Source organism: Mchenga conophoros, linkage group LG14 (genome assembly GCF_057382185.1).
Source record: "Mchenga conophoros isolate Kocher_MC1m ecotype Shallow Benthic linkage group LG14, M_conophoros_male_GT1.1, whole genome shotgun sequence".
NCBI classification, from domain to species: Eukaryota; Metazoa; Chordata; class Actinopteri; order Cichliformes; family Cichlidae; genus Mchenga; species Mchenga conophoros.
This window is the reverse complement of record NC_140539.1, coordinates 25,764,987-25,909,165: the sequence shown is the minus strand read 5'-3', so window position 1 is coordinate 25,909,165 and position 144,179 is coordinate 25,764,987. Positions and strand designations below refer to the sequence as shown.

Genomic DNA, 144,179 nt, shown 5'->3' with positions numbered 1-144,179 from the left:
TATGAAAGGATCAGAACTGAGGTGCATGAAGTTCACGAGGCATCCTTTCTGTGTTAAAAGCCAGAGATATCAACCTTCCACAAAGCAAATAGTATTGTCCTATCAAATGAGAGGACATTACATGGGATGCAAACAGTAATCTATATGACTCAAGCCTCATTACCGATTCACAGCTTAAGTACCCGAAGAGCTGAGAAGCAGAGGTGTATTATGTAGAGTTCAAGCTTTCAGCAATGCTTTCCATTACCACCTTTGGTTAGTCCTTTGAATAAAAACGGGAACTGGAGGCTTTAAGAATACAGAGGAGGAACTCATAGAACTACTTTAATAAGGAGGCATTGCTTTGAGTTTGTTTGCAACCCCCTGAATCCTAAATCTGCCAGAATCATCATATGCATACAGCAATTCCACCCAAGTCCATCCCATCAAGGGCAGCAGCTCAACTATGGCTCATGCTTGTGCAGCATCACTGGGCAATGAAGGCTAGGTAGCTCATCTGTGAAGAATAGCAGTGGTTAGAGTGACAGATGATAGAAAGAGAAAGAAAGACAGTTTAAAAAGACAGAGACAGTGAGTATGAAAAAATGGAAATTGACACATCAGTTGAGTTATAAAATATGAGTAATCCTAGAGAAAGACTTCATTTTTGAGGCCACTGCTTTTGTCAAAGGCAATTGTGGGAGCATGTCTAATACCTAACAGTGATGCCTTTGATTTGTGGGAAATTAGGAGCGGTCAGAGGAAAGCCATATGAAAACTGGGGAAACTTGAAAGTTGAACATATAGAGCCTGCAAGCTTGTTATTGAGGTAGCAGTGCAACACAGTGTAATTCAAACACAAATGTGTAACGCTTCATTACTGGTATGAGCAACAAAGTAACAAAACAGTCAGTGTGTTGACAGCAATATTGTCGCTGACTTGCAATTGAAGTGTTGCTCTGACCCATGTGGACATTATCCAGGGGCTTGTGTCTACCTGCAAACTTGGAAGCATGATTGTTTGACCTTTCATCACTTCTACAGTGGAACGTTTGGGGCATGAACTTAATCTCTAGTTACCATAGACATGGCTGCTAACAGAGTGGTGCCCTTTGCTAGGCAACTCTCAGCTTTCAGACAGTCAAGGGTGACGCTGAACAGGAGGTCTGAGTTACTGTTCATTTCCTTCACTGCGAAGGTCGTATCCCCAAGGCGTTGACAAGCTGACTGGTTAAAACTGCTACATGAGTCACACAGGAAAATAACACCAAGAAAGATCAACATCAGAAATAAAGCCATACAATGAAAAATGCGTAGTATTAATAGACCTCTCTGCATTGAATCATATCTGTTATTAACCTCTGTCTCTCTTCCACAGCATGTCTTTTATCCTGTCTTCCTTCTCTCACCCCAACCGGTCGCAGCAGATGGCCGCCCCTCCCTGAGCCTGGTTCTGCCGGAGGTTTCTTCCTGTTAAAAGGGAGTTTTTCCTTCCAACTGTCACCAAAGTGCTTGCTCATAGGGGGTCATATGATTGTTGGGTTTTTCTCTGTATCTATGAAGCACCTTGAGGTGACTTTTGTTGTGATTTGGCGCTATATAAATAAAATTGAATTGAATTGAATTGAATTAGCTAATATTAAGGAAAAGAAAACATTACATCCTTTAAAGTCCAATGTTTTAGGGGAAGCACTAGCTTTCTCAGTCTGAAATTCCAGCTCAGGCTGTGCTGCTCCCACATGAACACAGATGAGGCCATCAATCAATAACCTACCTACCTGATAAACACTACCTGGAATATATTTTACCACTGGCAAGAGTTCCTACTTCTCTCCATAAAGGTTATTGTCAGCAAAGCAGCCATGGAGCTGAAATGCATATTTGATAGAAAAAAGTGCAGTAAGAGAAATTCAAAGAATATCCAAAGTTGATTAGTTAGTACAACAGATATGCGCATGAAAATACTTCACATAAATCCTCTAATCACAAATCAACAATACAAATGAACAGTTACTTTGAGCAACAGTGGTTTCAAGTAATCTTTGTCACACTAAAGGAAAGAGGAGGAAAACAATGTAGCTAATATATAAGAATCACTGCAGCAAGGATGGAAAGTCTGATCAAGGCTTAGCAGGAGGAGAAAGAGATTACAGGCTAATATGGAGTTAACACAGGAATGGCGTAACACCCAGGTGTGCACATTCAGATCACCAGGGAAAGAGGTTTTAAAATATAGATGCTATATTTACATTTCACCTCAAAGTAAGTTGTTGCAGCAATGGTGTAAAATCATTGGAAACAGCTGTGTCAATTTCATCAACACCCACACTTTGCACTGACAGCAGACGTTGGGCACTTTCATGTAATCTTGCAATCAGCCTAACCTCATACTTTTCAGATCTCAGCATACAGACTCTGGGCCATATGTTAGCAGGTGAGGGTGCTGGATCTACAATTAGAAGGGGGGACTAGAGGGGTATTAACAATGAAAGGGCTTAGCCAGAGAAAAAGAGCTGTCATTTTCAGAAGGACAGCCTGTCAGTTGCAAGTGCTCATCCAATTACACCATGAGTGCCGTCTCTTTTGCGTTCTCGTTTTCTTCCCTTCCTCTGAATCTTCCTGTGCCCTCTGCTTTCCAGGGCACATGATCTCACTTTTCCTCTGCTCTCCTCCTTCATCCTTTGTTGGGTCTTAAAAGGTCTCCAGTAATTACTGCTCCTCTCCTCCACTCCTCTCTCCTTCTCTCGTCGACACGCCTATTTCTATCAACGTACAAAACAAAATCTGTTTCCACATCAGTTGGCATATTGCATCCAATGTGATTATTGTGCAGAAAACACAAAGTGTGGAAATGACTGACTGTGGTTTTACTGACAAGTAACCTGCCCAGACTCTGGGGAGCCACAGCTCCTGGTCAAGAAATAGTCCTGCACACTCCAAACCTTTTTTAAAAAATATATTTACACATGGTTTGTAAGAATCAAATTGATTTTAATATTTAAATATTAATAATCAGTTTCTTGTATGTTTTGGCTAATCTGTGTAGAAAAAAAAACAGACAGGTCAAAATCCACAAAAGAAACCGTTCAGAAAAATGCGTTTTATCTCACGTTGCTCTAATATTGACCCAGAGTATTGAGCTGCTGGAGAGTCAGAATACACTCTAGAGACAACATTGCCAGCCTCAGCTGTAACAGTTTCTCCCGGGAGGATAAGAGAGGAGAAGACCAGGGCCCACCACAGCTGGGACTTGGTCCATAGAGAAAACAATGTGACAGCCACTGCATCACTTCCAAAAAAAATAAATAAATAAAAATAAAGGAAAATTTAAATGTTCTGTTGGTAATATAAAGTGTATTGTGAATGTTGGGTAGAGGAGAACAGGCTAAAATCAAATGGGACTGAAGAAGGGCTAAAGATGGATTGTATTCCAACTCCACCAGATTTGTTTCACCCTGCTCTGCCGGATGCCAACATCAAGCCCTCACAGCAAGGAGGCTGGTTTTGCACACATCACAACAAAAAGATTAGAACAGAGAGAAGTGCCATGTCCAGGCGAGGTAAGACACACACGTACTACCCAGAAATGAGACACAACATTGGGTGGGGGGGGGGGGCTCCGTTTAATAAATTTTTCCTCAACCACTCATCACATTGATATTGTTTCTCTATTTGTCTCTAGTTGTGGGTCCAACAGATTCATCCTACAAACTATTCCCTGTTCTGTTGATCGTAGGATGGATTCTCGGTTGCATAGCTGTTGTCTACTTCGTCTTCATTTTTGCTTGGGTATCTGATTTCTCTTTAAAATGTATGACATGCTTAAATGTAATACAGCAATAATGTATGTATTTGCTAGATGTTTTTAAATGTGAATACTTTTGAATAAGTTGTGAATGCCAGTGGCTTGTCAGTCAGTCAGACTTTCAGCCCACCACTCTGACTCAGACTGAACTATCTCAAAAAATATTTGATAGGTTACCATGGGGCTTTGCATAGACCTGCAAGCCCCAAGACAATGATTTGCTGTGACTTAGCTGATCCCCTGATTTTCCTTTTTAGCACTACGTCATGGTTTCAGTTTAAAACAGAAATGGCTGGATGGCTTAAAATTTAGAAAATTTAAGATAGACATGGATGGCTCAATCTGGGTGAAATATTTTATCCTTGGCAACCACTTAATATTTCACATTTCATCAGATCAAGATGACATGTATACACAAGAGGAAAAGTACCTCAAAGAAAAAATAGTGACTAGAGATTATGTTTCAAAACCTACAAGCCAGCCTGAAGTCTCATCCTGTGTGTTGTCTAAGGGGCTTGGAAAGAAAAGCGTCTGGACTTCTTTGAGTTGCTTGAAGACGTTTCACTTCTCATCCGAGAAGCTTCTTCAGTTCTAAGGGTCAAATGGTGGAGAGTCCCAGATTTAAACCCAGTGGGAGTATCCCCCCAAAGAGGGACAAAGGACCCCCTGATGATTCTCTACCTAATCACATGAGTCAAGGTGTGAAAGCAGGTGTGGGTCACAATCAGCCAGGGTTTCGGGTGAGCTCATTATGAAACCTGGCCCCACCCTATCATGTGATTTCCTGAGATCAGATGGCCCAGGATGTGAGTGGGTGTTAAGGCATCTGGGAAGGGAACTCAAAACTGGATTATAGATGGCAGACAGTTGGTGTCGTAAACCACCGCCTCTGTTCAAAGATGGTCGCTCACAGTGGACATAGATGGCTTCTTTCACTCCTCTACACTACAATAGGTGACACGGGGGAGCCCATGAAAGATAGACGCAACAACATTGTCATCCCCTATGTAGCCGGTGTATCAGAGAAACTCAGGAGAGTTTTCTCCAAGCACGGCATCCCAGTGTATTTCAGACCCAGCAACACACTCAGACAGAAACTGGTTCACCCGAAAGACAAAACTCCTAAACACAAACTTAACAATGTGGTGTATGCTGTACAGTGCAGCGAGGAATGCTCAGACCTCTACATTGGAGAGACCAAACAGCCACTTCACAAGCGCATGGCCCAACATAGAAGAGCCACCTCCACAGGACAAGACTCAGCAGTCCATCTGCATCTAAAGGGCAAAGGTCACTCTTTCGAGGATGCTAACGTTCACATTTTGGACAGAGAGGATGGTTTGAAAGAGGAGTGAAAGAAGCCATCTATGTCCACTGTGAGCGACCATCTTTGAACAGAGGCGGTGGTTTACGACACCAACTGTCTGCCATCTATAATCCAGTTTTGAGTTCCCTCCCCAGACCCCTTAACGGCCACTCACATCCTGGGCCATCTGACCTCAGGAAATTGCATGATAAGGTGGGGCCAGGTTTCACAATGAGCTCACCCGAAACTCTGGCTGATTGTGACCCACACCCGCTTTCACACCTTGGCTCAAGGTAGAGGATCATCAGGGGGTCTTTTTGTCCCTCTTTGGGGGAAACTCCCACTGGGTTTATATCTGGGACTCTCCACCTTTTGACCTTAGAACTGAAGAAGCTTCTCGGATGAGAAGTGAAACGTCTTCAAGCAATTCAAAGAAGTCCAGACGCTTTTCTTTGCAAGCTCCTTTGACTACGATGACCTGGATGACTGAGAACCTTCACAGACATCCTGTGTGTTTGTTTTACTAATGCATTTTGATTTTCTTTGTTTGGCAGAAAAGTGGTATGTGAGGAAGAAATTCAATTCATCACAGAAAATAACTTCTCCTTCCAGAGGGCACGGGGAAGAAAAGATCATCTGTACGCTTCAATATTAATTTTCTATCAGATACGGTCTGGACAGACAAGAAAATGTTTGTATGAAATTAGGGAACGGTTCCCTACTGTGATTGTTTGATAATAATGTTCACATGAATAATTCTCTGTCCTGTCATATATTGTTTTTTTCAAATAAACACATTTCTGCAATTATCTCCCATTCAATTGCAGTATTTATATTATACTGTAATCACTACAACATAAATTAAAACACTTTCAGGCATCTGGGATTGAAATCCATTAACTCCACAATCAAGTAGATATCCTATTGAGAACACCAGCTGTTTTTTGTCAGATAGTGTTAAATGTGAAACATTTGCATATTTAGGCTGCTGAACTTCACTTTGTAAACCATTTCAACTTTAAAAAGAATAATGCTTCATGTTAAAAAAAACAAAGCCAAAAAAAAAACAAAACAGGAATATACTGTATTGTCAGTGTCACATAGCCACATTACTGGGACATGCCAAGTTCTGCTCAATTATAGTCTACAGTGAATGTATATAGCTGGGTGTAATTTCTGCTAAAATGATGCACCCCATTTGGTGCTTGTTCCAAAAAGTTGTCTGTGTGTGCATGTGCACGTGAGCCCTCTCTGTATATTCCTGTCATACAGCTGTGCATCAAAATTCTTTCTTAGTCTTAGGACTAGCAATATTGTTACCATGGCTACCACAAGTCTCTTTTTTTTTTAGCAGTCCCGCACTCTCAATGGCTGTGAAACCATAACTCTTGAGAGATTAGACATCTGAGGAGTACTTTTTGTTCATAATTTGTTCTAAGAAATGTAAGCACCTGATGAACTGTTGCACACTACTGAATTCAGGCAGAATTTACTGTAGCACGTCAGGAAATGTTTGAAGCCAGTATTTGGACTTCAGCTATGAGTGATCAAACATCTTAGCTCATAAGTTAAAATGACCAAACTCTGCAATGGCGCTGTCAGCTTAAAGAGGCATTTTAAAGACTGCATTTAATAAGAGGCTATTACACTGTCTGGTTTTTTACTGCAAGTTGTGTCACATCCACTTTCCAGTAAGCAAGAGGTGTAAGCCTTATAATCGGGCACAGGCCAAATAAGCCTGTACATTGAGTGTCATGTTCAATATGTGCACCAGATGCAAACATCAGTCTAAAGGGTAATGAGGCTGAGATGGAAACTTTGTATACCACAACACCGTAATAGCAGAAACACATGTAAATTATAGTGACTCGCACACACATCTTCATGCTGACAAACATGCAAACACATGCAATTACTCTGCATCCTACTTATACACATATAACCTTTCATTAAACACGCATACAATGATTTGTAGTAATTTAATAGCGTCAGGTTGCTCGTAACAGATATTTTGCAGAATAATCATGCTTTATGCTGTTAACACACCCACTGTGCTCACTTCACAGCAAACCTGCCTTACACCACCTCACATCGAGATACGCATTCTTCACAAAACTTGCAGCCAGCCTCACTTTGGCATGCCTTCCCACTAATAGATCACTTTACAGGTACACCACATGGTGCTGTGCAAAAACATGTCTTCCAGGTGTGGTACATTAACTCTAAATTAATTCTATGTGTCTACACTTGACATTACACAATTACCACCTTGTTGTTTTGCCCTTGTTTAGTAGAAAAACATAAAACATGCATGAGTGGAACGCAAAACTGAGATCATTCTAATAAGATGCATCGTTCCTGTTAAACCTTACTGTAAGTATTGGATGGTAACAGCAATAATATTGCTTATTGTTTCCAATAATACCTGTAATTGTAACGTTATAGTGATGTAAGAGTCTTTTTTAGGCTTTAGGCTGATTTTAGCAGTAAATTTAACACCACTAATGATGCTGGCAATACGGCTGCAGTTCTCCTATATATAACCCTGGAACCACCTGGCCTAACAGAGGCTGTTTGATACCACCACCACCTGGGGCAAAGCCAGGTCCATTTTGGTCTTAAACTTATTTTGGGATGGGAAAAAAGTAGCCTGTATGTGGATCTAATGCTCTTGAAAGACTCATGGGGAATAAATGCATTTGTTTTAACAGTAGCTGTGGGCCAATTCAGCTGTAGTTAAGAAATCAATAGCTTCTTAAAATAAACACGGAAAATGACAGTTAAACTTGAGTCAAATCTTGTTGTGGAGTTGATACATAGTGAACAAGCCAAATATATAAAAGCACTGCCTTAACATAAGCACCATGACCAGCCAAGACAAGAGATTAAAGTAGAACTGATGGTTTTTCTTGATAATTAAAGACGGAGGTTGAAAGAATGCACATCATGTTTTAATTGTCTGATTTAATCCAAATATCTAGCAGCTGATGATTTGATGATATTTTATCAAGAGTGTTTAACAAAGCAACTATCTGGCCAGCAAAATCAGCAAACCAGCAAAATGGAAAGACTGCATTCCCAGAAAGCCCTACAAAGTGCTGCATGTCGAATTGGCATTTCTGATTGTGACAGATAATAGTGTTTCATCAGTTGAACCAATTAAGTGCTGTGACCTGTGTGCCAGTGTCTTGAAGCAGTTAATAAGAAATGCGTGGTCCACTTAGTGAGACAAAATGTAAAATTAATGGAACTGATCTTTCACCTGTTATCTGCTAAAAGAAGATCAATGGTTAGTTTAATGGCAGAACACACTAGAGTAGACATGGTTGAAACATGAAAGGGAGAGGGGGGGAAAGCATATGTGGCTGTCTTCAGATAACTGAAGTGGATGCCTAGCTGTCAGCTCAAGGGTCGATTAGAGCGAGCTACAACATGCAGTTTCACCTGCGAAAGAGAAACAAGATCCAGTGTGGAAAGTTGTGTGCAGCCAAAGTAATCAGTAATCCTCATCGGATTAAACTTTTAAACTTTTGCAGCTATCTATCCAAATGGACTCAGCTAAAAAACAAATAATAATAGGTAAACAAACAAAGAAAAAGATATTTAAAAACAAAAACAGATTTACTGAACAACCACAGGAGGTCGCTGTTTTATATTAATTATGAAGTGAGCACAGACACTAATGTGAAGCCTTAAAGCTGTTGATGCAAAAAATATTTTTTAAAGTTTTATCATGTCCTTTTTTCAAATATTTTAAACTGTATTTACACATTGTCTATGCTGAGTACTTGAGGCAAACTAATACACATATGTCTTTTTTAATTCTTAAATTCTTGACAATATTTTTAGAAAAGGCATTAAACAGTTTCTTTTGATATATCTGCACTCACTAATGTGAAGCTGAAGAATTTTATATGTTAATTTATGTATTAAATGAAAACCACTAGCGACAGTGAATTGTTCCCGTGCCCGTGTGATCTTATGAATTCTTTTCTTTTATACTAATGCATGAAAAAGTAAAGAGCCATATAAAAAAAACTTCAGGGAAAACTCAACCAGTTTGAACTCAAAATGGGTGGCTATCAGCAGCCATTAAAAACAAGAGCACAGCAAGAGGGCACTTCACAATAAGAGCTCCTTTTGAATCAAGTGAGCAATAACAAGATGTGATTTCCTACCTGAAACACTTTCTCACTTATGATTCTCCTAACATATTATTTGCACGTGGCAGTGTGCCTATGCACATGTGCTTTTGTGCATACACCGTGCAGTGCCCCAAGCACTAACACACACAAGCATTCCAGAGACTGGAAGAGACACCCCCCCCCCAAGATACACACGCAAACACACACATACCCACACACATACCAGTAGACCCACCATTAAGGTCACCCAAAGGGCGCACGATGGAAAACTGAGTAGTTTTATGACCAGAGGGCAACAGAAGGGAACTTTGTAGTGGGAGCGAAAACAAAAGAAGAGCTGGCACTGGTGACTTTCTTAAAGTTGAAATGGCAGTAGGCTTTAACATTTTAAGCCCAGAAGTGCTAGTTGTGTTGTGAAATATAAAATAAAATAATAACAGCAAATTAAAAAAAACAAAAAACAAAAAAAACCTCAAGTCACTCTTTAATGTGTTTTCGTTTAATATCCCCCCTCTGGGTTACCACAGCAGTCTACAATGTTCACAGTGCAAAATAAACTGTTCAGCCTCCTAGGAACATGCTGAGGTGTTGTAATGTTAGCTGTGATGTTAGCTAGTGTAGCTGCTAATGACTGGGAAGGTGAGAGCACGAGGAAAGTGGGTGGTGTGAACTTTCAGCTAACTGCCAAAGTGTTACAGCCAGTGGGAGCAAAAGGGGGAATCTTGGCAGTAAATAAGAAACTGCAACTAATATTCTACTGAAAACAGTAACTGAATGAATCTCAGATAGGGCAGAAATGTGTTAACCAGAAGCAGCAGGTGAAAATATCTTTGTTGGCTGTTTGTTGTTTTATGCAGTCAAGAAACACTAAATAAAGTTTGTCCTTGCTTTTTAAAGTCACCCTGTTTGACACACTGGCGACATTTTGTAGACTCCAGCATAACCCCCAAATACTTCTGGTCTGCTCTGCCAATGAGAAGCATGCACTCACGTGAAAGTTTTTATAGTGTGGTAAAGAAGAACTACAAAAATGAAGACATAAACAAAATAATTCCAGGCTTTACTTTTTGTCTATTTGCACAAGTATGTGTTTTTTGGCCCTTGCCCCTGCAGCAGCACTCTCCCCTTTCTTAAGATATTTTTGACACTTTTCTTCAGAGTTTGGTCATATTTCCTGTGCTCCTACTTGGCATCCCTGTCCCTCACATCATGTGCGTTATAATTCTCTTTGGCTCACCTCTGAACTTCTGAAGTGTTGTTTTCCTTCTTCTTCTTCTTCTTCTCATTCCCTGTACGTCCCTGACAGTTTCCCTCTCTAGTCTCAGCCAAGGTGCAAGCCATCCCCGTGCCAGGAAATGTGCTTGCTAGTTCATTGCAGCATGGGGTATATTTACTAGCAGGCAGCTTGGGAGCTGCTATAAAGATATTGCACAGTCATTTGTTTGCATTGTGACTAACTTTTGGCTGGCTTCACACTCAGCTCCTACTCCCCCAATTCTTATAGGCCTAATTAGTGGGGGAAGCTGCATTTAGATTAAATATTTGCCCTCTCTGTGGAAATTTCAAAAATAAACCACTTTATTCATAATACACGCATCAAGTCAACAATATTGTGTGAGTGGAATGTAATGTATGTCCATACTTTAATCTTTACAAGGCCATCAGGGAAATGCAGATTTCAAGCTTTGATGTAGAATATTTGAATGATTTTCTGCACAATTTTATTAGGTACACCTGTTAAACTGCTCTTTATCACAAATATTTAATCAACCAATTACATGGCAGCACTTATGTAGACATGGTCAAACCGAGCATTAGAATAGATAAGAAGAAGTTGACTTGTTGGTCTGACTATTTCAAATCTACCGGATTTTGATTTCAGATAGTATGGTCAGACTTAAACAACATAAAAACATTGATCCATCCCGGTTATGTCAGTTCAGGCTGTAGTGGTGTAGGAGATATTCTCTTGGCATCCTATCATGTCAATATGAACCAAAATTGCGAAGTAAGGTTTCCAGTGCTTTGTTTATTCTAAGAATTAGGCATTTCTGAAAAACTGAGAAGAAGAGGAAAAAAAAAAAAACATATCATCAGCTAATTATTGTAGTAAATGACTTCAGCTTCGCCCAAAATTTTGATTTCTTGTTTCTCAAGGATTTCTGACAAGATTAACCAACCTTTCACATGTTACTAGCACGTCCTTCCTATCCCAGATAACATGCATTCAGAAATATATTTGAGCTAAAGAACAAAAACACCCATGAACATAATAAGTCAAGCTGTCTGCAGACATACTGTGTTTTTTAAAGGTTTATTCTGAAAGAAAGATGCTTCTCAAGATGATAATCAGTCATTCTTAGAAAGTATCTAAATACAGGCAACTGAGGTATTTCTGTCTTTCTACAAGTGGACTGAAAGTGAGAGAAAGAAAACCGAGTGACCAATAAAGACACAAAAACAGCTAGCACAAATAGCATTGAGAATATCTGTCTATATATATATATATATATATATATATATATATATATATATATAGATGTATAGAGATATATATATATATAGATATATATCAATATATAGATGTATAGAGATATATATATATATATAGATATATATATATCTCTATATAGATATCGATACATATATCTCCCGCTCGCCCCTGCAGGCAGTTTAGCTTTCAAGCTGTAGTGCTCTACCAAAGGCCTGGGAGCTTGAATATATATATATATATATATATATATATATATATATATATATATATATATATATAGTTTGGACATGGAAGGCGTATACAGTCTACATGATCATGTACATCATTCATTGCACTAATCTCTAGCTTTTCTAGCTTTTTCAACTTACAATTTAACATTAAAAAATAAAACCACATGAAATGGTTAATTAAATTCTACTGATTTAATACAATCACCTGTATTCAAAAAATGGATGCACTTGTGATTTTTTTTAATGTTTCTGAAACTATATAAGAAGCTTAATCTTTTTGCTTTGTGCTTATAATCACCTTAAAACAAAAACAGAAAACATTGGCTATATGGCACACTTTGTAAGATTAAGCCAAGATAAAAATGGGAAATCACTATGCTTCTTCTCAATAGTTAAACATTTTATGAACACACTTATTCAATGTCTTATCAAAAGTTTGGAAGCTTAATAATACGCTCACATGAGTTTGTTAAAAATCAGATTCTTTTTTGACTTTGGCTTTTCGTACTGATAAAAACATGAAACGCAATGTGGCAATTACTGAAATCAAGCCGGGGTTATTATATAAACTGGACAGACCACGGACAGCTCTTTGCACTCGTTATGCTAAGTTAAGTCATATGGCAGCTGGCTAAAACACTGAGACGTGAGAGTGGTGTTGATTTTCTCATCCAATTCTTAACGAGAAAGCAAACGAGCATGAGAAAAAGCCGAGCTACTTGTTTAATAATACATTTTCTTATCCTTTGTTCTCCCACAAATGCACATACACACTCACACAGAGTAGCACAACTGTAAGGCATACCAATCTGCTTGACAAACAGCAGGCAGTTATAACAAATGATGTACAAAGACTGGAAAAGACACAGAGACATTCATTCACACGGAAACACTCAGGAGTCTCGAAGAACGAAAAGGGTTTGGTGTCTGTCGATTGTCGTCTTTATGACTTATGACCAGGTGTCATCTTAAAGGCAAAAACTTCATTTTGGTTTATAATCCACGTTCTGCTAATGAAGAGCAGCCACCTGCCAACTGCGGTAAAGATGTTAGCATTGATTATAGAACAGCACTGTGTAATATGCGATCGCGATTAAATACTCGCTGCTCTATATAATAAAATGACTTTTGATTTTCTATAATAATTTATCTGATCTAGTTTTATGGATGACCAAAGATTACACTATGAGTACACTGAAGAGTGGATCAGCATGTTGATGAAGGCTGAAACCAGCTGAGGTTTTATGAGAGTACAGCTCAGTCCCACATACAATAGAGTGGTTCAGCCCTGTTACATGTATATGAGTGTGAGTGGGTGTCTGGTGTATTCATATGCCAGTGGGCTGAGCACATTTGTCTGTCTGCTGCTCTTCTGCCAAATACTTTTGCAGAATTTAGACTGAAACACACTCACATGTGCACTCACAAATACACATTGGACTCATAAATGAGAAGCAAAACGAGAAAAATTGAGAGAAAAATAAAAACAAAAATACAAAAGTGATTGTATGAGTAGGAGAATAATTGGGCTGAATGAATGAACTACAGTGTCAGAGGTGGAGAGACAGTGCTCAGTCCATCCATCTACGAGGGTACAGTGTGCTGCCGTCCTTGGATGAAGTGCATACTGCAGTGTCAGTCCACCAGCCATGGTCCATCCAGTCAAGAGCTAAGGGAAGCTTCCATTTTAATGCAGCCCCCGGTGAGTTCTTCAAAAATCAGAGGGTAGAGGTACTGTAGGGGAATGGGGAGGACCCATCCCAGAGGTATGTGAATCACCACACACGGCAGATGTTGTCAGGAACCATGTAGCTGCTTTTGTTGCAGTTGAATGCTTTGGCAAATTCTGGGAAATTCTGAAGGGAGCCTAGTACCCTGTGAACGTAGAGAGGAGATTGATGGTTGGAGCTGAAGTTGTTATATTAGACGGGGACTTGAAAGTGAAATTAACATGACATATCATTTTGTCTAGGTTTTAAAATGTTAGCTACCATTGTAATTTGTTTTCTGCCCTTTGCCGGCAGCACATAGCTGATTGATGTAGAGAAAATACTCTTGGTTTGAGTTTACCTGAATTTCCCTGGACTGTGTACGTCAACTTTAATGGAATTAACAGCTTGCTCTGGCCGATGTGTTCCACACCACACCTGTAAAAAGACAGTGATTAGGATGCACTGAATTGCACCAAGAAATCTGCACATCTATCCATTGCTTAACCCAGTCATCCATCAATCCATCCATCATTCAGCCATCATTATTGCTAAGGATTGTCTTATTGCATTGGAGTCACACTGGGTTAAATATGTACACTTGGGTTTTAAGGGGTATTTATTTATTATTTTCTTCTTTTTTTTGGGTTGTATGGAAGCCCCAAACGCAATTTCATTGTTCTTGACAATGACAATAAATAAATAAATACTAAATACTAAATACTATTCAATCAATCCACCAATCCATCCATCCATCCATCCATCACGAAGCATGCACATTTTGCAGGATATTTTTCTAATGTTGCCTACAGTCCTAGGAAAGATCAGAACTACAATGCATGTGTAAAAAATGGCTTATTATTCAACAAACAACTGCTGCATCAGACAGTAAGGCTATTACCTGAGCAAAGTTTAGGAAGAAGAGTTGATCATGGGAAAGGTCAATTCCAGGCAGAGGTGGTTCCTCTCCATGCTGCTTTACGTAGTTCTTGTAGGCCTAAATCAGTGACACAATCTTACCCAGCAGTCATGTTGAATACATCCAAAAATCACACTGATTATGAAATCATAACTTATGTCACCATGTTTGCAGACAGAAAAATAAATGCATATGGATCCATCCTGTCTCCCTGAGATCTACGTATTAATTAGAAAAATAATCTAGACTTTGCGCTGAAAGAGAAAGAAAAAAAAGTGTACCGTGTATGTACTTTGTTAGACATGTATAATTTATGTGAAAATACTATACCTGCTCTTTCATGTTGCATTCAAGTCTTTGAATGTCTTTTCTGCGCTTTGCCAAGCTAAAACTGATACATCCAGCAGCGACATTATGTCCTTTATTGCTGTGTTTACAATAGCTAATGAGCCAGCCTGTGACCTAACAAAATAACTAGTCTATTAATGTTAGAAAGCAGATGACAATAGCAAGCTGCAGACTGAATCACCTCCTCTCTTATCTGTAAACTGGGCCTCTTAAACAGACTTTCTCTCTCTCTCTTTTTTTTTCCAGGCTCATTACCTGATACGCCTGTCGTATCCCTCCATTGTCAGCAATGTTTTCTCCGAGGGTGTTGTTACCATTTAACTGGAGAGGCGATATAGGGACATAGAACACAAAGATTGACAGGGGAAAAGGACAGAAGGAGGCTGTAATTTTTCCTCTGTATTTCAGCAAATCGTACATATAACTTTTGGGATATAGGAAATCATTTCACAAGGGATAAAAGAAGCATTGTTCAAAAGAAAAGGACACAGAAGGTGAGACAAAGAGAAGGAGAGGAAGAGCCATTGATATGTCAACACAAAATATTAAGGGCACCTGGAGCAGAGAAGGTATGAGGCAGCAAAATGTGTGGAAAGACAGAAAAATGACCAACAGATAAGCTGGCAAAGGTAACAGGAAAGCAAATTATGAGATAAAGTAAAGTTCATGATAATATTGGGGGAAAATATGGGAGGAAATTTGATAAGAGAAAGAAGAAGGATGGATATAGTTCAGATGAACGTACATGTAGTCCACTAGCGAGATCCCAAGAGAAGTTTCCGTACTGATCAACAATGCACTTCGACAGTTCGAGGAACCTCTGTGTTGAGTCTGGTGTCCACCAGTCCTTCAGGTCGCCATCCTTATCATAGTTACGGCCTAAAGAATGAATGGGACGTGGACAGGTTGAACTTGATGAACAAGAAAACAAGAATATCAAGAGCACTTAAATGCTATATAACATATAGCAACTAACATATATATTCTATGTTAGTTGCATATTTCAATTACATTTATGTGTTTGTGAACAGTAGATGTCAGTACAAATAAATCCTCTCATCTCTGAAGCAGAACCAAGTTGGAAAAAAAGTTCTGAGATCCTAAATGGTGTTACAAAACATGTTTTTCTGGTACCAGTTACAAGGGGAAATCTATTACATATATATATAATTTATTTTTCCAAAGATCAATGCAGTCTGCCAGAACTGCCCCAGGGAGGAACAAAGAGTAACAATGCAAAAACTCATACCATTGTCATCAAAGCCATGTGTGATCTCATGACCGATTACCATGCCGATGCCGCCATAGTTGAGAGACTTAGCCTGGCCTTTGCTGAAAAAAGGAGGCTGAAGGATTCCAGCAGGAAACACTGACACCAAGAAAAGTAAAATAAATAAATCAGCAAATACATAAAATATGTTTTGTTTTAGTCTTTTGCAGTTTAATCTTTGCATATATGTGAAATACCTATTTGATTTTTGCTGGATGAGTAGAAGGCATTGACAACAGCAGCTCCAGTTACCCACCTGGAGAAAGATGTTGGAATTAACCTACAGTGAAGAGCACTACTGCTACAGTAAAGAGCACTAGACTACTGTGAAATGCATGTTTGATGAAATATATCAAAATTAACCTGCAGTTATTAATAGCTGGGCTAATGTTAGCCTCCCAGCCGAGGAAAGCTGAACTCTATACGTGGGTAGGAGTATGTGTGGGAGAATGATCAGTGCACTGTGCTAAATGTGAGATACTGGGGTACACCAAAAGTGGCAAAAAGAGAAAAAAACTGATTTATTACTGCTAATTTAAATGGTAATAATTGCAGCTTAATATACATCTGGAATAAGGCAGTTTATTCTACCCCTCAATGGAAAGCTTACTCTTCTTTGTTGACTTTTACTCTGAGTTTCCGCAGGCGTTTCTTCTGCACATACTCCAGGTTCTGTAGGATGTTTTCAAAGTACTCCTCTGCACTGTAGCTCAGCTAACACCAACACACAGAAAAACAGGAGGATTAGCCGAGATGAGAGCTATCAACACTTGGCCATATATTCTCCAGCAAAACTCATAAAAGCCAGGAATTCACAGAGATTTTTCACAGAACCGATATGCGGCTACAATAAAGGCGCTCTGTATTCTGCTGAAATGATTCCATGAAAGAAGGAAAACATTCTCAGTTGCATATTTTCAGATACTTACATCTTTGTACTCATTGTTAAGATATTCGCCATCCATGATGTTGTCTGAATAGCCGATCCGTTCCCGAATAGCTCGGGCCTGCACAAGAATAGGTTGAGAAAATTGAACAAACATTTTTAGCCATCAACTATCCTGAAATTCAGAATGGGCTATACGTATAACAATCATTAACTGTTATAGCTAAAAGTATAAGCAATACCTTCTCCTCAGCTGCTTTCTTGGTCTCTGCATCCATCCATGTCAGGTCATCAAGGTTACTAATGAACACTTCCCGAATGCCTTTAATCATCTCTTCCATCTAAGCCAAACCACACAAACACAAACAAAGAGTGAAAACCTCATCATATCAGTCAGAACAGATTTACTGCAGAAGGAGACTATCATCAAAAGTCATCTGAAGTTATGCCAAGCAATCTTGCAACATACTGGGCAACAAATTCATAAAAATGCACTTCCCTGAATTAAGCCTCATTATTACATAGTCACGTATGAATGCAGAACAACTCCAGGTTACACTCTGTGTAGGAGACCTTGGCAGACATTTTCAGAAGTGTGATATTAGTTTAACATGACATATTTTTTTCTATCAAGTGTTAAAACTGGCTGTAAATTGGCAATAATCAGATATGCTTCATTAGTGACTAAAAACAACTACAACTACCAAAAGAAAATTATTATTAAATAGTCTCATCTTGTTTTAAAATTCTCTACAGTAGATGTCTTCACTCCTTGACTGCATGGTTACAAATACATTATTGATCATGCTACTGCTCTACATATTTTAAAAATCTACATTCGCTTATAGATGCATTCAGCATTTTAGGGTTTCATTTCTGGTTACTCGAATGATCCTGAGCTTCATGAATTTAAATTATAGAAGAGATATTGCAGCATAACGGCATCCATGCGATAGGCAGGCCAGTTATATTATTTTTATTTAACACATGAACGAGTGCAAGTGAAAAGATGCTTCAGAGCAATAGTAGCTTCAGATAATGAGATTTTCTTATGCAAATTCAAAAATCATCAGTCATCACATCAAAAGCTCACTTTTCAGTGAAACCTGTGGTGCATGTTTCTATAATGTATTTGCCCTGAGCTACATGTTTTCACGATCTGACTGACGGCACCAGTGCAAACCATGCCTGTACTTTGGCCATCAGACTTAAAAAGGCAAAGGTTTTTTGGCCACAAGCACAACAAATACACAACTGGGACAATTCAAATGAAAGTGAAATGAATCGCCACCAAATAACAAATGCAAAGAGAACAGAAACAGGAAATTAAAAAAAAAATAACTTCAGAGACATCAGAGGTCACCCTTCAAGAGTCCTCTAACCACAGATTTATTTTGAGGCCACAGTAGGCAGACAAAAGGCACACCAGCTTCTCATCACATTAGCAGAGCCCTAGCTAACATAATGCGTGACGACTTGGAGAGCACACTGTGGTTGCTGACAAACCAGCAGCGATTATACTTAAGAGGCTTTTCTAAAAACCTTTTAACATACTTGTGATAGTGTTGTGTGCATGGATACGCTGTGTTCCAGTTGTTGGTTTTTTTCTTTTAGTCAAAGTTTTAGTATGATTATGCTTCTTTGTCACACAGTGCTGCAAATTAGGTGCATTATCTACCCAAAGCTAGCAAAGTGCTCAAAAATAGATATTTTTCATTCACCATGATTTAGTCCACATGGACTGAGTTTGGAAAAGTAGACAGTTGGACCCAAAGTTACCTTATCGTATTAAAAAGAGGGATGCTTAGAAATGTAACGCTTTAGCAACAATCTAATGAAAAATATTGTAATTCAACTTATCAGAGTTACATATTTACCATCTACATTAACTATTTTGAATTACTTTATATACCATATATACTTACTGGTCAATTTTTTAGGTACACCTTTCAAGTACCAGTTTGGACCCTCTTTTGTTTTCAGAACTGTCCTAAATCATTGTTGCACAGATTCAACAAAGTGCTGGAAACATTCCTCTTATTTGATTTGTGAGTGTTTGTGTTGTTTTGTCATGGTCCTGGGCCATGTTGGCCCAGTATTCTTAGTTTCCATGTGTTTTGTATTTTGTTCTTTATTTATGCCGTGGTTCCTAGGTTCTGTTAAGATGTTGCTTATTTGATTACCCTCTGTGTATCTGTGAGCCCTCGTTTCCCCTCCTTGTGTTTTATTCCATCTTTTCCCCAGCCCGTTATGTCTGTGCTCTCCCCGGGCTCTCTCTCCTCCTGTCTGAACCTCTGTGTACTTCCTGTTTTACTTTGACAGTCTCCCGTCAGTGTTGCGTTTACTCCTGCCGTGTCTTGTTATGATTATCAGTTTCACCTGTGTTCCCCGTGCGCTCCCACTTCCCTCATTAACCCTCTGTGTGTTTATGTCTGTGTCTCCCTCAGTTCTGTGTCACGTTCTCCCTCATTCATGGCTGTGTGTTTCTCCGTGCAATATGTTATAGTTTCCAGTTTAGTTTGTATGGTTTTTCTGTCCAGCAATAAAGCTGTGTTTTGAGTTCAATCCTGCCTCCGTGAGCTTGCGTTTGGGTCCTCATCCTGCCTGCACACAGCCGCAACCATGACATGTTTAGCCGAAATATATTTCTGAATGCATATTATATATAAGATTTGCTAATTACATCTGAAAGGTTGGTTAAATTAAATTATTCATTGCAATAATAACTTTTGTTAGGGTTTTTCCTTTTATTTATTTATTTATTTATTTTTTTGAGAAGTCATATATACACTCACTGGCCGCTTTATTAGGTATATTTTTCTAGTACCATGCCTTAATTTTTAGATTAATCAAGATGCTGGAAAAACTCCTGAGAGATTTTGGGCTATATTGACATGATAGCATCAGCTGCTGCAGATTTGTTTCTGCATATATCCCGTTCAACCCTGTCCCAAGGGTGGTTTATTATTGTATTGACATCTGGTGATGTTATGTTCAATAAACCAGCTTTATCATACAGTGTGTTATTCTGTTGGAACACAAAAAACATCAGAAGATAGATAGACTATACACATAGACTATGGTGTTTAAATGACACTTAATTTAAAACCCCAAAGTCTATCATTAAATTTCCCCCACACCATTACACCACTAGCAGCTTGTGCTATTGATTCATGGCAAGGTGGAACCATGCTTTCAAACTGAGATTTATTAGACCAGGTACCATGTTTCCAATCATTTATTGTCTAGTTTTGATGAGCTGATGTAAGTTACAGCCTCAGTTTCCTGTTCTAAGTTTACAGGAGTGGCAGCGATTGTGGTCTTCTACTGCTGTAGCCCATCTGCTTTAAGATTTGAGGTGTTGTGACCTCTGAGATGCTCTTCTGCATACCTTGGTTTATAAAGTGGCAGATGAGTAAATATTGTATCGATGGTATACTAATAGCAGCAGTATAAAACAACAATTTACCTAAAGTACGCACTGAAAGGAAAGAAGAACATATCAAAAAGATACTGTATCTGTGTCACTTAAAGAAAGTGTGGCAGCTGCAGGTCAGTTAGTCACAATGAAATGTGTGTACTGTGTGCATCAGAGGATGTACTGCCATACAAAGATACTGTAAAATTCTTGATGATATGACAGAAATGTACAATAATGTATTTCTATTTTTGAAAGTTGTACATGGTCGCAAATAAAAATTGATTCACATGCACAATGTCAGATGCCACAGCTCACACATACACATGCATAGGCAGTTTGAATTTACAGTGTGGGTGGTGTGATCATGCTAACAAGGACACCTTGTTCAGCTGCTTTGAGTGGAGGCAAGCAAAAACTACAGTATTCTGATAGACAAGACACAAATGTGACAAAAACACAAGTGGGTGTCAAAATACTCTCCATCAGATGTGCCTGAAACACATGTTTTTTGTTGTATGTATGACTAACTGAATACATAAACGTCCACACTCCTCTTGTAATGCCCTGCAGAGGCATTTTTAGATTATCAGTTTCAGCTTTCAATAAACAAGGTGCGGAATTCCATTACAGAGATTGTATCTTGTCTAATGAAGGATATTTCCAAGAGCTCTTTATCTTTGATTGAGTCTAATGTGTTTTAACAATACAAAGCCTAATGCACCTTCTACTGACCAGTTCTTTACTCTTTTCAGAGAATGCCTCCTGCACATAAAGTCGTCCCACAGCATTTTCCAGGTTGTTGTTGACGTACAGAGCACACTGTCGCCACACTGCTGCCTCTGACGTCGTACCAGACAGAGCCTGCAGGGAAAGTAACAAGGCACAGATCAATTAAAGATGAAGGATAAACTGGTCAGCATATTGTTTAAAGAGGCTCATGGCAATAGGAAATGGGGCAGTGGGGAAATGATTAGATTAGAAAAAGGATTACCAAGATTTTTAAGGCATGGAGGAAGAATATGAATGAAGCAACGTGTTGAAATCGACTGTTTATTAGAGCCTGACTGATACTGCAGTTTTAGCATCAATTAAATAGGTGTGTGGGTGGCGGTAGGGTTTGATTCCCATCCCCCACTTTATTTTAAAGAATTTTTCAAAATGAAAACTCTTAACCCCCCCCCCCCCCCCCAAAAAAAAGTCATTGAAAATATAAAATCTTCTAATTTCTAAAAATGTGCCTATTTTGCATGTTGCATAGACAAATCTCAAACATGTTTTAACCTTAGATGGTTTTCCAGTAGCCTTGTCAGTGTTAGAAGATAAACTGTATCAGCTTAAGGTAACTGATATTGCTTTATGAAAGTAGCAAAAAAGTGCAGTAAATAACCATTTGGAAGCAGCCTTATGTGCTAATGTAACTGTGGTTTAGATCATTTCTGTTTAGCACTAATTGCCAAGTGTTAACATGCTCACATATTCCAGCAAGGTGGTGACAGTGGTAAACAAACCTGCAAATGATCAGCATGTTGGCATCTTAAACATGATCCCATGCTAACTTTAGCATTTAATTCAAAGCATAAGTATTGTCATTTAGCCCCATACCAGCAGGAACATTACTGCAAACATTTTTAACTGCTTTGCACCCTGTGTTGTTTGCATTTCTTTTAATAACTTAGGTAAGCAGCAGTGTCTGCAAACAGGACCTTCCATGGACTATAACAGCATCAAGGTCCTGTACGTGTACCTTGCGGAAGGCTTTCCTGGTGTCTCTGTAAGCTCTGCTAAGACCCACCACCATGTTCATAGCAAAACGCCACACCATGTAGTTCTGCAGATCCCTGTGAGTAGACAGAAACATGTTGAGAAAAAAGCAATCATACTCACACAAAGCTATCAATACTGTGCACTCCCTCCCCCACAAGCTTAGAGACAAAAACAGGCTTTTATACTCCATCACAGATACAGACTTAAATGAACACACCTACCTCTTGGTGTATTTGGCCAAGATCAGGTTGAGCCTTCTGTAATAGTTGGGCGAGTAGTTTATGACCTTTTCTGTGTCAGGGACGCTGATGTTGACTGTATTCATTATTTTAGCTGTGAAGTAACTCCAGTCAAATAGCTTCAAAAGGAGTTTGTTTGTTTTTTAAATCCCCCCAGAGATAAAGAGGAGAAGAAGATAAAGATGAGAAAGAAGTATCTATGTGAAATGAAAACAGCAAACTGTGGTACATAAAGAATTTTTTTTTTACCTGTGATTCAACCTCAAGGGTGAAGTTGGCGTTCAGGTCCCCCAGTTCCATCTTGTTGTAAAGCAACACCGGGTTGTTACGATCCTCTGGGGTATCAGTAGCCTTGGAAAGAGCAAGACAGAGGGGCTAAAAGTCAAGAATGCTGTCACAACCCTCCTGTTTCCCGACACATGCGTACAGTTGCAGTGCAGGTCCAGCAGCATCAAAAGTATTTGGCGTCCCAGGAGGCTTTGGCTCTGTAAATGTCAGAGCGCGAATGGTGTGACTGCCTTGTAAAAGCCAGCAGCTGAGTGGAGGAGAAGTGAAGCATGGCAGAGAGCAGAGCAGAACAGACTAGGATGACAAACACAGAGTGTGGAAAACTGTTGATGAAAAGTCACGGTGTTGGGATCAGGCTGGTTAACAGCTTGTTTTAGACATCAGCTGCTACAGACTGGAACCACAGACACACACACAGAGGAGGGAGGTTTGGTCTACAAATGGATGACAGGAGGGTCATCCCGCTAACAGAAACCTTTTGTGTTAAGTTAGATGAAAAAAAACAGAACTAGAATACAGAAGGAAGAAGGAACCTTTGAACCATCATCTTTCCAGTCTGTCAAGAAGTACCAGCTTAGACAGAAAGATAAAGCTACTGAACCTGCACAAAGTCTTTGCCCTGCTAAAGTTTTTGCCTGCATTTTAACTTACATCAGTTGTAGGTTGCCTCTTGTGGGATTATAATATTATTTTATGCCATGTTATACCCCTAAATAAAGATTGTGAATTATTATGTCGTTTTAGTTTGCATTATTCTCCTGAATTAGAAGAAGGTGATAACTATTGCATTTGTTAAACTGATTTGCATTACATTAGACTGCTGATTTATTGTGAATGAATGATATTGTTTTATGATGCATTATACTGCTGAGTTATAAGAAATACTGTTCGCAGAAAGTCATCGCCTTATTTGTCTGATTAGAAGAGAACAGAACATGCTGGAGTTTTCTGCCCCATCTCAGCAGGAGCAGATAAACAGGGAGCCAAGGTCGTAGCTTAGGCGCTGTGTGAGAGAAAGAATGTGAATGTTTAGGCTTTTATGATTAGGTGGGGGCCACTAGAGGCTATAAGAGGTTGATCAATGCTCCACCATTTTGAGATCTGATGCTGTCTGCGTACGGTGTCCATCTCCCACGCGTGTGATCATTAAAATCATTGTTTGACTCAACCCGGCCGGACCAGTGTTGTTATTGTGGTTTTTCCTCTTGTGTCCATCCCCAATATTTGAATCCGTAACACTCTATATACTGAAATGATCACAGTAATTATGTCACCACAGCCTGCAGCTCTACATTTAACTGCAGGTCAGTGAGCTCTATCAGGTATGATTCAGAAAATCTTGGATTTCACAAGGAGGCAACTCACTGAATCTCCTCAAAAATGTGCAAGTGTTTTTCATTATGTTGACTTGCTTATTAAGGTATCTGCTATTTTACTGCTTTATTACTGACAGTTTACTCCAAGTTACCATTCCAGGTTATGGTTAACTTTCTTCTGTAATATTTTAGTTGACTGTACTATTCAGTCTCAATGGCTGTCACCTCATTCACTAGCCTCAAAATTGAGATTAGTTTAGCTTAATACCAGCCTGCTTTGCATCACTAACAGTAGTTTTAAATCAATGACATCCCAATGTCTCTCTTTCCATTACCTGAAAAATATTCTCTTTCAGCTAACAAGAAGAAAATGTCACTCCCTTATCTGCACATAGGTCAAGGAGAACGGGAATGAAGAAGCTCAGAAAAAAAGGTGTATTTCATATTTTATAAAATGATATGTGTTTAACTACACGTCTTCTGTTGCTTATCATTGGAAAAGGGTAAGATGTGAGAAAGAGGTTTATTTTTGATTGTGGTGTAGTTCAGTTTGCCACATAATCTTGCTAGCTGTTTCATTATGGACAGCTCTCAACCACCAGGAAGTCTACACTAGCAACAGTGCCCAGTGACAACTAGCCAGTTTTAGTTTGACGATATCTATTTTATATCTACCACACTTCTCGCAGTGGACCGGGAATTATTTTACATTCAGTTATTGATCATAATCAGACTTGGAACTGGATGAATACTTGGAACTGAGCAGGCTTGAACTACAGTATGCATTACTGAAAACAAGATCTCTTTCCCATGGTTTCTCAAAGCCATAATAAGCATATTTTGAAAAGTACAGGAGGTTCTTAAGTATTTGAATTCATATTTCTACTTGTAAAACGGCAAAGCACAAATCCATACTTACATTAGCAATGTCTCTCTCCAAGTCTATAACTCGTGTCACCTCCTCTCTAATGCGAGTTTCATTGATCGCTAATCCTCGGTCCTTGCGCATCAGCTTAGCCAGGTCAATCATGAATTGCTCATAGGCCCGACATGCCTGCAAAATAAACACAACTTGTAACTCACTGATTTCAGTAACCACTGACTAAATCAAGATTTGACTGATACAAAGTCTGTCTATAGCAAACATGCATATCAATTAAGGCAAAATAGGAAGCTGTAAAGTGAAACCAGAGCAACGGACGTCTGTTCCACTCACACATCTGGTTTGGATTGAGATAGAGTTATCAGCATTATGTGTGTTTTCGTTCATCACATACAAACTCACTACATTTCTAAGAGTAGGAATAAAATTTATTTGTGCACTGATGTGAACGGATGTTTCGGCTGATAGCCTCATCATTTGTGGTTTTTTTGGAACAAATTCGGAGGGACATGAAATCCAGGGGCTCAGGTGAATAGTTGGAACTGCTTTCATTATTCATTGATTAAAACGCTTTAACTGCACTGCACTGGCGTGTGGATTTGTATACATGTAAACATGCAAACTGACCTCTGCATAAGGACCAGTGCATGCATAGTAATCTCTGGACACCAGGCCAAGGCTTGTTTGCTGGTCAAACTGGCAAGGAGAAGAAGACATTTATTTTCAGTATCAAAGCCAAATAAAGGCTTAGTCATTACCTTCAGTGAACAGAGGGACATGAGGGCTTTTTGAATATGAACAGAGGGAGGTGAGTTCTTTTCCTTGCCACAGGCATACACCTACATGAATGATATGCGAGGTTGAATCCCTGTCATCAGTGCCGACGAAAAAGTTAACCAAGAGCAGAGTTCCATATTTCTCATTCAACTTGGCAATAACGTCCTCCAACCTCCATGTTCTCCCTGAAGAAATAAGAAAAAAGAAGTGAAAAAGAAGTGAAAAGAAAGAAATGGCATCAATAACATCATGCCCAATGACACTTGAAAAAGAACCAAAGTTCTCTACCATAATTGGTCTCCCAGTTGTCAACAGCTATAGGCCACTCAGACACGTCAGGCAGCATGTCAAGCAGAGGACTCCCCCCTCTCAGCTCAATTAAACCTAGTTAGAAGCGAAAATCAAAGAAAATAGGTTTTGCAGTGTAGATACATTTATTTTCTACCCATAAAATTGTGAAAATCAATTAAAAAGAAATTCAACCACTGTATTGCTTTTTATCAAGTACATACTAAACCTGTGGCAATTCAGAGGCCTTAGAGGAGTTTATTGATGTGGCTTCCAAAGCAAATCACTTCTGAAGAAAGCATTCATTTGAATCATGTAAAGCTGAAATACTGCAGTTCTTTTTTTTTTTAAATTGATGATTCATGTATATTTTCATGACAGTTTTGTTGATAGACAACACAAAAACTGAATAAGAAACATTTAACCTTCAACAGCAATTTACAAAATGACTGTTCACATTAGGATAATAGAAGATCTAAAAAGGCATAGCGTGTTAATGTCTTTTGCCTGCTGACTCACTCTCATTGGTACAGGACTTGTAAAGGGTCTTAGCCTTGGTGAGAGCAGCAGCTTCCCCCTCCACTGTTTTTTCAAGGACACCTTCAAATAAAGAAACAGAGCAAGCATGAAGCAAACAATCACAGACAAAGATGAAGAAGCAAAGTTGCTCACTGCACAATAAGGAAAGAGGGAGTAGTTGGGTGCATATAACCTCAGGTACAACATAGAGGTTTTATTTTTCTTATCTCTGGGGATTCAAAAATTCAAGAATTCAGCTGTCATGCGTATGCATTTTATTTATTTTAATTAAGGGATGCTTTCGGTCTTTTTGTCAGAAAATGGCGACACTAAGTAAATTATGATATAAAGCCTTTGCAGTAGATAGTAACCGGTGACAAAACAGAAGAAATGTAATTATTCTAAGAAGAAAAACATGTCACAGCTGTTCTTTTCAATTTAATTGTTTTATTTCTCTCTAAATAAAAACAACCTGAATAATTATTATGAAAAAAATATTCAGAAAGTGCATTTTTTTGAGTCATAAACAAGTACAGAATAAATGGTCTTCTGAAGATAGTTTAGGTTTGCAGAAAATAGACAAAAACAAAGCTTTGATCATTTTTATTTTAAATGTTATATAAAAACACAAGCAACATAGTGTGTATTGGAATTTTCCTTTGATATACCAGGTGCCCCAAGAGCAAAGCTAACACATCAATACACTGTCAAAATGTGAATAAGGTGAACAACCAGTTTTACTTTGAATGAATAAATAAATCAATGAGTAAACAGATAAATAAATAGTGTTCTAGCTCCCATCTTTTAAATGGGCATGATAAATGTTATCATGCAAAATCATGTAAAAATAAATGCATATTTTATTCTGTGCTTGTCACAAATACCTTTTGGCATGGGAGTTACGGCACAGAGCAGACGAAAAGAGGTGGAAAGAAATCAAGGTGCAACAAAGCTGAAGGTGTGGCAGTAAAGGGCCATTTGGAAACAAGAGTGAGCACCAGCGCTTGTTTTATTACCTGCGTTCATTGCCTCTTCAACACCTGTTGTGGGCATATGGACGCCAGTTAGCTCAGCCTCAGGCTAGATAGCATTTCTAGGTAGACAGCTAATCAAAATGAGTGATAAGTGTTGGGGTGTAAACTTGCTAAACTGAGGGGGAGGGCATGGGGACCAATACTCTTTTCCTGTGCCGCCTCAAGGCACCAAGTTGCATATTGTAGCTTTAAAGTGTAACTATTCCTACAGGGACTGCTGTCACTTTTCAGCAGCAGCACACGAGCAGGAGCAACACGAGGATGTGCCTAAATACATTTTCTCATCATCAAGGTTCAAACACCCACACAGTCAGTAATTTTTGTGTTTGCTGCAAACCGCTGTGGTTAAAGCAAGTTTATTGTTATGTGATGCCGGTACAGAGTCTGTGTCCTCGGTGCTTCAAAATAACAAAACCTTACACCTACACAGGAGGTATCTGAAACTTCAGCTCAAGTCCAGCTGCTGGTTTGTCATTCAGCACCAACAATATGAAGAACTTAACTCTCCCTGCACTACGCTGATAAATTCATGAGCATGACTATCACGTCATAATGTTTCACTGCAGTTCAACTAGTATGCTGGGATTTCTAGGGGTGGTTCAGGGAACCTTGAAGAAAAAATTAGAGAGATGGTGAGCGCATTGAGTGCATTGAAGTGATAGGAAACATTGTAACAATGTAGGAACACAACATGATGTAGACTAAAGATATTCTGGTATCACAAAAAAAAGCAAACATAATTACATTTATTTTTCTCCATCGAAAAAAGTCTCAACTTTTCCCCAGCTTTTAGATTTTTTGTTTCTGTTCATCAACTGTATAGTTGCTTTATATGGCCTGTATCATGAATAATACATGATGTAAATGTCTTTCAAGTCTAAGTGCCTTGTGATATGCTTTGTCTACATACGGAATGTATGTAAATAGCTGCACTTATGATTGCTGTTGCTATTGTTTATGACAACTCAAGAGAAAGAAGCAGCCTTTATGTATTTCACATTTTGAAAATGTATCTCATCAGGACTATATGTGCATTTACATTTTCAGCACAAGATAGTGCATTTAATGTGCTAGTGCACTGACCTTTCAAAGACTGTAACCCAGGTTCATATCTGTCTACAACTAACACCTTTCCCAGCTACAAGTAGTAGTTGTTTGTTGTGAATACCAGTACAAATGCACGTGCTTACAACTACAGCGCTGTGCAAAAGTCTTGTGTCACCCATTTCTTTATATTTTGCTTCTGAGGACCCAGACTTTCTTGTAATTATTTTAAATGGTTTTAAGCTACACTTTTCAAAGCTTTTTAAAAGTTTTTCGTGGGACATGGGCTTCGTTTTCTCTTATTTTCAGTCCAGTCCTTTAACCTAACCATTGTTTGTTAGTTTTTTAGCCCTTAACACTGTGTATGATTCATGCATTAAAAAAAAAAACACCTAACTCAAGGGATGAACCAGTGTTGTGTCTACACAGAACAGAGAGCTTAGCAAAGAACCCATTTTAAATGGTGTCTTTAGGTATTTTGTTACTAGCCTGTCGTACAAACACATCATTTGTTCCTAACTCTATAGTTAAATCCTATGTAAAATGCCAAGGATAACACTGTTTCTTAGGCATAAAATAACATGTTTGCACCAACAAGGTGATTCCCAAGGAGCTAGGTGAAAACCTGGCATATCCCAGCGCAGTCTGCAGCGTGTCCTTAAAACAATAGAGGAAACTGGACAAGTGAAGTACAAAACATCTATAGTAGTATCTACAGAGTAGATTTAGCTCTTTCAATGCTGTGCACACAGATAACTAACAAAAACTTTTGGCCAAGGTACAGCCAAAGAGAAATTGCTACAGACCGAACTACAGAGATAATGCCCGTTCATGAACTCGTGGCTTCTCAGAACTGGCCTGCTGTCTAGAGAACCAGTCATCTAAACAACAAGAGTGAACGATTGAAGTCATTCATTTAGATTATTGTAGCATGTTTAAACATTTAGTCCCTCAGGGATGGCTTTTTGAAGATTTAATGGAAGAATTCATTGGTATAGCTAGCTTAGTATTTCAGACTGTGTGTCTCCTCTGCATTCATAAACTTCCGCTTGTTGATAGCCACAAAGACAAGCTGTGCAAACACTGTCTGGTTAGTACAATCCTCCTTTCTTGAGTCTAAAAGAAAGGATTTAAGGTCATTTTCCCCATGGCTTTTAGTGTAGCAGACTAAATATTCGGCAAATACAAGCATGTATAACCTGCATGGTAAATGGTAAACAGACTGGCTCTTATAGAGCACCTTTCAACTCTACCTGTACTCAACGCGCTTTATTCACCCATTCACTTTTTTGTGAATGCTTTCTATCTAACATTCACACACAGTCTCAAGAGCTTGGAAAGAAACATTCACGCACATTCATGCTACAACGGATGCAATAGAGAGCAATCTGGGGTTAGTGTCTTGTTCGAGGATATTTGGCACACAGACTGGGAGTAGCCAAGGACCGAGCCACCAACCTTCCAATTAGTGGATGACATAATTTACTTCCCGTGCTGCACTCACCCTGATGTCTGAAAATTAGCTTTTTCTTTCTGACAACACAAAACTCATAAAAAATAAGAAATGAAATAATATATAAATCATGTGCTGTGTTGCTGCAGAGATTTTGACTAAGATCTAAGAAGGATATACAAAATATCCCTGACAAAAAATGCTACCAACATTTCAAAAGCTTAAATGATATTTTCTTTGTTTTATTCTTCCTGGTTGTTTTGACATTATCCAAGGAGAGCAATTTCTGTGTTATCAAAAGTAAACTCTTCAGTGGGTGGTTAAGTAGGTAGGATGTGTTAGAAAGATAACCTTTGATAACCTTTTGACTTTGACAAGCCGTCACATAGCTCAACATGACCTGAAAGCTTCCTGACAATTATAAAGTTATCTTATAAATATTGCATCAACAGATATACACCATCATGCTGCACAGCTCAGTGACACACCAGGATCAATACAGGAAAGAGGATGGAGTTTAAATTACACGGGCGCTTGACAGCCAACTTTCCCCTGAGTCCAAAAGGACAACAATCCTGTCACTATGAGTTGGGTTGATATGAAAAGATAACAATAAGAACAAATTAGATTTTTTTAACTGCTCAAAAAAAAAGGATTTTCAATGCAGCTCTCTACAGTTTAAAGATCTGGGTTTCCATAAATTACACAATTCATTTTTTTTTAGGAAAGATTATCAACTTTAATATTTAATTTATCAAGATCTGATATGAAATATCATTTTTTTCCCCTTTATAAGCAGTAGGTCTGCAAAATACATATTTGAGCAGTTTCACTCTTTGTTTCTGCAAATTCAGTTTGGATTAAATTTGTTTTCTACAGATTCTGGTGACCCATTATTACCTCAGTGCATCAAATACTGCTGATCTGTCACATGTTGCTGGCATCTCTTCCTTACACACAAAGTGTTTTGGCAGCAGCTGTGGCAGAGAAAGATAACAGTTCTGTTTCAAAGGTTGATATTCCTGTGACTCAGGGATGGCCGGAGGTTTTTCTTTTCTTATTATTGTTATTATTTCATTTTCAGCATCTGACTTCCATTGGGCTTTTGACTTACACTGTCACTCACGTGTTATCGTTAGACAATGAATACAGCTGGTAATGGTTCACAACAGTAATCCTGCATGTAGGAAAATGACACCTCACCACTAGGTTTAAATGTGGTGCAAAAGAGTGCCTTTGAAGCTTTCATAACGGGTGAGTAAGGGGGTGAGAGATGTGCAAAGCCAGCCACTCATTACACACATTAGTATGTGATGAGAAAAGGTTGGATTCAGAAATCCTTGGACACAGCTTTTTTTGTTTGTTTGCCATATGGGTTACTGTGGTTTGTACCAGTGACCATCAAATTATAATTGGTTCATTCTAGTGTTAAAGAAGAGTCATAAAAAGATTTCCACAAAACATGAAATGATTCCAAGAGATACCTTTTCAAATGGTATCTCTATCTCCTGCTGCACAAAACATCCTTTACCCCTTGGAATAAAAAGGAAAACAATCACGCTGTGACAGCCACCATCCACTGACCTCAAGCCTACTAAGAACATGAGGAGCATTCTTTAAAAGGAAGATCTATAAGAGTGGGCAACAATATAGCAGGAACCAGCAGCTCCGGGTGGCAGTATTGACATCCTCAAAGGAAATCCTGACTACTATACACAGACCTACAAGTAGCCCAACTGATGAGAGAGTTAGATTTAAAATGACATATAAAACCAACTTAGAGGTTTCTTTATTGTGCTTATTTTATGTTTATATGTGTTTTTGGATCACAGCACAGCACTGTTATCTATAGATCTGCCTCGGAAAATAGAAGATATAATTAACGTGGCTCAGATACTGCCTCCCCCACCTCTGAGTAGGCTGTTATCACCTAATTAAATGGTACAGCAGCTCAATCGGACTGAGATCAGGTGAGGGACAAGTATATTCTTCATCCTCCTATATTCCACCATAATGATGTTGTATCCATTAGTTTCTTTCAAAATTGGTATGCTGAAACACAGAGAACATCATTTATCCAAATACAAACACAGGCTAGAATTTTGCACCAAATGCTCAGTGTGTAGTTTTGAGTGGGTTTTTTTTTTTTGGTTCATTTGCTACTTTTTTAAGTAATTTCCTTCCTTTTTCCCTCATAGGTCTACTTGTTTTCACTTCTTGCATAACTGCATTTCACTTCAGACTCTTTATACCGTGTTCGTATTTCGAATCCTCCCATTTTCTTATTACCATGTGTGCACTATTTATGTGCTCATTTAATTGTAATGATGTCCTGAGATAGAGACCCTTCACAGGGCGCTTCCTGCAAAAGGGCACAGATCATGTGTGTGTGATTGGATTACTGACTGCCTGGCGCTAATGTTTAACCACAGCAAAGGCTTACCCTTTCACTCTCTTTTCTACACACACACACACACACACACACACACACACACACACACACACACACAAACAAACAAACAGACACACTTTCTATCACCCCTTATGTGTGTATTTGGATTTATTTGAGAATGGATTTTGTGCCACCTGATGTTTGCTTGAGACGTCACGTCAATTTGAACCAAACCACTCAGCATGATACAGAATCCGAATTTAGAGTTTCTACCCTCTGCATTGCCATTTTATCCCTGAGTGTTTTTCATTCCACAAGGCATTTCACTTGCAGTGTTTTTAGTGCAGCTGGATTTGCTTACAATACATGACTATAAAGGATGTACTTAGTGTATATTACGAGCAGAAATTGCAAATGAAGTCAAGACTGAAATGAGTCAAAAGTGTTTTCAGACTCTAAGTTTCCTGCTTTACACATTTGTAGGGACAATAAACCCACTGCGAGGAAACGTCTTTACCAAAGGAATACAGATTAGCTTTAAAAATTTTATGCAATAGCTTTAACATCTCAGCTTCTCTGAGGCAGCCCCGTCTCCTGTTCCCATTCAGCTAAAATTTATTGAAATGTGTTATCTAAGACTGTTTGTTTGCGATATATCTGAAAATGACTTCCTAATTAAAATTTCTTTGTCTTTTTTTTCATGGCTTTGCTAATGCTGTACATTTTCAGGTAAAAGATATTATATCAGACCGTGTACTCAAGAATATTCTGGAGAAGCTTCTATCGGTTAATGTTGTAAAGAAGCAATTGCATAAAACCATAATATTTTTCTAAATGTCACAGAGTAGTCTAGAGCCATAATTCTAGCCAATCAGTGGCAGACTTGAAAAGAGTATCAAAATCAGAACATCCTATGATTCAACCCCCTGTGGTCTAGGCGAAAGGATGGTAGGAAATCATTCTGCTTTTTTTTTCTGAAAAAATACATTTCTACTCCATATGCCCAGTGAGTTTTTATTTATTTTTTGTTTAAGTGAAATTGGCTAGTCAGGTTTTTGTTTGCTCTCTGTGTGCTATTGCTGGGAAATATCTGGGCAGAGGAGCTATTCTGAGGGTCAGCTGCCCCACAAATAAAACGTTTGAAGCAATTAGGTTGGAAAAAAAACTATTTTTTGTTACTTATGTTTAAACTAAAATAGGCTGAACAACTGCACTTTAAATCTCCATTTGTTTAAATTAAATATTAATTACAATTAATATTAATACTAATTAGTTAATACAAATGATGTTTTGTTAATAGAATGTACATAAAAGATGCACATAGCCAATATAGTCATTGGATAGAAAACTCCCATTATGAGGCCTCGCATTAATAATAATGGATTGGATTTATATAGCGCTTTTCAAGGCACCCAAAGCGCTTTACAATGCCACTATTCATTCACACACTGGTGGAGGTAAGCTACAGCTGTAGCCACAGCTGCCCTGGGGCAGACTGACAGAAGCGAGACTGCCATATCGCACCATCGGCCCCTCTGGCCATAACCGGTAGGTGGTAGGGTAAAGTGTCTACCGCCTACTGCCAAGGACACAACGACCAGGACAGAGAGCCTGGGAATCGAACCGGCGACCTTCCGGTTACAGATGCGCTTCCCAACCACGGTTGCCGCATTGACTGCTTTTGCTGTCATCATCTTAGCTATTAGAAAATAGAGGTCACAAGAAAGGAACAGGGGGGCCTTGTGGCAAATTGTCAGTCACCAGGTAAGCCCACCTAAGGCACACCCCTCTCTATCATCCTTTTTGACTCTAATTATAGTTTTAAAAATAAATAATATCTTGCGTTCAATAAGAAGTAGACAAATTGAACTAAAACCTTCAACGGATCTGGAAAGTGTTTACTCAGGTTAATGTTTAATTAGATCTTAGATTGCTTTCTGAAATCAAAGTAGCAGCCTCCTGCTGGCACATCAGCACTGGCTTCATGTTTCAGACCCATAAGTTACATGCAACTTTCATATACTTAGTGGTTATAGAGCTATTACATGTAGTCTTGTTCCCCATTCAGTAACAAAAACAGTAATTTCTTAGAGCTTGGCTGCGCCACAGCCTACTTTGCTATTGTGTAAACTAAAATAATCCCAGCAGTTGCTGAAACAGCCATATAGCTCAACACTGCAGTTTTCAAGTAAAGGTAGTAAGTATTTAGTCCCCCCCTCCCCCCCCAAAAAAAGCAAAATCAAAACTTTGTATATACTATACACTCGTTCTGTCAGTTCTTGTTAGTCAAAATGCCACTTTATTACTCTTAGTGTTATTTACACAGGAAACTCAGACATTTGGCTTTAGGACAGCTAGCAGGGGAGGTTATTACCTTAGTGGAGGTCTAAACTATTTCCTTTTATTCATAAGCATTTTTTCTGGCAAAAACATATTCACTTCAGGATTTTAGTTCAATATGTTTTTGTTGGAGAAGAATTACTGCATTAATATTCATATTATTTTTCTTGGCCACACACCTCAGGTCAGCTATATTTATTTGATGTGTTTATGAGGAGTCGAGTTTCTGTGGTGTTTTGCAACGATTCTTGCTGGAATTTTGATATGAGGAGGTCATGTGAGCAAGCTATTTATCATGAGCAAGTCCTACTGTGGTCAGTACTGTTTGTCTTACAGTAAAGCCGTATTTCAGTTATTGTTGTCACAGACAGACAGTCTCTTCAGTTTGTCATAAGTTGTTAGCATCATGCAGAAAGAAAATCTCATATCTGGACACAGTGTTGATGCCACAGCTACCACACAGGTTTGTTTTGAAGCTCTTGATTATGCCGAATTCCACAAGAAACGTAATCTGCAGGCGCTGCCCTGGTTGGATTTTGCTCTCAATAGTCAGATTTAGACCTATATAAGAAGCACCTCACACAATCAAATCAAATCAAATCAAATCAAATCAAATCACTTTTATTGTCACATCACATGTGCAGGTACATTGGTACAGCACATGTGAGTGAAATTCTTGTGTGCGAGCTTCACAAGCAACAGAGTTGTGCAAAATACAATAATGTAAACAAGCAAAATACAAGAATGGCTACATCTGAAACTAATAAATATATGTACAATATATAATAGTATATGCATTTCTGGATGTGTATACTAAATATTTTTCTACGCGCGTGTGTGTGTGTGTGTGTGTGTGTGTGTGTGTACACATATTTTACAAATATGTGTACAAAATATGTACAAAATATGTGTACAAAACAAGAGAGCAGCAGTGTGCTCATATACAGATAATGCACAGATAAATGTACACACAGACACAGACACACACACACACACACACACACACACACACACACATATATCTGCCTTTGTTCCTTCCTAACTAGTTTGTTCCTTCCTGAAACACACTAGTTAGTAATTAAAAGAGTCACGGTCAATTAGTTAAATTATTGCACAGCATGCCACACCTGAGGAGGGGGAACTGAAAAACAAAATTCTACCAGCCTCGTGCACCTACGTACACACAGCTGTGGTCACATTCAGGGTGCAGATCCTCATTACGGATCATTACAGCATTTTACAGCATCTGAGAACAATCCAAGGCATTTACAAGCAGCCACAAATCTACACAGCTATTCACACACATACACATAGATGGAGTCATTTTTATTGCATGTCAGAGAGCCTAGAGCTCTGTGGTATCCAGGTGTTTTCAGGCCCCTGCAGCTGTTGACAGGAAAAGGATGTGCTCATCAGTAGGCGGTAGTATCCAAGTAAGCATCGGCAGCCAGGCCTAAGATCAGAGGTCTTATATTTGAGACCTCAGAGCAGAGGTCACAACTCTTAGGTCTCACACTTACAGTAAATTTGCCTTCTTACATATTTAGTCAATAGAAACGTTTTAGGGGCAAAGGTTTTATGGCTATAAGTCTTCAAAACAATAGAATGTGCACTTCAGATCCAAGGCGTTGTGTTTTTATTTTGTTTTTTTAAATGAAAAAAAAAGGACTTACACAGAGAAGCAAACAGAAAGTAAACCTGAACATGTGTGCATACAGTGCAGTCTGAGACGTTCCTACTGTGACAAGCTGAAGGAATGAGCGCAACACTGACTGCTGTTGGGGATTTAATCTGATGAATGACTGGAACCTCATGTCTCTCTGTGGTAAGCACAGCATTTAGAGCAATTAAGTCAATGATTGTAAAACATCAACCACTGCACTTTGCCCAGTGTTTCTGCCAAAACTTGCTTTCTTCCTTTCTCCTTTTATAGTAATGCAGCAGATATTAGTGCAAGACCTGATAAATCAGCCAGGTCTCAGCAACAATACAAGAGTAAGCATATTTTGTATGTGTAAAGTCATGCCGCAAACCCACACGGAGCCATGCAATGTGCATAACGGCACATACAATAGCATTTTCAAATGGTCAAATGAGTCTTTGTTGAGAAATGTTTCCTTCTTGCCCCCTTTGTGTGATTTTTATGAGTGCTTATACTGTCATTGAGAAGACAGAATAAAGCAGAAATGAATGGCTGTGAGTTGTGCAGTCCGAATAAGTTAATGTGCACTGCTTTTTATACCATCCCTAAGCTGTTTGTTAGAAGTCTAATTTAAAATCCCTGCAGTACCTCTGAGAATCTCGTGTTCAAGAAAATCACTGTGAAGGCGTAAGAGGCAGAATTTCAGCAATACACTTTTATAATTACACTACACAGAAGAAATAATGATGCAATTCTACCACTAAAAGGACCCTCTGAACAAAGGTATATAAATAAATGATCATTATGTTACAAGGCAATCTCTAAACCCTAATGAATGTTCTATTGATTGGTAAAAAGGTGTTGATCAAGAAGTAAAGAAAAAGTAACAAAATTAAAGAATTTGTTTTCCAAAACAAAAAAGTTTTAGAAAAGAAAAGCTTTTCACTTTAAAAATAGCATAGCATGATAAATCATTGTAACAGACGGCAGACAATATATACTTCATTTTGGATTAAATGCAAAAATTACTTCATTCACATCCACAATCATTTTTATGTTTTGAAACAAATCTCACCAACTGAAAATATCAGGGTAGAAAGCAAAAGAAAGACGATACTGTCCCAATGCACTAAACAGTGTGTTTATCCATCAAGACTGGACAAATGGATTACTCAAGGATGCTGCAAAGTCCACAAGACAAGCTGCACTTTAAACCCCATTTTTCCTTTCCCAATAAGGATGAATCTTTCTCATCCTCTCTAATCACTCTGTTTCTCCTGCAGCCACTCCACACTGTTTTTATTACAGAGAAAGGTACTGATATATACATTTCTAAATTTATGGCAGATGAAGAGTTTTCATTTTCCATGGAAAGTTTGTGTCCCATAAATATTTAGCACCCTGAAACAAAGGGCTCTGCCAACCTTCATGCAAACAACTTGAAACAAAGCATGGACCCATATGTACACACATGCTCAAATCTGCAAACACATTTGCACTTTAACTGCCTTTTTTGTAACAAGGACACTATACTCTAATGCCTACTAAAAACCTACAATACACTTGGGCGCACTCACACATGCAATGCTTAAATTGTGCTTTTTTCATCATAATGTGTTGGGATCTTTAGAAAACAGCTCACGCTCACACACATGCACACATATTGATAATGCCAACAAACTCCCAGCCCCCGTGGCATCAATGATATCTATAGAGCTGCGATCCCTGATGGACAGTCCTCCTTACATGTAAACTAGAGAAACCAAGTCAAGCTGTCCTCAGTCCTACAAAAAGTAGACCAATAAGAACGTATTGTGCGAGTGCTTCAGAAGTTTTCATAAGCTAAAAGCTTTGATACAACCCTAATTCCAAAAGAATCTAAAGACAAACAGAATTTTATTTAATAGAATATAAAAGAATATCAGATGTTTCAATTGAGAAATTGCTTAATTTTAAGACAAATGTTGGCTACTTTTAAATCCAACAACTTGGACGGCCCCTCTCTCCTTTTGTCAGGGGGCCACAGCATCCATGTTTTCCAGAAATAATTTCAACACAATGGAAAACTAAAACAGAGACCTTTGCACACTGTTTTCTTCATTCTGCCTCAGTGCACCTCTGCACTGTGTTTTTAAAGTACACAACTCAAATTTCAATTTGTCTGACTACAGAACTTTGACTCAATCTGTTTTAAATGAGCTTTGGCCTAGAGAAGATGTTGGCATTTCTGCATCATGGACACACGGCTTCACATTTGTACGACAGAGCTTTAGCCAGCATTAGTGGATGGAATGGGGAACTGTGTTCACAGACAGTGGTTTCTGGAAGTGATCATAAGCCTTTTCAATGATTTCCAGAGATTTCTTCAGATTTTTCTCAGTTTAAACATTTGATATGTTTTCTGTGTTCAATTGTGAAATAAATATAACTTTATGACATTGGTAAATCATTGCATTCTGTTTTTATTTTTGTTTTACACAGCGTCCCAACTTTTTCCGAATTGGATTTGTATAAACACTTTGGTCTGATTGCCTGCTTGTCTTTCTGTGCGTGCATCTGCTTGCGTGGGTGTGTGTAGGTGTCTGACCTTTGAGGATGACCTCCAGTTCATCTCGTAAGATGTCAAAGGTGCTGTATCTAGAGGTGGTTTCAGGGATGATGTTCTTTTTAAGCCACCCTCCACAGGCATACTGGTAGAAGTTGTCACAGGGGTCCACGTTAGCGTCCATGTTCTCAATGAGACGAGACGCTGCATGGACAGAGAGGAAACAAACTCCATGAAATGAAGGAATACAGAAATAAGCAAGCCATTGTTTAAGGATATACAGTTTCAGTAAAAAATAACCAACAAATATATGACAGTGTATATGCAACCTATAATTTGTATTCAAAATTGTGTATAGTGCTGTATAGTTTTTTCAACAAGTGCAAGTCAGTGAAACCTACCATTGCACTATATTTGGACAAATGTATTGACAGCAAAAAGCTAACAAGCTGCAGGCTACACTAAAAGGACTTATTTGAGTATTACTGATGTGAACACATTTTTGTTTAATAATTAAAACCATTGTTAACTTAAATTTAATAAAAATAAATGCATTCAAAGAATAAATATTAGGCTGAAAACAGAAAATATACAGTAAATGAAATCCCGTAAATGTGTGTGAAGTTAAATAACCAAAAAGTTGAAACTAATTTTATTGGGTTTCCCCAAAAGCAGATCAACCTGCCCTTCTCCCAGTCATAGATGGCACAAATAGATGGATAACAAGCAGAAAAATAGGTCAGAGACTAACACAGATCAAATTTTGTTTCATAAATGACTGTCAGCTGAACTGATATTCTCCTTGAACACACATGTCCATTCTTAATCACTGCAATTTAGGTGGATAATGGCAGATGGCAACTTGAAGTTCCAGTTAACATGGTAGCCAGCATTTCCATTTTTATATGGCTTGAAATAATGTGATATAACACATTGATAAGTGATCTGTGAAAATCTTTCCATGTTTTCAGTTGTTATATAAAGCTAAAGATATGAGCTGTCTGAGGCATTATAAATGGTTGACGGCATCTTTTCACATACGATTCAGCAAGACAGTGAAAAATACTTCAAAACACTGAAATGCTGAAACTTCACAGAGAACATTGACTAAGCAGAACGAAGGTAGGAATTGTTAGGGCTCTTTCTGTAGGTCACTGAATAACCTGTAAAAAGAAAAGAGCATTTGCAATCATGATCTCCCTAAAGCCTGAAATGCTTGCTGTTGCAGTAGCATAATATTCAACAAAAGAAGATACAAAAATACAATTCTCTGGTATAAATGTAACATTTGCAGCAATGCAAAAGGAAAAAAAGCGGTATAATGACAGTGATTGAGTTCAGCTTAGCACCGGTACTCGAGATATGTATACTTTTTTTAAACTGCAATTAAATTCCACAAGGCAGCTCAGAGATCTCCTGTGACAAGGCTGTCTGTCAAATTTGACTGAACTGGGACACCAGCTCCCCAAAAATGCATCAGAAATGAATCAGCATCTGTTGCTAGAAACGGGAGGTAGAGTTTTAACCAGTTAAACTTGTATTTCATGTATTTTTCTCTCCTATGAGATGTTTTTAACAATGTGAAAAAATAAAGTAATAATGTTTTATGTTAGTATAGATGAAGAGAGAGGCAGGGGTTCTTTTTTTTAAGGATAACAACAGAGTTGTTGGGAGCTACTCTTACAATTTTAGTAAAAATGTCATGTTCACTGACAGGAATCATGATAAAAAAAGAGGAGAGAGAGAAAGATAAGAAAAATTGGTTGTGTGACAACAGCTTTGTGTGATATTCATGAACGTTATACAAGATTGCTTATTGCTGGAGACGTGGTCAAAGAATATTTACAGTTGAAATAATGAACTCCATAACAAAATCTTAATATGCTGAGAAAAAGAAGTTTCAGCTTTGGACTGTTTCTCTTCATCTATATACCCGCTTAACGAATTACCAGTTTCTCAGCTTCTGTTTCCTATGAGAATCTGAAGTGACAATTTCTCCAAGAATGTATCTGAAATCCCTGGGCTTCATGAGGCAAACTCAGTTTTCCTATCTTCTCCGTCTTCCCTTGAGAAGAATCAAAGCCTGCGGAACGAGCCATTAAAGAGAATGCACAAACAAACACTGCTTACCTGACTGTGTGCAGTCCGCTGTGGTGCAGATTTCATCTACAGAAAATGCAAAACAAATCATTACTCAGTGGGATTTTTGCAGCTATCAGTCATGATGTCATATCCTATTCCTCTTACTCCACTTCCATTTTCTCTCAGTTCCTTTGTTTATTTGTTCTTCTTCTTGCAAATAACGTGTGTAACTCTCACTATCAGGAATCATTTAGATGGTAAAGTGTTAATGAAATTCAGTCTGACACAAGAAACAAAGTACTGTACGACCTTGAACAGAATGCTTCATGAGTTATGTGGAATTGCACATGATGTGCGCACAGCTATGTGCATGAACGGGCACAAACAAGGTGTTGAACTTTAATCTTCATGACTTGGTAGTTTACACATTTATGAAGCAAAATGCTATAAAAGCCTCAAACTTAATTTGATTCCTCTTTCTGTTAGATGATTGTTTTCTAAACCTGCAAATTTTCACATTCCTTTTATTATTATTTAATCTGTACATCTATAAATAAGCTTCCTATTATCACTATTAATTTATTCCTACATAGCTTGTGCCACATTCCATTAACCCTGGATCTGCAGTGATATAAGTGAAACTCCTAATATTATGTAAAATGAGCCTTCTGTCATGTGCAAGTGACAGTTTAATAAATCATAAAGAACATAAAAAAGCACGAAAATTCATGTATATGTTAAAAAACTGACAAATGAAACAAACTTATTTGGCTTCCACTGGCAAAGAAAGGCTTTCTCAGTGTCCTTTTATCATAATTTCTCCTGATTTGAAATAAACATCAAAATATATTTACATATATTCTCATCTGAGGTCAGATTTCGTACAATGGGTGTACAAAGGTGCCAAAAAACACAATGGAAACTTTTAAAAAAAGGACCTTTAAGAGTGTTTTCTTCATTCTGTCTCAGTGACTGCACTTCTGCACTGTGTTTTTAAAGTACACAGCTCAAGTGTCATCTATCACCTGAACAAAGTGCTGCTCTTCAGCAGGCTTCTTTGTGCTCACCATTAACCATGAACTCAGTTGAAAGCAATTGTCCTTCCATGTACACAGTTTAAAGGCAATCTTGAAAAGTTTGGAAAAGTTTGGTTAAGATGAGAAAAAAATGCTCGGTAACACTTGGTGACTGTCAAAAGTATTTTTAATTACTTGATGCATTTGTATTGATAAGGATTTTGTTAGGTGCAGAAAACCTTCATCAGCATGAGCCTGACAAAAAACCCCAAAATGTTTGTCCTTTGAGCTACTCAAGGTTTTCGATATTTCTTATTTATCTTTATCAGTCTTCTGTTGTTAGATCACTCACCCGTCTTCTGTGTGGCAAAGAGGATGATGAGGGCAATGATGACAATGAAGAGCAGGGAGACAATAGTAATGAGGCCGATCTCCAGGGAGGTCCATCGGAGCTTCTTAGCCGACTTGGGGGTGTTGGTCTCTGTCATTCTTGGCACTCCTTCTTCAACTGCCGCCTGTATCAACTCACCTACGGAGTTTTGACTGAAATGATTAGTCAGCTGAGAGCAAACTAATCAGCAGCTATTCTAATGAGCAACAAATTCTGATTTAGTAAGCAAAAACTTTAAAATGCATATATGCTGACGTTTGTAGTTTGTGTATACTGGTTGCACAAAATAAGTAACTTAATGTTGGCACATTGGGACATTTTTGCAGTTTTGTGGCAAATGTTGCTTTAATTTATTAGAAATGATTCAATAATTTAATATAAAAATAATAATTCAATCTAAATATAACAAAATGAATGGGTTCAGATAATAGCAGTGAGCCAAAAATATAAGTAGAACTAAAAATCCCAGTCTTTGGGAACCTTAAAGTTTGGGAATTTTTTTTTCTCTGTTTTTTTGGACCATGTACTTTTCTAACATGAAAGGTATTAGTTGAATCTTTTTGTTGCTTTCTTAGGCACATGCAGAAAAAAGAAAGAGAAAGTTAAAAGGAGATAAAAGACACGGCAATGTTAGGAAAACAAATGAGGGGGAAAAAAGAAACCGTAAAAACTTTTTTTTTCTTGGAGTGAAAGGTGAAAATAATGGAAGTTCTTACCCTGGTGACTGTACGCTCCCAACAACAAAAAAAAGGAAAGCAAAAGAAAACAAAAACAAAAACAAAAGAACAAAACGCAAAAACAGAGAAGGAAGCACACACTTCTGAAGAACAGAAAACAAGCAGAACCTTTCCTCTGCTCTTCTCTATGCAGTGTTGTTTTCCTCTCCGGGGCCAAGTGAGAACTTTACAAAGTTCATGAAACAAGTAGTTAAGTCTATCTCTGAAGGCAATTAATCCTTAATCCTTTAACAACGCTGCACAGACATGCACTCATTCAGTGACTGCACACAAACACTCATCCACAGCCATGCTCTCATACACACTACAAGCTATAGTGTCATGAGGTGTCTATGCAGATGGGTGAGTCTTGCCACATGCAGGCTGAGATGAGAGCGCTGCGTGACCAAAGGACAAAGTCTCCTAACTTTCTTTGAACGAACAGACAACTACAGACACACATCATGTCCTGTACTCCCACACACCCCCAATCCACATTTATCAAACGTAACCACAGTCTTGCTGGATGTAAATTCACCTATCAATCCACTTCATGACTAAACAATAACCCGAGGTAAAGTAAACCTCTGAGGTTATGGCTGTTATCTAGCATGATAAGCCACTATTACACACACCAAGCACAGATCCCCACAGGCAGGGTGCTTTCCCAACTCTACACCGAAACCAAAGCATGTAAGACATCACCAAGATTTACTACAGGGAATTGACAACTGGATTTGTTTCTACAACTGTAATAAAGGCAAGGGAAAATATGGAGGGGAAACAAGTGATTGAAAAGATAAAAAAAAGGAGATGAGACAGTACGATGACACAAGTTGATATGTTAGTCGCAACTTCCTGTCAACCCCTCTCAGACTGCAGGAGGGGGCAGAAACTTTGTCTGCGAACACACACATCACTGTGACAGCAGTCCCACAGCTCTAATAAAACCATGTGTGCATGTCAGCATTGTAGAGGTTGTATATTATATTCAGCCACGCTTCTTGACACTTTGCATGCCAAGAAGTCGAATGTCTGCAAAATATATTAAAAGGGAAACTGAACATAAAGACGCAGTGAAGGAATGTGCAAAAAGAGTTGAGAGCAAGAGGAAGAAAAGGTGCAAGAAAAACTGAGCAGGACACTGAGAGGTCCTGAGTGACTCCCTAAAAGTGTATCCAGGCACGTTTAGCGGAGTCCTATAGGAGCACTAATACTGTCCCACTCGTGTTCTATTTGTCATTACGCTTACTGCTGTGTTTCTGGGGCTACAAATATAAAGTAAGGTTATTCTCATTTACTCATTAACATTGGATCTGGTTAGGTTAAGGGGACCTGTTAGCAGTGACAGTGATGCTTTTATTAAAGAGGTTTACTCTGTCAGTGTGTGTGACAGAGAACACCTAATCCATGTTAAATGTTGCTACTCCAGTTACAGGATGCAGTCAATATTTTTTTTTCTAATGCTGTGGCTCTGAGTGTATTTGAAAAGTATGCACTGCTGTGTCTGTATTTTAAGATAATAGTTTATGAAAGGAGCCACAAAAATCAAAACTCATTTTTTTCCCACTCTGTCTGCCTTTCTTGATATATCTAAAACATAAACAGCCCAAATCTTGTGAGACCACACAAACCCCTTCAAAATTAAACCCATCATTCACTGAGACACCTGAAAACACCCATGTGCCCATACGCACACGCACACATACACAATCGACACAACACTATTTGCAAAGTCACTTTTTTTTTTACAACTTACATACATGTGAGCATTTAATATGTCCAGAGTCTAAATGGGTTTGAATACATGGAGGAATGTGGCCTACTTTAACTGAAAATAACACCTTCTCTGAGATATGATTTTTAGCGCGGGGCCTATAGCTGCACACTGAAGACTAAAATCATCTTTGAGTGAAGAGTCCCTGTGCGCAAAAGTGCTGTGATCTAGATGAAATGAAGTCCACCTCTTAAATTGCTGTCCAAATGGTTTTTGCAAAAGCAGTATGAATGCAACAGTAAAAATAACTTTTAAAGGGATATAACACCAAACTTACAGCAACACCACCAGTCCGCACACAGCTGGAATACAGTGCACTAGTATCACAGAGAGGTTAGAGGATACCCAGCTGGAACAGTGTTTTCTTGACGCACCAAATGCATCTAAGTTTTAAACTATGGTGGGGAAAAATATAAGCCTCAGCGCACACACCGTGCTTCGCAACCGAGAAATGCGTGCCAGCTCCTCATCTCCTGTTGCACGTCAGAAACTCCGAGGGGGGTGGCATGATCAACTGGTGCACGCTGCCCCGTGTCACTGAAGCAGCACGGGCGCACAAGCAAAACCGATGCGCGCGCACACACGCGCGCACACTCACACATACGCTCACACACACACACACATAGAGGCGCCGACGCACACAGATGGCACAGCTTTACAAGAGCGCTTGGTTTGCGTGAGCGACTTACCAGATATGTCGGGAAATTTACGGTCGATGATATATATGGGCATCACATCCACTGATCAAACATCCATCAAATCCACGGAGGGAACGCGAACTGCTGATCGATCTATTCCAGACGATCTATTTGCTTCACCCGGGATTTCAACAAGACACAAACCGATCCCGCCTCTCTTCTTCTCCTTCTTCTCCCTCTTCTCTTTCCTCTGGCTGTATATTCTAGGAGTACAAGAACACACAAACGAACACACTCACGCACAGACCCTTCTCTACAACTACCTACTGTACTATACCACATCTACCCAGAGAGGATCGCTGAATTGAAAATGATCCATCAGAGTCTTGCGCAACTGTGTGATCCACACAGGGGAGACCCCATATTTATACAGCCCGTGACATACAGTAAAGCAGTGAAGTAGCCCTCTGAAGTTAGCCGTCCATAGAGTCGTTGCCTCCTCCGCTAGGGCGACGTTTAGAAGTGACCCTGTCAGCTGCACTTGCTACTAGTGGTGCCTAAATAGCCCCAAGGCGCAAATTCAGATGAACAGTGCCATGGACTGATGTGTACCTTATTTCGTATAGCCTACTTATACAGCTTTTAGTAGCTTTTAAGCCTGAGCAATAATGGCAAACTGTACAGCAAATTCTCTGTTTTTAAGCTACACTATGCTTAATGGGTCTAAAATGCATAATTTGAATTAATAAGGACAAGCAGCTTTTAATGGAAATATTGCCTGCATTGATTTACATATGCAAGAAAAAATGATTTGTAATAGTGCAATCGACATGTAGGCAATAGGGACACGTGGATTAGTCTTCCTTTCTTTTCTTTTCGTTTCTTTTTTTTTGTCCCTGGAGGCCTAGACAGTCCTAAAGATGCAAACATAAAACATGTATTCACCACTGATTCACCATTGACTACTTATTGTTGCAGGGTCTTTATCTCAGAATAATAAAGTTCCTTGAGGCGACTGTTGTTCCGATTTGGTGCTATATAAATAAAATTGTATTGAATTGAACTGAACTGAACCATAAAAATCTACACCGTCTATGTGGAGTGATCTCAACAGTGAATAGAGATTGTCTAATTCTTTTTAAACTGTCAGTCTATTCTACCTAAATCATGTTTAATGTTACCAGGGCTGGGAGTGTTATATTAAATATATCTGTGGATGTATGAGAACTGTTTGGCCTTGTCATAGTATCGTGCCTATTGGGTGTTAGTGAGTTTTTAAGACAAGTCAAAAAAAACAAAAAACTTAAATTTATTATATTCTCCATGTTACTGTTGAGTTAGTTGTGACCTTTTGCTCCTACTCCACTTACTATTTAACAACAATGTTCGCCAGTGGGCCATTCCTGTAAGACCAGTTAACAAACAGTGGTGTTTGAACTGAAAGTGAAAGTCAGCATTAAAGTGAGAGGGGTAGAAACTACATGACACTGGAAAATGAATGATGTCATTTATTCATGTCTTATTTATTTATTTATTTATTTATTTATTTATTTATTTATTTATTTATTAGTAAGTATAATAAACATTTCACAATATTGTAAGAAAGATGGACTATCTGGTCAAAGAGACATGATTTAGTTACACCTATTGCAAAATGCACTCAAACTCTAAGATCCAGAACTCCAAATTACTTTTTCGTGCATGTCCAAATTCAATAGAATGGTCCAGTTAGTCCAGGTTGAGAAAAAATGATTGCTTGATGGAGTTTAAGGAAGAAAAAAACATTGCTATGGGTGGGGAAATAAACATGTGCTCATAATTCCCCCGGTTTAAAACTCAAAAAATAAACATCACTCTCCTGTGTTATAGTTTTAAAGCCTAGTAGTTATAGTTTTGTTGATCCATTCATTCACCCCAAGCTCTTTCTTAGATAGCTTTTGTGGTTGTATAACTATGTGACCTTACTTCCTCTTTAGCTCTTGTCATTATAGATAAAAGACCTTATCACAATAAAACAGAAGGTCATAGATCACAATAAGCTACTTTGTCAGCTCCACTATCAATCATGTGAATTACACCAGGAAAAAAAAAAAAGCAAGCCTATTTAATGTCACCCAATTATCCTGTCCATGTTTCATTGTCTGCAATCACAAAAACAGTAGGCATGCCCTCCAAGGAATTCCCATCTGTGTATATCTTTTGAATATCTGTGAAGCTGAACTGACAGCGGTTTTCACAGCAGCTGTCTGTCAGTGCATTTAAAGGATGTTCATTTGCCTGGAGTGCAACCACTGTGATCATATTTTCCATCGTTGTGTTTCTGTGCTCTTCACATAAAACCTATTGCCCCTTCTCTGTTGGCCATTTGAGCTCTGTTCGCTGTCAGTAAACCCAGCATGTTATGGACTCCTGGAGAGTATTGGATTTTAATTGCGCTGTGCCTGGGGTGACACAGGTATTAAAAAGTCTTTTGTTGTAAAAAATAGGTCGATGTGTGGAAAAACAGACACAAACATACAGACACACACTCTTTTCATTCTTTTTAGGTCTTTGGGTCTTTTTTAGGTAGGCTGTATTTTTCAAGCTCAACGGGGTCCCACACTAATCTAAAATGATTTTCATCCAAGCTCATTTCCATGTTTACCATCTCAGTTCTAAATGGCATTACACAGATACAAATATGCATCAATTACCCTCGTGGACATCGCATGGGTTGAATAAAAAGAAATGCTGCCTTTCTGTCATTTTAATTCAATTTAGTACCATTTATTTCTTAGAATAAAAATAAAAACTTCCACATTTTCATTAGATGATTCATCAGCTGAGTTTTGTGTGACAACTTTGTGGATGTAATTGATTTCCAGACAACTGGAAGCAAAAACCGTGACTAATAACCACTTCTGCATTTGGTAGGCATATGCTTGTGAATAAGCTGAAGAAAACAAATAGATGGATGCTTGAATCACACAGGACAGGCACTTTGTCACAATTTTAAAAATATATGCTTTGTTCGTAATTAATGTAACTGATGTCTAAGTGTTAGGCGTTTGTCGCCAGAGGAGCCAAGGTACGAAGGGTTTTCGGTTTGTATCAAGGTCGCTCAGATGGGTTGTACTATCAGCAGCTCCTTTCAGAAACTGTCACGGGAGCACCTCTACTATCAGCAATGGATGAGCCATCCAATTCAGCTCAAAATGTGCTGTCAGTACACATAAACATGCACACATAATCTACACCCGAAGTACAGATCCACAGAAACACAGCCACAAGATTAATGACTCACATTTACTGCACAAACATTAATAACCTTGTCACTCATAGAGATGGACTTTCAGCCCAAGCTTTGTGACAGTCATGAGGCTGCTTGCAGAGGAATACAGAAGTGCAAAACATAGAAAACACAGGAAAATGGTTAAAAGTACCAGATTACTCAGTATTTCCACACAGGCTCAGACTGTTTAGTTCTTATTTTTTATGAATTATTGTCACAAGGAATTGGATATACTCTGCACTACACTAACAAAATTCATTTGTTGTTATTTTACAGTTCCACGACACTAACTCTTCAGTGATTTACTGGAATCACTGGGAAATACTATATGTAGTATTAGGTAGATGTATACATAGAGTGCAGGAATATTATGAAAGCTGTTCCACTTGAGCAAATGCCTTCCATTAGCATGTATATCATGTATTTGTTAGTGACTTACATTTATTCCCTTGCTTTGAATCATATGCATAACTACCATGTGGCCAAGTCCAACCACTAATAAAAAACATAATCTCTGCCATGTGCTTACTGTGATAACTTTTTGTTATCAATAATACAACTTCACACCCACACCCATTAATATACAGTGTTCTTTATTATATTCATTATTTGTGCAGAGATTGTTTGTGCTGATAATTTCACTTGCTCTGTTTGAATTGCAAAAGTGGGGCAAATATCTATTCCTCTTTCTTTCCTGCGTCTTCCTGAAAGAAGTTTGCCTTCAGGGCTTTCCGCTAGCAAGGCTGTCAGGCATAAAAGCGTTCTTTTCCCTTATCCTATTTCCAGTTCTCAGCTGCAGTGTGATCAGATTTAGATAAAGATCACGATTTGGGTTAAACCTCACCCTTTTAAAACTGGTAACCACACCTTAGAGATCATGTCTGACAAAAAGGCCTGCAGGCAAACTGTGAGTGCGTTCGTCTGCATCACTGTTTTTTATGATTATCGATAGTCATCATAAACGCTGTGAAAATTCAAAAGACAGCTTCTTTACCCTCTTCACTTGTCCATTCTTGCTTTGCAGTTGTGAGCTGCTCTAAGAATTCCTGACGTGGAAAGGAATGCAAACCGATTCAAAAAACTTCCTTCCCAATCAGATAAACTCTCTTTTTTTCCTCAAAGTAAAAAAAAATACATTTTGATAAATATGACATTATATAAATGCAGTGCTAGTTTAAGCTCAGTATGTTCTTTTCTAGAGACATTTTGTTCTTTACTACCTGATACTTTTTCTGATGCATGCCAGCACTTGCAACCGACCATGCTGGTTATAAATATATGAACAGTTATGTGAACAAGGTTACTTATAGTACTAAAAGTGAGGAGAATTAGCACACATGTTTTACGATCCCTCAGTTTAATGTGTCAGCTCTGAAGTCATTAGTATTTTGGTTTACTATTAATATTGTGCTTTTAAGCATTACCAAGCAGCAGGTTGAGTCCCTGAACCCATTTTTAATGTGAGGAGACGCTGCTGCCCCTAGCACCAAACATCAAACTTAAAAGTTAAGCCACTATAATGGAGTGTTAGCAGCTAAAAAGACAAATGTGTGTCTCAGAAGGTAGTGTGTTCCTTTTTTCTGCTTAGTAGATGAATAGGTAACTCTTCACTAACAACTCGCATGTATACTGTAACTTCAAACTAAAGTCATACAGCAGAGGAAATAATTATTTGATCCCCTGCTGCCTTTTTAGGTTTTCTCACTTACAAAGAAATGAACAGTCTCTAATTTTTCATGGTAGCATCATTTTAGTGGAAAGAGACAGAATATCATCAAAATATATAGAAAAAAACACATTACATAAACATTAGAAATTGATTTGCATGTTATCTAATGAAATAAGTATTTGATCTCCCAAAAAACATGATTTGTTAGTGTGATTGAGGTCTTGAGACTGGCTAGGCCACTCCATGACTTTAAAGTGTTTCTTCTTAAGCCACTTCTTTATTGCCTGGGCAGTATGTTTTGAAACCATGTCATGCTGGAAGACTTTGTGACTTTGCCACAGTTAATGTGGCAAAGTCACCCTGTACCCTTAGCAATATAAATATATATATATATATATATATATATATATATATATATATATATATATATATATATATATATCCTATTCATGTGGAGGGTGAAGGTAACGGTGGTCCCCGTGGTAATCGGAGCACTAGGTGCGGTGACTCCCAAGCTAGGCGAGTGGCTCCAGCAGATCCCGGGAATAACATCGGAGATCTCTGTCCAGAAGAGCGCAGTCCTGGGAACAGCTAAGATACTGCGCAGGACCCTCAAGCTCCCAGGCCTCTGGTAGAGGACCCGAGCTTGAAGGATAAACCGCCCGCAGGGGCGTGCTGGGTGTTTTATACATATATATATATATATATATATATATATATATATATATATATATATATATATATATATATATATATATATATAACTGTGGGGATGGTGTTATTTGGGTCAAACTCTGCATTTGTTTTCCTCCAAACACGGTGAGTCAAGTTGATGCCAAAGGACTCGATTTGGGTTTCATTTGACCACAGCACTTTCTTCCAAGCCTTATCTGAATAATTTAGATGTTCACTGGCAAACTTAAGACAAAACTATTTGATTCACAAAGCTTGACTTAATAAATTGTGCAAAAATGATCAGTATTTTTTCAGGTTTGGGCATACGCATTTGTAAAATTGTTTTAATGTGTGGTCAGATTACTTCTTATTATGTACACATTTGCAACCCTTTTGGTGCAAATTTCTTTCCATAATTAAAAGAGTGGAAGAAAGTGAGCCTTTAAAGCTGTGCGCATTTGTTAAGCTGTGCTGAGATTTATTATCTGTTTAGTTTAGTTTAGTTTAGTTTAGTTTAGTTTAGTTTAGTTTAGTTTAGTTTAGTTTAGTGTGGAAGTAGTCAGTAAGAAAACAAAAAAACAAATGCACCAAAATAGTAGTAGTAGTAGCAACAACAACTTGTAACAAGTGTAGTCACAGGTAGGTGGTGCAGGAGAAGTACAGGAGGAAGGACAGGAGTCCCACCAGAGTGTTCTGTATTTCCAGTTTGCTGTACTGACTCTACTGCTGAGGTGATAAACTCTTATCATTTAAATTAATGAAAACTGTGTTTTTTGTGCCGAGTTGCATCAATCTGAATTTTATGACTTGATAATATATGTGTTTTACCTCTTTCTTGAATTTCCTTCATTGGGGCCCCCAAAAACAGGCCACATGCTTCTACTGTTCAGAACCTCCCTCACTCCAGCCCAGAGGGAGAAGGACATATATACTTACCCCATCATAATGTCATAAGAAAATCTTCATAATTTGGCTATAAATGTCCTTTTCCTGCCTAGAAGCACCACTTGGACTTGGCTTGTAGCTCAGTGACAGACTCAATACTTCACATTTAACAAGCTACAGACTCTCCAAAGGGGAGCTGTTATGTCACACCAGTTCAATACATGTCAACCAGCAGTTCTAAACTGATGCTGCTGTTACTTTTCTTCACCTGCTTTTCCAGTAGGCCAGTAACTTCTCTTAGAATCTCAGGTCCAGAACTGTGGCTGGGCAGGTGTTTCACATCAGCCCCACATGTCCTTGTTTACTCAATTTTTCACTCTCATATATTAACAGCTATGCACACACACACACACACACACACACACACACACACACACACACATACACACAAAGACACACAGAAAGTTGTCCCTCCAAAAGCTCTCACTTGCTGACAGCTGGAGGTTGAAGAGGTCAAGTTGATTGCTGCTACACAGCTTTGATCTCAGACTTAGTGTGATCACTTCCCAGACTGAGGTCTACTGGTTCAGTACAGTATGTGTTTCTCTTTGAATTCCAGTGTGCAAGGGATAAAGCCACTCTGCTATGAAGAGGTATCCAGTTTTTATGACTAATTGGCTTCAAATACGGGCTTATCCAGCCATATTTTTGACTCTTGTTTGTAATTATTTTCTATAAGATGCATCAAAGAAACAAATATGCATATCATTAATTGGCACTATTTTTTGGTTAAATGCATATAAATATATAAATGCATCTCTGTGTGTTGCTCATGAGTGTATTTTCCTGAGTTGGTCTGAATTGGTTATGCATGACCCAGAAGAATTATCTAATAGTGCTCATCAGTCATGGCCATTTAGCATGCCTGCTCCTGAGTGTGTTCCACCCTCTGGCACCTCTGTTCCAAGCTTTCAGAAGTGATAAACCCTTTCACTGTGTCCACCACTGAACAATTTGTCTTACTACACAAATGATCTGACAGAGGTTGGTCCACAAGCATGAGTGACTTGGACCTGAACAGCTTGTCTCAAAGAATTAACTACAATTAGTAAAAGAAATACCAAGGAGCAGTTCTGAATTAAATGATCTTAACTGGCAATCTTGAAGATTTGTATTAAAATAAAGGTCTGTTAAGTAAGATGATAGTTATACTTTTTTTTCAGATGATAGTTATACATGAAGTACTATAAATTGGTGGTCTTCAGATATAAACAGGATAATTGCTGTTATATTACTGCAAAATGTAAATTGTGTTTTGAGGCCCAGCTGCGAGGTAGTTAGCACCACTGAGTCACAGCGAGATCAAAACCAGACTGGGGCTTTTCTGTGTGGAGTTTGCATGTTTTCCCCATGTCTGTGTGGGTTCTCTAAAGATACTCCAGTTCCTTCCCACAGTCTAAAAACTGGTTAGGTTAATTGGTGATTCTACATGTCTACACCACACTCCCTGCTGGTGGCTGATGCCCTCAGACGTTGGTGTGTTGGTGGTTCTTGGTGTCTGGGGCTTGGCGCTCACGTATGTACCGGCTCACTCCTGGTGGCCGATTGGCAGGGCCTGGCGCCTGTGGCCCGGCTGGGCCCCTTCCGGGGGGTGGGGTGCCCTCAGGCCTCTGGCCTCTGGGCCTGAGGCCCGGTCCTCTCTGGCACAGCTGGCTGCTGGCAGAGCCCACGGGCACGTCACTGCAATCCCCTCTGGCTTCTGCTCCGTAGCTGCTGGGTGACCTCTCGTTTGGGGCTCTCCTCAGCTCTTCCCAGGAGGGTGGCACGGTAGTGGTCCTCCTCGGGTCCTCGTACTCTGGGATCTCTGAATGTCTGGGGCCTGGATCTCCTCCATACCTGCTTCATGCCCTGGGGGACGGGGCTATGGCTCTCCACACTCCCTAGCAGATCGTTACATGGAGAAACCTTTTGAATACAAGCGTGCTGATCCACACAGGTGTGCACACAGGTGTTCACAGACACAAACTACACCTTCCTTGGCTGCAATGTGCAGCCAAGGAACCTCAAAGCACATTGTGCGCTGTCGATCTTGCGTGCTGCACAATAACATGTAATATTTAGTATCTACTGTTATCTACTGTTAGCTAGTGTATTGTGATGGTGTTTTATTTATTATGTTGCTCTTTTTTGTTTGTTTTCTCTTCTGTTTTTTTTTATCTTCATACAGGTGATCCAGGTGTTTTGTTTGTTTTTCTTTTTTTTCTTCCCCCCTTTCTCACCATCTCTTCTCCCCTCTATTTTTCTTTCTCTCCCCCTCTTTCATTGTCTGTCCCGTCTGTAACAACCGAAAATCTAATAAAATAAACACATAATTATAATAAAGGTCAGTCAAATTAACCAATATGGCAAGGCCATGATGATCCACTTGGTAAAGTAATTCCGCTTGGCATCTTTCTTGGCCTTCAGACAACAATTCTGATGGCTAAAGATCCAAACGGGACAGGCAAAAAATTGGTGATTCTAAATGGACCGTAAGTGTGAGTTTGAATGGTTGTCTCTGTGTGTTAGCCCTGCCATAGGCTGGTGACCTATCCCCCCACGAACCTCCTTCAATCCTCAACCGCTTTAGAAAATGGAGGGATCAATATTTCCTCCTGCTGCAACTTCACAGTGAAACATTTAACTGGCAAATTACAAGTTGTATTTTATTATGAAGCAGTAACACACAGTCACATGAAATGCAATATTTTATTAGTCTTTTTAGGACTTACCTTTATTGGTCAGTGCTAAATGTATATACAAAAAGGACATCATTCATTTTCAGTTTAGAATACTGCACAGATTAATAGCACAAGAAGGAGCAGCCACAATGGACTATAGGTGACAGGCTGCGCACCACCAACTTCTCAGCAAGGTAACTACTGTGTCCTTTCACTGTGCTCTGCTGTTTGCAGACTCAAACCATGTGCAGCATTAAATCAGATCAGACTTGCTCACAGAATGATGGAGAAAGCTCGATTTATTGCCTGACTTCTTTATCAAAACAACAATAGTTTGCTTTTCTGGTCCCAGCACTCTGTCACACGCAGTATTAAAGTGCATTTGGAGTTACCACTAGTAACTACGGGTGTCACCAAATCAACCAGGACTGAAATCTTTGAGATTGCCGCTTAAATTACAAACAGAATGGTTTGCACTGAGATCGGCTCCAGGGAAAATACAAAAATTGAAGCGTTAATTTTGAAAGAGTTTGGAAAGACTTTATAAGGAGTTCAAGTCAAGTCAAAAATTGTAAGAAAAAACAAAACAAAAACAAAACAAACACAAAGCACTTATTTAACATACAGGCACTGTGAAAGTTCCTGTTACATCCTGACTCATTTCATTACCAGTGTTTTTCCAAGTCAATAATGCTGTCATAAGTAATTATGGTTCTTTCTTCTGAGAAGGCTCTTAGTCAGTCTACTCCTAAAATGGGACAAAGGCGTGCTTTTATGCAATAATCCCTTGACTGAGCCATAACGGAACAGTATCTATACTTCTGTCTTCTGCTCTCACGGATTACTGATTTTTCAAAAAGCTTCAAGTACAAGTGTGATATCCATTCACATCGCACACTTCACTAAATCCAATATCACTCCATGTATAGGATGTTATCTTTAGGGTAGCAATGACTTGATTCCCACACAGATTATATTCTTTTGTGCCTTTTATATTCATTCTGTCATCACACCACATGTTCCAGCAGGAATCAAGACTTGACAAAATGTGGGGACATAACAATGCAGGTACAGTGGGATTTATCCTAATCCAGACACTGAAAAGAGATTTCACTGAATACACCTCCTGATCAAAATGTAAGACATGTCTAGACCAGTTCCAAAACAGTTTTTTTCATTCATTGGGAATCAGCAGGAATCGTAGAGTTAATTGTGTGGTATCTGGGTTGGAGCTGTGTGACTAACCACTCTACTATGTGCCAAGCTTCCTCGTGAGTAGCAGCATTGCTGCATGCTGTCACCTCTTACAGTGTGCCATTTTCTGTGAGCGGACATTGTATGTTTTCAAGCAATATTTGTCTTAACACTCTAACATGATCTGTCGACCACCACCGAAATTCCTACGCTTCTATTTGGGTTTACTTTGTTTCCTCACCCTCGCTTGTTTTCCCCTCTGTCTGAAATCCTCTGACAGGAAATGTTTTACTTCACTTTGAAGAGTCAGCAGAGACACAGAAAAAGCATCTATCTCTCCTCTTGGACTTTTCAGGGGGCTACTCCTGTTTGAGTTTTCCATCTTCTTTGGCAAAATGTGAGCATACTGATTGGCAGTGAAAATTATGCAACAGCTAAGGTCAAGTAAGCATGAAGGTGAAGCACACAGCGGGCTACAAAGAGAGACTAGTTAACACCAGCCACTGAGTGTTGTGTCTGCTGTTTCACAAGTTTCTGGTTGATCTGAAATCGGCTTTGGCACTTTATGCAAACCCACTGCCCTCTAATGTTCTGTAATGAAAGCACAGCAATGTTTTATTCCTAGCTGTAACCCCCTGTGGCGAAGCATATTTGTTATTTTTAGTGATGTTCAAGAGAAAGGCTTTTTTTTTTCTACTCCAGCCAAATTTTTCAAACTGTTCATCTCTGTCTGAGATGAGCACTGGATTGGAAACACCAAGATTGAAAACACACTTCCCAAGATAAGATCTGCTGCCAGTTAACTTGTTGGGGAGTCGCTACCCGTCCACAGTGTTTTGAAGTGCGCTCCAGTTTGATAGCGTGGCTGCTTGAAAGGTTTTTAAAAGTTTGCCCAGCCATGCTTGTCAGCAGCACGGGGATGATAGCCAAGCTAGTGCATAGATGTCAGTCAAGGAAACCTTTCGGATTTGAGCTCAGTCCCTTATGATCTGTTTGTTTTCTATAATTGAAGCATCTGCCTCTCAAGTTGAAATGATTAGTGCCAAAATGTTTATTTAATAACCAATCATATTTCATCATTTACTTGTCATCACTCAACAGCTGATGTTTCTTTTTCTAAAATGAAAAGGAGTTCAAACAAGCTGGGGTATTCTAAAACGGTGCCAGATATATTGCAGTTTACTGAACTCCTGTGACAGTGAGGCATGTCTCTTTCCACTCTCTGTCTCTCTCTCTCTGGTTATTGCATCAGAAGAATGAATGAGAGCAAAGAAGCCCATAGGGAAAAAGAGGTACTAATGGGGCCTTAATGAAAATCTTTGGTCTGCTCATTAATGTTGAAGTACATACACACACACTACACACATGGATAGGGAAAGGAAGCGAGGCTCAGTGCTTGGGCATGAAAACATGCATATGAAGACAGATGGGCTTGTCACATCACCTCCTTTATATGAGCTCCTTATATCTTCTCTCCCTTCCATCTCTTTTGTATAATAAGAAATAAAACAAATAATAGTTTATCATCATCAGTTGATTTGCATAAATGATCAGACGTATTACTCCCCCGTTATCTCAGACACAAGCTGGGTTTTCTCTTGTTGTTGTTTTAGTAACTGATTCCATTAAGCCAGGCATGCTGGATGAATTCGTTATGCTGATTAGTGTGCTGCAGGTTGTTGAGATGGAGTATAGAGATCATGGAGAGAGATGGTCAAAGAAGCAAAAAGCTAATTTGACACATTTCTCCACAATCAGCTGCCTTGATGAGTTCTGTCTCTGCAGAACTACAGCACTGGCCCACCTGAGTGGCGCCAGAGTCCCCCCTCAGATTTGTCACCCCCTGCAGGGTGACAAATCTGCAAGAAAGGAATTGTGAGTGTAGAAGACAGATACAGTGTTATCTGGCTCTGGTTGTATTCATCTTACACTGGCTTTAGGCAAAGCTTTGGAAGCCTGGTTCCTCCTGAGTGATCCACTATTGGTTATGTTTGACTCTGACACAGCTGAGCCATTACACAGTGCAATAGGTCCATCTGGTGGCCAAATTAGAATCTTGACGTGACCTGTTCATGTCTGTTCATTTTGGCCATTAAGTGACGTTCCAGGTGTGTTTGCCATGTTGGTAATTGGGTAAAAACAATGCAATCCTTGTTATGTGCAAAAGTATGTTTTTTTTGTTTGTTTTTTTTCTGTCTGTCCCATTTGGTTCTTTAGCCGTCAGAATTGTTGTCTGAAGACCAACAAGGATACCCAATGGATTTATTTTGCCAAATGGATCATCACGGCATTGCCGTATTGGTCCATTTGATCGACCCTTGTTTTTATTATTTATTTTATTTTATTTTCAGTTGTTACAGACGGGACAGACATGAGTGAGGGATAGGAAAGGGAGAAAGAAAGAGGAAGGAAAAGAAAAACAGAAGGGGAGAGGGACAGTGAGAAAGGGGAAAACAATCTCCTGGATCACCTGTTGAGAGAGAAAGAAGAGAAAACAAGCAAAAAAAAAACAAAGCAACATACTAAACACAACACCATCGCATTAATCTAGCTAAGTGTAAACAGCAGTAAATACTAAATATTCAATGTTGTTGTGCAGCACGCAGGACAGACAGCGCACAATGTGCTTTGAAGTAGCAGCCAAGAAAGGTGTAATTTAAGTCTACGAGCAGTGAACGCCCGTGTGCACACCTGTGTGGATCAGCGCGCTTGTATTCAAATGGTTTCCACATGTAATGGTCTGCTAGAGGATGTAGAGAGCCATAGCCCTGTCCCCCAGGGCATGAAGCAGGCATGGAGGAGATCCAGGCCCCAGACATCCAGAGGCCCCAGAGTGCGAGAGCCCAAGGAGGACCACTAAAGGGGCATCCGTGCCACCCTCATGGGAAGGGCTGAGGATCCCCAGACGAGGGGTCACCCAGTAGCCACCGAGCAGAAGCTAGAGGGGGCTGCACCGGCGTGCCCGCCAGCTCTGCCGGCAGCCAGCTGTGCCAGAGTGAACCGAGCCGTAGGCCCAGAGGCCGGAGGCCCGAGGGCACCCCGCGCCCCGGAAGAGGCCTGACTGAGCAACAGGCGCCAGGCCCCGCCAAGTAGCCACCGGGAGTGAGCTGGTACATACGTGAGCACCCAGCCCCGGACACCAAGAACCACCAAACATACGCAAAAGTATGTTCTAAAGTTTATCTTTTTGAGCAAAGTGGACTTTTTAGTAGAAAATCTGTTTTTCTAGCCACAGTAAAGTGCAGTCCAGGAAACAGAGTTTGAAATAATATTTCAGTAGGAATACAACATGAGAACAATCACACTGAAACCCAAACCGGCCCCTTAGAAAAAGCCAGGTCTACTTCTGGATTTTTTTCCTACTTTTACGTTTTCATATAGTCTCAGGACCCTTCAGACTGAGCTTCTGAACAAATTATGGTCCTGTTACCCAAATATGGGTAATCAGAATGGCTTACACATTCTGATTTGATGAGTTATTTGGTATTGCTTCCACATACAAAGTAATGGCAAGTAAGAAAAATAGACATTAATTAATTACTAGCCCATATTTCTTTTTTCCAATGACAGCCTGCATTAGAAATCTTACAGCAGCTCTTAGGTTGGAAATTAAGTCAATAAATGACACAAAACATAGGAAACTGGTTATATATTCCATTAATATTTACTCTGTAACACACATATTCATATTGTTTATTAGCTAATACAGCCACACACTTTATTATCTATAGCTTTAATACAGAAAAGTAACAAAAACACATACAGAGACCACAATATCCATTATGATCCATGATCCCTGTAATTTAGTCATTGTTTAATAAAACATTTTGAACTTGTCATTTAAATGATTCCAGTCAGGATTCATTGAATGATTCATGAATTTAGTGGTTGTGACATTTCACAGTGATCCCCCTAAACAAACAAAGGCATTGTTCAGAGGAACATATGGGAAAGAGCATATACTTACAAATCTCAAAATAGGTGGCGAAGCAAAAAGCAAAGCCCCATTAGAGTATCCTTGAAAGGTGTTGGGATCTCATAATAGCCTCAGTTCTTCTTGTCAAGACTCTCCAAAACTCCAAAAGTGTACTGGAAGGATGAAGTTCCTCCTACTAAAATGTCTTTTCATTCACTATCATGGCAATAGTGATGGATAGCGATCTTTCAGACAAAATTACCTGTTGGTGTTTATCTCCCCTGAAACATGGATCATTTTCATTCTCATTATGCAATTTTATAATGAGTATGAAAGCATCTGAATGTGTTACATTTTCCCCCTCATTTAACCAGTTATCTGTTGCTTCCTTGTCAAAATATTAAAAAAAAACCACACAGTGTGGTTGCGCAGAGGTCTGTGGCTTATAAATAGCATGTTGTTTTTTACTGTTTTCATTTCTACCAGGTGCATTAAAATCATTCCAGCCCAACAAGGCATCGGCTTTTAAAAATGCAAATCAGCTTAATGTAGCACTGAACTTTATGGCTTTGAAAAACTTTTAATAACGCAAAAGGATTGTCTTCCTTACTTGGAAGGTGTTGCCTTCTTTAACCTTACCTCAGCCTAATTTCAATTTCAAGCATTTGTGTTAGGCAGTTATTTGTTTCTGTGGGTACTGTCACTGCCATATGTTGTCGCACTCATCGCAGCCAACAAAAGGAACCGTTATTACTAAAAGGTATACCACATTTTGTTTGGCTGATGGGGATGTGACCTCCACTTAAACCTCTATGAGTGCACCATTAGTCACTTTTGTAACTTGTTTGGGAAAGTAAAAAATTTATATTCAAACTCAGTCAATTAGTGCTGATGGAAACTGAGTACTGGTGCATATGTCCTTGCTTATGTGAGAGATAAATAAGGGAAACAGCACCGAACCAAACCTGCATATCGCTAAACTCCTGTCACCGTTTCCGTGGAAACAGGTGCAGAATTGTTTGTGGTCTGATAAGAATTTCTGATGGTCAACTTGGCTTGAGTTGAAATGGCACACACACAAAGTAGAAATGAGCTATTATGCACCTGACACCCCTAATGCTATTCAATCTCCCTAAAAAAAACACTTCATTTGTCTCAGGGTGGGTAATAAAATAATGTGCTTCACCATCTAACTACCACTGACATCCCCTGATCAGTAGTTCATTATGTAGTGCAACAAAAATCACAAGTAAGTGTTAATCAACACATTATTGTTTCAAAGCAAGCACACACTGCTTCACCTTTATAAGTATTATTGCAAATAATCCCTACATTTAAGCGCTTGAATAATTAATTATTAACTACACTGTATTATTACTTTGTTAAAAAAAACAAAACTACAAAAGAAGAAGAAGAATCTGCTCACAAGTCTGCCTAATTTGTGATATATGACAACACTTAAACTGCGTGCAGATATAGATTCCTAACACATCTGCATACATTATTTCAGATCTCAGTCATTTACAGGTGCATACAGCAGAGAACCAAATGGACAATAAATGCACTTCCAGTTTCATTTGAATTTTGTCTGCACAATTTGAAAAGCATTCTGAAAAGATACTGACAAACTGACAAGCAGTGAATGTGCTGATTTATGTATTGATTTTAGGCATTTTTTTCAGCCTGCTTGCTTATTATAATAACCTTTAAAAGCCCACTTTAATAGAAGAGAGGGTCCTTGTCCTTCAGCCTGCTCACCATGCGCCTTTTCTGTTTTTCAACACTGCCTTTATTAAGTATAGATTCCAGTAAAAATAGAAAAAAAAAGTTACTGCAAAATCAAGGTGAAATTCAAAATACAAAGTTAATTTAACTGGGCACATTTTTTAGTATTTCCCATTTTCAGTGATAACATTTTAAAACATAGGGTTGACATTATTTACTTGAAGTTTAATCTATTATCAAAATGTTATGCACCTAAGTATATTTACTACAAAAAAAAAAGAAAAAGAAAAGCCTTATCTTATTTAAATTTGGTAAATCACAGATTTGGGAATATATTTCTGGTGCGCGTCTGCACCATTTTCAGCATGGCTGTAAGTCCCATTATTTTCTGCAGCAGTTGAGCCTCTGCAATGGACACTAAATCACTTCCAGCATGTCAAAACATGACTTTTCAACTTGATTTAAATTTTTGAGATGTGGACTAAGTTGCACAAGGCAAATCTGGGAAAGGATCCAGACTTTGTTTCTGTGGCAAAACCTGTGTTTTCAGTGCACTCTGAGCTAGCAGGAAAGAGCAGTTCTGTTCGAAAAGAAAAAAAAAAAAAGAGCAAATCATGCTCCCTATCTCGCTCTTTATTTGACTGGCTTTGAATATTCTTCAGCTGGGAAACACTGGAAATGTCTTGGCCGTAGCTGGAGATCCTGGTCTCATCACATTTTGTTGAGTTGAGTTTCTCTGCACAAGTTTGAGGCATCATAGCCTGAAAATTGTTAAGCCATCTAAATTGGACTAACAGGGAGTGGTCTAAAAAAAATGCAGTGATCCTGGAAACTATCTTACATACCTGAATGAAAATTCAGTCAATTTTACAATTGGTGAAATTAGTTTGGATTTGTGGATCTGTTCACAGGATATTTGATCAAACACCCTATTGTGTGTGTGTGTGTATATATATACATATATATATATATATACACACACACACACACACACACACACCTTACAGTTAATAGTATATGCATATACAAAAGATGTTGTATTCTTCAACCAACCTTAATCAATGTTTTCATTTAGCAGAAAACACCAGAGTCGACCAAGCAATCTCCCCAAGGCCAGATCGTCCAATGCTCAGAGAAACTGCAAAAAAACCCAGGAGCTACATCTTAGACTCCACAGGCCTAAGATAGTATGTTAAACGTTAAAGATTATAACAGTACACAGTAGACTTCTGGAACAATATCAGATGAGAGTTAGAGAAAGTGGCAATGTACGTGCAAAAACCAAACACAGCTCACCGGTATAAACACCTCATATCAACTGTCAGCACAGCTGAGGAGGGGGGATGACTTGGGCTTATTTTGTAGTCACAGAACCCAGACGTTTTCTAGTCATTGATTTAACCATGAACTCATGGCATCCTACAGTCAGATGTGAAGCCCTCTGTCTGACAGGTAAAGCTTAGATCAAATTGGCTCATGCAACAGGACAATGACTTTAGTTTAGACCTCAAGCTAACTGAATGCTGTCAGAGTAGTGTCAGAGCTGTGCATAAACAAAAGCCCACAAACCACAATGAACTGAGGCAATGTTGTGAATGTATGGAAGCAACTGCTTACTCCAACAACTATGAGAATGGTTTCTGCTCACTTACTGACATTAAGATATTTGTTCTCCTTTTAGTTCAGAGTTTACCACTAAAAACCTAATTGCACAAAACCATTTGATTCACTGTTGCACTTCTATGAAAACATTTTTAACACAGGTTTAATGTGTCTTTTAGACATTTCTACTCACTAATGCTGGACTAACTTGTTTGTACCATACAAGTTTTAATGATTACATTGGATATAATTTGGATCTCAAAGTCACTTTAATTCTAAAAACAGCATTTGAACAATGCCAACATGCACCAGTTGTATTTTACATGGTACACTCAGCAGAGAATTGAGTGTTGAGCAATTATAAATTCATGGCACTAACTATTCATCCTCCTCTGCTCATTAAATTTAAAGCTCTCTCTTTTATGCAAATATAATCTTCCATCCTGTTTCTGTCTCTATATCTCTGTGTCAAGTGCTGCTTCATTAATATTTGATGTGACTTAGGATAATGATGCACTTAGACACTCTGTGTTTATATGTGTGTATGTGCATGTAGATGTGGGTACATTTGTGTTTAGAGAGAGGACGAGAGCTGCACTCCAGCAGCTCTACAGTTTAAAGTTACAAGCTGTGATGTACCACCAGAGGCCAGTAAGCAACAGAGGATTGTTAGTTTTATATTTGTACACGTATTCATGTGTATGATGCAATGCAGTACATCATTTATGAATTTGAAGGGCATTTGAACAGTATATTACAATCATCAATCATCGATTAGCTGTTTCCTTTTCATGGTCCCGATGAACTACACCAAGGTTTTACTTCAAAGTATTCCCATGGTTTTGGTTTCATATCAAAGCCAATATTACAGTAAATGGATTTATTAGATGTGGTAATATGGCTGTAATTCTCAAATGAAGCTCTTTATTAGTTTGAATCTAATTTTATTTTCCTTCATGGGACGTCATTAATTGGTGGACACACCAATAAAAATGTCAGATGTTACAAAGCACACGTTCCATGTTAACACAAGGAGAATGCTAGCCATAGCAAGCCTCATTTGCAACAACACACAATCCAATAAGAATAAAATTCATGTTAGAGTCTATGCAGATTTGCTCAGTGTAAACTCTTATTACCCTCATAGTGCAGCATGCATGTGTGTCAGTCAGTCTGCAGATGGAGGAAGTTCTTTTATCATGTAGCTAGAAAACAATGATAAGCTAGTTGTGGTTGTGCTGGGAATTTGCAATAAATGTTTCATCACCCAAGCATGAATTTGTATATATGTATTACAATGACCTTGAATTTAACTGTGATTGTATAAATGACTTTTTTTTAACTTCTTTTTTAAGACTTAAAATGTGGAGTCTATGATAGCCATTTATTCATTTATTTATTCAAAACTGAGCTACATCAAAACTTGTAGTTCAAACACACTCACTGTGTTTGCTCTGATTAACATTTATTTTATAACTTTTAATAGGACGTACTGTGTTGTTCTGCCCTGTAATCGACACTAACATGAGGATTTTAATAACTTACTCAAAACTGTATACACCTACTGTTAAATATTCTGTTGTGGTAAATAATTTTCAGCCGTGTATTTCTTCTGTTCAACCTCCGCATCGAACTGACTTGAATTAAAATGTACTTTAGGTCTTTGTTCCATCAACAGATAATGAAAGTGTGTTCGTTTTTCTAACAGATCATGTGACCCTGCATTTACTCTGTTCCTCATCGATGCACTTTTGCACAGTGTTTCTGAATTTATTTTACAGAGCTGCACACTTACCTTGCGCTCACATGAACAAACCACTGCATGCAGTACACACACAGAGATAGATACACATGAAGTAGGTCACCTTGATGTGTGAGGCTGTGCTCAGCTGGTATATTTGTGTGGGTTTGTGTGTATTTGTGTTTTAGTGTTTATGTACCCTTGTGGATTGTGTTTTTGTCCTTTTACATTCCCCTCTGTGTCCTCCTGCCCCCCGAGAGAGTTGAGTCATTAGAATAGCTGGAAGTCACTTAGCCCAGACTATAATTTAATTACAGGACCTGAAGTCAGATGCACTTACACTCAGGAGCATCCACAGATAATGATATCATACAGTGAGTAAGAACATGAGGAGTGTAAATAAATGAGCCTGAGCTGACATCATGCATCTCTGTGCATATTTGCACAAAGGGCATAAGACCAAAAAGCTATCAACAATGATAACAAAGCACAACACAGGAGGTGTGATCTCTTTTTCTTGAAAAAACAAAAGTAAATGAACATTCATAATATTCTTTATCACAATATTCTCTGAAAGAAAATACATCATGTAGTAGCTCTCTGTAACACAGCTTCCTTTTACAGATAAGGGTAATTTATTTCTATAACCTTCAGAACCTTTGCCACACTTTTTTTCATCTTACTTTACGAGTACTTTTCAAATCTAAGGACATGGGATCATATACAAACAGCCATGTAAGCACTTACAGTAAACTGGCCTTACTCTGTTTCGAGAGAGCATCCACCCCACATGATTCCCTTATTATTTTAGCCCTGGCATTTAGTTTCCTGACTCCATTAAGCAAAAAAAAAAAAAAAAACGGCGCGGGTGGGGGGTTTGAAAACAAAGCAATGAAAACCAATCTGCTGAAAATGGCTCGCACAGCCTGTGTAGATGGATTTCAAATGGAATTATTCAGTAAGTGATGGCTCCACCATTACACATAAACAAAAATCTGAATTGTCCAAAAATAAAAAAAATAAATACATGAATAAGACCCTCTACTTTTTATCATTTGCATTAAATTCTGTCAAAGGGCTTGTTCAGACAGGGGTGATTATTGGAATGACTCGTCAAATGAGTCGAGCCATGACACAAATAAAAATACACCCTGATGAATCGAACCGGTCCTACACGGATATAGAACCGGTTGTAGTAGTATGCTGCGTTTGGCTCAACCCTCCAGTGACTGCCGTGAAAGTAACCACTGATGACGACAGCGCGTAAATCAGCAGCTGGAAACGAGAGGCACTCTGGCTGCGCCGTTTGAACGGTGGACACAGGTGCCTCCCGACACAACCTCACCAGCTCCACATCCAAGAGACTGGAAAGCGTCTGCACACGTTCTCAGTTGGATGGTGATTTTTTTTTTTAAAAAGAAAAAAAAGCATGAGCCGAATGCTGTGCTGTTCTCGCGTCGTTCCAGCCTGGTGAACTTTACAAGCTAATGAGTCAAATTTGAACACTTAAAAGTGCCAAAAGAGGCAGAACAATGAATTCACTGGAGATGTCTACGACGTATCAGAGCTCCCCAGCGCCTAACCAAAGCTACCTTCCAACTGCCACCTACGACACGCCAGACCCCTCCGGGATGGAGAGGCAAATCCGCCTGCTGCTTTTCGGTTTGTGCGTAACCATCGCCGCTGTAACGTTAGTTGGAGGTGTGTATTCGCTGCTGTCTGTCCTCCGGATGAGGAAAAAAACCTCCCTGTGTGTCATTGTGGCTTCCATGTCGGTGGACGACCTGCTCAGTTTGGTCCCACTCGCTTTATTCATGCTCCTTCAGTGGGAAGCAAATGGAGGTGAAGGGTCGGGCAGCCTGTGCACTTTATCTGGACTTCTGTACGTGTTCCAAGGTGTTTCGAGCAATATGAAGGCTTGCCTTATAGCAGCCTACACTTTTTATGTCACCAAGAGATTCGGAGTGCTTCAGTCTGTGCGCCGGCCACTGAGAGTAATGTGGGCTATTGCCGGTGTGTGGGCGGTCAGCCTGGCCGTCAGTGTCCTACCTTTATGCGGATGGGGAAGCTTTACGCCGGCCTCTCTCGGGTGTTTCCCAGAGAGCGACAGTTTTTACATTTTGCTGCTCTTCTCTTTATATTTTCTGTGTTTTTGCGGCTTGTTATTTTTCTTTATCCCCCTCACTTACCAGCTGCTGTGCTCCAGGGAGCCCCAAAGGACTTTATTGTACCCCAGCTATCTAGAAATGGCAAGAGGACTGAGCGGGACCACTCCTCTCTGTGATCTGCAGTCCTTTTCCCGGGACAGCCTGAATAAAAGTTTCGGGGCGTACAACGAACTGAGTCCAAGTCCGTGCGGGACAGAGATCAGGGAGAAAGAGGACAGCAGTTTGTCCCCAGTGTCTGCCAGTGATCAAAGGACAGCTACTGTCGGGGATTCGCCTGTGGTGTTTGCACAAAAGCGCTTCTCCATGATCCTGGCGGTTGTCAGAGTTGTTTTATGGATGCCAATGATGGTAAGAAGCCTCATAAAAGCAAATGTCCCAGTAAATGGTGCCAAAAACAACACCATAATAACTTTTTAGCAAATGGCCTGCCAACCCATTGCTCTACTTGGCTTGGAGCCTTTTAGTGGTATTACCTTGAAATGAAATCATTTATTATTCATTTAGTTGGAATGCTATTCAGCGCTCTGTGTGTAGAAAATCTATGAAACTCCAACCGAAATCTAACACGAAACCGCCTCATAATTATAGAACAACCTCTGGACAACAAAATAAAACCTCAATATCTTACTTTAAAGTAAAATCACTTTAACCCAAGGTCTCTGTTTGGCTTTATATAGCTACACAGATTGTTTTGGTGATTTATTGCCGTAATCGGTGAGGTGAGCAGACCAATGGAAATTATCGTAAAGAGTTATATTGTATGTTTCTGGCCAAGGGTGACGTCAGCAGCCACCATCCGAGCAAATCCACGAAAGTGCTTAACAGCCAATTAGAGACTACCAGGGTCTCTGTGTGGCACGCGGTTGAACAGTATCCCCTAATCAGATCACTGTTCTTGGTGGCGCATATGCTGTAAGCTGTAAGGGTTAATAATGTGGAGGGGAAATAAAGTGGAGTCGTTTAATAGAAGTGTTTTCTTCTCTTTTTACTTTCTCTGTCACTAAAAATGAATGAAATTCCTTATCTTGTTAAAGACTCCATCAGAAATCCTTCACAGTGAGGAGGACACATTGTGAATGATGTCAGAGATTGTGGAATTTATTAATATTAATAAATTATTTCAATTTAACTTCATGGTTTGCTGCCTGTCTTGTAAAACCTTGATATTTTTTAAAATACGTTTTTTTTAATGCATTTTTTGTATTTCACAAAATAATCTCCCTAAAAGGCTTTGAGAACAATTGTTTGCAAGTTTTATGTAAAGCCTTTAGGGCACTATTCACTGGGTTTGCTTTGTGAAATACATCCATGCTTTGCAACACCAAGTTCCTCTGTTACAAGAGTTGTTCTTGTTCAAAAAAAAAGAAAAAAGAAAGCAAAAGAATAAAGTGTAGGTGATAAATGCTGTGCAGCAGTGATGGACAAAGAGAATTGGCATTCCAAACTTGCAACCCTCTTAAATGAATAAAAACAAATGATGATTAATACGAAAATGTCAAGATATCACCGGTCAGAAATACAGTAATTTCTGTTTTGTTTCTGTGGATTAGAATATTTTCATTGGTGTTGGTTTTGTTTTATTGTAGCTGTATTATTTGTAGCCATCTTTAAAATTGAGAATACTCAGGTGCAATGCTAAAGTGCCGCTGGCCCACTGGAATACGGAACATAGGAAAATTAAAATCAAGAAAGCCCAGTATGTGTGAAAGGTCTATGCAATTTATTTTCATTCATGTGTCTCCCTCCCACAACTTCCTCATGCATATTAAGTCAGAGACTCCTCAATGACTTAATTTCTCTCCTTTTTTCCCCCCTCACAGACTTTGGTACTAGTGCGCCACGCAATCAGTGCACGCAGCTCCTCCCTGGAGACTTTGAGCTTCTTTCTCACTCTGCTGGCGCCTGCGGTCACTCCGTTATTCATGCTTTCTGAGCGCTGGATCCACATGCCATGTGGCTGCTTCATTAACTGCAAACGGGAACCAACACCAGAACCCTCAGGTAGATGATGGCACAGCACAAATTAATTAACTGTGCACAACCAAATGTCTTTTTGCACAGTAAAAGCCAAAACAACTGTTCCCGTGTGGTACAGGGGGAAACAGTGATGATTTTGCAGGGTGAAGAAAATAAAATTTTCTCACTTTTCTTTCTCACAGTGATGAAAAGAAGATTTAAGTTCAACCTTTCCTTCCAACAAGGCTACGGAGTGTATAAGTTGTCACATGCCACCATGTCACATAACAGTCCTCCCATTGAGAAGCCTGCTTATCACAGCCTTTTTAACTGTGACTTCCCTAATGCCCGTCATGATGCGCTTCAAAGTGGTGCGCTCTCTAGGCTGGGGCCCAATTTTGATTTCAGCACCACGTGCCCAGTGGACAGCTCCTCTCATGCAGATCTTCTATTGGAAGCAGTGGCTGGTGGCGGGGAGGCACTGGCTGATTGTGCTCCACTTCCCCATGAGAACCATGGGAATGATGAGAAATTCTGCTGTGTCCCTTCATTGGCTTCTCATCACCGGGAACAGGATCATAGTCTCACTGACACGTCATCAGTGTTTGAGGGGCCTGAGAGGAGGCTTTCACATGAGGAGTGTCGGAAAATCGAGCTGACAGACTGGGAGTGGTGCAGGAGTAAATCCGAGAGAACGCCCAGACAGGTACACCAGCATTCAGTGTAACCAGTTTATTTGTTGGCTCTTGAACCATTAAATGAATCATTTGTGTCTGTCACTTTGTGGTTTATGGCTGGCATTAGGCAGTTTTTCCACACACTGCAACTCTATTGCTTTCATAAATTAATCAAAGAAACCTAGGCTTTACCATGCAACGTGCAGTAACATAGTGTAGTGGTGATCATTTAAGAGTAATTAGTGTTTCGCGACCGTAAAACAGACACATTTTATAATCTCCCTTTGTGCATTTACATTTTGTTTGAAAGGAAATTAAAAATTTTTATTGTGGTCCACTTGTATAGAGACACAGGATGATAGACGATGGAATAGGGTGCAATATTTACACAGACAGTTTTTAAGGAAGTGTTTGATGAGAAAGGCTTACATACTGTTGGTTTGGATTTTTTTTTTCCACATCTAAAAATATGCCTCTTTATAATCAGGCTGACAGCCTTGGAACTGTGCGTGAGATTTAGATAAAATGCTTAAAATCCTCTCTTCTCTCCTCTCCTCTCCTCTCCTCACATATTCTTATCTGTTCTGAGCTTTTATCACTTATAGAGCAATTGATCAAGTTACCGCACACCATTTTAGTAGCCAATGCCAGCCTGTCTTTCAAAACCAAATATACATCCACAAACTTAAAATTTATTATGTCTAGTGAATTTCTTTCACTAGAAATAAGTTGAAGTTGGAGGAATGTGCAGCTTTAAAATGCTTACAGTTTAAAGATCAGCATCAGTGAGATTCGTTGGATGTTAGCTCCTTCATATGTGTTTATGAATAAGTTGTGCAGGTTAAATATTTGAGTGAAAGTTGAATTTAAAAAACAAACAAACAAAAAAACAAACTTATTTCCAATTCATTCTGTAGTTCAAGTTTAATCAAACACACACATTGATTCAGTATATACTGTACAGTGGTGTTTCTATACCGGGACTCAAAGTTATCATTTATTCAGGTACTCAATATTTTACTCTATCCACTAGCAAAGTCAAAGACCACTAAAGCTTGAGACAGTTTGCTAGAGACCACTATCCACTAATCCATTTTAATCCATTTCTTTCTTTGTTGTTGACATCCTGTGTTCTTATAATACCAGAAGCTTAATTCTCTTTGTGTTTCGCTAGAGCCAACTGAATTGTTAAACAAGGACAAAGCAGTAAAGGCCTAATGATTAATGTATCCTGGCATTGGAGATAAACGACACAGATGAGAGAGCAGCCTCTCTTGTGAAACAGAGCAGCCACAAGCATTAACGTTGAAACCAAACTGTGACTATTAGAACAATAACACTATTAGATTTGATATAGGCTCATTCAGTAGACTGTGGATGTAAACAGACATGGAAACATACAGGCATGTACACACATGAACGCACGCTGTAGCTGTCTCTCCTTCTTTTTCTTTCTCTGCTCTACTTATAAGTTTGAAATGTTTCACTCTGAAAATCACCAGAGGGTGGAAAATCCATGGAGCATGCATCTACAGCTTGGTTTTGGCACTCACTTTGCATCATGTATAAGTCTAAGATGCTCACTGCTGGCGTGTGTGTTTGTGTGTGTATGTGTGTGTGCGTTTCCCTGCCCTACTTCTCAGTATACCAGTCTATATATATGTCTCTCTAGGCCTTAATCATTGATTGGGGTCTTTAAATGTGGAATCACGATTACAGTGCAGTTTACAAACAAAGATAAAAACACTGCCAAACAACAAAGAAAAATGAAGCCTTTTTTTCTGTATCCACCAACCATTATGTTCCTCAAACACATTTACAAAAGACATAAAGAAACACACACACAACGTGTTATTACTGTATAAATACAGAAAGCCAAACAACAGATGAAAGACAAGCCAAAATACTTTGTGATTTATAGTTCTTCCAAGCTGTGTTTTGTTCCGTGTTAGCAGACTAGATGTCATTACCCATCGTCTTTTCTCCTTACTGTCAGCCCATCTGGCCTTCGGGAGCCAGGGAAAGAGGTGGAATTAGAGCTTAAACACATCTTTACCCTCTCTGTGACATATCTGTTAGCAAGCACAGAGTCAGGGTCCACTTACAAGCCCTTTTCCCCAAGAGGAAATGGAGAACTAATGTGCATTAAGGTATGGAGGACTGAAACCAATTTACTCTAAAGAAAAAGATTGTCCAATGCAATGAAATATAGAGACTTAAAAAAATACTGACTTTGAATAAGTATGAAGTTGATACAATTTAAATAATAGATTACTGTACGTGTGTATGCTGACACTTCAATTAATGACACTTCAATTAATTAAAGGTGTGAAATAAGCAAATGAGTCATGCTGACAACCTGATGCTTTGCTGTCCTAATGTGTTTATCCTTATTTAGTGTATTTGAATACCAAGATTTTAATACCAACTAACCTTAAACACAAAGAACTACACAAGCGTATTAATTACTATTAATTAGTAATTGAGAATAACTTAATTACTGTTTACTTACTTGTTATTTAACTGTTCAGTTCATTACATTACACAAAATATCTTATTTAAACAATATATAACCTATTAACAGCAAGCCTTGGTATTCATCTAAAAAGGGAATGAAATATAGTGACACATCAAAAAATATCTCAGTATTAGTTAACTTCAGTACAGTATTTGTGCTCTTCAGTTGTCACCTGCTGTAAATTAAAAAGGAAAAAAAACGAACTGGATCTAACTTGTTACAGTAAAAGTTATTTACTGTTCCTTAGAAACAAATATTAGCTTTATGCCAATTTTTGGATCACAACATGTGCCTGGACATGTTAGCATCCATGTGCAGTGCTTAACAAATTTATTAGCTTTATTAGCCTAAAAAACAAGAAAACAGAAGCATCTTTCAGAAGCTTGTTTTTATACAAAACAATAACTGACTTCATTGGACGTAATTCATGTTCATTCAATTCATTTTTAAGAAAGTTAGGAATTAAGCAAGTACAACATTCCACCCCTAATATTTTTTTCTGTTTAGGAGTGCAAGTAAGTAACTTTAGTTTTTCATACTAAATAAAGTAATATTAATGTGTTTTACTATAATTTTCTCCCTTGGTGCATTTAAATAATATCTATATTTTGATTCAGTTTTATGCGCACTCACTACGCAAGTGATTGCACCATAACTCTGTTAGCAAATTTTAAAAAAAGTTATCATCACTGCAAAGGTCAGCACCACATTTAATGGTGATCCAGTAGTTTTGTTGCCATTTCCTTAATCACTGGGGTCAACATCAATTTGGCATAAAAAATCAGAACAGACTTACTGTCAGCAAATAAGGAAACAGTTCAAAGGATGTTAGAATACACTGACTGGGCGCTATACAAGTACAGGCCTTATTAGTATTCATTTTAAAATATCATCACATCTGCATTGGCAGAATTTGAAATTAGCTCCCTTAGTCCCTTAGCCCCCCTTTCCATTGCACCCTACACCCACTAGAAAAGCATGGTAATATGCACGGAAATATCTGACAACATTCACACGCAGGTGTAAGCCTTCTGTGTAGTCCCACCACTTCTTATTTTTTATGCAGACTTTTTTTTAACCTTATATAACTCATTCGATCTGCAAATAGCTTCAGCTGAACAAAGTCCTCTAGCACAAGTTAGATTTTCGTTGGACAGACCAAAAGAGGTGCAAAATGGTTATTGTGGATTTTTTTTTAAAGGCATTTTAAAAATAAAAGAAAAAATTAACTTGGAAAAGGAAAAGCCAGGTGATCCTTTGGGGAGCATGTTAAAATAGTATTTTATATGTAAGATGAAGAAAGGCATGTGAAAATATCCAGAAAGAAATCCATCCGTGTGCTTCCCACATGATGTGTTCTGAACATTATTTGATCTACGTGACAATGTGTTTTCAGCTCAGCTTTGCAGTCTTTGTCTCTCCCTCTATGTCTCTCTCCATTCACAATGAGGCAAACATAATGACAGGGAACCAGGCAGATTTGGGGGAGATTGCCAAGAGACTGGCATCTGCTTTGTTTCTGTTGTGCATCATAGTCACAATAAGATTATTATATTTAACTAAATAATTTAGAAGCTTAATTAGACCTGCCACAGGTCTCCCTACTTCTGTGCCACATGATGCTTCTATTTCCCTCTGCCATTAGTATGCACAGTCTCAAACATGTTTTCACAGAGGCTCACTTTGATCTACTCTCTGGCATCATAATCTCTACAAAAGCAGTGTAAATGTGTGACTGAAAAACATGAAATATGATTGAAAAAATGAAAATTAAACTAAAAATGTAGACTCATAATTAAAAGCAAGCTGATAAGCCGTTGGAGAAAATCTGCCTGATACTGTGCACTGAAACTTTGCTATTCGAATCTAATAACGGCCAAAAAAATATGTCAGTCATTATTTGTGTTTGTGTGTTTTTTCACTGAAAGGTCTGTTGGCCTCTACATGCATGAAGTCTTGACATCTCATTTTAACAGCCAAGTGCTGTTGTTAGGGCTCTACATGCAAGCCTCATTAATTCTTGGATAGAAATGACTGGTCAGCACATTCATCTTACTGCACTTGACATCAGGCACATAATGTAACTTCAGTTACTTTAAACAACAGGAATGAGATGGAAAATGAGTTGTAGTCACAGTGAAGTATTAGTTGCTTTGGATTTATTGTCAAGAATGAGCGGCCAAGGCGGAATTTAATAGCAGTTTGATTTTCAAATAAAGACGATGTGCTAAATTCTGACTGAATTTTTGTTCTTTTCTGTGTTTTTCCTGTGCAGCGATCATCAGGTGGTCTATCAATTCCCCTGTGCGCCTTTCAGGGAACTGTATCTTTACAAGCACCTACAGGGAAGACGCTGTCTCTCTCCACCTACGAGGTCAGCAGTGATGGTCGAAAGATCTCCCCGAACAATGCCAAAAAGGTAATGTCATCTCAGCACTCTCTTTGTTTAAACTCACGTTGGAAGACAGAATTTATTTCCTCCGTAGTATGGCATTGTGGGAAATGCTCTTTGCATTCGTACTGAGAATAAATACAAATATGAATCGCTTGCTTACTCCTTTGTTATGCTGTGATCATCGATCACTATAATTTACTTAAATGTGTTTGTTTGTGTTTAAATTAAAAGAAAGGGGTAAATTATGATTTAGTTCGCTTTAAAAATGTTGTTAGGTACATTTTTAAGCTTTGAAATCATTTTCCAGTCTGTAAGTAAATCTAGTCTGAAATTAAGCTAAGAGCTGCCTGGCTCTGGCATCATATTTAAGATTTATGCAAGGTAAATATTGTTTGTGAGATCAATTTTACTCTCTTATATAGCCATCAAGAGCGGCATAGTTTTAGCCATTTCTCTCACCATCAAAAGCATTCTAGATTATTTATCCTGTCATGTGCTCCTGATTGCAACACAACTCACTTCTAGAATTAGCCCTATAAGACCTTGAATCAGTGAAATGTGGAAAAGGAAATTCCTAGTTATCAATAAATATAAAATATGTCCATATGCGTTATGTAACAAATAAAAAGAAACCATTTATTTTCATAAAATGACTAGCTTAAAAAAGTAGATTTAAAATTTCTTCAGGGAGTTCCACTGGGAAAAGATTAATGGAATAGAGTTTTAGAAATCAATTATAACATTGTGAGATATTTTTGTACGACATCAAGTACACTGTGGTCCAAAACAAAACATGAAATCTCTCTTCCCCTCAGGTGGAAGTTTATCGTTCGAAGTCAGTTGGCCATGAGCCCAGTGCAGACGAAACAGCATCCAGAGGCCAGGGTGGAGATGTGAACGCCAGCTGTGTAGGAATGGGGATGGAGATTGGAATGGAGATGGGAATTGGAGCTGGGGTTGGGGACACTAATGTCAAGATCCATCTTGAAGTTTTGGAAATTTGTGACAATGAAGAGGCAATGGACAGCGTCTCTATCATATCTAACATCAGTCAGTCCTCCACCCATGCCCGCTCGCCATCACTTCGTTACTCCCGAAGGGAGAACCGCTTTGTCTCCTGTGACCTGGGTGAGACTGCTTCTTACTCCCTGCTCATCCCCAGCAGTGGCACCACAGAAGCAGAGACCATAAATATCACTATACCTGACACTGTGGAGGCTCATCGGCAGAACAGCCGACGCCAGACACAGGAGAGCTCGGGGTATCATGAGGAGATACAGCTGCTCAATGAGGCCTATAGAAAGCAAGCTGGGGAGAGGGAAGAGTGACATACATACAGAATAATAATAGGGTGGCTCTCTGGTGGAGGTTGAAAAAGCACCTCAGACAGTAAAGGCTGTGAGACAAATTTCCTAATCATTCCACATTTACTTCTTTCTGATCACCGCTCTAACAGAGTTGACAGGTGACCCAAATAGAGGCTTAGCTGAAGACTGTAATAGTCTGTTTGCCTACTCTTGTACTTCCTCTTTAGCTAATATCAGGAGAGCACATTTACTGCCTATATGTAGAGTACACAGAGATATATTAGACTGTAAAATGATATATATTGTAAATCGAGTGGAATACAGACCTATGTCAAATAGACAGTAGAAGAGAATCAGTATTTTAGTAGTGTATCTGTATTCTTGCTTTCACCATATGCCAGTTTGTTATCACAGAAGAAGCAGGTAGAAGAAAAAATCACAGATGTAAAGGAGGAAAAAAGGACCAAGGTGTGATCACGTGTCTGACATGAAACAGCTCCAGTAGACTACGTCACTGGTGACTCAGCTGTGAGGCGAGGGGTCACCTGACCCATGTGTCTGACTCATCTGAGCATGTGTTGTGCATTTTAGTATCTGTGCCCATAGAGATGAGGGTATATGTTTGAGAGCATTGATCTGTGATGTCAGTTAACAAAAATCTTCACATGCTTACCGTGAAAAAAAATTTGTGTTTATTCTGCATATATTTCTTCAAATTGTGTTTCATTTTCACCCAGCTGCAATGTCTAAAATGTCTATCTGCTATCTAATTTGGGGCTGGGAGGGTAGGGTGGATCCACCATCACTGTTTAGGATGTAAAACAAGAAGAAGTGAAGCAAACATTTTTTTTTTGTTACTTCTTCAGAACAGTTTTCTGCCTTGCACATGTTTAGTGCAATTTAAATGAGTGACTGTGCATATTTCACCACAGCAGGCAGCATATGAATGTACATTCCAAAACCACTTCGGGGGATCATCTGTCTGACCGCTCGGTTTGCTTCCCATCCAATCGGTGAGCCACAGGGACCTCTTACTTTCTATCTAATACTGTACATGCATATATTCAGGACTGGAGTAAAATTTTCATAGATGGGACTGTGTAAATCAGTATTGTTTGACAGGGGTTAAGAATGTCTTTCTGAATCATATAAATCTTCATTCTCTCAGATGACATCATTCTTTATATGCACATATACATGTACTTGTGTGTAGAAAAAACAGTGAAACTGGTATTGAAGACTAATTTTAAAGTATATATGTATTTATGTTTGTTTTATGGTGATGTCTTCTATATGTTAACTGTTTGGTTTTTTGAACTTCAACACAGCCTTGGCACAGCAAGGACTTCATTTGCAAGCTTTTGAATTGTTCTTTAGGGAGTCCCAGCCATCAGCCTCAATGTCTCCCATCCTCCTGAAGACCGTTTTCATTAAAGATTCATACAAGAAAATTGCCTCCAACAGTAGTGCGATGCATTCCTAGTTCAAGCACTCCTAGGCAAAATGAGAGTAAATACTGTGCAGGCATGTGAATTGTGATGAATGCAACACTGTATTTAATATCAACCATGTCAACTGTTAATGGTGCCAAAGGTTTTTAGCTGAGCAGTGCGCCATCTTTCCAGCTTAACAGCGTGGATGTGATTCCATTATGTGCTTGTTCTCATTGTTAAACTACAGCTCAGCTTCTGGTCCAGAATTTTCATAAATTCAGCAAGTAATTGTTATTTGTCTTGTTATTAAGAATTCTGAGTTGCACATCAGCTGCACCAGTATTTGCATGTTTATTCATTCATGTCAACCATCTGGAGCTATTTGGTAACACACCGTTTGGATTCAAATGGAATTATTTACCACAAATTAAAAGGCAAGTAAAGTGCAATAGTTAGCTACTTTGGAGAGTGACCTATATAATATGTAACATCATTGGTTGCTGTGGCCCTAGGGTTTGGAATGTGACTAATCCACAACAGCTGTATGATGTCTTTATTCTGCTCAGTGTTCAAGATGACAGAAAAACAGCATCAAAAACATATTTCTTTTATAAGCTATTTCATAGGGAAAATTCTGAAATTGCTTAATTATATATTATCCGTGTACAGCTAACAGTTATTTTGAAACCAAATGACAAGAAAGTAGGAGAAAATTTAAAAGAGGCTGCATGAGGCTGCAAAAGCATAACGTAAAAAAACAAAACAAAACTGCAATATCAGAAACCTTGACCAGAAGCTATTCCTGATGTTTTCATCAGTTCTCTCTGATTCAAGGACTTTCACCTCCCACTCACAACCTCACTGTTTATGCTGAAACAATAAGGTGCAGGTAAGCCTGCATCAAAATGCAGCATCAGTGGCACTGTGTGAGACCTCTAGTACAATATGTGCACCTCTAAAGAGCACAGCACAATTTCTGAAAATGTAAAAATCCAGAAGGAGATAAAACCACTATATTAAAACCTGAGGCTTTTTATTGGAGGTTTTTGAAATTCATCTGGTCAGGGATTGCTTGTATGGATTACAGCTAGCCCCTAGGGTAACAAACATGGTGTATATATGAGCTGTACACCTGCTACAGTGCTGAAAGGTTCAGGGAATGGAGGCTTGGAGCATATGAAACAGTGCTTTCTTCTTTCATGTCATTTGCTTTCCACAATCCCTCTACTACTCAAAAGGCTTTACTCCCAGTATGTTTTTTAATACCTTCCCCAAGTTTAGCAGTATTTTTTCCTGTATCATTTTCTCTCTGACATCCCTTCATTTTGAATCCCCCATCTGTTCTCTTTAGAGTACCCAGCTGAGATACTGATAGTACTCACAGAGTTCAAAATAATGACAAAGATAAAAGAATTGGCAGCTGAAGCAAAAACATGAGTCACTCCCAACTTAAAGTTTACCCGATCACTGTGGAATTGTTTTCTTTTTTAATGTCCAAAGACACAACTGAATATATTTCTGTCAAAGCTGAACAGGGAACCTTTGTACAAGCAGGTCCAGTTAGTACTTGATGAAAATGAGATTCTCAAATACAAACTGAAAATAAGATTTTACACAAATTAGTCTTTCACACCAAACTGCTAATAAATCGTTTCATCGTCACAAATCACTATTCTCTGATCTGGGACACTGTCTTCTTTCAAATGCATCTCCTTAATAACAAAATAGCTGATTGTGGAAGTACTGTGTAAGTATTCATTTCACTGATTATAAAAGGAAATCGTGTCTTTGATGGTTCTGATGATCACAGTGGGCGTGAAAAGAAAAAATTAATTTAAAAGTGGCAAAGCATGATATTTCCTGACAGGAACAGAAAGATTAAGGGTGGGATCTACCCTGTCACCTCCCATGAACATCCTGCACAAATCTTTCACACCACTCTTTCTACTCTCTCATCTGTGAAATGTGCTTCATGGCACAGATAGGGTGTCTATTGCTTTTAATTTGCAGGGCAAAGACACAGAGTAGAGAGAGGTAAACAATAAGGAAAAAGCACAGATTTTCCCCATATGGCATTGCTGCTAATTTGAAATAAGAGAATGCAGAGTATAATCCAATTAGATTTGGAGCATTCAGAAACAGAATCAGTGAACGGTGACGTATGGAAATGTGAAAACACTGTTTGTAACCGCTACAAAAGTCAGATAAAGCCAAAGCAATCAGTGACTGAGGAGATACTTAATAAGAATGTATCACTACTACTACTAATTGTTAATGTTTTAGTTTTCACTTTAAATCTGACAAAAAATTATATTAAAAAACAGTGCTGAAGTGTAGCAGAGAGACCCTTTAAGGTGACAGTCAGCAGTCATGGTGAATCTTTTTCATTTGGCGGCAACCTTTAAGGCCCAGATAGCAGGTCATTCCCTAATGTTCCTTAAACTGCAGTGTACCAGTGTGAACCTGGTACAGCAATTACTTTGACAAGACAGACTGTTTTTGTCTGTGCACAGAGACCCCAGAAGATATTTAGCAATCTAAATAGTCAACAAAAGGTTATTTCAGGGCCGGAACCCTCCTATTAAACTGGTGTTTAATGCATAAACAGATTTAGCAAGACTCTAAACAAATATTTTCTACTTTGGATAATAGATAAAAGTAAGAGGGCATGAGCATCCTCTGTCAAATGACAGAAAAGTACGTGGACAAGTTCAGACTATCGAACTTTGCAACTTGCTCATCGTTAATGAGAAGGTTAATGTGCCAGGGCACTGAGTGAATTAAATTTATTTGCACTTGAACTAATTAAATAAACATCAAAATGAAAAAATGACATGTAAAGAAAACTCATGAAAACTTATGGAAGCATAATTTGTTTCCAGAAAGGCCACTGAGATCATCCGGGGGGGGGGGGGAATCAATCTTCTATCTTATACAGATGGATATATTATAAAGGATTCTTCAGATTTACCTCCAGATACACAATATAACCATCCCTCCCAAACAGTGGTCACAAATCAGTCCAAATGTGTGGTAGTGGGCACATCTGCTATATTGAGATAATCCATCCCACCTCACAGGTGTGCCACATCAGGATGCTGATCTGACATCATGAGTAGTGCACAGGTGTACCTCAGACTGCCCACAACAAAAGGCCACCCTGGAATGTGCAGTTTTGTCTCACAGCAAAATGCCACAGATGCCACAAGCAATGAGGGAGCGTGCAATTGGCATGCTGACAGCAGGAATGTCAACCAGATCTGTCGCCCGTGCATTGAATGTTCATTTCTCAACCATAAGCTGTCTCCACAGGCGTTTCAGAGAATATGGCAGCACATCCAACCGGCCTCACAACCGCAGACCTCGTGTAACCACACCAGCCCAGGACCTCCACATCCAGCAGGTTCACCTCCAAGATTGTCTGAGACCAGCCACCCAGACAGCTGCTGGAACAATTGGTTTGCACAACCAAACAATTTCTGCACAAACTGTCAGAAACCGTCTCAGGGACGCTCAACTGCATGCCCGTCAACCTCATCGGGGTCTTGACCTGACTCCAGCTCGTCGCCGTAACAGACTTGTGTGGGCAAATGCTCACATTCGATGGCGTCTGGCACGTTGGAGAGGTGTGCGCTTCACGGATGAATCATGGTTCACATTGTTCAGGGCAGATGGCAGCTGAGAATGTCCCAGTTCTTGCATGGCCAGCATACTCACCGGACATGTCACCCATTGAGCATGTTCGGGATGTGCTTGACCGGCGTATACGACAGCGTGTACCAGTTCCCACGAATATCCAACAACCTCGCACAGCCATTGAAGTGGAGTGGACCAACATTCCACAGGCCACAATTGACAATCTGATAGACTCCATGCGACGATGTGTTGCACTGCATGAGGCAAGTGGTGGTCACACCAGATACTGACCGGTTCTGGGTCCCCAGACCCCCAATAGCGCAAAAAACTGCACATTCCAGGGTGGCCTTTTGTTGTGGGCAGTCTGAGGTACACCTGTGCACTACTCATGATGTCAGATCAGCATCCTGATGTGGCACACCTGTGAGGTGGGATGGATTATCTCAATATGGCAGATGTGCCCACTACCACACATTTGGACTGATTTGTGACCACTGTTTGGGAGGGATGGTTATATTGTGTATCTGGAATGAATTTTAGGTCTCTACGTCCATCCCATGGGGAATGGGAGCAGTAACAAAGGTGTTGCGTTTATATTTTTGTTGAGTGTAGATAATGGATATTAAATACCACAGAAGTGAAAGTAAAAATTAATTAGAAACTCTTCCTGAATTCTAAATCATGGAGGTGGGAATCTGAGAGTCTACAGTAATATATGTGAACTTGTATTAGTAGTGATGAATTCAGTCTAACTTCATTTCAGAGAAATTTTGGAAGTAAAAAACTTGGCATTCTGCACTTGCCCTACTTCAAGTGTACATCTTCAAAAAAAGAAACAGTTTTTTTTTATGTATTTTAATTTGTCACATGACCCCAGAGGTTATGCTGAAAACACACTTTTAGTGTGTTTTTAAAATGTATTATGTCATTTTAAAATCTGGAAAAGAATAAAATTATACTTTTATGCTGTTTAAATGTTATTCAGTGAATAATTTACATAAATATTTTATGGATTCCCTGAGAGACATCCCGTTCATAATCTCTGGGGTTTAATAGCACACCCTTTGCAGCTATAACAGCTTTAACTCTTTTCAAAAGGCTTTCAACAAAGTGTGTTTGGGAGTTTTTGACTATTCTTTCAGAAGCACATTTATGAGGTCAGACGCTGATGTTGGGTGAGAACAACGTATTGTATGTAAAAATGCATAGGGTTTAATAAATGCATTAAAATGGCACAATAACCTATCATAAAAACAAGAAAAAATGTCAAAAAAATGTTTACAACTAAAAATTTTATTATTATTTATTAGGTACATAGCAAACTGAACTCATGTTTTTATGCCCAAATTTGAGCTTCAGGAATTAATCAAGCATAACACTTAACTACAAAAGTTTTTTTTTCACCTCTTCAGGAATGCAAGCAAATAGCTGTAACTTGGCATCTTAATCAAAAAATAATATTAGCAATACATATATATTTTGAGTGACAATTTGATTAACTATTATAAAAGCACAAGTATAATTACCAATACTATTAATTTTGGGCAGCTCTGATATAACTCTTACATTCGGTGATGGTCTAATAAACTTGTTAAGCACTGCTAGAAATTATACAAGTAACAGGACTGAATGCTTTAGTAATACAATAATTCAGAGGCAAATAGTTATGTTTAAAGGTTAGTGGTAAAATGTCAGTGTCCTGATCTACACAGTAAATCATAACAAATTGCATAAAAAATAAACTGGAAATTTGAACTGAAATACACATTTGTATGCTAATTACTATGATAACTTCGTTTGAAGAAGTCAGCTAGATTTAGAAAGCAGCGTTTAAAACGGTAATATGGAGAGCAACCAATCCTAGAGCGCCACGTCAATATCTAGTTGCTGAAAATGTTGACGGCATTATTATGCGACATGCCAGATGGAAAACAGCAAGTATCTCGGCTGTGACACTTTTTCAAGGGGATGTTGTTGTTTAATAAGTGAGTTAGAGGGGCGCAATTTAGGTTTGGGGTGTAGTTATCGAGAACCCAACTGTCAGTGGCTACGTGAGTGTCACCGCATATTTTTGAAGTGAAATATTTAGTTCGTAAATCCACTGAATATTGCTGGTTAGCGAGTAGCTGTAAGCCGTTAATTGAACGCAGGTTAACGGACGTTACCGTTGCCTGCCTCTAACCGCAACATGAGCTATGGATATGGCGGCGGTGGAGGAGGAAGAAGAGGTAGAAGAGGAGGTCGCGGGCACAGAGATGACAGCAGAGAAAGATGGGAAAGGGGAGGTGGAGGAGGCTCGAGAGGAAACATGTCCGAATTTGACCCGGATCGGGGAGGAGGTGGGCAAAGAGACCGTCCTCCTCCACACCTGAAGGGCCGTGAGATTGGACTGTGGTACGCAAGATATGGAGCCGTTAGGAGGAAGCAAGCTGACCGGAGATCGGTATGGACTGTGCTTGAAGTCATGCTCATTGTAAACATGGAAGGTCTGTCTGTATAATTGCAGTCACCCTGTTAGCAGGGGCGGATCTAGAGAAATTTTCTTAGGGTGGCATGAGGGTGGCAAAGAAATCAAATGGGGTGGCAAAATCAAAGCCTTCCCCCCCCCCCCCCCCCCCCCAAACACATATGCAGGTGGTTACATATGGTTAAAATGACTTAAATGCAGTAAGTATACACATTTTTCATATAAATATTTTCTATAACTTAATTATTCTCTGTAGTCCACATAATTAAACACTTTAGTTACATAAAACATGTGAGTTTTGATTGTATGTACTGTATAGCCTGTATAATAAATAAATAAATATGTAGCCCAACAAGTATAAAATCCAGAAAGCTACACAACATGGGGCGGTTCATTTACAAACACAAGTCTAACTTAAGTTTCACACTGTTTTTTGTTAGAAAACAATCACATTGTTAGATGCTTAAATTACACAATATGTCAGAAATCTGCACTGTCATGAACAAAAATGTAAACCTAATTTTTCATGATTTGTTGGATCAACCCACAGAGGTCTGTAATACAACAGCCGTTTTTGACTCCTTTTGAGTTTATGTTTGTATTTCACCCTCAAAGTGTTTCATTTTATTTTTTCCCCCTTGCCTTGTTTGGTGTCATTCTTTTCAGCTCAACTGAATTTAGTTGTTCTTTCACTGACATACTGCATTAGTATTACTGATCTGAAATCACACAAAGAACTTAAAATCCTAGTAGCATTTTTTTTTTTACTGTAAAAAAAACCACAGACATGTTGAGTAAATTTTTATAACCTGAAATGCAAATATAAATTGTACATTTTGTAAATGTATACAACTATTTATCTAAAAATGCAGCCAATACACCTGCTGTTTTTTTTTTTCATTTTGTACAACCATTTAAAAATATTACTAAAACTAAAATGAGAGAACAATCAGGTTTCGCAATAAGATGCCCCACAAATGATGTGTGCCAGTAAAAAAAAAAGTTTGTCCACCAAAAGACAGGAGAGCAGCACGGATAAATCTGCAGGCCTGACAGCAGGGCCCTATTTCAGGAAGCCGGTTTAGAAAACTCAGAGTGAAAAACGATACTCAGGGTTGAGTAACCCCGAACTGTCCAACTTGGAATATTCGGTTTCAGAAAGGCTGATAACAATTAGTTCAATCAACGCGGAGTTGCTTTAACCCCAAATTAAGCGCGCGCACGAGGATACATAAAGCCCTGATTAGTGGAGCACAGATTAAGCGAGTCACCATGGAGACGGAGGGAAAGAAGGCGCGGTCAATGTATCTTACAGCGCTTGAGGCCGAAATTCTGATGGCAGTATATGCCGATAACATGCAAATTTTGCAGAAAAAAAGTAACACAGGCTCAGCTGCAAAAGAAAGGGAGCATGCATGGCAAAACATAGCCGACAGAGTCAATGCGTGAGTGTTAATTTAAACATTGATCTAGGGATTTCCCACCCATTTAACACGTTATTTTATTATATTTTATTTTTTATTTCATACATTTTATTTTGTGATGTGATGTGAGTGCAGGTGCAACCCAACAGGCCCCAAAGGTTCCTGGCAGCAAGTAAAAATGAAATATAAAAATATAGTCCAAACAGGTAAGGTGTAATTGTATTATGAGCCATAGTGCTTGGTCTGTTTGTCCGATGTAAATCAATTGCAGTTAGAGGCTACATTAATTTCCCCTCTGTAAGCACTTATTGAAATTATCTGAGCATTACAAGTACATATTTGCTTACTCTGTATGCTCAAATGTGACCCGTTATGGCCACTAGAAAAAAAGCGGAGGCCCGAAAAACAGGTGGGGGTCCTCCACCACCACCACTCACAGAGCCTGGCCACTTGGCTTCCACATTTGTGATAATGTTGGCAGCATCACATATGATCTTCACAGTGCAGAGAACACAAATTAGCATCCATTACTAATAATGAAATAATTTGTTAGTTTGAAATGCTACAGGGAACTATGTACCTGCACATTAATGCTGTGGAAAGACTTCCTGTTCACATAGTCTCCTTCATTTACTAAAGGAGCAATGATTGGAATGCGAGTGCCATCTATACAGCCAATCACGCCTGGGAACTGTGAAAATAAATGTAAAATTTAAGCAGTAGTTTAAGTATCACCACATCATGAATTAAGTTTCGTTCATCCTGATACCTGCAATTTTGTGGCATCCCTCTTTGATAAATCTTGTGGGTCTATGACCGGGGAACACCACAGACGAGTGCAGGAGACGTTTCAGTGCAACTGTAACATTCCTGACTGCCCGACAGACGGTAGCCTTGGAAACGTGCTCAGCGTCACCAATATTATACAGAAAGCTCCCGTTTGCAAAAAACCGAAGTGCGGTACAGAACTGAGAGGATGTCCACGATGTGTCACATGAGCAATATATGGCCTGAGGATGTTATTCAAATAAATTGTAGATTGTGCTGAAAAACGGTAACGTTCACACAGGAAATCATCAGGAAATGATAAAATGTCCAAACGCGCTCTAATCACTCTCTCCCGGCGGAGAGCTCTGCGGAGAATTTGGGCTTCAACATCTACTGGCTCTTCAAGGAAGGGGCACGCCATGTCTGACACTTCCTACAGTCAGGTTTCCGACAAAGAGGCGGAGAACGTCAGGGTTAGTTGAAGTAAACCTGCTAGGGGGCAGGTTAGCTTCACGGAGTGTGTCGTCATAGTAACTCACTCAGAATTAATCTAAACTCGCTTTGTGAAACCGAAAACCCAGAGTTTTCGTTAACTCAGGGTATACTTACTCAGAGTTTGCACTAAACCGGCTTCCTGAAATAGGGCCCAGGTGTATCACTCCGCTGGTTTTCTACTTAGTGACAGTGTTTACACTGCAATGTGCCTTTGTGAAATTCATTAGTGCCCTCACTGACACACAAAACAAAACGACTACACAACAGAATGCAGAACTACACAAGACAACCCAACACACTAAGTATACACTCCACACTAAACGTCACAAATGGCCACATCTAAAAACTCTCTCTAACTCGCTGTCTCTCTCTCTCCCTTGCTCGCTCTGTCTCGCTGCCGTTACCGTCACTCCTAAAACTTTTCCCTCTTCCTAAACAACCAAATCCCACGTGTTGACTTTTTTTTTTTTTAAATTGGTCGACATGGTACATATTTCCAGCGATAGGAAAGAGGTGGCTTTTTTCCTTTCTTTACTGTTTTCGCGCTGTCCTTACAAAACGCTTAAAACACACACACACACACACACACACACACACACACAAACGTGACGACAGTATTTAGAAAAAAGCGTGGCTTATATATATTATTGTAACTCTGGATTTACTGGCCTGTAATTAAAATTTAAAAACTTTGAAGTCCAAACTTTCAATGTGGGCTGAAATAGAGACCCAGCGTGGCTGCAACTTGTTGCTATGTCAGCTTAAAATAGTCATGTGATTTAGAGGTGCAGCGTGTCGGTGGACCACAGGGGGTTCATAACACTCACCTTCATTCCATTTCCAGAGTGTAACATCCACCCACCTGTGTAAAATCCGAAATTCCCATGGTGTTGTTCAGAATGTGCTCTGGCACAATCATAAGCATCGCTTGCTACTGAAAACAAGGAAAAAGCCGGTCCTGTTGTGGGCTGAACCATTTGTTAATGGTGGAGCGGGGGGACACTATGCAATATATACAGTTTTAGCATTTATATTCACTGTTGACTGTAACTACACTCAAACTGTTAATGCTATCGTATTGTAATTAACAACACTGTCATATGCAAAACTGGGGTGGCAAGGGATCATTTTAGGGTGGCACTTGCCACCCCATGCCACCCTTCTAGATCTGCCCCTGCCTGTTAGGAGCAGATCTTTGAGCACATCAAAGTGTGGGAAGCTGATTGGAAAATTGCTCACTGTGTGCACAGAAAGTATTCACACTGATCTGAACATGGGCAGTAAGTCACATTTTCCCCTGCTGGTTAACAGACAGTTGCTTGTACAATATATAAGAATGGTAATAATTATATATAAAATATTATTAATAATAATACTAATAATACAAACACACCACCACCACCATCATTATATACTGAATAAATATCCAATCTGTCATTGTGTTTAAAAAAAAAAAAAAAGGATTACTTACACAGCACAATTCAAAACTACATCTACAACAGTAAGTATTTCTGTTACATATTTATCTTCTTACATCAGGAATTAGTCCGAGACAGGTCCCTGTCTTCAAAGTGTTAATGAGTAGTATTTTCTTTTTCAGTGGTATAAAGGGAAATTTGGAAAAACACTGTTGCAAGGTCATAGCTAACTTTCCTTTTCCCATTTGCTTGTGCAGCGGGCAGTGGTCCAGATGGATGAGGCAAGAGAGCAACACATTACCAAACTGCTTAACTCTGTCCAGAATGACCAGCTCGGCCCAGAAAGGGGCCGCAGGGATGAAAGAGCCTCGACCTCTGACAGCTGGCAAACAGCTGCCAGGGATAGTGCCCACTGGTGAGAGAGGCTTGTATAGCTTTATCAATTGTCGTTACTAACTTATAATGAATTAATAGGAAAGCTAGACAGAATAGTAAAATTTCAGTTATTTCTTCCCCTTTGACTGCTGACATCATGACTAATTTAGTGTGTTTATCATCATTAGTTACTTTGATGGGGATTTGCCTGAAGAGGAAAAAACTAAGACTGAGGTCAAATGGGAGGAAGAAGAAGGTAGTCCAGGCCAGAAGAAAGCAACTGGCAAATCACAAAGGTAACTTTGTGTAAAAATGTGTGATTTTTTTTATTTTTTTAAATCATTTAGAAATTCTGCAGAACAAATAGTAATGTAAGGTTTTCCAGGTAATATTGGATGTTTATACCGCTGAATGTTTTTTTTTTTTCTTCTAGTCACTCTACAACAGCGGTTAAAGATGAGCCGCCAGATCAATGGGATGAAGAAGATCAGGAAGAGGAGGCGGCGAAACCAGTTATTAAAGATAAGGATCTGGAGTTCTTACATCAAGAAGTAGTCCGAGACAGGTCCCTGGATGACTACTTGAAGAGAGATCTGCAGAGTAAGAAATCAGATGGAAAGTACAAAGAAATGCTGGTAAGAGTTTTCAGTGGTATAAAATCTAGGTTTAAGTTTCTAGCATGAACATATTTATTAAAATAGCTAAGGTGGGGACAAGGTGGGATTTTTTTGGTAGTTTAGCATGTTTAGTGCCTTTAGATAACAACATTACTACTATACTAGTCATTTGTTGTCAATTAATGTCCAAAAGTCCAATTTAATTAATTAATTAGTGTTTTTAATAAGAAAAATAAAAAGTAATGGGTTTCATTCAGTTGAAAGGTTCTATGTTTGGGGAAAAAAAAAAAAAAAAAAAAGAATGTTGCCCAAATGCATTGCTGCATTGGCTGTATGTAAGTAGCTTTTGTTTATGTTTGTGTAAATAAGTAAATGTTTATTATATTTATACATTTAAATTGTTTAGTGCAAAATTTTACTGTGGAAATAGGTGTGCAAAGTTTAATTTATGTACAAGATGATGTGTAATGGAAAAGTCTTCTTACCAAGTATTCAATCAATTTATCATAATGTTATCATGCTACATCATTTCAAGTGGTTACCACTGTATTAGTGAGGTACTGCGCAGAGTCAGTATTTATCTTTGGTTATTAGAATTGGATAACTTCTGATGTGCTAGGACTGTTCCCATTATGGAATTTTTCTTTTTAAAGTATCTGTTCCTAATTTTATTGAATTTTTATCTCATTATTTTACTCCTCATCTGTTCTTTTTGTCTTCAGAAATTCAGGGAAAAACTACCATCTTATGGGAAAAAAGAGGCAAGTATTTCACATGCAAATGTGCTTTTATCATGAATCACTAGTTCTGCTAAGACTTCATTACTGGTTTTCAGATTTGATTTATTTATTTTTTTGTTATTGTTTGCTTTCCTGCCTCATCTGTAAATCACTCCTCTTCAACCTCCTGATCTCAGGAGCTGGTAACGCTGATCAATTCTAACCGTGTCCTAGTGGTGAGTGGGGAAACAGGATGTGGCAAAACCACTCAGGTCACTCAGTTCATCCTGGATGACTATATCAACAGAGGCATGGGCTCAATGTGCCGTGTGGTCTGCACACAGCCTCGACGCATCAGTGCCATCTCGGTATGTACTCTGCTGGCCTCTGAAGGATTATATGTTGTTGTGTGCCTACTGATTTTAATGTGGTTGCCATGGCAATGCTTCTATTATGCTGCTTCTCTATGGGATAGGTCAGGCAGTCATTTTTGATTCCTAGCAGACCTGTTGGTTCTCTGTCCAAGGCTAGCTTCTCTGCCATCAAATGTGTCTTTATAACCAATCAGAATTAGGCTTATGCATAGAGGCATCACTGTTCAGTGTTAGCTGTTAATAAGAGTGCATGCACATGTGCCTCTAAGCCACTGCATAGGTTAAATACTAAGAACCTTTGTCACTGTGAGCCAGAGAGCAGTGCAAATTTACACAAACACAGCACCATGAGTCCAGCCACACACACACACACACACACAATAACAGTAGAGAACCTATGAAAGAATGTGATCTGTCTGTGAATGAATGCAAAGTACAAACTTCCACACTTAACTAAAATTAAACAATGAAATAAAAGGGCAAAATAATTAGTTTGATTAAAAAAAGATATGGATATATTTTTAAAATCTTTTTATTGTGGAAAATATTTGTCTCCTTCCTGATTTCTTGCATATTTATATTGAATAAATAAATGGCAAATGCACTGTTTCCTTACATCGCCCTTTTCTACTCTACACAAGCCTACATGACATGTCTCATTCACCTAAGTGCTTTCTATGTCCAAGGATACTATGGCATGCAGACTGGAGTAAACAGGGAACGAACCACCAGCTTTCTGACTAGTGAATGATCTGCTCTACTCCCTGAGCTATATTTCATAAATACAAAATGCAGAACTTGAGTGATGATTTTCTTTAATAAGGGGAAAGCTTAAAACCTGCATGGCCCTGTTCGAAAAAGCAATTGCCCCTTAAACATAACAACTGGTTGTTACTTTGATGACATAAAAATAATGCGATGCATTTGCATACAGCAAAATTTCGGCATCGCTCATATAGAAATTATTACTTTTTTGCAATACAATGCTGTCTCTCCTCTTAAATCCTATTTGTGTGTGTGTGCTGTTCCTATCAGGTTGCAGAGCGTGTAGCGGCTGAGAGGGCAGAAAGTGTTGGGAATGGGAATTCATGTGGTTACCAAATCCGCCTGCAGAGGTACACAACACTTTCGAGAAGTGCTCATGCTTAAAATTCTTTCTCCTGAAACTTGAGATCTGGTCAATGTGGAGGCCATTTGACTACAGTGAACTCATTGTCATGTTTAGGATGTTTAAGAAAGACCAGACAAAGATTTTCCATTTTTCCGTTTTCTAATTTTGATGAGCTGCTGTGAATTGTGGCCTCAATTTCCTGTTCTGAACCAAGAGAGTAGTGGCACTCGTGGCCCATCAGTTTTAGGCTGACCTGTTGTGCTTTCAGAGATGCTCTTTTTTTATTTTATTTGAGTTACTTTTACCTTCGTATTAGCTCGAAGCAGACTGGCCTTTCTCTTCTGACCAGCTAAGGATTTTCACCCAGAGAACTGCTGCTTACTGGATTATCTTTTTCTGACCATTTGCTGTCCATTGAAGATAGTTGCTCTCTTGGCTATGTCTACATGCCCGAATGCATTAAGTTGCTACTATATGAGCAAATATCTAATTGGCTGATTAGATATTTGCATTAACAAGCAGTTGAACAGTCATGCCTAACAAAGTGGCCAGGGATTGTATGAAGGTGAAATTAGGCTCACTGTATATTTAATTGACATTCTGTAATTGGTTTAGAGGCTAAGAAACCAAAAGCAATACTTATGTTTAGAAAGCTCATTTCCCTTAGATCTGATATGGTTAAGAGTCCAGCCACAGCAGGTTAAATTGATGGGAGCGCTGTTGCAGAAATCAGACTGTTTTATTTCCCTCCCTGATTACGTCTGTCTATTTCAGACTGAGCTTGCTGTTTTCAAGGTTGGCGGTAACAGCTGAGGCTTTGTGGTTTAGACTGAAGTTGGTGATATCAGCCAGCATGATCAGAGTAGGAACAGATTTAGACATCTTAAACACAGATTTTGACATAGTTAGCAGTTTTAACACATGACATATGTTATAGCTCATTAATATTTAAATTAAAAGCTTACTGAGCTCAGATGTTCTGCATGAGATCTACAGCGTGTTATATTTTTTATGTATACATAGTCTACATAGACTTGGTGAAAGGACTCAAGATGGATACATGAAATGTGTGGGTTAATGAACGCCATAAAATGATTTTTCTTAAAAACACACTCATTAAACATCTGCAGCAAGAATTTAACAAAAGCAATTTGCTGTTGTGCAGCCTGAGCGAACAGTGATTTATACAATAGGGGAGTATGCTGATTTCTATTGGATATTTTTCTATAATAAAATACCCAATTCTGCTTGTTATTTACTGGCTGATTTTTCACAATTGATTTAGCTTACTGATAGTAGTCAGTACTCACTCCATAGGCTATCATTGCCAAAGTCATGTTGGTTAATCCACTACTCACAGTCACTGATGAAAATGAAGGTGACAGAATCTTCTCACTATGTGCAAGGTTTGGGTAACAGCCAGGTAAAGCAGCCAGCTGTGTCAGTGCTAGAGTGTTTGTGAAACAGGATCCAGAGTATTTGTGAATAAATACGCAGTGAACATGTTGCTCTGCAATACTACAGTATAGAAATGTGTGGTTACAACTGTATTCTACTATGAATGTCTTGCCATTGATACATGTTGCTCTGTATTTATATACCAGTCCAGAAGACTCACTGTTTTTCGTGGTGCTTTTGCTGGTTTTACTCTCTTTTGATTTTTGTGAAATATACATTAATTCTTTGGACTTCAGGCTTCACAAAAAAAGAAAAGAATATTATATCGTGTAATTAGTCTCCTCTTCTTGGCACATTAATCTTGCATCAGTTATACAACAAACCCTTTTAGAAGGCTCAGTTGTTAATGAATTTTGTTTTATCAGATATCATATGAAAGGCAGTTCCTACAGTGATAACTTTAAAATAAGAGAAGCTATTTTGTAATTAATTGAATAAACCTTTCAGCATTAGTACATAAACAAAGCATGGATAAATCTTCTTACTGTAGTGCACTGTAGCATACTACAATTCCGTTACATATTGTAGTATAATATTTGGTATCAGCAACATTTTATTTTCACTTCTATGTAAAGGTTAAACATAAAAGTGGTGCTTATTTAAAGTAAAGTAGCAAAAATAGTGGAAATGCAACACAGTTAACTGTTACAAAACCTGAGTTCATTTCTCAGAGAAGTCCTGCTTTTATTTTGGTGACCTTACTTTAAATTTTCTAAATTGCACAGATGTAAGAGTATCTTTTTCTTTCTTTTTTTTTTTTTCTCCCATTTTCCAGCCGGTTACCAAGGAGACAAGGTTCGATCCTGTACTGTACAACAGGCATTATTCTTCAGTGGCTTCGCTCAGACCCGTGAGTTTGCTTCCACCTCTGCCTTCTCATCCTGTATACATCTTTTCCCTGTACATCTTCTCTGCTTTTTCCCCTATATCTCCACTCCAGCCATTCCTTTGTTTGTCACTCTGTTTTGTCCCCATTGATTTGGGGTTGACGCTACTGTTTGTGGAAGATTCATTAGTATGGGTCCCCATTTTCTGTTGACTCATTCCTCCATGCTCGTCTTTGCATTCTAAGTGCCTTCAGAAAAAGAAATACAGACTAAGTGAAAGTGCCAGCTTTTCCTTGTTGTCTCACTTCATGCTCTTTCGTTAGCACGACTCTAGTGAGTCATTTCAGGGCTACCCTTTTCTGACTAAACTGCATTTTTGGTGTTAAGCTAAATTCGCACATCACTTTGCTTACAAGTGGACGTCTGTATGGACTGTAGCTCTGTTAAATACTTTCTAAAAAAATTATTTTTGGGTAACGTCTGTGCCTTGTGAAATTATTTTAAATAATTTAAATCTCACTTAAAAGTACTTAAAAATGTAGTACCATTAATTGAAACTTGTAAGATCTTTAAAGAGAAACAAGAGAGAATTTGTAAAAAGAAGAAAAAAAAGTCAACCAATATTGTTTTTTTTTGTTTGTTTTTTTTAACTCTTTAGACAGAAAAAGGCAAAAAAAATAAAAAATTGCTCACCTTTTTTGCTTTTATTGTCAGATTGTTGTCGAGTATCAGTCACCTGGTGCTGGACGAAATCCATGAGAGAAACCTGCAATCAGACGTTTTGCTCATCATTGTAAAGGACTTACTCAACCTCCGAGATGACCTTAAGATCATTCTCATGAGTGCCACGCTCAACGCAGAGAAGTTTTCCCAATATTTTGGTGTGTAGCTCACTAATTTCTTCACCAAATTGTCAGCAAAAGTTTTGCAGTTCTAATAAGTTGAGCTGTTCCTCTTTCTCGCCGCTCACGGTTTTGTTCTCGGTTTAGACAACTGCCCAATGATCCACATTCCTGGTTTGACGTTCCCAGTGGAGGAGTTCCTACTTGAGGACATTATAGAGATGACCAGGTAGAACCACTTTTCTACCAAACACACATGTACATGCACAAAGACACATTGGGACCTCGTATAAACTAGGCTGGGTTTCTCTGCTAGGTATCGCCCCCAGAATCAGGACCGTCGCCCCTCATGGAAGAGAGGTTTTTGGCAGGGGCGAAACTCCAGACCTGAGAAAGAGGAGAAAGAGGCTGAATACAAGGAAAGCTGGCCATGTTACGCACGAACACTACAGGGCAGGTGAGTTGGTGAGAAAATCAGGCTACTTAAATTGGAAGAACAGCTGCCAGTTTTTTGGGGTTTTTTTAGGTAGGAAGCAGGAGGATTTGTGAGACTCGTAGTTTTGAGTAAATACATTTCTTTTAAAGTTCTGATTTAATGAAGATTAAATATAGAGAATTATGGTTTTGATCTACAAACAGTAAGAGAAAGATGAGTGCTTGAAACTGATGTCTGATGCATTTGTTACATAAACACAGCTACAATTAAAGTGCACCATCACAGACAGTTCCAAGGTCTGCTTAGTACAGACACAGCAACACTATAGCTTAGTTGCTTTTGTTCAAAACATAATTACAGCTGTGAAGGACTTTGCTTTGCCAATTTGACACTTACTAAATTTTTTGGGTGCAAATTTCTCTCTAATAACTGCTTTAAAATTTTTAAGACAATCCCACAACACAACAGAATGGAGATAAGATGCCACTAGACACACCTGCAATATAACAACAGAGGCTCTAAACAGGAGACAGAAGATTGTTCATGTCTACGTGACTGGATTCCACTTCAAAAACTATTTCAGTTTAATTTTAAAGTAATCCTGGACATGATCCAGTTTGAATACTATAGGTAAGGAATTCGATATGTTGATACCCTGAACAGAAAAGGCTATTTTTCTCAAGTGAGAATTCTTGTAATAACACTTGAAGTTTCCAAAATGCTTTGTCTTACTGAACTGAAAGCTTTAAGAAGAATCACAATATTACTGAGAACTGAGGAGCCCGATCATTTATAAAATAGCGTAATATTAACAAATATTTTTTTAAATGTCTTGGCATATTCAATGTTGGTTTGTTTTGCCAGTGTTTAGTTTTGTTATTAAAAAATAATTAAGTCCTAAATTCACAACATGGCATCCAGTCTATTGTGTAACTAGGCAGAAATATTACTTTGAACACTGTCGGTGTGCTTGCAAAATTAGTTTTCTGGTGATTTCAAATGGTTTCAACATAAAACACATTTTTGTATTAAGACCTACTGGAATACATTTTTTAAAAAACAGAAATACTGCTTTTATAGTTGAACACGACACAGATGTTTCTCTTTTTCTCATTCTAAAGGGAAAAAAAGACAAAGGAACCAATTATTAATATGTTACTGATCACCAGTGCTATTACCACAACAAAGAAAAAGTATCAACTGTAACTCAAAGCTATTCTGCATTTTTGTACTAAAGCATAGCATGTGAAAATATTTATAAACCTGTTGTAGCCATATTACAGCGTGTGACACCTCCAGCAACAAGTAAGGGGAGAGCAGGAGCACTTATGTTGCCATGTCCATGTCCTGTGTTTTACAGGTACTCTGACACAACCATTGAGGCTCTCGAGATATTAGACAGAGATGAGAAGATTGATCTGGACCTAATTCTGGCACTAATTCGTTATATTGTGCTCAATGAGGAGGTGAGTCTAACCTTTTAGTTGTGGTTTGAGTGCAGCTGGCATAAATTGGCCAAATTCTAGACGATGCGTTTTATTTAAAAAAACAACAACAACAAACTGAATTTGTACTTTATGAAAATGTCAAAATGAATGTTTCTGTAACAGGAGCTTGCCTTTGAAGATTGTCATTTTTGGACATCATGTTCTTTAATCATTGACAAAAAGTTGCCCATGTGAAAGGTGGCTTGATATTAAATGGAAACTAATAGTTAATGGAGACTCTTAGGCTGGCAAAGTACAGTACATTCCTAGATGGAGCAGATGGAGGGAGCAGGCGGGCTAGCTGCCAAACACAGACATTAGATCAGAGAAAATGACACAGATCCTGGCAGCAAATTTCTGCTAATGAGTGATTGAACAGATGCTCTCCCGCTGCACCTCCATTCCCTTTTTTCTTTTTCCAGTTCTGGTTAACTTTCCTTTTTGGATGTCGGCATCATTTCAGTGCACAGTTGTTAGCTTTGTGAATACAGTGTCACCTGTGTGACTTGAAAGTAGAAAGTTTTAATTTTTGTAACTACTGGCCCAGTAGCTTTTCTAGGAAGTGGTAAAATGGTTATTATGAAAAAATATATGTCCATACTTCAGCTGCTTATCTAGAGCCTGGAGCCCATCCCAGCTATTATACAATGGGGCAAAAAAGTATTTAGTCAGCCACCGATTGTGCAAGTTCCCCCACCTAAAATGATGACAGAGGTCAGTAATTTGTACCAGATGTACACTTCAACTGTGAGAGACAGAATGTGAAAAGAAAATCCATGAATCCACATGGTAGGATTTGTAAAGAATTTATTCGTAAATCAGGGTGGAAAATAAGTATTTGGTCAATAACAAAAATACAACTCAATACTTTGTAACATAACCTTTGTTGGCAATAACAGAGGTCAAACGTTTACTATAGGTCTTTACCAGGTTTGCACACACAGTAGCTGGTATTTTGGCCCATTCCTCCATGCAGATCTTCTCGAGAGCAGTGATGTTTTGGGGCTGTCGCCGAGCAACACGGACTTTCAACTCCAGCCACAGATTTTCTATGGGGTTGAGGTCTGGAGACTGGCTAGGCCACTCCAGGACTTTCAAATGCTTCTTACGGAGCCACTCCTTTGTTTCCCGGGCGGTGTGTTTTGGATCATTGTCATGTTGGAAGACCCAGCCTCGTTTCATCTTCAAAGTTCTCACTGATGGAAGGAGGTTTTGGCTCAAAATCTCACGATACATGGCCCCATTCATTCTGTCCTTAACACGGATCAGTCGTCCTGTCCCCTTGGCAGAAAAACAGCCCCATAGCATGATGTTTCCACCCCCATGCTTCACAGTAGGTATGGTGTTCTTGGGATGCAACTCAGTATTCTTCTTCCTCCAAACACGACGAGTTGAGTTTATACCAAAAAGTTCTACTTTGGTTTCATCTGACCACATGACATTCTCCCAATCCTCTGCTGTATCATCCATGTGCTCTCTGGCAAACTTCAGACGGGCCTGGACATGCACTGGCTTCAGCAGCGGAACACGTCTGGCACTGCGGGATTTGATTCCCTGCCGTTGTAGTGTGTTACTGATGGTGACCTTTGTTACTTTGGTCCCAGCTCTCTGCAGGTCATTCACCAGGTCCCCCCGTGTGGTTCTGGGATCTTTGCTCACCGTTCTCATGATCATTTTGACCCCACGGGATGAGATCTTGCGTGGAGCCCCAGATCGAGGGAGATTATCAGTGGTCTTGTATGTCTTCCATTTTCTGATGATTGCTCCCACAGTTGATTTTTTTCACACCAAGCTGCTTGCCTATTGTAGATTCACTCTTCCCAGTCTGGTGCAGGTCTACAATACTTTTCCTGGTGTCCTTCGAAAGCTCTTTGGTCTTGGCCATGGCGGAGTTTGGAGTCTGACTGTTTGAGGCTGTGGACAGGTGTCTTTTATACAGATGATGAGTTCAAACAGGTGCCATTCATACAGGTAACGAGTGGGGGACAGAAAAGCTTCTTACAGAAGATGTTACAGGTCTGTGAGAGCCAGAGATTTTCCTTGTTTGAGGTGACCAAATACTTATTTTCCTCCCTAATTTACGAATAAATTCTTTACAAATCCTACCATGTGGATTCATGGATTTTTTTTTTTTTCACATTCTGTCTCTCACAGTTGAAGTGTACCTCTGGTGCAAATTACTGACCTCTGTCATCATTTTAAGTGGGGGAACTTGCACAATCGGTGGCTGACTAAATACTTTTTTGCCCCACTGTAGGTCAAGGGCAGGGTACACCTTATACAGGTCGTCTGTCCATCACAGATCTAACACAGAGAGACAAACAAAGACACAAACCTACAGAGACCGTTTAGCGTCTATAATTTACAGCCAGCACCCAAAGAAAGCCAACACAGGCACAGGGAGACATGCACACTCCACAGAAATCCCCCCTGCTGACCAGGAGGCGATTCAGGGTAGACTACTATTAATGAGAGAAGAATGATTAGTTTACTACCATTTTAAAAAGTTAAGTGCTATGACTGAATGAAGTAAAATAGTTTTGGATGTATAAATAAACAAGAGAGTGAAAAAGAAGAAGAACACGGAGTGACTAACAGAGGCAGACAGAATAATTATACTTTCCCATATGAAGCTGTATCTCCATCAGTCACGGCCACACTGAGCCAGTCAACCAGCTGATTTGTTGTGGCATTGTCAAATGGCTGTGAGAGAACTGGCTGATTCACCATGATGGTAATCTGAACCAAGGATATGGGCCATCTGCTGAGCTTTTGACTGTGATGATTGGTTAATTATGTTGCAGGGTTCTGTGATTATACACCTAGGGGTTTAACATACAGGCATTAATGAATGCCTGCTGGGTGCAACTGTATGTGGGTGGTTTGCTGTGTGTGTTTGTGTGTGCTGTCATAGAGTAGACTCTCCAGAGCTTACTGTACTGTACTGTCACTTAATTTTTAGTTAGAATTAATTAGAGTGTGTTTCTTCCTGGATGCGTGTAATTTGTCAGGTTGTAGCTAGGCAGCCGACCTTCATCTCTTTCACAAATACACATGCAGAGACTTTAACATACATACAGTCCCATGTGAGTGCCAGTGGTTGAGAACTGGGGATAATAATTAGCTTTAATTAAAAAGTTGGGGAAACCAAGGCCTAGAAGCTACTTTTTATGCCTTCCCTTCATTTCTCGGAGGAAATGAATAGCATGGTGCTTTTTATAGAATCGATTTTTATAGCAGCTTAATTTTAGCTAGAGAATACTTTGTTTAAATCTGGATAGGATGAAAACGAGTTTGCTGAAACTCTGCTCTGTATTATAGCTCTGTACAGTCTGTATAACTGTATATTTATTAAAGACAGATTTGACTAATTTTATCTTTGACCTTTCCAGCATGGCTCCATGGGCTAGCATTGACTGCCTTGTGTAATTTTTTGTGTCACAAACTGTAACCTTCATATTTGTGTCACTGATTTCTGTCAAAACTTTGAGTATTTAGTGTTGAGAAAACAACTGTGGTAATAGCTTGTATGGAAAGAAATGAAACAGTACTGCACCATAAACAATTGACTGATTTTTGACTTTGTCTCATTCTTTGTCTCCTTCTCTCTATTCTATTCTTTGCTGCTGCAATGACTGAGCTCTTCATCAGTCATTAAAGGAGTCTTTTTCAGCTTTTTTTTTTTTTTTTTTAAACCATTACAGCATTACTGTAATGGATTTTGGCTTTGTGAATGAGGCGCCGATGCCTGATATCCATTAAGTGGTCAGCAATCTGCAGCCACTGACAAAAGAGCTCAATGCGCAGAGATTTCCTCACCATTTAGTCTTCTCTTCTTATGTTTTCACAGCTAGCGTTTCTGTGTCTGTACTTTTTCATGTGACTTATTGATTTCCTTTTCTCTTTGCTATTGTGGGGAAAATTAAGTCAGTGCTTTTGTTAATGTTAATCAGATGCTCTCCTGTACTATAAAGATGCATTTGTCATAAAGATGTTGGAGTTTCAGTGGCTATTTTGTGTCTGAATGTGAATGTAGAGGTTGGGAGCTGAGAGCAAATCATATCTACAGTATCTGCCTCAGCTCAGCTCCTCTGAGGTCATGGGCATCTTGTTTGCTGGACCCGCAATCTACTGAGACCCTGCTGGATTTTGTGACTTACAGCTGTGTTGAGAGTTTTGTATCATGTCTTGGACAGGAAGGAGCAATCTTGGTGTTCTTGCCTGGTTGGGACAATATCAGTACTCTCAATGACCTTCTCATGGCTCAGCAAATGTTCCGATCAGGTATGCAAACAGAAACACACATTCAGGATGTACAGCATGGAAGTGAATGCACGTCGGTGTCTTGCAATTTTTCTTTCTTGCTTTGACTATACAGTTTTCTGTTCCACAGTTGAGAAATCCATCCTTTGATTTTCTTAACCACTTATTGAATTCAGGGTCGCAGCAATATAAAAGCCTATTACAGCTGTCATAGAGCAAGAAGCAGGGTACACTGAACTGGTCGTCAGTCTATCACAAGGCGAGAGAGACGACAACCATTCATAGTTCACACTTAAGGCCGATTTAGAATCGCCACGTAACCTAACAAGTATGTCTTGGAACTGTGCGAGAAAGATGGAGTACCCGGAGCGGACTGACACAGGCAGATTCAAACCCAGGATCTTCTTACCATGACGAGACAGCACTCATCATTGCGCCACTTTGTTGAAATACACCCATTTTCTTAACTGCTTATGGCTTAGTCTCACTGGAGTCAAAATGAGGGTGGTTTCCCGATTGCTGGTTTTGCATTTGGTGACAGATTACAAATAGAGTTTGACTGCAATAGTCAACTGGTCTCTTTGTCAGTTGTGATATACAGTTAACTCTGAAAGTTTAGCAAAGGTTTGGAAATAAAGGCTCTATATTATAAAAGATTTGTCTTCCAGCTTATATTTTCGCAAAAGATGACTTGACTCCGCTGGTTGCTGATTGCTTGTATTTTGCGTATATTTGTATGTAAAGACAAAGTTGCTAAACACGTATGTCATTTTAAGTTAAGTGGACTCCAGCAACTATGTCACTATTTGTGGTGCAATTTTTCCATTCATCCGTTATCTTCCACCTATCTGAAGTAGGGGTGCTGTGGCTGTAGAATTCTCCATGGTTTCATGATACTTGTTGTTATAGAACACATAATTGTTCAGCCTATGGACTAGTTGTATCTTAAATTGACAGTCAGTGTTTTATTTGAGTTTTTCTTTTGTGTCCTGTTACATTTCAGACCGGTTTGTTATCATCCCTTTACACTCCCTCATGCCAACTGTTAATCAGACACAGGTCAGTATTCTTCAGTTTCTCTTTTTTCTCTTTCTCGGACCATCTCTTTGTCAATTGTGTCCTACTTTAGTCCCCTTTCAATATCACAAATGTCCTGCTCAATTTTTCTCTCTAATTCTTCTCAGGTTTTTAAAAGGCCTCCTCCTGGAGTTCGAAAGATTGTGATTGCTACCAATATAGCTGAGACCAGGTTTGTAAGAGCATGCGTCTGTGGTAAAAGCTTGTCCAGTCTTTGCATTTGTACTTTGGAAAGTGTTTAAAGGTTTAGAAAAAACACAGACCTTTTATGACATTCCATCATATATCTGTTTTCTGTGTGTGCCAGTGCCTCAGTCAGGAATGAGGCCTACAACTGGATTGGAGCTAATTAGCATACATCTCTTGGATTGATTACAAATACTGTCATATTGGTTTGGATGAGAAAACTCTGACAGGCAATTTGTTAATGCGTTCAGAGTGCTGCATTCACACAAACGAGCAGAGCAAATTAAGGAGCTGCCTGCCCTCAGCACTCCCCTCATATCACTCCACTAAATATAGACTCTAAACTAGAGTTGGATGTCTCGAGACCACTTTTACTTGGTCTTGGTCTCGTCTTGGTCTCGACGGACTTTTGTCCTGGTCTCAGTCTTGGTCTCGCTGTTTCGGTCCTGCGTTCTCAAATCTAAATTCTCTAAATCGGTTTCAGTTGTGTACTGATGTACACAACAATGGACATAAGGAGCTTCTTTCAAAGAAAAAACTCAGGTAGATGTTATTTTATATATTATGCTTTGGATGTTGTTCAGTATATCTATGCAAAACAAGAGGAATTTCAATACACAGCAGTATATTCACAGTTGAAACCAGATATTTACACACACTTTATGGAGAAAACATAAACTTTTTTTTACTGTTAAACATCAATTTAGAGTAAACTTTTGTTTTAGATAAATAAATGTTGAAATATCTTTTGAATTAGTGAAATGTCAGAATAAAAAGAGGGAGCTGTCTATTTTAATCACTTTCATCAAATTTAGGAGCACATGTACACTAAGTTTATGGTTAATTAATAAGAAAACTCCAGACGATTCCATTCTGAGCTGAAGAAGCTTCTGATTGGTTAGTAGAGTCCATGTGAGTAAATTGGTGGCACAGTTGTGGATGCATATAAGGCAAAACACAGAGCCTGTTTCTTTGACACGGGAAAAATCCAGAGATGTCAACCAAAACACCAGGAAAAGAACTGTGGAGCTCCATAAGTGTGGCTCAATTTTGAATACAATTTGGTGCCATTTGCAATTAAGAAATACAGATAGTTTCTCTCTTTACTCTTAAAGTTAACAAATATGTTTTTTATATTTATCAATCTAAAAAAATAAACATTTAGTTTGATTTGATGTTACAATTAAAAAAGTGTGTTTGTTTTTATCTGAAGAGTACATAAATATCTGGTTTCAACTGTATATTTGATGATGATGGAGTTTGGCTTGATTGTCAGCACAAAGAGGGAGAGAGAGAGGAACAGAGAGGGAGAGAGAGGAACAGAGAGGGAGAGAGAGGAACAGAGAGGGAGAGAGAGGAACAGAGAGGGAGAGAGAGAATGAGGACAGAACAGAGATGGAATAAGAGCAGGTGAGACACACATGTTAGTCAAATGGTTGTTTGCCAAAACTCATCAGAACATGTACCTAGTGTTTCTTTTTAGATACCATTTGTTACTTTTCAAATTCTATATTTATTAAGTTATGCAGGCTTGTTTGCACAACAAGGCTAAATAATTATATAAACTTTTCTCAATCTAAATATTGTACTTTGGTAGAATTAAAAAATAAGTGTAGTGCAGGTCTATGGTGATTTTTAGTGCTACTATCATCTAGTTCTGATTCTGGTTCTGTCTTGGTTACTGTTGTAGTCCTGTTTTAATTCCGGATCAGTTCTGGGTCTGGTTGAATTGGGGTTTAGTCCCTGTGTCTTGATACAGGCCCGACTTTGTTCTGCCTTGCTGCTTAATTAAAAAACTAGTTTAAGGTGTCCTGCATGTGTATATAGAATAGCATCTGGCTCCAGTTTAAAGACTTTTTTTGTCTCGGTCTCGGTCTTGGTCTCGTCTCAACTTGGTCTTGGTCTTGTCTTGGTCTCGGATTAGGCGGTCTTGACTACAAGTCTACTCAGAAACCTACCAAAGGGCTGGATTTTATTTTTTACTTCTAAGTGATTGTGTAAGAGTCTTAACTAGGAATTCTTGAGAGTCTACTTTCAATAGGGCTGTGCGATATGACCAAAATCTCATATCCCGATATAAGAATTCTGTCGTCCTGATAACGATATAAATCACAAAAATGTAACATTTTCTGTAAATTCTGTGAATCTCGGGCAGCTCGTCTTGCGGGAAGTGTTTCCAGCTGCGCGTCATGTAGCTGGAGTCGAGTGTTTTAACAGATGTATGAAACGATACATTTTTAGACATAAGTTGTAACAGCCGCCGTTTTCTCTGTGAGTATTTATTACACAGCGTGCTGCGGGGAAAAGCCTGTTCTAACGTTTGAGTCTAAGGTTTATTTTCTAGCACCTGGTGGCTCTTTTCTACTTCTTATCCGTAAATAATCTGCTCTTTCACGTGATTCAGTTTATTTTGAAAAGTCTCAACAGGATCTTGAGCTTTATTGTGAAAGGTTTATGTGGAACGTAAACAAGCGGACACGCGATAGTGTTACCGTCGTTGTTGCTAACCACAACGCATAAAAACAGGCGCTTGTCCGTCCATAGTGTGGTTATATTAAATATAAGAGAAAGAGAGAACTTTAAGAAATTAATATAGCCACTACAGTGACCATCAAAACGATGAAAAAATATTGCCGCAAACAGTTTATTTTTGCGACACCACCAAACAAACGATAGCGTAAAATGAAACGATATATATCGTTATATCGAACAGCCCTAACTTTGAAGTGTTTTTTCTTCCGTTGGGCATCTTTCTTTGCCTTTAGACAACAATTCTGAGGGCAAAAGAGCCAAACGGGACAGGCCAAAAAAAAAAAAATGATAAGGTCAAACATTCTTCTCATAATATGTCCTGAGCTTTTTTCTAACTGCCTCTTTGTTGTCCCAACAAAGAGGCACTTCTAGCATACGAGAGAAAGTGAATAAATTTGTGTTTATGCTCAAAAAAAAAAAAAAAAAAAGTGTTTTTTCTGTATTATTACGTGCAACTTATGTTTTCCCCCCTTTCTCTCTCGCCTGCTCCTCACAGCATCACCATCGATGATGTTGTTTATGTGATAGATGGAGGCAAAATTAAGGAGACCAACTTTGACACCAGCAATAACATCAGCACCATGATGGCTGAGTGGGTTAGCTTGGCCAATGCCAAACAGAGGAAAGGACGTGCTGGCAGGTGTGTGTGTGTTTATGTGTGCGTTTGTGTCTACACGTGGGTATATTTGTAGATTATAATATAATGAGGGCATACTTTATATTAGTGCCTCTGGGTATGCAATATGGGATAATTAGCTTCCCATCTATTTGTCATCTGAGCTCTCCATCACTCTTCCCTGTAAGACCACTCTGTCCTGCTTTCCCATCTGTAACCACTCAGAAAGGCAAAGTGTAGTCACTCTCAGGTTGTTTCCAGTCTTTTACTTGAGACGTCTGTTCTGTTATATAGCTCTGACATCAAAGTGCAGCAAGGCCCAATTAGCAGAGCTGCTTACTGTGTGCAGTTTCATCCCACTGATTTTTAAAGTAAGCCCTTGTCACAGGGCCTGTAAAACATTTAACCTCTTTTCCTTCTCTGTCTCTCTAATAACTCTCTTCTCTAAATATCCAGAGTGTGTCCGGGGAAATGCTATCACCTGTACAACGGTCTGAGGGCCAGCCTGTTGGATGCCTATCAATTACCTGAAATTATGAGGACACCACTGGAGGAGCTGTGCTTGCAGATCAAGGTTGTATATGCGGAGAGAAAGAGGGATAGACTGACAGAGAGAGAGACAGATAGATGTGGGTTTGGGAGTTTAGATGAGGACAAGATTGCTCTCAATGAGTTTTGTGAGTGCAGGGGCGGAACGAGGACAGCGCTGCTGTTTTTGGTGTTGTGCTGAATTACAGCCTCTCCTCTCTAATGAGAACTGGGGATGAGCATCCCGGGCTGACTCATGCCCTCTCCCGCTCTTACTCTCATTTTTTACAGACAGTATAATTACTTTTCTACACATTTTTTTTCTCTTATATAAACAGTCTTTTTCTTCTTTGGTTGCTTACTTTTTTTTTTCGCGTTCTCTTTTGAAATCCTCACGCTCCACTCAGACATATTTTAAACAGTGCTAATGGAAAATTAAGCCAAAGGTCATTTAGATGTAGTGTTTGCTGTGATTGTTCTCACCAGTTGCTGTATTGGATATGCATTTTAGTGTGTCTCCCCCACTCTCTGTGCTGGATGTATTTGAGTATGTGTGTGATATGGTTTTTGAAGCTAGTGGGTGAGAGTTGCACAATGCATCAGACAGTCCTTAAAGTGAGACAAACACTGACAACATGCTAACCTTGACCTGGCTCTCTAATGCACAAACACTTCAACATCACATTGTTAGTCAGACATAGAGATGTGGCTGTTTCATTGCTCTGCAGTTAGCCACAAGTAAATGTTCCTTTTGAATGTGGAAATGAACGTGCATTTAGCCAAACCAAACCATGTGATCACATTCATTTCGCGTAGCATTCAGTGAATTGCGTTAGTGCTTACTTCTAATCTTAACTAACATCTTTGTTGTTCTGTCACAAAAAGCAATATGAGCAAGTCATTCAAAGCTAACTGTACTTGATCTTACTATATCTATAGTACTGTGAAAATGTCTTGAGTGATCCCTTATTTCTTTATCTTTTGCCTCCAATAAGTCAGACTTTCTTGTAATTTTAAAGCAGTCTTTAGTAGTAGTTCTCCAGGCTTTTAGGTATTTTAAAGTTTTCCTTTAAACATTGAGGAACTTTTTCTTGTTTGTTTTGGGGGGGGTTTTTCCGCTTTGTCTATTAAGTCACTTAGCACTGGCGTATAATTAATTAAGGTTTTTGTTTTGGGGTTTTTTGTTAAAAGGCACCTAACTTAAGGGATAAACCAGTGTTGTCTACACATAACAAATAACTTAATCAGTTTCAAAAAGTACTTTAGGCACTTTTTTATTATCTGACTGTCATTAAAACTCATAATTTTGAAAGACTTAAAATAATATTTCTGAGGTATATTAGTTATTAACTGAAATATTTGCATAACTCAGTATGTGCAGTGTGTTCTCAAAAAGAGAAGTGGCAGAAGAAAAACTGTCTACAGCAGATGAACACCTCAAAGTAATGAAGAGAAGTACAAAAAAGTCCTGCAAAGACCTGACACAGGACCTGAAAGGTAGATCTGACCTTTTGATTTATCTACTGTTCACTGAAGCCTCATCAGAAATGGTCTCAGAGGACAGGTGGCTTTCAAGAAGCCATTCATAAGGAAGAGAAGAGTTAGAAAAGAATGAGGTATGCCAAATTACATAAGAACTGGACTTAAAATAAATGGCTACAGGTTTTATGGGGTGATGAGTCCAAATTTGTCATTTTTGGTTAAAACTGGTGTCAGTATGTACAGAGGTGGGCAGGAGAGAGGAGCAACAGGTAGTGCCTCCATTTGTAAAACACAGTGAAGGCTCGGTCATGTTTTGTAGCTGGATCTCAGCCAGTGGTAATAGAGGTATTATCAACATTGCCCAAATTATGAACACAGAAAAACACAGTCATACTCTGATCCACCATGAAGTACCATCTGGAAAGCATCTGATTGGCATGTTTCATCATGACAGCCATCCCAAATACACTGCCAGTGCAGTAAAAGCGTACCTTGATTGAAAAACACACAGTGGAACACTATTAGTCATGGATTGGCCTTCTCAGAGCCCAGATCTTAACATTATTGATGCAGTGTGGGATCATCTTGACAGAGAACAGAGCAGAGGACAGCCAACATCTAAAGAAGAGCTTTGAACGTCCATCAAGAGGCCTGGAGAAATATTCCTGAAGATTATTTAAAGAAATAATAAGAAAGCTGCACAAGAGAGTTCAGGCTGTTTTGAAGAACAAAAGTGGTCATACCGAATGTCAAAATATGAAGAAATGGGGAGTGGCTCAAGACTTTTCCACAGTACTGTGTGTCTATAAATCAATGTTTTCCATAGTTAACAGCCCACCTGATTAAGTAAAGGGAATTATGTGGAAAAAATTATGACATGCTTGTGCTGATCAAAGCAAAATATCACATACACTCCCTAGATACTGAAGCTTGGGTCTATAGGTCGATTCCTGGAGAAAGCCTTGGACCGTCCCACTGAAAAGGCTGTCAGCCTCGCCATCAAGAATCTCACAGAACTGGTAAGAAAGTAACTAAAAGGGTTTTTAAGAGATTGTTACGAATCAGAGTATCAATTGCATGCTGGGCTGTGACCAAAGATTACATAATATACTAGTAACTTAATATATTAGTAACTAACTAAAAAGCCCTTACAAATTCAGTAACTTGTGTTGCAGCAGCAAACTGAGAAATTAGTATTTACCCAGATAAAAATGAGCTTTCAGGCTAATGAGGTTAAACTTGTTAAAATAAAATAAAATTGTGGGATAGTTATTATGCACATGTTTCTGAATGCCCTTTCTTATGGATATGATGACATTGTTTTGTCAGAACGCCCTGGACCAAAGAGAGAATCTTACAGCATTGGGTTTCCACCTGGCTCGCCTGCCTGTGGAACCTCACATTGGCAAGCTCATCCTGTTTGGAGCTCTGTTGGGCTGCCTTGACCCTGTACTCACTATTGCTGCTTCCCTCAGCTTCAAAGACCCTTTTTTCATACCCCTGGTAGGTAGAGCTGAGTTCACAGACAGCTTATGAAAGCTTACGCTGTATACTATCTTTGAACTTGTGTGTGTGTGCATTTTGTTTTTGTTTTTTAACGTATCTGTTTGTCTTAGGGTAAAGAGAAGATGGCAGACATGAGGCGGAAGGCCCTCTCTAGAAACTCGAAGAGTGACCACCTCACTATTGTCAATGCTTTCCAGGTAGAACAGCCCACATGGGTGACTCCTGATTTTGTACTCACAGATGTGTCTGCTGTATGAATTGATCCTATCTTAATTTATCATGCATTGATTTACCCAGGGCTGGGAGGATGCAAAGCAGCGTGGAGGCAGGTATGAAAGGGAATACTGCTGGGACAACTTCCTGTCTGCCAACACACTCCAGGTGAGTCGGGATGATTCTGCGTGACTATATTTTAAATATGGACTTCTTTCTGTGAAGTCAAAGGTGTGCTGTATTATTAGAAGCAACTTGTCCTTTCATCATTCAGATGCTGCAAAACATGAAGGGTCAGTTTGCCGAACATCTCATGCATGCAGGCTTTGTCAGCAGCAACGATCCCAAAGACCCCAAATCTAATGTCAACTCGGGTAAGTAAGAAGTTTTTCTGTTTGTTTGTTGTTTTTTAACTGGTCATGATATCTGGGCTGTGAAGCAGTAGCAAAGTATGATATGAAGCATTTAAGTTTAATATTTTCTTTTTCATTTGTTCTTTATCTGTCACTTTTTTTCCCCTCAGGCAATGAAAAATTAATCAAGGCAGTGATTGTAGCAGGTCTGTACCCTAAGGTGGCCATGATCAGACCATCTCACAGCAAAAAGAGGCCAGGGTAAGTTTGCTAATCCAAAGGAGGAGATGAGCAATGACAGACAGGAAAGGGCTGCACAGGCCAAGATAGAGAGGTGCACAATCAGTCTTATTGATCTCCAGAGAGAAAAATAGCCTTCACACTGCAATATCTCATCATACGTCCTGGTAAGAGTGCTCTGTAAGGGCACTGTGACAATTACCCCAGGCTGTGCAGAGGCCACGTTTGGATGATTGTCAAAAACAAAGGCACTTTTGCAGCTCAAGATCAATGCAGTCATCATAAAATTGCCCAAAGGCAGCTGTCATAAGCGGTGGCTGTGACCTGCGTGCAAAAGACAGACACGCACAACAGGGGCACAGACTCTTTCACAGCAGGCTGTCACTTTTATTGTTTATCTCGTTGACAGCTTTAGACCTAGGTGCACAGTCATTTCCCAGGGTCATTTCCTTTGTATAAGTAATTCGTAACACCAAGCAAGTTTTTAAATGTTTATGTCCGCACCACGGCTCTCCACTTAATGAATTCAGTGCTTGATTAAGCACTTGCAACAGAATACAAAGTGGTGTACGTTGAGCTGCAAAAGAGAGACGGGCTATTTGTCTGACGCTTAAGGCACTTTGTGTAAATAGCAGAATCCATTTTCTTTTTTTTTTCTGGATTATATTGAAAACAAAGTAATCTGTATATAATCTCCTCTCTCTTATGGGTTAAGTGCATAACAGAAGGTTAGCACTTGTTCCCTGTAGTGAAACAGTTGGTTTTCTTTGGCCAACATACTGGTGTGTGGAACACAGTGTTACTTTCAGCATTCTGCATACGTTGGATTAAAAAGCCAAAAAACACCTGATAGAATTTAGCTCTTGAACAGCTAAATTCTGAGTTATTTTAGCAAAAATTATACTATATTACTTTTTCCTGGCAACCCAAACAAGCCAACAAGCAAGCGATACACGACTCTCCACTAATTTTAGAAAATTAGTGTTTTTCTAATTGTACTCTCATTAACTTTAACATTTGACATACTATCTGAGGCTGGTAGAGTTTGAGGTGGAGGAGTTTGATTTTTTTTTTTCACTTCCTCTGTGCATTGCAAGGTCATGTGCATGACCTTGGGGTGAGTTTGTCAGGGCGTATAACATGTCTCGAATATTTTCCACTGAATAATTTACTGTGGAATGCTGGACTCTTAGATCATTGCTGATTTCTTTCCACCGTTTTATTGTTTTAACACAGACCAACAAACTGCAAACACTTATGTAGCGGTGTTCACACTTAATGATCAGTTAATCAGTCACATTTGATTAGGAGTACCTGGCTCCTACTTGCCTCCTTAATTCTTATAGAAATACTTAGGTTTTGACACACTAGTCCTTGGTATTCCACTGCTCATCTCTGCCTCAGAGATCACACCAGATTGTAGTGTTTGCATATAATCGTTATTTTTATCCAAACTTTTTGAATAATTTGTCTATAAAAATGTAATCAAAAGGGGGGGGGGGGTGTTCATAACTGTTGCAATTTCTTTTTTCTTTTTTTTTAACTGTTTTCCATCTTCTGCTGTGATAAATTGTCTTTTTTTCATCATTTATTAAGATGACAATTTTAATAAAAAATATGTTGTAAAGTATGAAGAATGTGAATATTCCCAGCTCTATAAAACACACACTTAGACTCACTCACATCTGATCTTTTGCAGTGTCAAAGTGTACACTCAGGCTGACGGAAAAGTGTGTATCCACCCAAAATCTGTCAATGCCGAAGAGACGGAATTCAACTATACTTGGCTTATCTATCACCTAAAGATGAGAACAAGTAGTGTGAGTATCTTACATGGTGGAGTAATCTATCTCTCCTAGTAAATGTTATATTGTTCTGTAAATGTTATTTATTTATTTTTACATTTGAGTCTGTGTTGCTTTGTGTCTTCTTGAGTTTGCATGTGTCCCTCGAATGGTGCATATGAGTGGAAAAGAGGGCCAGTGGTTAAAGGTTGGCAGTGGTGCCACACCAGCTTTGCACTTAATGAATATTTGATTAAAACACTGCCTTTCAAGTCCCTCTCAAAGGCTCTTGTGCTTCAAAGCTTCCAGATACAATGTAGTAGTTGGTGGTGGGGTGCAAAACAGTCAGTGCTGTTTGCTGACTGCTGCCTTTTTCTATATTCTCTCTTTTTTTTTCTTTCTTCCCCTCTTCACACCCGTTTCCCCTCCCTTGCATCTCTTTGTCTTTGTTCTTTCTGTGCTCTCTTTTTGTGAATGTTTCTATTCTGCAGGAAAACACCTTTTATGTCCTCTCTGATGGCCGCCTGTGCTTTTTGTCTTTAAGGGAAAATAAATGATTTGCTGCATTTCACTGTCATTATTGTTGCCATTAAATGATTTTTTTTTTCTTGTCGCATGTAAGTGGTTTTGAGCACAATGACATGGTAAAAATAAGGTATTCTGAGAGTGCGAGATTTTCAAGGTTATTTGTTTACCCTGAGAAGAAAGCAGAAGTCCAGGGCTGTAGATAGGACAAAAAAGAATAAAACTGAAGGATGACGTCCAGACTTTATCTTCTCTGACGCACTTGCCCTCGGTGAGACATAACATTACACATTCATGGAGTAAATGCAGTCGTCTCTGCTGTCTCCTCGCTTTTTTTCTCTTTTTCTTCTCTCTTCTCTCTCCATCTTTTTCTACTTCTCCCTTTTAATACTATGGTCTTCAACCTTCAAAGCTGAAATAGTTTTTGTTTGCTGTTTATCCCGCGTCTTTGACTTTTGACCTGAGAGCAAAGGAGTTTTTTGTTAGTGTGTACCCACAGAGTGATTTATAGTGCACCTATATATGACACCTTTTTCTGCCAGCAGTCTTTAGAATTTAACTATAAATAACTAAAAAAATAATAATTTGCATTATCATTAGTAGGAATGGGTATCGTTTAGGTTTTATCCGATACCGGTGCCAAACCGGTACTTTTGAAACGGTGCCGGTGCTTAAACAGTGCTCGAACCGATGCTTAAAGAATAGAGAACACAAACTTTGTCCAAAAACCTCTCATGTTTGTATTTTTAGAAGTCTCTTTTTTTTCTGCAAAATGATAACCAAGTTAGCCTTTTCTGTTGATACAGCATACCTCCTTTGGTTGGAACCAGTGCTTAAACAACGGAAAACACAAACTTTGTCCAAAAACCCCTCATGTTTAGCTGTTTTTTGTTTTGTTTTGTTTTTTTGTAAAAAGATAACAATTTTAGCCTTTTTTGCAGCTATAGGGCATATATAGTATCACTCTATCAAACATTTTTTAATCTGTAGCTCTGCTCTAAAAGAACGTACGTACCTGGGCTCGCCTACTATCCTTGGAAAGGTAAAATGATTGGCTAGAATCCAAAGTGTGTGACATCTCAGGAAACAAAAAGCACCGAAATGTGCGCTGCTTTTCAGTCTGGTTACTAATGTTTATGTCAGAACCGGTGCAGTAATGGCACCGGATACCGGTACCCATCCCTAATCATTAATCAGTCTCCTTCAAACACAGAAGAAAAATGGATGAGGTGTAATACATAAGTTAAAGTCACAGATTGGTCAAGATGACATTTCTCTTGAAACACATTTCAAACTCCACAGCCTCTCCTTACTAATGGGACACTTTCAGCCCACACCACAGAATAGCTGTCAGGCAGGGTGTGCCGTAATGATGCTGCTCTCTGTCACCAAATGTGTTGACGTGTTTGTTGTAATGGCCCTGTCGTCGCGCGTTACTGATATCTCTGTGCTCCCTCAGATCTTTCTATACGACTGCACTGAGGTGTCACCATTCTCACTGCTGTTCTTTGGAGGAGACATTACCATCCAAAAAGACGAGGACCAGGAAACCATCGCAGTGGACCAGTGGATTGTCTTTAGATCCCCAGCACGCATTGCTCACCTTGTTAAGGTAAACGACACACACATGCACATCAACAACACATCTGTCTTTTTGAAATTTCTTTTGTATTAATCTCTCCTTCCTGTCTGTCCTGCAGAGTTTAAAGAAAGAGCTGGATTCTCTGCTGCAGGACAAAATTTGTAATCCTGCTCCTGTAGACTGGCAAAACCGTCAATCCAAAGACTGTGCTGTGATCACAGCCATCATAGACCTCATCACGACCCAGGAGAAGCCCACAGGCAGCAGTAGGGGCTATGGCAGAACGTGGGCGTCGGCCCCAAGAGGAGAGCATGTTTACTTCAATGACGAAGATGATGACGATGATTAAAAGTGGATAGAGATTTGGCTGTCTCTGAAAAGAAGATGCCATGAAGTTACTGCCTGCGTCCTTGGACACAGGGTCTAGTTGGATTATTTATGATAACCAGCTGGCCTTCTTGATGGTTCTGCTTGATTGAAATTTTGCTGCTCCTGAAGGCCAAATACAGGCCACTGCTATTAAAAAGAAAGGCAAAAAAAAAGGCCTGCATTTGATTCCCATAATTTTTTTTTCACCTCTTAGATCAAAGGACCAGTCTTTCTCTGAATTCTTTCTGTAACTTTATCTTGTTAGTGAACCTCTTGTTTGGATAAGTTTATTTTCACCTGTTGCCACAGGCCTGTGCAATAAAGAGAAGGTGTACCATCATGCGGCTTAACTTCATCCGCCTTGCCGGGCTGAGATGTGGAAAATCTCAAATATTGCTGGTTTTACGATGAGAGAACATAATTTGTTCTGAGCTTTAAGATCATCTGGGTAATATGATATTTCACACCCTCGATTTAATAGCTCCAATCTGAGAAAGGTGCAAATGTCCAGAGGATTTATCTGATTATCCTTCATTAAATGTTCAGAAAGAATGTAATTTATTGTCCCAAGTTTTATTCCTAGAGTGGTCTCTGCTGATGTGTAAAAAAAAAAAAGGAAAAAGAAAAAAGTCATTGATCAGACTAAATGATGGGCAATTCAGCTTTTATTAGGAGTTGCTGATTAAAAATATAGAAGGCTGAATAATCAAGTTGCTTCAATATAATCTGTATTTACGAAAACATACATTACACATTTTAAGCCGTTTTACATATTTACATGTACAAAGGTAATTTACACTAGATACAAGAGAGGAAATGACTTAAACAAGACCGGCTCCTGCTTATGTGTGTGGTGCCAAAGCTAATGTTCCCTGAGAGCAAATGCAAAGCTGTTCTCTTTGAAAGTCTGGATACTTGTGTCCTTCCTCATGGCAGCACTGCCGACCGCCATAGCTTGGTTCGTGTGGCTCAACAGTTATGGTTGTCATTTGGACTGAGTCCAGAGCAGTTGGCTTGATAGATGGTGTTATCTTCATCCTTTGACCAAGTCATTTTTCTTCTTTAGCTGGGCAACACTAAAAAGATGACTCATGCTGGGCAATACCATTAAGAGCAGGGCTGTTCTCTATCTTCCGATCTTGCCATCAGCACACAAAATTAATTTTACCATCCTTCTATAACACAATAAATATGAAGGGGTGGGAGGGTGTACACCCAGTATCAGTGCCAGTCCACGCCATTAAAGCCACCTGTCTAATACTGTGTTATACCACATACTTAAACTACTCTTTGGGCAGTTTAAGTATGTGTCAAAGCAACACCTATATGAATGCCACAGACAGCTCAAGATGATTTTAAAGTTGTAGCTGGCTGCTGCATATACCTGTGTCTGAGACCGATCTTGTGTATTTGTGCTTGTAAAATATTTCAAACAATCAAAATCATTGAGTGAATGGAGCGTCTAATAATATTTGTGACATGAATGAATCATTGATTCATGATGGTGGCATTAACAGGAGACAAGAGGGTAGACAGACTACCTTCTGTTATGCACTTAACCCATAAGAGAGAGGAGATTATATACAGATTACTTTGTTTTCAATATAATCCAGAAAAAAAAAGAAAATGGATTCTGCTATTTACACAAAGTGCCTTAAGCTTCAGACAAATAGCTCGTCTCTCTTTTGCAGCTCAACGTACACCACTTTGTATTCTGTTGCAAATATTGTCATAGTTTCACATGCCATCAGAGGCTGATTAAACACTCACAGGAGTTTCCACATTAACCCACACACTTTACATAAGCTGCCAATCACACCCTCCTTCCTTATTATCACTTTCACAATCAACAAGATGCTGGCAAAGCTTCAATCACATGGCCTGAGAAGCCTCATTAACAGAGCGCATGCCAGGCTGCTGTTAGTTTCACACAATTTAGCCTGTTTTACCTCTTACAGTATTACTGTACTCTCATTTTAATTGCACATTATAAAGCGTATTCTTTGTAAATGAACAACAACAAAAAAAAGCATTTACAAATTTCATACCAGCTATTGCTGTGTGGTAGGGTGCTAAAAAAGCAGTGACTTTGGCTGTGGGTGTGAAGTTTTACTAACCAGGCTAGGGAATTAATCAGTGTGACAGATCCCACTGTCAAAATGTCCCACCTGCACAGAGACAAATCAGTTATTAGGGAAATCCGTCTTCCACGTGTTTGTTTTTAGTCTTTCCTTTGAAACTTAGACAGTGTGGCTGATATTTATTGATGATTGTGGCTCCATCTTTATTCCACTGTGAGGGCCTAGCAGCCGCAAGGCTCTCATAGATGTCCAGTTGTCCCCTGGAGACAGGTCAGTGGTATGGTTATTGAACTCATTCGTCTGAGTTCAGTGCTTAAAAAGGCAGGTCACTGGTGTGTTGAGGGTTCACTAATGGCCAGGGAAAAGCCCCATGTAGGTTAAGCAGTCTGCTCATCGTCCTGTCACACATTAGTCTCAAGGCCCTGCAGGCGGTCCATTCTCTGCATGTTGCGTTCAATAGTGGCCTGGCATGTAATTGGTTCAGCACACTCGCTTAGAAACCATCCCCTCTCTCCATCACGCAGCCGCTCGCCTTCGTACCAGCCTAAGAAGAGAAACTGGCTTTAAATGAAAACAGAAGAATGTGTTGTGTGGTACTTTATGCTTTTACTGGCTCTTCTTTTTTTGGTTCTGTCTGTTATTTAATGTGAAAAAGGCTTCCATGTGTTTGCACAGATGTGAAACCACATCTTCAAACAGGTATCAGATCCATTATGTGGAAAAAGTAAATGCAGACTTTGAAAGAGAGATGGAGAGTATGTAAAAGTAAATGATGAAAGGAAACCGTTGAAACAGGAAGGTGGAAAATGAGAGGAATATTAAAGAGTATGAGTGAGGATATATGAAGATATGAGGGAGGCAGAGAGAGCTGACATACCATCTTCTACAGTCTGCCAGACAAGCACCACATCAGCCACCTGCAGAGACAACTCGTCTGGCTGCCTGGCGGTGTAAGTTCTGATCATCTCCACCTGCATGAGATCTGAAAGAGCACATCCGAATCATTTTAGAGAAGTCACACTGGCACTTTAAATATCTTTTGACAGGCTAATTTCAACCAACTCAGCATGAGGAAACTGTTTCAACTCATAACCACAAGGTGGCGCAACAGGCTAAATAGAAAAGTCAGGACAGAGCGTCCATGTGATTTATGTGTTGTGGAAACTCACTGGTTCGGTCCTGAGTCTTCTTATTGTTGTCATTATTGTTCAGAGCACTGATCCACCGAGCACGCTCATTCCTGAAAGAAAACGTAATGGCACATGAGGAACTATTAAAGGACTTTATAGTGTTCCCAAAGTTTAATAACACCACAACTCTCAAAATTTTGCTCTACTATGGGAGTTCCTCGCTGCTTTAATTTCAGTCGAAGATGCTTTATTGTTCAGATTTTGTATCATAGATACAAAGGGCGGTCAGAATCAACTTAAAGAAAATAAAATGAGGTGGAGTTGCACGCAAACAGCTTTACAGGCTAGTGTGAGCCGCACAGGAAGCTTAGTGTTCCCTCGCTATCCTCTGTCCCGTGTTATTGAGAGGGCACAGAGGTGTGTTTTGTAGTCAGAGGGAACTGAAGGGAACAAGCACAAAGGCTTGTTCTCAGAAAAGAACTGCCCTGCTTTGCTTTGCTTTTTTTCTTTCTTGTTTGAGTTTCACAGCGAGGAAAAGTGGGCGGAGTTGCACAGATCAGGTTCCATGAAAATCCACCTCTCATTTCACCTGTTCTAAAGGATTTGGAAAGGGAGAGAGGATGAGATAAAGAAGCCTACGGAAATGAACCTGCGGGGGTTTGCTGAGGCCCTCTGTGACTCAGCACTGCTGGCCCTGGATCTTGCAGATGAGAACAAAATGCACAATTGTATGGACCCTCTTCACAGGGGCCTCAAACGGGACGTGAAGAGACGAAGCCCATGAGTCAGACATCATTACTGCATTTCAATCTGTTCTGGTTCTTTTCAGGGGGGAAATATCTTGGCCATGTCAACAACTAACTTGACAATGATATAGGTCAGTAGAGATTGGATAACAATTACTTTTAATAAAATCGTGAAATTAAGAGAACGGGGCGTACCCACACTGCAATATCAATGCCTGTCACACGGTGTGACCTTTGGATTTGGTGGATACATTTCATAACGATCAACTGTTGAACCAATCACCTCTCTTTATCACCTGTCGGTGTGCTTGAAAGCAACCCTGCATTTTTGTCACTTGATGGCCTTTTTAAAAATAGGACAGAGTTTTGCCTTTGTTCATTTCTGTGCTAAAGATGCAGGTTCTTTACATTCATTCGAGTTGCTCTGTGGGGAAAGACAGCTGTTAGTTGTTGCTTCTGACAGCTGGAGGTGCATGCCAGATACAGATACATGTGTGCAAACAATCACAGCAAGTCACCTCGCACTAAAGCTGCTGAGATGCCCGTTTGAACCCACTTTCATTTATGGGTTCAAATATAACAAGCACAGGCTCTAGGCGAGCATCATAAATCCAGAGGACTTTGTTTCACTCCTTTTCCATTGTAAAATGTCTTTACATATTACAGATAAGAAGAAATGACTTTCTAATCTTCCATCCCCTGACAACTTCAGCAGCACGCTACTGCTTTTCATCTTTACATCTTCTTTCCTTCCTGTCAGTTTGTTTACTCCGATCGCTCCTGTTCCCACCCTTAACTGACAGTATTTGGGTACAATTCCTACTTCTCAGACTGAAACGCGGCATATCTCAGCACGGAGCAACGCAGCCAGGGAATTTCCCAAACCAAGGGGAACAATCTGCAACTACTTTTTTTTTCTTCATTATTATCACTTAAAATGAAAGTAGAAAGAGTAAGAAAACCAGAGTGCAACAGGAATACAGTCTCTGGTAGAGACCGTCACATAATCTCTGCTGCTTTGTGTTGTAGCTGCATATCTGACAAGCAGAACTGTTTTGCTGCAGACCTCTGTAGCGTCTCTGTTTCACTAATAGAGAAGAGCTATTCACTGACGACGAGACACAGCATCAAGGTCATGGGAAAGACACGTTGACATGAGCACAGCAAACAAAAGGATACACAGAAAAGAAAAGAAAAGGAAGAGGGCACAGACAGAGAAGAGGAGAATCATAAACACTGCCACAGACAGCAAAACAAGCCACACTGAGGTCCCTGTGCCATCTCAAATCCAGCTGTCTGTGTGAATTCCTGATGCATTACATCGCTGCTAAGGTTAGAGGTCATTGTGTTGTATGTAAGCTTCTTAGACCTTGCACAAAATACTCAAATTAAACTAAGGCATCAGCTTAAAAGGTCGGCAGGTAGAGAAAAAATGAACTGAAAGCAGAAATAACCACACTGACAATAACAGTCCATTTCCACAGTTTCATTTCAACAAAAACAGACCTGCCTCGAGTCAGAATGTGTGGAATTTCCCTTTGGAATATGGAGAATATAGAGAAGGGTTTTTTCTTTTTGTTTTTTTTAATGTTTGTATATTTGTGTTAACACTCATTAACAGATAAATCATGCACAGACCTGCATTTTGTCGTTAGCACTTTTGTGACAGTGACAGGAAAAGCAAATCAAGTCCCTGCCCCACCCTATCCAGTTAGCAGCTGCATGTCTAGGCTTTCACTTTGGAAAGATTAAAAAACATGATTGGGACCAACCTCATCCAATACGTGTAAACGATGTATGCAAATTATTTGATTGCACTGCCTCTTTAAGAAACTGCCTCGTACCTTGCTAATTATTGTATAATATTTCATTATGTCAGTCATGTGAGTGAGAGCCACAAAAGAAAAATGTACACATCGACCTGTTTTAGTGTTTGCATTCAATCTGCTCAAAAGATGGTGACTTATGTTGGAAGATGTCATTTTCATAGTGGTTGTTTTATTTTGATACTGTGGCATAATATTGTGTGTAATATTAGGACATTTAGTCAGCTATGATGGAGGGAACAAATGTTTAAACTGAACAAAAATGCTTTTTGGGGCTCTTCCTGTGCTGCTTTGTATCCAGTATGAAATGAATAGTGGATGCTTCATCTTTTCTTATTGCATTCACAGGCTGCACAAACTGGCATGCAGGCTACTCGATGAGAACCTAAAACTGTTTTTTGTCATGCAAATAATGTCAGAATTTTATTTAAATGGAACATTTTCACAATTTTACGTCATTTAACCGAGTCTTATAGATAAACTAGTACTTTCAAAAAGTTTCTGCATTACTGTTCACCAAAATGAAGATCAAGTCACCCGGGTGAACAGAATTATCGAACAATATTTTATGGACTTGTGTTTAAAATTTTTATAAAAGTGGTTAAGTTTATATTCTGAGATCCTGTAGTCATGTTAATGTCCACTGTGACACCAGTTTCCGAGGCCCAGCATCTATTTATCTGTCTTATTTGCTTCATTTAGCTCGTAAACAGGCTGGCTAATGAAACAACACTGTGTGTCAGGCTGGGTTAAATCGCCAAATTGGGATGAATGAATGGAGGAAAAGGAATTTATCCACTGATTTAAAAACAAAACAAAGCGAAGACATTGGCTGCTGTTGAAGTGATGAGACAGGACGGTGAGGAAGAATCGGGAAGAGTTAAGTTGCAGGCAGGGGGAAGGATAGTCGTGGGAAAAAGCCTGCTTGGCAGTGGATTGTTGCTAGGCAACAACTTCAACAATGACTAGAAACCACTGTAACAATGGACAGTTGCCAGAGTGCCCCCCCCCCCCCCCCCAACCTCCTCTCTTCTTAGCTCATTCAGGACTACAGTGAGTGAAGCGCTGACCCTCCACATACATACCCACACATCTCATCATCTGAGCCAAGGGCCCCAAATACATCAAAAAGGGAGTCTAGGGGGTTTCCGCAACAAGCTATACTACATAGAGGAGGCACTCAGATTGGGTGGGGGATCACAATTATGCATGCCAGAGTAGTAGGTCAAGGCATCAGCAGGCGGTGCATTTAAGGAAGTCCACTGAATCTGCCTCCCGTGCATTCACACATAGTACTATTACATAATACTACTGCAGATACTTTGCCAGGTTTTTGCACTTAGTAAAAGTGCAGAAACAAATCATTTAAAATGAAGGCTTTTGTTTTAATGACGTACTGTGTGAGGTGTCGTGTTTTGGAAACAGTCGTTTTTATTACCCAATAATCTGTTGAATATTTTCTTCATTAATCACATCATGTTTAGTCTGCAAAACGATGAGCCGAGTTAACAAGTTTGTGCTCATTTGGAGATTATTCTCAAAATAGCATTTCAAGTTTAAAGTCATTACAGTTGCTGCTGTACGTACAAAACTCCTTCTGTAGATGGAGTTGGTAAAATATGTCGACCAACTTTTCAAAAGATATATCCTCTTGACTCCATGAGGATATAAAAAAATAAAAATTAAAAACTCAGTATCGTTGCATCTGTCCACTGCCAGCCATTTTATTTTGCACTTCCAAATTTGTGTTGTTTTTCCTGCTGACTTGATGCAGCTTTCTGCACCATATCTCCAATGTCCTTACACTTATCACCACACTGTGTTTATGTGCTTAAAGAGAAATTATTTCCTCGTTGCTAAAACTGGTTTATGAAGCACTGATTTCAGTAACTACTCTAAACGAGGCATTTTGTAGAGAGTTTAAGCTTTGGGAGTTGTTTGACTTGAAACGACCACTTTAATCTCCATATTTCAACTTTATTCTGAAACTGATCGATGTGTTTTTCTTAATTTGGCACTATTACCTCTTCTTAGACATTTGCCTCCCATACAATAATTAATAAAGGCTCAAACTATCACTGAAACTAACAGAAACTAAGCTAAAACTAAACATTTTGAAACAGTAAAAAATTAACTGAAACAAGCAAAGTTACTCTGGAAAAACTGAAATTAAAGTGAAAGCAAAAAGTCAAAAGGAAATAAATTAAAACCAGACCGGTCTCTCACATATGGATGCTTAAAGCACTTGTCATTTTAAAATTCGCTTGGTTAATGTTTTGCCGATAACAGTCATTATGAATTACTTTTAAGAACCTAAACCAATGTTTGGTGGGGAAACAGGCTCCTGGTAGACAAATTTTTGACTTGCAACTGCCACCCCCCAAACCTCTTAATGAGGACTTTAGAGAGAATTGTTATCGCTCTGCTTCTAAGATTACAGCCGGTACGTCAGTGACACCTTGTGTGCATGCCTCTGACGCAAGAGGTGTCGGCAGTTCGGCAGAATCTGCTACCCTGAGCTGAGAATGGTATTAGGGTGGGGTTGTAACTTTAGAAATAACCAAAAAACACTCATCCAGTGTGAAAACAGATTCATTTTCTGTAGGTCATCTAACCCTGGAACTTTAAACCCTCGCACTTATTTGCCTGTACTGGCCAACTTCCATCAGGACTGAAAAATAACTATTAATCTTTTGAATGCTTGACTTGATGGCTTGCTGTAAGGTATCCATGTTTAGTTATTGCTGACTAAATCCAGGTTTAAACATGTAGTATTTTTATCAATAAAATGTAATTGCACACCTGTAGTCACCAAAACAAGGCAATAATATTATAAACAGTAAACGGTACAAGTCGAAAGACATTTTTAAGGTTGCAATTTGCAGTGTAGACGTGCCATATACACAGCCTACACAGAGAAACCACAGCTTCTGTAAAGGCAACAGACAGGGAGGTTCTCTAACTACACAGGAATGAGGGGGAACCGGCCCCGTACATATGAAAACACTCCTTACAGTATCAAACCACAGCAACAAGATGCGTGCGCAAACGCCTGTGCATTCATCGAAGTGCGCATGTGTGCATAAGCTGCAGCTCCCAGTACTCAAAAGAACAAATAAACCTTGCAGGAAGCCCAGTGCATAGCTGATCCCTTTTGTTTGTGTGGGTTATACAAGCAGCCTTTAAATATTTTTGTTGTACTAAGACACAGAATCCAAAGCTCCAGCTACACTGACTGTATTTGTGAGTAAATATTTAAGTGGCACATGCGACAAATTTCTGAACCAACCCCTTAGACTATAAATAAAGAGAGCCGCTTCTATTTAGAATACATGATTGTTTTGTTGACTTTATTCCAACCCAATCATCTGATACAGCCAGTCTGTTTCAGAGTACAACTCCAGACAGTACGACTGTATAATGGAACAGCAGACTTTATTTAACAGTGCGCCCATCTCTTCCTTAAGTAACAAAATATCCCTGTGACTTGTAATGGTGCAAAAAGAGACTATAAAATAAGAACCATGAATCTTCTTTGCTTGAAGTTAAAAGGTGTATTGGAGCACATACAGAAAAGATAAGGGAGCAGAAATTTGATCCAAGCTCCCTCGCAGAGAAGAGTAGACATGCTGGTCTTAAAATTTTAAGAGATTGAGCCTTATTGTGTGGTTCAAAGTGAAATCACACGACTACTCTAGTTTCCCAAAATGATGATAGAATACACATGAGTGTTTTAATGAGAGTCAAAAATGACTCATAGTTCCTTATCGCCATGCCTCATAAATCTGTGACAAGTGAAATGCAAGTGAAACGAAAACAGCACATTTAAGAGGTACAAAGGTTACAAAAAAAAAGCACTTACAGCAACTCTGTTCCAACGATCATGGTCACCTTGTCACCAGAGCAGTTGCTAGGGAAACTCAGTCGAAAGAGGTGGTTGGCGCCAGCTTGCCGTGAGCTCAGCATGCTGGTGGTGCTTCTGATCGGTGACCGGTTGAAATCGCTGGGTTGACAAAAATCCACACTGATCTGATTCCTCAGAGCGTAGTCTATGACAGTGTAACTGTCCTCACTGACAAGAAAGACAACAAAGTGATCATTGCATGAAAATTCAGTGTACTTAGTCCACATCACTTACAAAGCAAGCCATACAATTCTATGAATCATGAAGTGGGAAAGACTGTACTATGGTATTTAATGAAGAAAATGTTCAATTATCCCTCAGATTTGGTTCCAATCAAAAGTCCAAATGTGCAACTGTCTATATATCCTACGACTGCACTCTGTTTTTGCTTGTTTAACTGCATGCCTACATTTCCCACGACTTTTTCAAAAAATCTAGTAGCAGCTGCAGTTGGTCAGAAACATCTGGAGCTGATTGTGAAACACTGCACCCCTGACATGGCACTGAACCTGAAGAGAAAGTGTGTGTGTGTGTGTGTGTGTGTGTGTGTATTCATAGTGTTAAGGAGCTGAAGTCCAGCTCATGTTTTATCAACCTGAGACTGAAACAGCAGCCAAGCCGAGAAGCTACTGGACAGCAGCTAGCTTGTGCATTACATAAACTCAAACAGATGCCAGCAGTGAGCACGTCTGACTTATACATGATGTAAAGTGAGTGCCAAAGCCAAGCAGCAGAGGCATGCTCCATGGATTTTCCACACAAAACTCTGAAACTCACGGTTGTGACTTCTTTGAGAATCCAGTCATGGTTGGGAGGCTCACAAGGTTTAACCGACACCTACTCTCCAACTATCACCCACAAGTTAAAACCTTTTTCCCCACTACGTAACACTTCTTGGAAGAGGTAGCTTTAAGAGACACTGCACTGTGTGTCTGTGTATAAGATGGATGTAAGACAAGCACAAATCTAACTGTGACTAGACACTTCTCACAACTTCTTAAAGGAGTTGTTTAAAGGAATAATAATAATAATATGATACCCACGGGAAATTTGCATTCCTGCAGATTTAGAATGCAATTCGTGTCTATAGAATGGTGTTAGTTAGCTTAGCTTAACAAAAGACTGAAAATGAACTAATAAAAGTCAACTTTTCATGATTACTGGTTAGATTTTTCATACTTGTCAGATATTGAAAAATAAAATGTTCTCTGCTGAGCATTAGAGGTATAATTCGAGTGATTACAAAAGCAGGATAATCATCTACCATTATGTTGAGTTACCCTAAACAGTCCATTTATCGTTCCAGATTCAAAATGTGCATTTTACCAAAACCTATTTTTAACTATGTAATGTCAGTTTTAACCTCTGTTATCTCCTATGCTCATTGAGGAATGGAGATTATATTTGAGGAAGTCAGACTGCCACTGTTGACAGTGACAGGCCTGCTGCCCTTCACGACTGAAGGAACATGAATTATGTGAATATTTCTGCTTTGCCTGCATTATTATATTATATTATATTATATTATATTATATACTCTATTTATCTAAAAAAAATGCTTTTCCTGAGCTCTCTGACCTCGACATGCACATTAATTGTCATTTCAACACTTATCCAGGAATGGGGATATGAGCAAATGCAACAAATAGAAGCAGGAAAGTGTTACTGATAAGAGAAAAGTAGGAAAAGGAAGAGAACCCTAGAGGGACAGACAAAGAGTGACAGGATGGAGGCAACAGAGGTGTGTCTGTGTGTGTTTGTGCGTGCGTGCGTGCTTCAGCAAATTTTCCAGTTATTATAAGATATTTTGAACCCTTTATCGTAAAGCTATATTGTGACAGTTATTTCTCAAGAAGGTCTGGTGCTCTCCATTTAGAGCTATTCTGTGTACGTGTATGAACACATTCCTGTATGTGTGTAATTTTTAAAGAAAAAAAAAATTGAGCATCAAAACAAGCTGATAAAGGCCCACCAAACATTTGTTCCCAGCTGTCTGTAACTTGTAACGTGATCTGGGCATGCCTATGGGCAGAATGGATAACGGAAATAACAAACGTCTTTCAATTCCTACACAGATTTTTTTTTCGTATGTAAGGGTAAAGCCTTTGAATTCCACTCAGCTGACAAACAAGTTAAGCTGCATTTCACTTTATCTTTTTTTTTGGCTGAAAAATTAAATCGATGAATTTAATCACCTAAAACAATCTAAGATAATCTTCAAATGTGACCATTAATTGCAATTAGAGATACTAAAATAGTGTTTGGAATTTGAATCTCTTCAAACACACAAAAATGAAGCGTTAACAAGATAAAACATCAAACACGCCATTAGCATCATTAGCTTTTTGGCTCCTGACTGACCTACAGGTGAAATGCCTGGAATGCCATTGACATCATGACACTGGGAATGCGATGGGTGGGGAAACTGCATGCTTGAGGTTTGAGTTTTTTTGCATGTGTGTCAGATCATTGCCAAATGGCAGATGAATTGAGGTGGGGAATCGCCGTGATATGCTTTGTCAACATGTGGGAGAGAAACGTTAAATTCTTAAACAATTTTATAAAGAAAACCCAAGTTGTGGCTTTCCTTTTCCTGGACACCCACACCCACACACACACACACACACACACACACACACACACACCCTTCTAGTAGCAGGAAAAATTCATTATCACAGCTGTAATAAAGAACAAACAGTTCAAGAAACAAGCAAAACTAATATAAACCTTTAAAGACATGTTGAGATAGAACTCCATGTAAATGGATACGTGCCCACACACAAAATAAGAGTATAATGCTGAAAGCTGAGCCTATGACCCAAAAAAAAAGGAGAATAGACTAGACACAGGCACATACAGCAAAAAACACAAACAAACCATAAGATCAAGAGGAAAAGAATGAGAGAAAAAAAGCAAAAATAAAAAGAATAGATGGAAATCTCAACATGAATTAATGTTTAGATGATGCCCAGCATTTACACAGGAACATGGGGGGGATGAGAACGAAGCCAGCTGGAGTGTTATGTAAGTGTTCCTGCGAGCCAGAGTCCAGCAGAGCAACACTTTACCAGTGCATGACACAAGGCCCAGCCTGACAAAGGGATGGTCCATAGTTTAAAGTCAATAAAACAAGAAGATTGTCTCGTCTCTTCTTAATGGCTATATTGTCCTCTCCATTACAGATTTAGCAGTGGGTGATGTACAAAAACAACTAACTTTTTTCAGATATCATGTTTTATGTGTGGAACTGTACAAATCTAAGATGATTATAAAAATAATAGTGAACATCGGTAAGCACACAGCATACTAAAAACTTACAAACAGCTTAGTTACTTTTGAATACATGGAGTCAAATGACAGGCAAACAGATTTAGCCTTTCTTTCTTCAGATAGCACAGGGTTATATATACACTCTCAAATGGCTCTAAGGTCATGCCTATGCTTTCTCTAGCCTACTGTGTAAGTAAGTGCTTTGGCTCTGACCTTTTCACCCCTTTCTTGTGGTTTTGACAGAATCCTAAAAATGTTAAAGTGAGACAAGACTGAACTTGCAAAATATACCACTCAAACTATAAGTCTTAATTTCAACAGAAAAGGCCATTCTGCCATTATACCTACAAGCGCTTGTGATCTAGGAGTGCCTGGATAGCCTTGTGTGCCCCTGGTGAGCTTTTGTTTGGATTACTGCAGATGGAGTGCAGCAGAGTAGCGTGCCACAGCTGGACTTCAGCGCTCTCCACAGTACAAACCAATATTATAACAGCTTCCCCCATCCAAACGTACGCACACACATAAATACACACTATGATTCCGGAGCCCTCCCTTTTCCCGAATCCGTCTTCCAAACACAGGCTTGACACCACACACTGCTGGAGTCTGCCGTGGCAGATCAGATTCCCAGAAAAATATCATATGGAACGTTTCTTTTCTTTTATACAGTTCTGAGGAATTCTTAGTCTGCGAGTGGCGGGATTATTACTTCCAGACACTAAGGAGATGGCCGGGAATTTTTGTTTTGGCAAAAACAGACAAGCAGGCGCACGCATGCACACACAAACACACAAATGAAAGTCATATCAAGGATGTCCTCTTTATAGCTTTTCTTTTTCTTTTCTTTTCTCCATGGTATTGCCTAAAACTAGAGGAAATAGGGGAAGAGGAAAGCAGACTCACTGACGGGTCTGACAATAGAGCAGGTTTCACAGCTCCAGGTGATTCATGGCAACAAGACATGTCAAGAGCCAAAAAAAACTCTCATAGTGCCAAATAGCAACAGGTTCAGGTATCTGCACCTGATCTACCTAAAAACACACGTGATAATGTTGCCAGGGTGGAAGTGCAGTCTACATCTGCGGTGGCATCAAACTCCTTTAACGGTCTCTAAACCTGCTACCAACACTTCTCGTGGTTTGCTTTCGGTTTGCACAGAAATATTGTTTTGCTTTGTTTTGTTTTTTTAAACAGGCTCATTTCCCAGGACGAGTTCAAACATGACGACAGAGAAGACAAATCTACACACCCTGCACTCAGGATCTCGGTCACATACAGTGCTCACACGCAGTGAAAACCTGAAGACTTACGGTTAAACTTTCACACTCAACATGCCACGACATGTGAATTATGAGCAGAGCCAGCAGACCAAGCTCAAACTCACACCAAGTAAATCAGATGCAGACCCTCCCATGCATGGCCTGGCAGTTCTCTACAACTTCGACGAGACTCACCTTTTCTTCCTGGTGACAATGAGGACGTCATTGAAGAGGAAGAAATAGACCTGCTGCCGTGATGTTCGCTTGTAAAAGATGTTGTTGTCCACAAATGCAGTCAGTTCCCCTCTTTTTACCATCCACCTGGAGGATGAGACCAGGGGGAAAGGCTAGAGGAGCATAAGAAAGAAAATATGGTGAACAGGGGAAGATGGTGAATCTAATTAATCAAAGAAATTTTAAAATGTCTGTAATGTTGGGGATGAACAGCTGGAGAATGAAAAACGGTTCACTAGGCATCCGTGCGCTCCAAATGTGCCAACAGCAATTTCCCACATGGCTTACGCACACTTAAACCTACCAAACCCCGTGTTTACTGTCGATACTCATGACAATACAGGGGTGAGTTCTTCTTTTTGACAGATACGTGTACATACGTGTTAGCATGCACCACTTGCTAAATATGATCAGCAGATGTGGCCTATTAGCATTAAAACTGACTGTGATACACTTGGCATACAACTCTATACAAAAACATGGTGGGTTAACACTACCACCTCACAGTGAGAGGTACATGAGTCAAACCCAGGCAGAGCTGTTCTGTGTGGAGTTTGTATGTTTTTCACAAGCCTGCACGAATTTTCTCTAGAAACTCCACTTTGTCACGCCATCAAAACACATGTTATGTTAATGAAGCCTAACTGGGACAAGCACACTGTTACAGTTAAGGGTGACAGACTAGCTCTTTCCTCATGTTATTTCCCTGCAGTCTCCCATAACAGGAAAGCCTCAGTGAGATGTGTTATCATTGACCAGTTAGTCTTGTGGTTAGTCAGCCAGGTTTTCTTGAATGTGGTGGAGAACATAGGAGCAGATAATGTCATGGGAGTCTTTCCAGAGGGTTGCCGTTCCCTAACTGCCTTTGAACTCTAGTGATATCGGTGCATACCATACACATCCATCACCAGTATCTGTTTAACCCTAGAACTACTAGGGAGGGTCATTTTGACCCCATGCTGCAACAATAGCAGTAGGAATTTCTTGAAGAAAGTAAGTTGTAAATTTTTCTCAAATTTTTCCACAGTGTGCATCCCTTTACCTCCTCACACCTGAAACCCATTTGACTCAGCTGGTCTGCTGCAGATTTCACCGTTCGCTTACTTGGATTAGTTCTCCACACTCTGTACTCTGCTCCGTTCAGCTAAAGTTGCCGTAATGCTTTTCACAGCCAGCAACTCATCCAGTTGTCCACGGGTCCGTCCTCCACTCTGCCACGGCTCAATAACCATCCCCGACCCATTCAGCTCTGCGATAATTACTTGCCTTTTATCTAACTACAGTTCCCTTTATATTCCTCTAGCAACCTTATCTAGCTAGCTCTAGCAGCCTTCATAACAAAGTGTATGAATGATATGTCTGTTGCTAGGCAACCAAGCCCGAAGCAATTAAAAAAAATTTATCTTTCAGCAGTTGAAGGTATAATTTTTCTAAACTTTTATTTTCTCTTTTATCCAACTTACTTCAGAATTCACTATGTGATGAACAAACCTGTTGTACACGTACAATGACAATAAAGGGCTATTCTATTATTGTCATTTGTTAATCAAAAATATTTTTGCTTGCCAAAAAACTGAAAAAACCCACATACCTTAATCTTGAACTCCAGTTGAGAGTTGATGGTGTACATCATTTCTGTTCTCTCCATCGTCCGAGCTCCTTCATTGCACTTTCTAACCACCTATTAATGCACACACACATAAAATGTGTAAAAACGTCAACATGCAGGCACTCTGCTTGTCATTTCATATCCACATATCAAAATTAAGAGTACAAGAAAGCTAGATTAGCTTTTTTTGCATAGTAATTAATCATTTCCTGTTGTGGCTCACAGTGATACAACAGAACAGGAACTGTTACTCTAGTTTTACAAACTAATTGTCTAAATAATAACCGTACGTCAATAATAATTTTGTTAAATAATTTAACAAAGGTGCAAGCCATTAACATTGAACTTTTGTTTAACAGTGCCCTCACCTTGCTAACTGCTTGTAAAGCCTTCTTACAAGCTTCATATTGCGGTGAGTCTTTGGCTGTCTTCTGACAAATTGTCTGTAAAACATGGATTCACACAGGTTGTATAATTAAAAACACACATTAAAGTCATTAGTTCACAACAACCCACAACAGCTCACTGGACTCATGCACGTCACTCTCAGCAGCCTGATCACATATTGAAGCTGTGGGAAGAAATGAATGGAAACCAAACTTTCTCAGGATCCAAACCCTCCAAATGTAAAAGCATAAACCCAAGAGGTCCCTAAGGAGACAATGACGGAAGGAAGAGAAGAGGGGGATAAAAGCAGAACAAGCGAAAGGAAGAAAGGGAAGCAAAGCAAAAATGGAATAATGCTCTGCCAAAGTAAGCATGAAAGTGAAGAAGAAGAAAAACATTACAAATCAGTTAAGATTATTAAAGAATTATGTAAGGTCAAAGAAAGATCTTTAACACTAGAACAAACCATGTGTTGACTTAACAAGGGCAACACAGATAAACAAACTGTTGTGCAAGAGGCAGTCTTGTAATTCCTAAGCTAGCCCTGCTGTATGTTTTCAGTGCACTTACATCCATGAGCAAGGGAAGGCGAGTGATCCTCTGCATGGGCAGGATAAGGAAGGAGATCATGGGGAGGTTCCTGCAGTCAGGGTGGCCCTCTATCCTGGTCAGCACCTCCTTAAATGTTGGATTCTTGGAGCTGTATGGGAATAAGGAGGCAGATGCAGCACTGGGTGAAAAAAGTGAACTTGGTCGAGGCAAAAGTGGAACAGCCATGTTGGATCAAATCCACGAATGATAAGATAAGAGCGTATATGTGTGTGATTGCTCGGTCACTCACACCAGCCTCTGCAGGGTCCTCTGTTGGTAGACCTCATTGGAACAGTATGTAATATATGGATCAAAGCTAGACTGGGAATGCTTGCAAACGATGTCAGTGATGTCATCGATCACTATATTCTGTTCATGTTTTTTCTCCAGTTCCTTGAAAAACCTAGACACCAAAGTGAAAGAATAAAGGTTAGTGTGACTCACTAACTTGAGTCATTCCCTACTGAGGAATAATATAGAATAGTAAAATGACAACGTCCGGTAGACAAGGAGAGCTGCCAACAACTTACTTCTAAAGTCACCATAAGATGACAAAAGAGGAACTCTCCACCACTTAAAATAGACATAGCAAGCCATTAGCCATAACACAGAGGCTTTTCCTCTTCCTGAGCAGCAGCAGATGGCCATTTCAAAAGGCATGCCACATGTCCAACTAAGGTGATAAACAGGAAACTTGCACAGACACAGGATGTGGACCTTGACCAAGCTGGAACAGGTTCCTGCTCATCTGCAGAAGCACCTCTAGAGCCTTTAACCAGACCCCCCATACCTACTCCACATACACACACAGTGACTATCTATGGAAAAAAAAAACTTTTTGTGGCTATGTAGCCTTGTGCCCATGCCTGACCCAGTACGCTTAACCTTTTGATGAAGGCATGTGCACACGAGATAACAAAAAAGAAAGAAACACATGCTAATTCACATCCTAAACGATGTATTTGGGACATTTACAGGTCAAAGCTGTTCATTCTGAGGCAAAGCATCTCCTGATGGATGTCCTCAGGAGGATCGAGGTCACGGTAAATGAGTCAAATCAACAGTGTAAAATAATTTAATTATTCAAACTTAGACCTCTAATCGAGGATCATGAGTGAAGTCAAGTGAAATGAAATCTGGTCTACCTCCAAGTGCAGAAGAATTCCTCATTTTATACACTGCGTCACAGATGCTGCATTAGGAATACAGTCCGATTTATGAAATGTGGTGGGACTAAAGCATGTAATAGCCCAAGAACACAAGTCAAATATAATCAGTAACACATCTGCATATAAAATACACAACAGCCCTCCTACTTGCTATCACACACAGACTACACAGAAGGCTGAAAATAGATTGATATTCAGGTATGTTTTAAGATAATAACCTCAAAGCTGTTCCTAGTAAAGCATCTGGTTTAACCAGTGCTACAGGGCTCTGTGTATCTTAAGATCTGCCTTCCCAAGTATCAAGGGTAGTTTCTCATTACTGTGTCTGGCCTGTGTGTAAGATGATTCTCAAGAAATTCAAACATATTAGTATGATGTAAAAATATTGAGGAGGACGTATGCGTACTGGAGATGCACCAGGTATATGTGTACTATATACCAGGGGTGAAATCTTCCATGTAAAGTTGTAATCTTCATCAAATGTCATGAATAACTGGTAGTTTCTATGCATATGTGCACACACACATCTCACTGAGCAGTATTAAGATAATTTGGTTGTTTTTGCATTTTAGCCCCAAACCAACAAGGGCCCTAGGAGACTGGAAAATGACAGCATAATCTCATTTCATGCTCAGATTTTTTTTAATCTGAGATTTTAATGCAAATCTGATTAAAGAGTCAAACTTGAAAATTAAACATCAGGATTATCATATTCAAAATACTCTTGATTTTGAAGTGATTTACTTAAAAGTATTGTACATCTTGTGCTAATTGTGGTCTTAACCAAAGTGAAATCACATGTTTCTAAAACAGGTGAAGGAAGAAACAGGACTGCACTAAAAGTGAACAGTGATTTGAGAGAATTTTACCATCATATAGAAACACTGATGTGATAATATTAACAGGCTGAATTGCAGCTGAACATTCAACCTTTGTCATATTGATATCATGGAAAGCGTCTAAGAAATGATGTCATATCTAAAAGTGGCCTCGGAGATAAACTCGAGGAAGAGCAACTGGCGGCCAGAAACTGCTCTGCCAATCATTCGTAGAAATAATGGAGTCGGATCCACCAGAGTAATTGCTGAGCCATCACAGTTTTCATCAGTCTCAGCTTTCATGGCCTCTCATGCATGATTGTTTCCATCACTTTATACGATTTTTGGAAGGTCATGCTACGTGGCCAGGAATGTTATTAAACAGTGAACTATAAAGTCATGATGGACAGGTAACCTCAGAGGATCCATAGCAGCAATTTTTCATAGACGCATAAAAAACCCCCAGACATGCAGCCTGTTTCAGTGCTTTCAATCAGTGAGGAATGTTCACTTTAACAATGCAACCATAATTATGAGGAAGACTTCTTTGTTCCTTGTCGTTTCACTCAATTTGCCCCTTGCTTCTTCTCCATGTCTGCTTTTCGTCAATCAGCATGCGACTTCACTTACACTCGCATCCAGAAAAGAGCTCAGCGCAGCGTAAACACAAATCCTTTGACAATGAAAACAACCCTTACTGAAGGGAGGAGAGTAGCTGAAAGTCTGTATTAGCATACACTGGATAGTTAAGCATGCCAAATTATCCAGCTAATTAAGCAAAACCAAGGTGATGAAAGAGACCTGAAGCCTAAAAATTAAACAACCAACCAATTCCCCTAAATCAGTGATGCCAAACTCTTTAAATCGTGGGCCACATGCAGCCTACTTTGATCTTAAGGGGGCCGGACCAGTGAAACTCCCCTTTGTATAAATGTAAAAACATTTAACAACACATTGAAAATCTTTCAGGAAAAGCAAGTGCAATTGCATGAATAAGTCTCAGTTTTTTTTTTAACATGATAAAGAAATGCTGCTGTACTAAATGAAAGAAATCTGTCAGCAAGAATAAATAAATGTAAAATTACAGAGAAACTTCTGATAGCTCACCTGTAATCACAAAACTGAAGATTTTTGTGAATTCATAAAAAAAAATGTACTTTTGTTTATTATTTATTTATTTTACTGTGGACCAATAATAATTCAGTTCAATTCAATTTTATTTATACAGTGCCAAATCACAACAACAGTCGCCTCAAGGCGCTTTATATTGTAAGGTAGATCGTACAATAATAGATTCAGAGAAAACCCAACACTCATATGACGCCCTATGAGCAAGCAAGTAGTAGTAGAAAAATATACATATTCTATAGTAGATAGAAGTGAAAAAACTGGAACTTTTATGGTATTTAATTGTTTATCTACTAATAAATTACTTTAGTGTAGTACAAATTACTATGGGGGGGGGGGGGGGGGATGGGGGGGTCTTTATCAGTAGGCCAAGCTGTAAAACAACTTAAAGTCTAAAATCTATGTCCTCCTTCACTTTTCCAAAGCCATTCAGTGGGCCGGACAGAAGTCTTTCCCAGGCCAATTCTGGCCCCTGTGTCTTATGTTTGATACGCCTGCTCTAAACCAACAAATTCTTTAAACCAACAGCATGACTACCAAATATGAAGACGAATAAAGGTGCTCATCTGATAACAAATGTACTTACAAAACAGCAACACTCACTTTTTGCTAGCCTCACAGACATCAGTGATATTGGAGAACAGGTGATGGTGTTCAGTCTTGGTCATGGTCTCCCTGAGCTCTGGAGAATCCTTGAACATGCGGATCAGGATCTCGAGACTGTGGAGATAGGAGTGCTCCGACGAGATCACCTCAAAAATGGCCTAAGGAGGAGCAAGAGACACATCAACCGAGAGGAAACATAAAAGTCAGATATATGGGATTCTGTCATCCTACTAGGTCCTGGTAACGATGACCCTGGGTTTCAATCACATGAGGTATGCGTTTAAACTAATTACACATCTAAGTACTTAAAGTATGAATCGGAAAAAATAACTTAAAATGAGCTAGAAAGAACGACTCGTACCTCTTGTCTTTTGCGTTCTTCTTGACTTATCTGCTCACACAGGCCACTTTTCTTAACCTAAACAGAACAATAAGTCAGAAACATTTCTTGCATCATTTTTGATAGACACTTGTTTAACTACATGCAATCAGAGCACAGGTGTAGGCTGTGGCTTTTTTTTTTTCATATCTAAGAAGCACAAAGAAAGGCAGTCTTTGCAAGAAACACTACAGGAGTATAGAAATTTGTTGGATCCAAACACTAAGATTAAACAGGAACCACTTCTGCTCATTTTGAAAGTGGAATATAGCTGAAAGGAAACTGCATTGGTATGTGGCTGGAGAGCTTTGGTCGAAAGATGTTTGAATGAGAATGAAACAAAGCAACGTTTTGAAAGGGACTGGGTGCGGAGTGCTATTGAATTAATCAGCCTGTGGCTTTGTCAAACTGAATATGAGGCTGAGTAATAAACACCTTCTTTCGTTACACCAGATTTAATCAATATGACCTGGGGCTCAACCACATTATACTTTACCGATACATGTAAGTAATGAAAAATCCTGAAGATAGTTTCCCTTACTTGCACTAGCTCCTCAACCCATTTTTGTGCAAAGCAATAAGGAAGAGATACTCCTGCAGGAGTATCTGCCCCGCAGCTCTCCAAACACTGAGAACAAATAAACCTGAAGCAGGTCAAACACACACTATTTGATTTCTTTCACACATACAGCCATCAGTGTTACTAGATATTGCTCCTACTTTCCTGGCAGCCCATTTTTGAATTGCTCTGTATGAGCAAAGAGGTTTTATCCAATTGAGCATCGTCCTTCTCTGGTTGAAATTGAGCATAATTAATCAGGTGTCATTATAAAATGGCAACTATTTATTCCTTTTTTCCACTTGATCAGGTTGCCTTCAGGTAATTTAGAAACAATTGCGCAAGTTAGCTCCAAAACAGCCGCACCTTCTGAAAGAGTGAATGGTAATTCTTAGAACCATGATAATTCTGGGATGTGACATTTCATCAAAAAGATGAGACACTGATAGTAGAAGGGTGGAGCTGCTCAGATTCAGGATTAAGCAAGAGTCACAAGATGACAACTTGTACATTCGGTTCTCGGCTCCACTGGAAAAAAAAAATTCCCGTCACACCAGGACAGTGACCAATCACACAAGTATTCCTGAATCTGTAGGGTGAAGAAAATTCTTCAGAACTAGATCACAGGCTGAAGGCTCTAACGCATTCACAAAGACGAACAGCTGTAAAGCAGCTGTGATAGAAAGAACGCTTACTTTGCCAGAATCCTGGGCAGTCTGTGCCCAGTTCACTTTAGTGTCTGGCTGACATAAATATAAACAAAACAAAAAGTCTCTCTACAATGTTTTCAGCCTTCAGTCCAATCTCCTACTTATTATAGACCATGTGCAGACAGTACAATCCTCAATTCCTCAATCTGGGCTATGGCCTGCTTTTGCTCCCACACGTTCCATCTTCTACCAGTAAACAAACAGATGGGGCTGCATTAGTAGAAAGCTAAATTAGCCAGTTCCCCTTATATTCCTCTGCTGCTCAATTCCAATCACTAACTACATTATGTAATGCAAAGCCACCACAACTCTCCCCGGAGGCAACATTTTAGGCATATTTGCAGTCTGACGAGCGTACAGAGTTTGCCAACACATTGGCATTAATCCCAGAAGTGCTTCCAAGACTTCCTGTGGGCCTGGCTGACTGTCTGACTCCCAGCCTGCACAAGCCCTTGACAAACTGCTCCTGTACTCCCTGATAAACAAAGTGAGGGGCAAAGGAAAGCAGAAAACAGTGGGAGGATGGGTACAGATGGTGGCCAAACTGGATATGACAGCATTCTTTGGAGCACTAGCATTCCAAAACTACACAACCACACTCCAAGATCCAGAAAGGATTTAAAATATAAGAGGAAGAACAGAGACTACTATTGTGCCTGTGTGTGTTATGTCTTACCACACTAAGCTGGCTCCAGGAGGTACGTATGGGCCTGTACTGCACTACAATGTTGTTATCGGGTTTGGGTTCCCTGGAATCGGGATCCTCATCTGAGTCATTATGTAATGCATTCTCCTTGTAGTTCTGGTAAAGCTCTTCCTCTGCAAAATCACAGGTTTTTTTTATTCTGATCTTTTATAGCAAAAATATAACACAGAAACGCAAACAGAATTTCTCACCCTCGCTGTCAAAAGTCAGCTGACTGGTCAAAACCTTCTTCTTATCTGGACTCTGAAACAGACAAAAAAACAGCATAATGAGTTTAATGAACTCTGAAAAACCAAGTAGGGACACATGCAAACCATTAAAGAAAGAAACTTGTTTCACCTGTTCACTACCTGTCCGTACCCTTTTGCAAGTTGCCTCCTCCAGTGACCCCTGTCTAATTACAGAGCCTCAGTGTGTTTAAGTGTATGTGTCACGTTGCGTCATGTCTTCCATCAACCACATTAATCGTTTCTTTGTAAGGCCTTGTTCTAACCTCTGCGGCTGTTGCCACCAAGCTTGTTCCACTGTACTTTTACTGGTTGTGTTGTAATTTTCCAATTTGAGCTTTACCCCTCCCCCTTCCCCCAGATAACAAAAGTCCACCATGAAGCAATCTTTGTGCACAATTAAATATAAAACCATCAGAGGGATTGTTGCCGAGTTGAGAAATCTTAATGTGCTGCAGAACGGGGGGGAAAGTAATGCCAAAAGTTCACACAGTATTCATTGACAAATATCATTTGCTAAAGGCTTGCTTTTCTAAAATTGATCACTTATGGCACTTCTCTACAGCTTGTTCTCTGAAGTCACCTGAATATACTAAAATACACAATAATTCATTCTATTAATTATATTATATATAAACTTCATGTTTTTTCAACTGTTTTCTGAAAAAACAACACGGTTAAAATTAATTTCTAGATATTAAGACATTGATTCGAATATTAAAATTTCTCCTACTCCCCTATAAGTGAATGACAAATGTGTTAAATATGTGCGATTTCTTAACACGTACAATTTGAACCCACTCTCTTCTTTGAAACTGATTTACTCACCTTGTTTTTCCCATTGCTTTTAGTCTTTTCCGTTCCAAGGCTAGGCTTTGAATTCTTGGTGCTGACATCTTTGGGTGTCATGGGGCTGTCAGGCTTGTTGGTTGCAACACTTGGCAGACTGATAGAGCCAGGACTTGTTGGGCTAACTAGTGAATCTAATTTATCCCTGCCTAGCCCTCTGATGACGGGCTGGGACAGCCGATGGCCTTTGGGATCTGCTGTTGATACTTCTGAGTCTACTCCACTCACAACTGCTCTCCTGTACGATGTACTCCTCAAGCCTCTTCTAAGAGCCCCTGGACTCTCACTTTCACCATCTTCCCCCTCATTGTGGCCTCCTGTAGAAAAGTAGCTTCCAGTTTCCACCATGCTCAGGGCTTTCAAGGAACGTTTGGAATGATCCCATCCCAGCAGCCCTGCCGATCCTTGAGCTTGTGTCCCAGGGGAAGGTGCCTTGCTTTGCCGAATATCGGATGCTAAGCCCTTGGGAATAAGCTGCTGGGTGCCCATCTTGAGAGCAGCCGCGCTATGGGTGCTTAGGACAATGCCGTTATAGGGACAGATGGATGGGGAGAGTGACGGTGAGGGTGATGTGGAGGACATGGAAGAAGATGAAGAGGTATGCCTGGTGTCCTGTGGGGATATAGGTGAGGATGACTGGGACTGACTGAGCAGTGCCTGCCCTCTGTCTTCTGGCGATGGAGATCGAGGGGTTGGGGGGTCTGAGGAGGTTAAGGAGTTGAGGGAGGGGATGCTGGAGGTGGAGCTGTAGGAGGGGGTGAGCATGCGATGGGTTGGAGGAGATGAGCTGCATGTGGATGAAAGGGAGGACAGTTCAGGTTGATTGTAGTTGTTGTTAGGAGTGTCTGGTGAAAAGACAGGTGAGGAACCATTAAGAGGAGTATTTTCTGTTGAAGGTGAATTCTTCTGAAATGCGATCTGGCCCTTCTGAGAACTCTGACTTAACGGACAGGACATGCATGTCTGTGAATCCCAGAGATGCTTTTCAGGCCATATCATCTCCCCATTACTCGCTTTCACCCCATCAGAGTTCCTATTATATACCCTATTGTCCAGTGAAGCAGATTTGCTATCCTCAGACCTAAATTTGGACAACAAGCGTCCATTGGAGAAGTGGCTGATGCTGATGCTTCGAACCACTCTGTTTTTCTTTGAGGGTTTATGTAAAACATGCTTTAACACCGCTGTGTTATTGTCAACACACTGGGGTGTGACCACAAGTCTCTCAGCAGGCTGGCTCAAGGTAAAGGAACATTTGTTGTCCTCCTCGGTGAAGTTTGTCTTCATGACCCCATTTATGTGGCAACTGTGGGGCCGCAGTTTAGGATTGCTTGAGTCCTGGGGCCTTTTACTGTTATCAGTGCGGAGTTTCCACAAAGGCATGATATTATTGTTGGACAAATCTACATCATTGCCATAATCCATGGTTGAAATGCGAGCGTCTCTTTTTCCCTATTCGTGTCCAACCTCACAAGCTCACGGAGTCGGGAGGAAAAAAACCCTGAAAACAAACAAGAGAGAGATACCAATCAATATCAAAGAACTCAGTGTGGTGTCCAAATTCCCAGAGTTTAATCATTAACAGGGATTTAGTGCTGATACTGGCAGCTAAACTTAAAGAACACACATAAGCAAGCCAGTGAGGAGAGAAACAGCCCTTTTGTAAATGTTCACTGAGGTGAAATGCCCCAATTACAAGACAATGTTGCAATTAAACTACTATAAAAGGGCAACAATGTTAAGCAGCAGCAGTGCCTTTACAGACCACATTTGTTTTTAATCTTCTCAGAATCTTTATTCACAATTTTCTTTTTTTAACTGTGTTTTTCTGTCTGCAAAAATGCGTATAGCTATAAAGAGGCGTGTAACTGAGAGCTTTTTAGCGAGATTTTAAAAGATTTTTTCCACAGGTTAATTAGTGTCTCCAACTTACCTTTAATCAGTCGATCCAATGCAGAATCCGTTCATCCTCCCTGCCCTCTCGAGTGGCGGCCCTCTTTAGCGAAACTGATAAAATTAACGTGCTTTCAGCGCGGAATCAACAAAAGGTTTGTGAAACCGGAGTTACGAAAGTTACTAACCGACTCCCGTGCGGGGCACTGAACGCGTCTGAAGCGCCTCTGTGCGCGCTGGGGAGTTTCTATGACTGAGAGGAGGGGAAGGGAGGGGAGCAAGAACAGTAAGAAAAAAAAATGGCACTCCCAAGTTCACAGGAATTCACCTGCTAGGCGATTCATAACGATTCATACTACGGATCAGCAGAGACTTCCATGAAAGACAGACAGTGCGGTTTGATCGTAAACGTGAAAACATTCTGACAGTAAAGTAGCAGGAAACACTTTATATGAATCAAATAATAAAGCGTTGTTAGATTTTAAAAGGTTTTATTCAGCAAGCTCAATATGAAAAGAGGAGCAAACACGTTTGACAGCAGTATTTTCCTCTCTCTTTTTAAAGGAATCTATTTTGTATGTTTGGAACTGCTGCTTTTTGGAAATAAGGAGTCTAACGTCATTAACGAATGAAAAGTTTTGACGCTTTTTAAGCTTAAGAGTACATTCGGGGCCAGTCAAAAGATGTTGTTGCGTGACGTTAAAGGGAACAAAAACAAATCTAAATACCTAAAGCGCCGTATTACCTCTAAAGAGTGGAGTACGGAATGTGGCCACTGAAAGCATATAAACAACATTACCTGTTGCTGCTGTGCGCCATCGTGTGTTCTGTGATGCAACTGCAACAGGCCTTCTCAGTCGTGATGATCTGTGATAAACAGTCAATGGAAATCATTTGCACAGCACGGATGAGTGCAAAGGTAGTTGTCAAAGCTGTTGGAGGCAGCTGGAAATATCGGGAAAATATACCCCCTCCTCCCGGTTTGTAAAACCACCGGTGTTTACCCCCAAATTCTTGCTCCATAATAAACCCATGGCGTTTTAAGCTTCTTCTAGCAGTGGAATTCATAGAATGTCCCCGCCGTTTTGTTGTTTTGCAATGGCATTTGCTAAGCCTTCTAAAAATACCGAGTAAATAAAGCCCCCTAAAGGATTTATAGTTTTTCATTCCCACTCAAATAAAATGTGTTTTGCAACCCGTGGTTGTGGTTAAATCACAACCAGTATTTGCGTTGCGTAATACTGTCAGCGGAATAAGTTTTCTCTTTTTTCTCTCATTATACAAACGCATTAAACAAGATGCTCCACTTTCAACTTCAAAAACTTGACTCACAGTTTAACCGCTCACGAAATCTTCTAAGCACATGCCAAATGTTATGTGCTTACTGATTAGGGCGTAATGTGTGGCGCATTCAGCTTGCCAGTACTTAATGTGTTTGACCAACAAGGGGCGCGATTGTCGCGCTTACTGCTCATCACTGCTCTTAAAACTGAAGTGTACTCTGAGGAGACTTCAGAAGGTCGACCATCATTCCACACACTGGGAAACCTATTAAGTGTAAACCGAGTTCAAGTTATTTATAGCCTGCACTGATCACATGCTACACTCTGTATGCTTGCAGTCCGCCAAAACACGTGTCTACACTTTCTCCATAACCTGTGAATCATCCGTAAGAGTGGGCCTGCTGCTGTTTGACAAGGTGGTGTTGAAATAATAACATGCTCAGGATTAATACACAAAAAGAAAAAAAAATGGCTCCTACAGAATTTTGCAAAGCTTGCTCCTACAGCCAGTTGTCAGTATTGTTGTGTACTGCCGTGTTTTAAACACATATAGTGCTGTGCAACATTTTTGAGCCAGCCCTCATTTCTTTCTTTTCTTACCAGATATCTTCTGTCTTCTCAAAACCTTTCAAAATGTTTATTTGCCCTCCCCCTCTCTCCTCCCCTCCATGGCATGGTGTGTACTGTGCCCTTAAAAAAATTGAGGAAGCTGGGCAAGTGGAGAACAAAAGAAGTGTGTTACGTTCCCCTAAAAGGGTCCAGGCGATTAGCGAAAGTAACAAAAAGTGTCCGGGTCGCAAGAAGGAGACAGAGAGGCAAAATGGTTAAATTAAAGAGTTTTATTAAAGTTTCTATTAATAACTCAACTAAAAGAGACAGACAAGCCGCTACCCCCATTTAAAGAAACAAAACAAAACTCAAACGTCGGTCGGTAAACTGAGAAGTAAGTCAGAAAAGGGTTAGTAACCAAACACACTCCTCCCCACCAAGCAGGAGCATACAATCACAAAATACAGCTCACTAGCTGCAACAGCTCAAATGGCACTCTGGCCCAGAGCTCACCTTTCTCTGGGCTTAAATACCTTCAATTGGTGATGGGAGTCAGCTGTATAAAATAAAAAGGTGGCACCCAAGACAAGAGAGATGGTAGGACACGCCCACACAGGCAACTTCAGGAGGAGGCCCTGCTAGGGCCGTAACAAAGTGTCAAGCATAACAAAAGAGAAAAAGAAAAAACTTATATCAGACCAACCAAACTGATAAACAGCAGCTTAACCCTTTACAGCCGATCGGATCAGATTTTTTTACTATTTAATTTGTAAAAATGTGTATACACACACGTAGGAAAATATTTAGTATACACATCCAGAAATGCATACACTATTATGGTAAATGGTAAATGGCCTGTATTTGTATAGCGCTTTTCTAGTCCCTAAGGACCCCAAAGCGCTTTACACAACCTGTCATCCACCCATTCACACACACATTCACACACTTATATATTGTACATATATTTATTAATTTCAGGTTGGCCATTCTTGTATTTTGCTCGTTTGTGTTGTTGTGTTTGCACATCTCTGTTGCTTGTGGGGCTCGCACACAAGAATTTCACTCGCATGTGCTGTGCCAGTGTGCCTGCACATGTGATGTGACAATAAAAGTGATTTGATTTGATTTGAGCGGGCACGCTCCATTTTGCGTAACTATTTTTCAATCCCGGTAGCACTGCAACCATGTAAGCTAGCGCAATAATTTTTTTTGCATATGAAACCGGAGGAGTTGTACTTACATCTTATGCCATCAGCTTGTCCTAGGTCACAGTTTCCTTCCACATATAGCTTTGCAAAAACTGCATAAAAATCACTTGCAGCAACAAAAACATGATATTCCAGAAACACGCTTCGCCGATCCGATCAGCTGTTTGTAACACTTCCTACTCCATCAGCGTGAACTATCACATGACCGCATGACCTGCCCGAAACCGGAAGTGACTTCATTTTGCGGAAATGTAGTTTTTTATGATCGGGGCCTTATAGAATAGAATAGAATAGAATAGAATAGAATAGAATAGAATTCAACTTTATTGTCATTGCACATGCACAGGTACAGGGCAACGAAATGCAGTTTGCATCCATCCAGAAGTGCTTTAGTGATATAGATATATTACAATATATATTAGCAATAATATAGATATGTGAGTATATTACAGAAATGGGTCTATTATGGTATGTTATAATGTACACGGTATGAAGTATGTTGTGAATATTCTATAACTATAAGTATGTACAGGCTGTAGTGAGTACAAGCTATGTACAGGATATGAACAGGATATAAATATGAAAAACTATACAGAATATGAAATAAATAACTTTACAGAATCTGAGATATACAGCTATACAGAAATGGGAACTATGCAAGTTGTAAACAGTTGTAGGATTAAAAATTATCGAATGTACAGAATGATTATTTACACAGAGCTATACAGTAGTGCAGTTAAGATAAGTGAGGGTGTAGATAGTTTCTACAGAGGCTATATAAAGTGCTAGTGGTTGTGAGTGGTGGTTCAGTCCATGTTATTATTGTGTTTGAGGGTACAGTTGTCCATTGTGGGTGTGTGTATGTTCAGTCCATGAGTTTAACGTGGGTCAGATGTCAGGAGGCAGAGTTCAGGAGTCTGACAGCTGTGGGGAAGAAGCTGTTCCGGTACCTGGTGGTCTTAGTCCGGAGGCTCCTGTGGCGCCTCCCAGAGGGCAGGAGGGTGAAGAGTCCATGTGATGGGTGACTGGGGTCTTTGATGATTTTCCCAGCCCTTTTCAGACACCGCTTCCTGTAGATGTCTTTTATGGCAGGAAGTGGTGCTCCGGCGATGCGCTGGGCAGTTTTCACGACCCTCTGCAACGCCTTCCGGTCCGAGGCAGAGCAGTTCCCGTACCAGACTGTTATACAGTTGGTCAGGATGCTCTCGATGGTGCAGCGATAGAAGTTCACCAGGATGCCTGAGGACAGGTGGTTCTTCCTCAGAGTCCTCAAGAAGAAGAGGCGCTGGTGAGCCTTCTTGACCAGCTTGGAGCAGTTGGTCGTCCAGGTGAGATCCTCGGAGATGTGGACTCCCAGGAACTTGAAGCTGCTCACACGCTCCACAGCCGTCCCCTTAATGTGGATGGGTGGATGTGGGTCAGCATTCCTCCTGTAGTCCACGATGAGCTCCTTGGTCTTCTCGGTGTTAAGCAGCAGGTTGTTTCTGTCGCACCACTCAGCCAGAGGATCCACCTCCTCCCTGTAGGCGGCCTCATCGTTGTCACTGATGAGGCCAATCACCGTGGTGTCATCTGCAAACTTAATGATGGTGTTGGAACCATCAGCAGGTCTGCAGTCGTGGGTGAAGAGGGAGTAGAGGAAAGGGCTCATCACACAGCCTTGTGGTACACCGGTGTTCATTGTGATGGTAGATGAGCAGCGGTTATCCAGCCGGACATGTTGGGGGCGGTTGGTCAGGAAGTCCAGTAACCATTTGCAGATGAGGGAACTGATACCCAGGTCTGTCAGTTTCCTGATGAGTTGTGAGGGGTGGATTGTATTGAATGCTGAACTGAAGTC

At 39.4% G+C, this 144,179-nt stretch overlaps 5 protein-coding genes across 11 annotated transcripts; 3 read left to right on the top strand and 2 right to left on the bottom strand.

Annotated features, from left to right (window-relative positions):
* The first annotated feature begins 3,331 nt into the window (after positions 1–3,331).
* On the top strand, positions 3,332–5,833 carry LOC146559842 (uncharacterized). Of its 3 annotated transcripts, none has more exons than XM_085245273.1 (3): positions 3,332–3,539; positions 3,662–3,768; positions 5,650–5,833. In XM_085245273.1, exons 1-3 carry the CDS (start codon positions 3,398–3,400, stop codon positions 5,743–5,745), a joined length of 345 nt encoding a protein of 114 aa, XP_085101399.1. In that variant the 5' UTR covers positions 3,332–3,397; the 3' UTR covers positions 5,746–5,833. The 3 variants fall into 3 exon arrangements, with proteins under 3 accessions (XP_085101399.1, XP_085101401.1, XP_085101400.1); XM_085245275.1 differs by having other exon boundaries at positions 5,645–5,788; XM_085245274.1 differs by having other exon boundaries at positions 3,662–3,790; positions 5,645–5,708.
* A 6,151-nt stretch (positions 5,834–11,984) lies between these two features.
* Positions 11,985–46,136, bottom strand: LOC146559841 (neprilysin-like). 4 transcript variants are annotated; one of them, XM_085243625.1, is made up of 23 exons: positions 45,708–46,136; positions 42,487–42,663; positions 41,167–41,202; positions 39,079–39,240; positions 26,587–26,667; positions 26,068–26,163; positions 25,846–25,964; positions 25,630–25,698; positions 25,039–25,173; positions 22,765–22,866; positions 22,498–22,634; positions 22,257–22,350; positions 21,245–21,373; positions 17,334–17,432; positions 17,135–17,212; positions 16,816–16,919; positions 16,403–16,461; positions 16,185–16,304; positions 15,681–15,814; positions 15,191–15,256; positions 14,570–14,665; positions 14,030–14,106; positions 11,985–13,834 (listed from the first exon to the last, which is right to left on the bottom strand). In XM_085243625.1, exons 1-23 carry the CDS (start codon positions 45,748–45,750, stop codon positions 13,735–13,737), a joined length of 2,313 nt encoding a protein of 770 aa, XP_085099751.1. In that variant the 5' UTR covers positions 45,751–46,136; the 3' UTR covers positions 11,985–13,734. The 4 variants fall into 4 exon arrangements, with proteins under 4 accessions (XP_085099751.1, XP_085099753.1, XP_085099752.1 ...); XM_085243627.1 differs by lacking the exon at positions 45,708–46,136 and adding an exon at positions 45,296–45,476; XM_085243626.1 differs by lacking the exon at positions 45,708–46,136 and adding an exon at positions 43,242–43,638.
* Positions 46,137–66,242: 20,106 nt separating this feature from the next.
* LOC146559840 (putative G protein-coupled receptor 149) lies at positions 66,243–79,368 on the top strand. The gene is made up of 5 exons (XM_085243624.1): positions 66,243–67,570; positions 69,043–69,223; positions 69,382–69,884; positions 74,649–74,792; positions 75,584–79,368. Exons 1-5 carry the CDS (start codon positions 66,587–66,589, stop codon positions 76,094–76,096), a joined length of 2,325 nt encoding a protein of 774 aa, XP_085099750.1. The 5' UTR covers positions 66,243–66,586; the 3' UTR covers positions 76,097–79,368.
* Positions 79,369–83,028: 3,660 nt separating this feature from the next.
* dhx36 (DEAH (Asp-Glu-Ala-His) box polypeptide 36) lies at positions 83,029–113,558 on the top strand. Of its 2 annotated transcripts, none has more exons than XR_014888186.1 (26): positions 83,029–83,587; positions 87,974–88,131; positions 88,280–88,387; positions 88,525–88,726; positions 89,431–89,469; positions 89,625–89,795; positions 90,837–90,916; positions 93,146–93,220; positions 93,912–94,078; positions 94,187–94,268; positions 94,356–94,496; positions 95,836–95,941; positions 100,159–100,246; positions 101,229–101,284; positions 101,410–101,474; positions 104,517–104,660; positions 105,093–105,210; positions 107,567–107,665; positions 107,976–108,149; positions 108,263–108,349; positions 108,450–108,533; positions 108,640–108,739; positions 108,889–108,979; positions 110,658–110,778; positions 111,447–111,538; positions 112,727–112,858. XR_014888186.1 is itself a non-coding variant. In XM_085243622.1 (26 exons), exons 1-26 carry the CDS (start codon positions 83,333–83,335, stop codon positions 113,196–113,198), a joined length of 3,195 nt encoding a protein of 1,064 aa, XP_085099748.1. In that variant the 5' UTR covers positions 83,033–83,332; the 3' UTR covers positions 113,199–113,558. The 2 variants fall into 2 exon arrangements, 1 of the variants encoding a protein (XP_085099748.1); XM_085243622.1 differs by lacking the exon at positions 111,447–111,538 and adding an exon at positions 112,968–113,558 and having other exon boundaries at positions 83,033–83,587; positions 112,727–112,879.
* A 307-nt stretch (positions 113,559–113,865) lies between these two features.
* LOC146559838 (rho guanine nucleotide exchange factor 26-like) lies at positions 113,866–139,546 on the bottom strand. Its single transcript, XM_085243623.1, has 15 exons — positions 139,340–139,546; positions 137,386–138,907; positions 136,522–136,573; positions 136,301–136,443; positions 134,338–134,394; positions 133,974–134,134; positions 130,506–130,658; positions 130,235–130,364; positions 129,646–129,720; positions 129,260–129,349; positions 127,630–127,781; positions 122,864–123,073; positions 116,469–116,539; positions 116,177–116,281; positions 113,866–115,843 (listed from the first exon to the last, which is right to left on the bottom strand). Exons 2-15 carry the CDS (start codon positions 138,829–138,831, stop codon positions 115,701–115,703), a joined length of 2,988 nt encoding a protein of 995 aa, XP_085099749.1. The 5' UTR covers positions 138,832–138,907; positions 139,340–139,546; the 3' UTR covers positions 113,866–115,700.
* Between the last annotated feature and the right edge of the window lie 4,633 nt (positions 139,547–144,179).

Excerpts from the sequence above, each read along its gene's own strand:
- LOC146559842 (XM_085245273.1), top strand. The coding sequence starts at position 3,398 with ATGGATTGTATTCCAACTCCACCAGATTTGTTTCACCCTGCTCTGCCG. Across the intron at positions 3,540-3,661 it reads AAGTGCCATGTCCAGGCGAG|TTGTGGGTCCAACAGATTCA; the intron begins GTAAGACACACA and ends ATTTGTCTCTAG. Across the intron at positions 3,769-5,649 it reads TCGTCTTCATTTTTGCTTGG|TGGTATGTGAGGAAGAAATT; the intron begins GTATCTGATTTC and ends TTGGCAGAAAAG.
- LOC146559841 (XM_085243625.1), bottom strand. The coding sequence starts at position 45,750 with ATGCCCATATATATCATCGACCGTAAATTTCCCGACATATCTG. Across the intron at positions 42,664-45,707 it reads TAAATTTCCCGACATATCTG|GTGAGTTGATACAGGCGGCA; the intron begins GTAAGTCGCTCA and ends AAAACTCCGTAG. Across the intron at positions 25,174-25,629 it reads GCACTGGTCCTTATGCAGAG|GCATGTCGGGCCTATGAGCA; the intron begins GTCAGTTTGCAT and ends TTTATTTTGCAG.
- LOC146559840 (XM_085243624.1), top strand. The coding sequence starts at position 66,587 with ATGAATTCACTGGAGATGTCTACGACGTATCAGAGCTCCCCAGCGCCT. Across the intron at positions 67,571-69,042 it reads TTTTATGGATGCCAATGATG|ACTTTGGTACTAGTGCGCCA; the intron begins GTAAGAAGCCTC and ends CCCCCCTCACAG. Across the intron at positions 69,885-74,648 it reads CCGAGAGAACGCCCAGACAG|CGATCATCAGGTGGTCTATC; the intron begins GTACACCAGCAT and ends TTTCCTGTGCAG.
- dhx36 (XM_085243622.1), top strand. The coding sequence starts at position 83,333 with ATGAGCTATGGATATGGCGGCGGTGGAGGAGGAAGAAGAGGTAGAAGA. Across the intron at positions 89,470-89,624 it reads CATCTTATGGGAAAAAAGAG|GAGCTGGTAACGCTGATCAA; the intron begins GCAAGTATTTCA and ends TCCTGATCTCAG. Across the intron at positions 108,980-110,657 it reads CACAGCAAAAAGAGGCCAGG|TGTCAAAGTGTACACTCAGG; the intron begins GTAAGTTTGCTA and ends GATCTTTTGCAG.
- LOC146559838 (XM_085243623.1), bottom strand. The coding sequence starts at position 138,831 with ATGGATTATGGCAATGATGTAGATTTGTCCAACAATAATATCATGCCT. Across the intron at positions 134,135-134,337 it reads AAGAACGCAAAAGACAAGAG|GCCATTTTTGAGGTGATCTC; the intron begins GTACGAGTCGTT and ends GCTCCTCCTTAG. Across the intron at positions 116,282-116,468 it reads GAAGACTCAGGACCGAACCA|ATCTCATGCAGGTGGAGATG; the intron begins GTGAGTTTCCAC and ends GTGCTCTTTCAG.